Raw genomic sequence first — 144,179 nt, forward strand, 5'->3', positions numbered from 1 at the left:
GTGCAAGAAGCAATAGGCTATTTAACATGCTGAAACCAGGGGAGAGCTGCATATGGGTCCTGGAAAACAGGTAGAGTTATCGTTAACGGAATCACCTAAAAAGTTCCCCATATGTCCGCGCTTCTCACCGTCTTGGTGTATTTATCCTACAAGAGGACCGATGATGAGACCCCCCGATGGGGCCTGTGGGATTGAGACCTGAAAGGAAAACAAGTAAAAGTGAAAGTATGTGTGTAACCGATGTCGGTTGAGCCGTGTCATGGATCACAAGTTGTCTGTGCCTCCGCCAATGCCCATGGAATTTTAAGTGCATAGTTATGTACGCGCGGCACGAATGCCACCACTTGATCGGGACAGAGACGGAGGCCGGATTGCTAGTCGAGCTCATGATGAGCCGAGCTCTCCTGCTGCAGAGTAGTTCGGACCCTCTTAAGGATGTCCGCGTGCTCGTCAGCCGAATGAAGGGTCTGCTTGAGAAGGCCGCTTTGTACTTCTGCTACTAGGGTAGTTGTGCACTCTTCTGTACGGAGAGAGCGTTCCGTATTGCCATTGACTGTTATAACGCCGCGTGGACCGGGCATCTTGAGCTTGAGATAAGCATAGTGTGGCACTGCGTTGAATCAAGAAAGCACAGTTCGTCCAAGCAGTGCATGATAGCCACTGCGGAATGGGATGATATCGAAGATTAACTCCTCACTTCGGAAGTTGTCTAGAGATCCGAAGACAACCTCTAATGTGATTGAGCCCATACAGCGGGCCTCTACACCTGGTATGACTCCTTTAAAGGTAGTCCTTGTAGGCTTGATCCTTGATGGGTTAATGCCCATTTTCCGCGCTTTATCCTGATAGAGCAGATTGAGGCTACTACCACCATCCATAAGGACGCGAGTCAGGTGAAACCCATCAATTATTGGGTCTAAGACTAGTGCGGCTGAGCCCCCATGACAGATACTGCTCGGGTGGTTCCGGCGATCAAAAGTGATCGGGCACGATGACCATGGGTTGAATTTTGGGGAGACTGGCTCTATCGCGTAGACGTCCCTAAGCGCACGCTTGCGCTCCCTCTTGGGATGTGGGTGGCATATATCATGTTCACCGTTTTGACCTGAGGGGAAACTTCTTCTGTCCCCTTGTGTTCGGCTGCCGTGGCTCTTCGTCGCCGTCCTCGCTTTGCGATCATTTTTCCCTGTTCTCGGCATTTAATTTGCTGGCCTGTTTGAAAACCCAGCATTCTCTATTTGTATGATCAGGAGGCTTGTCGGGGGTGCCGTGAATATGGCATGGACGATCAAGTATGTGGTCCAAGCTGGATGGCCCCGAATTGTTCTTTTGGAACGACTTCTTCTACTGACCGGACTTAGAGCCACTGAATCCGGCATTGACCGCCGTATCCTCGGTGTTGTCACCGCTATTTCGGCGCTTGTATCTATTGCGTCGAGACTTGTCTTTGTTATTTTTAACTTCAGGGGTGCCGGCGTCGCTTGCATTGTTTTTGCTACGGGCCAACCAACTGCCCTCGCCCGCATAAAAGCGGGTCATTAGTGCCGTGAGGGCCGCCATGGATTTTGGCTTTTCTTAGCCGAGGTGGCGTGCGATCCATTTGTCGCGAATGTTATGTTTGAAAGCTGCTAGAGCTTCAGTGTCCAGACAGTCAACGATTTGGTTCTTTTTAGTTAGGAACCTTGTCCAGAATTTCCTGGCGGACTCTCCGGGATGCTAGACTATATGGCTTAAGTCATCAGCGTCCGGAGGTCGAACATATGTACCTTGGAAGATATCAAGGAAAGCCTCTTCCAAGTCCTCCCAACTGCCAATGAATTGTCAGGCAGGCTGTTTAGCCAATGCCGAGCGGGCCCCTTGAGTTTGAGAGGGAGATATTTGATGGCGTGGAGGTCATCTCCGCGTGCCATATGGATGTGGAGAATGAAGTCTTTGATCCACACCACGGGGTCCGTGGTCCCATCGTATGATTCTATGTTCACGGGCTTGAATCCTTTGGGGAATTCATGATCCAGGACCTCATCAGTGAAGCAATGAGGGTGTGCGGGGCCTCTGTATCGGGCCGTATCGTGATGCAGCTCTGATGAAGTCCGTCTGCGGTGTTTGGCCTACGCATGACTGGGTTTGTCACGTCCGAATAGGTGGCCGTTGTCACGTGTCGAGGTGCGTCCTAGCGATCCGTAGATTGATCTGGTAGGTCCTGCTTTATTGTTCAGGTTCTGCTGGAGGTCATATGTATGGCCGTGGGCAAATTTACCTTTGCCTAAGTGACGAGGCGGGGCGGGCTGGTGTTCGGCATGGGTTGCCATTTTGTCCCGGCCACGCGGTGGCCGGTCAGCCGCATTGTACGATGGTGGTATATACTCCGGCGCCTCCTCGTCAAACTGAGGTAGAAATTTATGCTTTGGGTAGCTTTTGGTTGGGCGCTTGAGGCCGTATTCTTCGGCTACTAGGACATCAGTCCATTTATCATTGAGAAGATTGTGACAACCCGAGACCGTTGCGCCAGGTGTCTTCCAGTTATTCATGTTGTTTCCTTGTCTTTTGCTTGCGTGTTGCATTTCATCATGTCATCATGTGCATTGTATCATCATGTTTTCAAACTTGCATCCGTCCGGGTTTTTCCCCGGTTCCGTTCGTTGTCCGCTCTGAGCCCAGCCACACTTGCACGCGCCCGCGGCACGCCCGAAATATTATTTTATAAGTGGCCGGCAAATGTTCTCGGAATGGGTTGAAAGTTGGCATGCGGTGTTATTTTAGTGTAGGTAGGCCGCCTGCCAAATTTCATCGCGTTTGGAGTCCGTTTGATGCCCCAACGTATAACGATAGTGGCACTGCTGCTGGTCTAACGTCGGACGTTTTCGGTCTCTGAAAACTGCTGCCTGGCCCTCTCTCTCTCTTCTCAGCCTGAGACCTCTCCTACACAACCTAGGTCCAGCCTACCCCACTTTGCACAGTGCATCGACCCCTCGCGCGTGTCCGAGACTCCCCCGAACCCGAACCCGGTAGTCGTCATCGTTGGATTCGGTTCGTCCCCAAACATCCCTAAAACGTCGTCAGTTTATTATTTGGGCTTCCTAACCTTTTATTTCGGACCGTACGATTATAATCGGAGGGACCAAATAGTCCCACCCTTGACCACCTACTTTAAATATCTGTCCAAACCCTAGTTCTAGGAGAGCTGTCTCATCCTCCTCATTCCGCCGCCGCCACCCACTCAAAATCTCTCGGGATCCTTCCCCCAATCCCTTTGTCCCACCGATCCACCAGTCAGCGTGCCCCTCCAGTCCCCCGCTCTCCATCACCGCAGGCCACCCAGTGCCCGAGCGCCACCTCCTCTGCTCCCGCAACAGAGTCCCCGACCTCGCTCGTCGGCGGCCAGCCCGGCCAGCATCCAGCCACCTGCAGGAGGAAAATAACCATAGCTCCAAACTTAATAAACTTTATATGTAAATGGGGTAGAAAAATGCATAGTTTAACATGGTGGCATCTCTTTGCATGTTGAACAACTCTAAAATATGGTTTAGGGCAGAACAGGACCAAACCTAATATATGCACATGAGGAGTTTCCGGATTTGTTGTCTGTTGTTCCGGCCTCATTTAAACTTGCCTAGATAGGTAGTTTTCTTTTGCTTCACCTCTTGCCATGCTAACCAACGTTTAATATTGTTGAGTATATAAACGGGAGAGAACTAAATAAGTCATGTGGTGTTTTCTTCAATATGCAACTCCGTTGCATATTGAGCTCCACTTAATTTGTAGTGTTGTTTGTTGCACTTTGCCATGCCATGCTTCATTAAACCGGACATGCATCATACTTGGCTGTGCATCATGCCATGTTTATGTGATGGTTGTTTACTATGTTGTTTGCTCCTTTCCGGTGTTGCTTCTTCGGGTTGGTTCCGATAACGTCGCGTTTGTGAGGATCTGTTCGACTATGTCCGTTTGTCATCTTCATGGACTCATTCTTCTTCCTTGCGGGATCTCAGGCAAGATGACCATACCCTCGAAATCACTTCTATCTTTGCTTGCTAGTTGCTCGCTCTATTGCTGTGCTGCGATACCTACCACTTGCTATATCGTGCCTCCCATATCGCCATGTCAAACCTCTAACCCACCTTGTCCTAGCAAACCATTGTTTGGCTAGGTTACCGCTTTGCTCAACCCCTCTTATAGCGTTGTTAGTTGCAGGTGAAGATGGAGTTTGTTCCATGTTGGAACATGGATATTTGTTGGGATATCACAATATCTCTTATTTAATTAATGCATCTATATACTTGGTAAAGGGTGGAAGGCTCGGCCTTATGCCTGGTGTTTTGTTCCACTCTTGTCGCCCTAGTTTCCGTCATACCGGTGTTATGTTCCTTGATTTTGCATTCCTTACACGGTAGGGTGTTATGGGAACCCCTTGACAGTTCGCTTCGAATAAAACTCCTCCAGCAAGGCCCAACCTTGGTTTTACCATTTGCCTCACCACCACCTACCCTTCCCTCGGGTCGGCCAACCCGAGGGTCATCTTTATTTTAAGCCCCCCGGGCCAGTGCTTCTCTAAGTGTTGGTCTGAACCGAGTAGACTGCGGGGCCACCTCGGGGAAACTTGAGGTTTGGTTTTACTCGTAGGATGTCTTATCTGGTGTTGCCCTGAGAACGAGATATGTGCAGCTCCTATCGGGATGTCGGCGCATCGGGCGGTCTTGGTGGTCTTGTTTTACCATTGTTGAAATGTCTTGTAACCGGGATTCCGAGACTGATCGGGTCTTCCTGGGAGAAGGAATATCCTTCGTTGACCATGAGAGCATGTGATGGGCTAAGTTGGGACACCCCTATAGGGTTTTGAACTTTCGAAAGTCGTGCCCGCGGTTATGGGCAGATGGGAATTTGTTAATGTCCGGTTGTAGAGAACTTCACACTTGACTTAATTAAAATGCATCAACCGCGTGTGTAACCATGATGGTCTCTTCTCAGCGGAGTCCAGGAAGTGAACACGGTTCTTGTGTTATGCTTGAACGTAAGTAGTTTCAACATCACTTCTTGATCACTTCTAGTTTACGACTGTGCTTTTCTTCTCTTCTCGCTCTCATTTGCGTAAGTTAGCCAGCATACATGCTAGTGCTTGCTGCAGCTCCACCTCACTACCTTTTCCTACCCATAAGCTTAAATAGTCTTGATCTCACGGGTGTGAGATTGCTGAGTCCCCGTGACCCACAGTTTACTTCCAAAACCAGTTGTAGGTGCCGATGATACCGTGCAGATGACGCAACCGATCTCAAGGAGGAGCTCGATGAAGATCGTGTTTGTTGTATTGTTTCATTTCCAGTTGATCAGTAGTGGAGCCCAGTCGGGGTGATCGGGGATCTTATGCATTTGGGGTTGTCTTTATTTTGGTTCTGTAGTCGGACCTTGATTGTATTCTGGATGATGTAATGTTATATTCATGTATTGTGTGAAGTGGTGATTGTGAGCCAACTCTTTATCCCTTTCTTATTCAGTACATGGGATGTGTAAAGATTACCCCTCTTGCGACATGCCTACAATGCGGTTATGCCTCCAAGTCATGCTCCGACACGTGGGAGATATAGCCACATCGTGGGTGTTACAAGTTCGTATCAGAGCCTTCCCCGACTTAGGAGCCCCCTGCTTGATCGAATTGCTGGTGTTGTTGAGTCTAGAAAAATGTTTTGAGTCTTATAGGATTATATATACCGGAGAGTAGGATTCTTTTTACTCCTCGGTCCCTTCGTCGCTCTGGTGAGGCCTCCTGACGTAGAGTTTTAACTCTTCTCTCCTTAAATTTCACGAATTTTTTAGGATCACGCGGGTATCTTGGAATCGTTCCGATGGTTTTGTGACGAGAACATTGTTCTTGGTGCCTCCTAACATTTAGGGGTTGTGGCAGTGTCCCGGGGAGTTGAGCTCCGAGGTGTTGTCGTCACAATTTTATTGTTGCAGTTCTGGAATACCTGAGTTCGCCGACATTGAAAATCTCTTTTATGCAGTTGTTGGTGAGATAACCTCGACGCCACCCAGTACTGGGGCGGGAGTTCGGGAGTATTGCCATAACTCGTATAACGGATGCTTTTTGAAGGTTGAGGTAAATGATTTCTGAAGGTTTCTTGGTTATGTGTTGAAGGATGGATATAGCTAGATGTAGGATTTGCTAGTTTTGGGTGAGATATTATGCTTCCCCTGTATCCCCAACACCTGATTGCATAACCAGAAAGTTTCGGGAGTTTATAAGTGGGAATTCAAGTAGCTCCTAGGATATCTTTCCGACAGATGCATGATATTTGATTGGGGTTCGACTTCTAGTGGTCCGCCTATCCATGATTGGTTTTACAGTGGTATCGTTGTGTCTTAAAGAGTCCTTGGCTATGCTGACTCGGGGATGCTTCGTATGTCATGTGCACTGCCTTGTACATGATGGTGCTGTATGATCGAGCCCGTGTGGGCCCCACCACGAAAACTTCGGACGAAATCTCTATCATATGTTTGTTCCGGCTTATTTTGCAAGCCAATCCTTTGTTTTGCAAGTCAAATGTTGTTTCCATATCTTTGCTAAGTGGTGTTCTCATATTCCTATGCGAATACAAATCCTTCTTGATCTTTGAGGTTGCCATCTCAATTTCTTTTGAACCGGTGTGTCTCTCTTTAAGTGGATCCGATCATTTCAACATCCGCAAGATCAACTCAAGTCTTCGCAATGTTGTTTGTTTCATCCGTCTCCAAGTTGTCTTTGTTTTACCGCCCTCCCACCCTTTTTATTCAAGGATTCAGATCTCTTAATCATGTATCGTTTTATTTGTGAGAAATCCCTCCAGTCTTTTCTTTCAATGTTTTACCTGGTGTTTCTTATGAAGATTCTAACGGAACTTCAAGTTCACCATTCTTCGTTCCCTTTATTCTCCGATGGATTCAATTCAAGATTTTGGTGTTGATCATATCCCTTTTCCTCGTTTCAAATGCTTTCTCATGCCGGTGCACCTCTTAATCATCCACTCCTTGCTATTTATTTGTTTCGGAGTGCTGAAGATATCTTAGAAGGCTTGTCTGGTCATTCAAGATCCGTTCAACCTATTTCGAGGTTGTTATCTCATTCAAGCCATTTAATTCAACCGGTGCTATCTCCTTTTCAAGTAATTGTTCAACAGTGTTTCTTTTGAGTGGGCCCTAACCCACAGGTCTTTTCCCGGGATCTTAGTTGACTCTTCTAATTTTACCGGAGCTATTCTCAAGTCTTTCAAAGTTTGACGTAAGAATGATTAATCATCAGTCAAATGTCTTTCTCCAAGATCTTTCAAATTCTTTCATCGTTGGCTCAACCTTTCTATTCGTCATCCCGGAGTATCTCAACAATTCATGGTGGTTTTTCTCATCATCATTCTCTGCATTTGAAGACCGAAGAAGATATTTCCTCCAAATCTTATCCGTTCTCTCAAAGATTTGGGATTCTAGCTTGATGCCTTCCTCTCATAATTTAGTTTCGATTGTGAGAATTCTTTTCACTCATCCAAAGCTTCGTGAGTCTTTTCAGTTTGATTCTCTGGAGGCCATCATTTCTGAAGATTTATTCATTCTCAGCTTTCAGCTCTCGTTCTCGAAATCTTACTGGTGATTCATCCCTTTACTTCAATTGCTTTTCAATTCTTACGATGGTTCGTTCAAGATTTCTCTTCCTTCATTATCATATCATTTCTTTCGCTCTTTCCAATCCTACCGGTTGTTCATTGAAGATTTTCTGAAGCTCGCGCTATATCTCTCCAATCTTTTCAAGAACAATAAGTAGTATGTCAAATCCGTTGCTCATCATCAATTTAAATTGGTGAAGGATGCGCATAACATAATTCTTATTCTTCTTCCACCCAAGTGATTAATTCTTTCCTTCGGAGTTTGTCCATGATGAGGAAATTCTTAGTTTCAAGTTGTTCATCTTTTTTTTTCCGAGTTCCAAGTTTTCTCGGTCATATCATCACGAAGCTCCATCTAATCATTGCGAGGCTTCAGTCTTATTCTTTCCATCCTTCACTTCTTTTGATCATTCTTTTATTACCGGAGTTCTTCATGGAGGTTACATGATGATTCATCAACGATTTAATTATTTCTCGAAGTGCTCATCAAGATTCTTTTCAGAGGAGATCAAGTTTTCTTCATCTTGCAATTCGAAGTGCAATTCTTTCATATCTCATCTTTTGAGGTGGTGTTATGTCATTGTTGATAATTCCCCTTCATTTTTCATGGATCACAATTTTTTCAAGAGTGACATATTTAAATCCATCATTTTCTCTTTGCTCATGTCATTTTTTAAACCCATCAATTTCTTCGAGCATGAGCTCTTCTCATGACATCAACCTCTTTGTTGGAGTTATCTTGGGCTATTTTTCACCTAAAGCTTTCTCTAAGGAATGTTGATAATTGTGGTGCCTATCAATGACCCAAGATCTTCATTTATCCTCCCGGTGAAATAAGTTTCTCGTCTCCTAGTTGATATCAATGCAATCTATTGGTTCCGTTAGTGGCAGAATTTCACCTCATAGTTTTGAGATGTTCTCCATTAGCCCACTACAAGCTTACTCTTTTCGTTGTTGGTTTTCCAACAACTTCGTTCGACCCTTTTCCTAAGGATGCCTTTTTCAAGCTTAATTGTGGCAGAAGCTAGCATTTTCTTCTCCATTCTTTTCTTTCAATTATCTATCTTCTATTCTTTCTCCTGGAGGCTTTGTGATGTTGCTCTCTTCAACCCATCTTCTTGTTTTCTCAGGATCGTGTTCTTTTCGTGCTTATCCATTTATCCGGAGTGTTGTGTCCTCTGCTCATGTCCTTTTCGTCCTATCAAGTCTTGCATCTCTTTTCAACCGGAGTGCTCTCTGAAATCTTTCTTACCCCTTGTGCCATTCTTTCAATAGTTCCGGAGGTAGTGTGTTGTTGATTTCATCAAGTATCTTCTCATCTTGTCAAGCTCATCTTCAATTCCTTCCATTATATTTGGAGTGCTGTCCAAATTATATCATTCTTATTCCTTCTCTATCTTGTTTTAATAGGAGTGTGGTGTCTATCATTCCTCTTCTAACCGGAGTCTCATCCAAGTGCTTTCATTTTTGCCAAGTTCATATTCTATGCCTCCCATTTCTAATCGGAGTGTTGTCGTAATTGATCTTTATCGTTCCTTGTACAACTCGTTTCTACCGGAGTGCTTGCATGTACTTCTTGTCCATTGCAACCCTTTTCTTATGTCTTTCTACCTACAAGGTTCTAGTAATTTTCCTTCTTCCTCTTTTCTAACGAGTGTTTTCAACTTTGTCCATCTTCGTTGTATTCTTTCTTTCAGTTTGTTCAACCTCGCAAAGGTTCTTTGATTTCACTCATTTGTCAAAGAAGCAACTTAGTTTTACCTCTTCTCTTCCTCTTTCGTTTCCCTCCGGTGCCATCCTAGATCTCGGGACGAGATCCTCTCATAGTCATGGAGTGTTGTGATGCCCCGAGACCGTTGCGCCAGGTGTCTTCCAGTTATTTGTGTTGTTCCCTTGTCTTTCGCTTGCGTCTTGCATTTCATCATGTCATCATGTGCATTGTATCATCATGTTTTCAAACTTGCATCCGTCCGGGTTTTTCCCCCAGTTCTGTCCGTTGTCTGTTCTCAGCCCAGCCACAATTGCATGCGCCCACGGCACGTCCGAAATATTAATTTATAAGTGGCCAGAAAATGTTCTCGGAATGGGTTGAAAGTTGGCGTGCGGTCTTATTTTAGTGTTGGTAGACCGCCTGTCAAATTTCATCGCGATCAGAGTCCGTTTGATGTCCCAACGTATAACTATAGCGGCACCGCTGCCGGTCTAACGTCGGACGTTTTCGGTCTCCGAAAACAGCTGCCAGACCCTCTCTCTCTCTTCTCAGCCTGAGACCTCTCCTACACAGCCTAGGGCCAGCCTACCCCTCTTTGCTCAGTGCATCGACCCCTCGCGCGTGTCGGAGACTCCCCCGAACCCGAACCCGGTAGTCGTCACCATTGGATTCGGTTTGTCCCCAAACATCCCTAAAACATCGTCAGTTTATTATTTGGTCTTCCTAACCTTTTATTTCAGATCGTCCGATTTTAATCGGAGGGACCAAATAGTCCCACCCTTGACCACCTACTTTAAATATCTGTCCGAACCCTAGTTCTAGGAGAGTTGTCCCATCCTCCTCATTCCGCCGCCGCCACCCACTCAAAATCTCTCAGGATCCTTCCCCCAATCCCTTTGTCCCACCAATCCACCAGTCAGCGCGCCTTTCCTATCCCCCGCTCTCCATCACCGCAGGCCACCCAGTGCCCGAGCGCCACCTCCTCTGCTCCCGCACCCGAGTCCCCGAGCATCCGGCCACCTGCAGGAAGACCCTGTCGCCCCTATCCTTCCCTTCCTTGCCTCGTTTCTCCCTCACCCCGCTGCCTTGGCTACTTCACATATCCGAGCCGTGGCCATCAGCTTGCCTCTGCCCGGAGCAATTCGTCCCCGATTTCCCTTGCCCGGATCCAGCCGTCGTCGATCGCCTCGTCCGCAGACGCAGCCCGAGCGCCTCCTCTTCCTCGACGTTGAGCACGAGCTCGACCACGCCCCGTCTTCCTCCTTCTAGCGCGGATCCAGGAGGCTCGACGCCTAGCCGCTCGCCTGCATCGCCCTGTTGCTGCGCCTGCATCGCCCCGTTGCCGCGTCTGCACCGCCCGGAGCCGTTGCCTTCCACTGTCGCCCTTGCCTCGGATCCGGCCAGTTCCCGTGGCCCCTTGCCCCGCCAAGTTCCTCTGCTGATTCTCTGCTTCACGCCGCTGCCTCCCCTGTGTCCAGAGGAGGACGAACACCTCCAGACACTGCTTCTCGTTCTATCCAGGAACAAGGACGAACACGCGCCCGCTCCCGTTGACCGCGACGCACAGGCCCAGCGCTCCCCTGCTTCGATCGGCCTACGAGGCCCAGCCCCGCAGTCCCAAGCCGGCTCCTCTGTAGATGGACCAAAGCCCATGGTGAGACAGCCCAGCGCCCTACAGATTCAGCCCAGTAGTGTTTTTTTAGTGTGTGCGATTTTAGCTATTATCCGCAGGATTACAGTTTTACAGAAAAGCCCTCATACTTCATTCATTTAATAACTCACAAACCGTGCATCATATGTAAAAACTCCAAATATGAAAAATGCTTAGAATTTTGTGTAGGTCCATAATATGCCACTTCCATCTGTGTTTAAAATGTTTAATGTGTTGTTTGTGTTTATTTTGCCTAATGCCATGTTAAAATGATTTAATTCATAACTAAATAACCGTAGCTCCAAACTTAATAAACTTTATATGTAAATGGGGTAGAAAAATGCATAGTTTAACATGGTGGCATATCTTAGCATGTTGAAAAACTCTAAAATATGGTTTAGGGAAGAATAGGACCAAACCTAATATATGCACATGAGGAGTTTTCGGATTTGTTGTTTGTTGTTCCGGCCTCATTTAAACTTGCCTAGATAGGTAGTTTTCTTTTGCTTCACCTCATGCCATGCTAACCAACATTTAATATTGTTGAGTATATAAACGGGAGAGAACTAAATAAGTCATGTGGTGTTTTCTTCAATATGCAACGTTGCATATTGAGCTCCACTTAATTTGTAGTGTTGTTTGTTGCACTTTACCATGCCATGCTTCATTAAACCGGACATGCATCATACTTGCTTGTGCATCATGCCATGTTTATGTGATGGTTGTTTACTCCTTTCCGGTGTTGCTTCTTTGGGTTGGTTCTGATAACGCCGCGTTTGTGAGGATCTGTTCGACTACGTCCATTTGTCTTCTTCATGGACTCGTTCTTCTTCCTTGCAGGATCTCAGGGCAAGATGACCATACCCTCGAAATCACTTCTATCTTTGCTTGCTAGTTGCTCGCTCTATTACTGTGCTTCGATACCTACCACTTGCTATATCGTGCCTCCCATATCGCCATGTTAAACCTCTAACGCACCTTGTCCTAGCAAACCATTGTTTTGCTATGTTACCGCTTTGCTTAGCCCCTCTTATAGCGTTGTTAGTTGCAGGTGAAGATGGAGTTTGTTCCAGTTGGAACATGGATATTTGTTGGGATATCACAGTATCTCTTATTTAATTAATGCATCTATATACTTGGTAAAGGGTGGAAGGCTCGGCCTTATGCCTGGTGTTTAATTCCACTCTTGCCGCCCTAGTTTCTGTCATACCGGTGTTATCTTCCTTGATTTTGCGTTCCTTACATGGTTGGGTGTTATGGGAACCCCTTGACAGTTCGCTTTGAATAAAATTCCTCCAGCAAGGCCCAACCTTAGTTTTACCATTTGCCTCACCACCACCTACCTTCCCTCGGGTCGGCCAACCCGAGGGTCATCTTTATTTTAAGCCCCTCGGGCCATTGCTTGTCTAAGTGTTGGTCCGAACCGAGTAGACTGCGGGGCCACCTCGGGGAAACTTGAGGTTTGGTTTTACTCGTAGGATGTCCCATCCGGTGTTGCCCTGAGAACGAGATGTGCGCAGCTCCTATCGGGATGTCGGCGCATCGGGCGGTCTTGTTGGTCTTGTTTTATCATTGTCGAAATGTCTTGTAACCGGGATTCCGAGACTGATCGGGTCTTCCTGGGAGAAGGAATATCCTTCGTTGACCATGAGAGCTTGTGGTGGGCTAAGTTGGGACACCCTGAAGGGTTTTGAACTTTTGAAAGTCGTGCCCGCGATTATGGGCAGATGAGAATTTTTTAATGTCCGGTTGTAGAGAACTTGATACTTGACTTAATTAAAATGCATCAACCGTGTGTGTAGCCGTGATGGTCTCTTCTCGGCGGAGTCTGGGAAGTGAACACGGTTCTTGTGTTATGCTTGAACGTAAGTAGTTTCAGGATCACATCTTGATCACTTCTACTTTATGACCGTGCTTTGCTTCTCTTCTGCTCTCATTTGGTAAGTTAGCCAGCATACATGCTAGTGCTTGCTGCAGCTCCACCTCACTACCTTTTCCTACCCATAAGCTTAAATAGTCTTGATCTCGCGGGTGTGAGATTGCTGAGTCCCCATGACTCATAGTTTACTTCCAAAGCCAGTTGTAGGTGCTGATGACGTGCAGATGACGCAACCAAGCTCAAGGAGGAGCTCGATGAAGATCGTGTTCATTGTATTGTTTCATTTCCAGTTGACCAGTAGTGGAGCCCACTCGGGGCGATCGGGGATCTTATGCATTTGGGGTTGTCTTTATTTTGGTTCCGTAGTCGGACCTTGATTGTATTCTGGATAATGTAATGCTATATTCATGTATTGTGTGAAGTGGCGATTGTAAGCCAACTCTTTATCCCTTTCTTATTCAGTACATGGGATGTGTAAAGATTACCCATCTTGCGACATGCCTACAGTGCAGTTATGCCTCTAGGTCGTGCTCCGACACGTGGGAGATATAGCCGCATCATGGGTGTTACAAAGATCCTAGTCAGCTTGAAGCTGCTGCTGCTTCTTTTTGTGGCTCCTTGTAGTGGCTATTAGCTGGCGCTTGAAGCACTCCTGCTCAAGAGGTTCCTCGAGCACGATGAAATCCTCGGTGCCAAGGCTCACCTCATCCTCGAAAAGCGGAAGGTAACTGTCGTCCTCCGAATCTTTGTGCATGGCCTGTTTAACAGGGCTAATCTGTGCATCTTCCCGTTCGTCTTGTTCGTTTGTTGTGTCGACGGGGTCTTCGTTGTCTTTGGCACCTTCCGGAGTGTCATCTTCTCCTATGCCGATGTTGCTATCTTTACTGCGACGTGACTTAGAGAGGCACCGCTAACGCCGACACTTGGACTATATTTTGGAAGGTTTATCCCCAGCTGGGTCTTCCTTGTCGTCGCCGCTGTTTTCCTTTGGTGCATCCACCATGTATACGTCATACGAGGAAGTGGCCGTCCAGCGTCCGATGAACGGCGCGTTCTGTTCTTCTTCTTTTCTGGCATCGTCGTCCATACTGTCGACGTCCTCAGAGTCATAATCAAGTTCGTCGGTCAAATCCTTGACCATGGCTATAAAGTGGGTGGCGGGTGGGAAGCGAAACTCTCCATCGTCAGCCCCTAGTTAGAGCCGGATATAGTTCAGTTGCGATTCCACCGCTAAGGACATACTTTTTAATGAGTTTAGCACATCGCTTAGAGGCGAGTGATGGAAGATGTCTGCGGCGCTGAATTCGAAGATCGATAAACGATCAAGCTCGGTGTCCGCGGTCTAATGTGGTTCGGAACCTGCAGCCGGAGATGAGTCCAGTGTTCTGGTGGCATTGGCATCGAGTGAGACCAGGTCCATGTGCATCTCCTACACCGTGGAATCTGCAGCCTCCGTGGTGGGGTTAATCCTGCCATCTTTGGATGGTGCGGCCTGCTCCGCTCTAGGGCCAGAGCGGTTACAGGAGCGATCTCCTGGATGCGGCCCGATGACAGATTTAAGTCATGATCATCAGGGTGATCGGCAGCAGCTACCGCGGTATCGAATCCGGTGAAGATCAAGTCTCCACGGATGTCCGCGTCGTAGTTCAAGCTCCCGAATCTGACCTGATGGCTAGGGGCGTAGCTTTCGATCTGCTCCAGATGGCCAAACGAGTTGGCCCGCACTGCGAAGTTGCTGAACACAAAGATCTGTCCGGGGAGGAAAGTTTCTCCGCAGACAGCGCCATTATTGACGATTGAACGGGCCATCAAACCTTTCAGCGGCAGCACAGAGGAAATCTCAATGAAAGCACCAATGTCGGTGTCAAAACCGGCGAATCTCGGGTAGGGGGTCCCGAACTGTGCGTCTAAGGTTGATGGTAACAGGAGATAGGGGACACGATGTTTACCCAGGTTCATGCCCTCTCTATGGAGGTAATACCCTACTTCGTGCTTGATTGATCTTGATGAATATGAGTGTTACAAGAGTTGATCTACCACGAGATCGTAATAGCTAAACCCTAGAAGTCTATCATGTATGACTATGGTATTGAGTATCCCCAATCCGGACTAAGTCCTCTGGTTTTTATAGACACCGGGGGGATCTAGGGTTACATAGAGTCGGTTACATAATATGGAATCTTGATAGTTGTTCGCCAAGCTTGTCTACCATGCCATGGAGAGTCCTATCCGGACACGGGTGTAGTCTTCGGTCTTCGTATCTTTACAGCCCATTAGTCCGGCCCATAGACAACAGGCCGGACGTCTGAGGACCCCTTAGTCCAGGACTCCCTCAGCGATCTTCATGGCCGGTACACAGTCAGCGCAACATTCTGCAACCGTAGTAGCAATGATCTCCGGTTTAGCAGCAGCGACGGCAACTGGGGCAGGAGGCCCTGCGCCACCATCGGCTTAGGTTTTTTCCAATTTGTTCGACGCTTTGGCAACACTGCTGGCGGCTGAAGTTAACGCGACGAATCAGGATCAGCCTAATGCAGAAGTCACGAAAGTAAAGGATCAGATAGCTCAAGCCAAGGCAAATCTGGCAGCCGAGAACACCAGGATGGCTGGAAAGCGGGCCGAGTTGGATGCACAGGCTTATCGGCATCAAATTATGTAATGAGTAGAAGGTACTGGTCCCACCTACCTCCGGTTTATGAGCCGAGGAATCTCTTTAACACGCAGGGAGCAGGAACCAACAATCAACCAGGGGTAAACCGCGTAGAAGCACATGAAACGGCGGCACCGGTTCAGCCACGTACAGTATATTCGCCTTGTCAGAATATCCCGTCATAGCATGTGTCAACGCCTCCGGGTCATTACTCCAACCCCCTGGATAACATAGTCGACGCCGCTTCACGCTTGGCAGCCCTCCCAGTCGAGAGTGAGTCTCCCATAGCGGTTGAGACGCGAGGGGCTAGGGAGCTCCTTCAGACAGCTTTGACTCAGCAGCAGGCGTATTCATACAGTCGCGAGAGGATTCATTCCACCCCCCGCCCAAGCCAGAGTTACAATAGGAAATTAGATGAACCGGCCGTGTCAAGCAGTGCGTAGGGCCGTAACCCGCCTCGGGGACATAATCCGTCCGGTAGTGGTACTAATGCTCAGGAATTGGTGGATCAGGGCCGAGCGCGTCGAGAAACCGAGTTAGCGCGCAGTACGCGGCCCGTCAGCTTAATCCGGTTCGTCCAACAACTTCGGTGGAGCCAGGAGTTACCTCCAGCTCTTTGGGGGTGCCGTGTCTCGTCCCGGCTCTACGTAATGTACGGCTGCCCAAGGATTTCAAAGGACCCCGCAAAGTGCCCAACTATACTGCCGATTTACCCCCCGAGTCATGGATCGAAAGCTATGATGTTGGAAGGAACAGCTCACACTTGGCTAAAGGGTTTGCCAGCTAACTCCATTGGGTCGTGGGCTGTGTTAAAGGCCCGGTTTATCCAGAATTTCAAGGACACATGCAAGAATCCCATGTCAATTGTAGACTTAGCCGCATGTGTCCAAGAAGAAGGTGAATCGACAACCCATTGGGTGCGCCGGGTTTCAGAAATCTTGCATTCTTCGGACCGCATCAATGCTGATAAATCAGTTTTAACGCTGGAGTGAAATTGTCGGTTCATGCCTTTGAAGCTGAAATTGGGATTGCTCAAGCGTCACTGCAATGACATGGGAACACTCATGGAAGCCCTGGTTAAATATGCCGACTCTGGTAGTTCCAATGACCCCGAGTCTGATGATGAAAAGCCGGGGAAGGGAAAGAAGAGTGGCAGTAACAAGGGGCAGCAGCATAACCCGATGGGTCATGGAAACAACGGTAAGCGTAAAGCGGATAATAGTGTTGAATTTGTGGCTAACACCAACACGCAGAATAATAATCAGCGGCGTAAGGGTAAACCGCCCCCGCGAAGTGGAGGATCAGGTATCAATCTAGGGCGCCTATTAAACCATCCATGTCCAAGGCACGGGACGCAAGAGAGACCAGCCATGCACCTTTGGAAGGATTGCTTTATAATGCGGGAGTTCAAAAACTCAGATCTTTTCCAATACGATCATGGACCTCCCGGCGGTTCAGGAGGCGGTTCTCATGGGCTGGGTTATGGTGGAGGACGTTCCGGTTTAGGGTTTCAAGGCAATCAAAGCGGACATGGCAATCAGGGCAGTCAGGGCAACCAGGGTGGTTATAATCATCAGGGGAGTCAGCAGCAGTAATCGGGTTACTAGAGCAATTAGTGGGCAGTATCATGTCTTCACCACTAGCTTATGCAAGCGCGAGTAGAAGCTTCATAAGAGGGAAGTAAACTCCGTTGAACCGGCAGTGCCCCGTTATCTGCGCTGGTCTAAACAACCCATTTTCTGGAGTCGAGAGGATCATCCACCCTGGGTTGATAATCCAGGTCATCTCGCATTGGTGGTGGCACCTCAGGTTGGAGGATATAAATTTACCAAGGTGCTCATGGATGGAGGGAGCAGTATCAATATCCTTTATTATGAAACCTTCTGTCGCATGGGGTTGACAGATAAAAATCTTAAACCGTCGAACACTGTTTTCCATGGTGTGGTACCTGGTAAATCGGCATATCCAATCGATAAGATAGCTCTGGAGGTTGCTTTTGGAGATGATCATGATTCGAGATCAGAGACATTGACGTTTGAAGTGGTGAAAATCAAGAGCCCATATCATGCCCTGTTTGGACGGCTGGCTTATGCTAAGTTCATGGCAAGGCCCTGTTATGTTTATCTGCAGCTCAAGATGTCGGGTCATAAGGGGACCATCATGGTACATGGGAGTCGTGGGATTGCTTTGGAATGTGAGGAAGGTGATGCGGCTTATGCTGAGTCGGTTTGTGCAACAGAGGAGTTGAAGTTCTACAAGGACAATGTTGATCCGACAGATATGACGTCTTTGAAAGAACCAACTATAGAGCATGATCCGGCCTTGAAGTTTAAATCGGCTGAGGAGATGAAGCTGGATGACTTTGTTCCTGGCGATTCATCCAAGCAATTCAGCATCAGCGCTAACCTGGATCCGAAATAGGAAGGCGCGCTCATTGAGTTCATCCATGAGAACCGAGACATCTTTGCATGGAAACCTTCTGACCTGCCAGGTGTACCGAGGGAACTCGCTGATCACACTCTTAATATTGATCCTAAGTTTAAACCGGTCAGGCAGTTTCTCCGTCGCTTCAATGAAGAAAGGCGTAAGGCTATTGGTGAGGAGGTAGCCCGGCTCTTGGCAGCAGGGTTTATTGTGGAGGTTTTTCAACCTGAGTGGTTAGCTAACCCAGTGCTAGTGCTTAAGAAGAACGACACTTGGCAGATGTCTGTGGACTACACAGATTTGAATAAGGCTTGTCCAGCGGATTCCTTTGCTCTCCTCGTATTGATCAAATCATTGATGCTACGGCGGGCTGTGAATGTTTGAGCTTTGTGGATGCTTATTCTGGTTATCATCAGATCAAAATGGCAGTTAAGTACCAGGAGAAGACATCTTTTATAACTCCCTTTGGAGCCTTCTGGTATGTATCTATGCCTTTTGGGCTTAAGACTGCCCAGGCGACTTATCAGCGTTGTGTGCAGAATTGTCTTCATGACCAGATTGGGCGCAATGTTCATGCTTATGTGGATGATATTGTGGTGAAGTCCAGAAAGGAGGTGACGTCGATAGTTGACTTGAAGGAAACCTTTGATAATCTTCGGGTCTATAAGATGATGCTTAATCCGTCCAAGTGTGTTTTTGGTGTTCTAGAAGGCAAGCTCTCGGGTTTTCTGGTGTCTAATAGGGGTATTGAAGCTAATCCGGAAAAGATCAAAGCTATTACGTCTCTGGCTAAACCGGCATGTATTAACGATGTTCAACGTCTGGCGGGCCGTATTGTAGCATTGAGCCGGTTTATCAGCCGTTTGGGAGAGAAAGCAATCCCTCTATATCAGATGATGAAGAAAACAGACAATTTTGTTTGGAGTGATGCTGCTAATGCGGCGTTTGAGGATTTGAAGAAGAAGTTAGCCGAGCCACCTGTTCTTGCTGCTCCGGTCGATAAAGAGCCGCTGTTGTTGTATGTGGCAGCTAATGCCCGGGCTGTCTGTGTGGCCATTGTGGTAGAATGTAAGGAGGCTGGCAAGGAATATCCGGTTCAACGGCCGGTTTATTATATCAGTGAGGTGCTCATTGAGTTAAAACAGAGGTACCCACATTGGCAGAAACTGGTGTATGGAGTCTTCATGGCAAGCCGGAAGCTTAAGCAATATTTTCAAGGTCATCCCATCACTATGGTCAGCTCTGCCCCTTTGGGAGATATCATCCAAAACAGGGAAGCAACAGGCCGGGTTGCCAAGTGGGCTATTGAGCTTGGACCCCACGGGTTAAAATATATGCCTCGCACAGCGATTAAGTCCCAAGCACTTGTGGATTTTATCAATGACTGGACAGAGTTGCAGGCATCGGAATAAAAGCCGGATCATACGTATTGGACTATTCATTTTGATGGGTCCGGGCAATTGGAGGGATCGGTGGCTGGAGTCATGTTAACTTCCCCACGAGGTGATAAGTTTTGTTATGTTCTCCGTTTAATGTTCCCTTGCACTAACAATGCAGCTGAATATGAGGCTTTACTCCATGGTCTTCGAATGGCTAAGGAGATGAATCTAAGCCGGGTTAAGTGCTTTGGTGACTCAGACCTGGTGGCTCAGCAAGTATTTGGTACTTGGGATTCCAAGGGCCCACTCATGGCAGCGTATCGTTGAGAAGTAGATATTGTTGCAGGTCACTTCAAGGGTTATCAGGTTGACCATGTGGACCGGCGAGAGAATGAAGCGGCTGACACTTTAAGCTGTGTGGGTTCCCAACGTAAACCGGTTCCACCCAATGTTTTTCTGGATGTTTTGCATAACCATCGGTCAAGTTACCTAAGCAGGAGGACTTGGCTATTCCTGACCCGGAGGCTCAGTTAGTGGCAGCTCTTCAAGTTATCCCGGATTGGATGGTCCCATATTTGGCATATATGAACCGGGGCGAGTTACCGGAGGATGAAACTTTGGCCAGGCAGATAATCCGGCAATCCAAGTCAATGACCATTATCAATGGGGAATTGCATCATTGCAGCGTAACAGGGGCGTTTCAGCGTTTTGTGTCTCCTGAAGAAGGCTGTGAGATTTTGCGTGAGATCCATGAAGGAGATTGTGGTCACCATGCTGGTTCAAAATCCTTGGTAGCTAAGGCTTTTCGTCACAGCTTTTATTGGTTGACGGCTCATGCTGATGCTGACGACTTGGTAAAGAGGTGTGATGGTTGTCAAAAGTTTGCACGCCGCGCTCATGTTCCAGCTCAGGAATTGAGGATGATTCGAATCACTTGGCCGTTTGCAACTTGGGGGCTGGATATGGTTGGGCCCTTCATGTAACACCCTCGATGCGGCTATATCTCCCACGTGTCGAAGCACGACTTAGAGGCATAACCGCATTGAAAGCAATGTTGCAAGTGAGGTAATCTTCACACAACCCATGTAATACATAAGGGAAAGAGATACATAGCTGGCTTACAATCGCCACTTCACTCAAATACATGAATAAAGCATTACATCATCCAAATACAATCAAGGTCCGACTACGGAACCAAAATAAAAGAAGAACCCCAAATACGACACGGTCCCCGATCGACCCCAACTGGGCTCCACTACTGATCAACTAGAACGAAACCACACAACGGACAAAGTCTTCATCGAGCTCCTCCTGAGCTTGGTTGCGTCATCTGCACGGACTCATCGGCACCTGCAAGCTGGTTTTGGAAGTATCTGTGAGCCACGGGGACTCAGCAATCTCGCACCCTCGCGATCAAGACTATTTAAGCTTATGGGAAAGGTAAAGGTATGAGGTGGAGCTGCAGCAAGTGACTAGCATATATGGTGGCTAACATACGCAAATGAGAGCGAGAAGAGAAGGAAAAAGCACGGTCGAAAATCTATGATCAAGAAGTGATCCTAGAGCAACCTACGTCAAGCATAACTCCAACACCGTGTTCACTTCCCGGACTCTGCCGGAAAGAGACCATCACGGTAACACACGCGGATGATGTATTTTAATTAAGTTAAGGTTCAAGTTATCTACAACCAGACATTAACGAATTCCCATCTTCCCATAACCGCGGGCACGGCTTTCGAAAGTTCAAAACCCTGCAGGGGTGTCCCAACTTAGCCCATCACATGCTCTCACGGTCAACGAAGGAATAGACCTCCTCCCGAGACGTTCCGATCAGACTCGGTATCCCGGTACAACAAGACATTTCGACAAGGTAAAACTAAACCAACAACACCGCCCGAATGTGCCGACAAATCCCGATAGGAGCTGCACATATCTCTTTCTCAGGGCACACTCAGATTGTCTAAACTTCCGGTAGGCCAGCCTAGAGTTGCCCCTGGTGGCCATCGGTGGCTGACAGTTTGGACCAATACTCAGAGGAGCACTGGTCCGAGGGGGGTTAAAATAATGATGACCCTTGAGTCCGCGAAACCCAAGGGAAAAAGAGGCTAGGTGGCGAATGGTAAAACCAATGTTGGGCATTGCTGGAAGAGCTTTACTTAAGGCGAACTGTCAAGGGGTTCCCATAATAGCCCAACCGCGTAAGGAACGCAAAATCCGGGAACATAACACCGATATGACGGAAACTAGGGCGGCAAGAGTGGAACAAAACACCAGGCATAGGGCCGAGCCTTCCACCCTTTACCAAGTATATAGATGCATTAATATAACAAGATAATCTAATGATATCCCAACAAGTAAATAAATGTTCCAACAAGGAACGGCCTCCAATCTTCACCTGCAACTAGCAACACTATAAGAGGGGCTGAGCAAAGCGGTAACATAGCCATTCAATGGTTTGCTAGGACATGGTGGGTTAGAGGTTTGACATGGCAATTTGGGAGGCTTGAAAGCAAGTGGTAGGCATCGTAGCATTGGCATAGCAAAAGAGCGAGCATCTAGCAAAGCAAAGATAGTAGTGATTTCGAGGGTATGATCATCTTGCCTGAGATCCCGCAAGGAAGAAGAACGAGTACATGAAGAAGACAAATGGACGTATCCAACGGATCCTCACACACGCAACGTTACCGGAACCAACCCGAAGAAACAACACTGGAAAAGAGCAAACAACATAGTAAACAACCATCACATAAACATGTCATGATGCACAATCAAGTATGATGCATGTCCGGTTTAAATATGCATGGCATGGCAAAGTGCACAAACAATCCTACAAATTAAGTGGAGCTCAATATGCAACGAGTTGCATATTGACGGAACACCGCATCAATTATTTAGTTCGATCTCGTTTATGTACCCAACAAAATTAAATGTTGTTAAACATGGTAAGAGGTGAAGCATAACAAAACTACACCATCTAAACAATTTAAATGGGGTTGGACATAACAAATAACGAATCTGGTAAATCCCCATATGCATTAGTAATTTAAAGCAAACAACAATTTTAAACATTTAAATGTTATTATCATGATGCGAATGACATATGCAAGTTTTATACAGTATTTATGGAAACATTGATAAGGGCGAATCAAGAAGCATTTGTCATCATGGCGGAAAAGAAAAGGAGTGCCACGACAACGATAACAAAACGGTGCCACAACAACGTATCGGTTATCCGGTAGCCCACGGGGATACCGGTGCAAAAGGAAGTGACGGGAGTGTGTCATGCAAGGATGGTGGGGGCTCCCGATTACGGGGTTCCCACATGTCGGTGGCAAGGCAAAAGAGGGGCAACATGCACCGAACAACTCCGACACGGAGAAAACAGGAGCATTTCATACAACATATGCATTCGGTCCATGGGTCATCGTCTCGGCGGTTATACCTTCGAAGTGTGCGTTGCCGGAGCGGTTCGGGTCAAGCGGTGTAGTCGTTCACGATCATCGTGGGAAGTAGTCGTTCTCGTGGCGACGGTAGTCGTTCACGTTCTTAGCCTCACAAGTTTTCGTAGATGTTCATGTCATCGGTGTCATGGTACTTGGGGTTTTCGGACTTTCCGGTCCCGTTCTTGCGATGCCGGTAGTGGTACTTGGCAAAATGCACATCGACGGTAGTTGTTCTCGGTTCGTCGTGGTACTTGGTGATTTCGGAGACGGCGCAAGATGAACTTGGCGGTTCTCATTGACCTAGTACTTGGCGTTATTTCCGGTTCGGTGATCGTTTTAGGCGTCGGGCATCGAGGTCTCCGGCCATAGTGGTACTTGGTGTATTCCGAAACTATCTTGGCGTCTTCGCGCGTAGGGGTACTTGGCAACTTGTCGAACCCAAGTGACTGTAAACGTTCTCGTGGACGAAGCCGGGAGGCGAAGGCAAAGCAACGCGGCGGCGGCCTGTGCTCACCGGTGAAGCAGCAGTAGAAGACGAAGGTGGTGGTCAGCGGCAGGTGCTCGAGGCGAGAGGAGTAGAGGATCGCGGCGGGGTCGGCCCTGGCGTCACTTGACCAGGAAGATGGTGGAGGGACGCAGGATCCCACCGGCGACGGCCTTGAGACGACAACGCCATGGGTTCCCCGGACGGCATCCACGGGAGTTGCAGAGAGGCGAGGTGGAAGGAGCTGGCGCCTGGGCGACGCAGGCTCCTGGTGGAGGTCGGCGGTGGCGTCGCAGGCCGGCGGGGCACTTGAGGGCGTAGGGCTGTGCAGGGCTCGTGCGATAGGAGAGGCAGGAGGGAGGCGACGATGTCGAGGAGGGTTGAGGGCGACGCGGAGAAGAAGGAGGAGAGGCAGGGGCGACGGTAGCCGGCGGGGGCGCAGGCTCGCGATGGCGGCGGCGGGCCGGCCGGCACTACGGGGACTGGCGGCCATGTGAGCTGCTGCTCCTATCACAAACGACGACGGCGAACCCGCGAGATGAGGCGGCAGCGAGAGGAAGGGAGAGGCCATGGATCAGGCGAGAGGAGAGAGGAGCATGGGCGCGAGCGCTGGTGATGGGGATCGAGCGGGGAGTAAGAGAGGAGGATGGGATCGGGCAGCACGTCGCTGGAGGGAAGGAGATGGGATCGTTGCGATCGGCTAGGGTTAGCAGTGGGGCTACGGGACTCCTTGGGCCAGGGAGGCCGACCCATCAGAGAGGGTTAGGTAGGCTGCGCTAGCTGCGCAAATGGGCCGGTCTAGATGGACAGACCCAAGAGGTTGGCTGGGCTGGCTCTCTTCTCTCTCCCTCTAATCTCTTTTACTTCTTTATTTCCTGATTTAACAAATAAACCGAGGAATAAGAAATGTAAAGAGAGATAGGAGAAGAATTTGAGCAGGGCGCCAATTTTCTTGGACTCATAAAAATGAGCTTGATCTAAGAAAAATACATTTGGCACCGTTTGGAAGGATTGCATTTGAACACATTCGAATGTGATTCAAATGAGTTTGAATTAGGAAAACATTTTTGGAGAGTCCAAAAATGTTCGGAATATTGGTGGAGCTCCGGAAAATGGAGAAAGGATAAAAGCAAAGTTTGGGGACCAAACTTGAAGCGAGAAAAGGCATGTGATTATTTGCAAGTGTGTTCATGGGTAAATCCAAAAGAATGGAAATATTTATAATAGCTCCCTAATAACGGGAGGATATGTTATAAAGAGAATCACCATGTGAATTCCCTCGGTTTAAATGGACAGAAGATCCATGCAATTTATTTAGTTGAGTTTTTAAAACGGGTTGCATGATGACATGATGCAATGATGAATGCAATGAACCAAACAAAACACCAACGAAACTCGGAACCCAAGGAAGGTATCTGAAGTTCCGGTCTTGGGGTGTCACAACACTCCACCACTACGAAAGGATCTCGTCCCGAGATCTAGAATGGCACCGGAGGGAAAAACGGAAGAGAAAGAGAAGAGGTAAAACTAAGTCGCTTCTTTGACAAACGAGTGAGACCAAAGAACCTTGAAAAGGTTAAGCCATTTCGAGAAAAAGAATAACGGAGATGACAAATTTGAAAACACTCCGTTAGAAAAGAGGGACAAAGAACATTGCGAAAAACCTTGAGGTTGAAGGGCAAGATGTATATTGAAACCACTCCGGTTAAAACAAGATAGAGAAGGATTAAGAATGATATAATTTGAGCAGCACTCCGTCTGATAAGGGAGGCAAAACTTGGCAGAATGGGAAAAATTCGAAAAGCAGGCACGACACTCTGGTTAAAAGGATAAGGACGAAAAGAACACGATCCTGACAAAACAATAAGATGGGTTGCAGAGAGCAACATCACAATGCCTCCGGAACGAAACAGTAGAGTAAAGATAATTGAGACAAATGAATGTAGAAGACAATGCCAACTTCTGCTACAAAAGAGCCTGAAAAGGCATCTTTAGGAGAAGGGTTGAACGGAGTTGTTGGAAAACCAACAACGAAAATAATAAGCTTGATATGGTCTTATGGAATACAACTCAAATTATGAGGTGACAACCCGCCAGTCACGGGAAAGAATTAGATTGGAATAAACAAGGAGACGAGAAACTTATTTCACTGGAAGGATAAAAGAAGACATTGGATCATTTATAAGCACCATAGATAGCAACAATCCTTAGGGAAAGCTTTAGGTGGAATATAACCCAAGATAATTCCAACGAATAGGTTGATCGATTTAAAATACCTCATTCATAACAACATGTGAGTTACGAAACATGAACTCAAATTATTTAGAATGACATAATACCATCTCCAATGATACGGAAGAATGATTGAACTCCGGATTGCAAGATGAAGCAAACTTGAGCTCCTCTGGAAAGAAAGTTGATGAACGTTTCGAGAAGGAATATAAATCCTTGATGAACCATCATGTAGAGCCTCCGTGAAGAACTCCGGTTAAAAGAATGATCACAAAGAAGTGAAGGATGAAAAGAAGAAGGTTGAAACCTTGCAATGATTAGATGAAGCTTGCGACGAGATAAAAGAGAGATCTTGAAACTCCGGGAAAAGAAAAAGCTAAACACAATTGGAATCAAGAAGTTGATGCACCTCCAGAATAAGGAATTAATCACTTGGATGAACAAGAATAAGAATTACGTTATGCTTATCCTTCACCAATTTAAATTGATGACAAGCAGTGGATTTGACATACTACTTATTCTCGTAGAAAAGATTAAGCGAGATATAACATAAACTTGAGAATGTCTTCAATGATCCACCGGTAGGATTGGAACATCGAATAAATTGATAAGTAAGAGAACTCTTGAACGAACCACCGTTAGAATTAAAATAAATGAATTAAAGGGATGAATCACCGGTTAGAATTAGCAAATACACGAAGATGCTTTAGAGGATTTAGATACATGAGAACTACGAGATCACGAGCCGATTAAAGATCACTTGAACGAAGCACCGGTATGATTTAGAGTATGCGAGATGAAAGCTAGACTGAATCAATCTTAGATGATGGGCTCCGGATAATCCGACAGAAAATACTCTGAATTACTCCGGATGAGTGAAAAGAATTCTGACAATCGAAAACAACTATGAGAGGTTCATATCGCTAGAACCACGAATCTTGAAGAGAAATGAGCAAGATTAAAGAGAAACTCTTCTTCGGTCTTCAAAACGACGAGAAACACCACCATGAATTATTTAGACGCTCCGGAAGAATCAAAACGAAGAGGTTGAGCCAACGATGAAAAGAATTGTGAAAGATCTAGGAGATGGAATTTGACTGATGATAACTCATTCTTACGTCAAACTTTAAAAGGTATTTAGGATAGCTCCGGGAAAATAAGAAGAGTCAGGTAAGATCCTAGGAACAGACCTGTGGGTTAGGGCCCACTCAAAAGAAACACCATTGAAATGATTTAAAAGAGAGGTTGCACCGGTTGAATTAAATGACTTGAATGAGATAACATCCTCGAAAGATCTTGAAAGAATCTTGAATGACAAGACGAACCTTTTGAGAAAATTTGAGCACTCCGGGACAATTGAATAGCGAGAGGTGAAAGATTGAGAATTGCACCAGCATGAGAAAGCATTGGAAACGAGGAAAGGGATATGATCAACACCAAAAGCTTGACTTGAAACCACCGGAGAAGATAAAAGAAATGAAGAATGATGAACTAGAAGCTCCGTTAGTATCTTCATGAGAATCACCGGATAAGAACATGAAGGAAATAGAACGAAGGGACTTCACATCAATAAGATGGATACACGATAAAGAAATCCGAGTCCTAGGATAAACAAGGGTGGGAGGGTGGGAAAACAAAGACAACTTGGGATGGATGAACGAACACCGTTGAGAAAGCTAAGATTGGTTCTTGTGGATGTTGAAATGTTCGGATCGACTTGAAAAGAAACACACCGGTGAAAAGGATTGACATGAAAATCTCGATTATCATGAAGGATTGGTATTCACATCGGAGTATGAAAACACCATTTGGGGAAGGTATGGAATCAACATTTGACTTCGAAGCAACTCGAATACCACAACTCAAAACAAAAACAAATGATTGGCTTGTGGAATAAGCCGGAACAAACATATGATAGAGATTTCGTCCGAAGTTTTCGTGGTGGGGCCTACACGGGCTCGATCGTACAGCACCATCATGTACAAGGCAGTGCACATGACATACGAAGCATCCCCGAGTTGGCATAGCCAAGGACTCTTTAAGACACAATGAGACCACTATAAAACCGACCGTGAATAGGCGGACCACTAGACGTCGAACCCCAATTTCATATCATACATCTGTCGGAAAGATATCCTAAGAGCTACTTGAATTCCCACTTATAAACTCCCGAAACTTTCCCAGTTATGCAATCAGGTGTTGGGGATACAGGGAAGCATAATATCTCACCCAAAACTAGCAAATTCTACATCCAGCTACATCCATCCTTCAACACATAACCAAGAAACCTTCGGAAATCGTCTACCTCAACCTTCGAAAAGCATCCTTTATACAAGTTATGGCAATACTCCCGAACTCCCGCCCCAGTACTGGGTGGCGTCGACGTTATCTCACCAACGAACTGCATAAAAGAGATTTTCGATGTCGGCGAACTAAACTCAGGTATTCCAGAACTGCAACGATAAAATTATGATGACAACACCTCAAAGCTCAACTCCCCGGGACACTTCCACAAAACCCCTGACAGGAGGCACCAAGACAATGTTCTCGACATAAAACCATCGGAACTATTCCAAGATACCCGCGTGATCCTAAAAAAATTTAGTGAAATTTGAGAAGAGAAGAGTCAAAACTCTACGTCAGGATGTCTTACCAGAGCGATGAGGAGACTAGGGAGTAAAAAGAATTCCTAAACTCTCCGATATATAATTTCTAAATGACTCAAAACATTTTTCTAGACTCAACAACGGTTGCTAAAAACGGTTAAGCAGTGGGGCTCCTAAGGTCGGGGAAGGCTCTGATTACCAACTTGTAACGCCCTCGATGCGGCTATATCTCCCATGTGTCGAAGCACGACTTAGAGGCATAACCGCATTGAAAGCAATGTCGCAAGTGAGGTAATCTTCACACAACCAATTTAATACATAAGGGAAAGAGATACATAGCTGGCTTACAATCGCCACTTCACACAAATACATGAATAAAGCATTACATCATCCAAATACAATCAAGGTCCGACTACGGAACCAAAATAAAAGAAGAACCCCAAATGCGACACGGTCCCTGATCGACCCCAACTGGGCTCCACTACTGATCAACTAGAACGAAACCACACAACAGACAAAGTCTTCATCGAGATCCTCCTGAGCTTGGTTGCGTCATCTGCACGGACTCATCGGCACCTGCAAGCTGGTTTTGGAAGTATCTGTGAGCCACGGGGACTCAGCAATCTCGCACCCTCGCGATCAAGACTATTTAAGCTTATGGGAAAGGTAAAGGTATGAGGTGGAGCTGCAGCAAGCGACTAGCATATATGGTGGCTAACATACGCAAATGAGGGCGAGAAGAGAAGGCAAAAGCACGGTCGAAAATCTATGATCAAGAAGTGATCCTAGAGCAACCTACGTCAAGCATAACTCCAACACCGTGTGCACTTCCCGGACTCCGCCGGAAAGAGACCATCATGGTAACACACGCGGTTGATGTATTTTAATTAAGTTAAGGTTCAAGTTATCTACAACCGGACATTAACAAATTCCCATCTGCCCATAACCGCGGGCACGTCTTTCGAAAGTTCAAAACCCTGCAGGGGTGTCCCAACTTAGCCCATCACAAGCTCTCACGGTCAACGAAGGAATAGACCTCCTCCCGAGACGTTCCGATCAGACTCGGTATCCTGGTGCAACAAGACATTTCGACAGGGTAAAATTAAACCAGCAACACCGCCCGAATGTGCAGACAAATCCCGATAGGAGCTGCACATATCTCTTTCTCAGGGCACACTCAGATTGTCTAAACTTCCGGTAGGCCAGCCCAGAGTTGCCCCTGGTGGCCACCGGCGGCTGACAGTTTGGACCAACACTCAGAGGAGCACTGGCCCGGGGGGGGGGGGGGTTAAAATAATGATGACCCTTGAGTCTGCGAAACCCAAGGGAAAAAGAGGCTAGGTGGTGAATGGTAAAACCAATGTTGGGCATTGCTGGAAGAGCTTTACTTAAGGCGAACTGTCAAGGGGTTCCCATAATAGCCCAACCGCGTAAGGAACACAAAATCCGGGAACATAACACCGATACGACGGAAACTAGGGCGGCAAGAGTGGAACAAAACACCAGGCATAGGGCCGAGCCTTCCACCCTTTACCAAGTATATAGATGCATTAATATAACAAGATAATCTAATGATATCCCAACAAGTAAATAAAAGTTCCAACAAGGAACGGCCTCCAATCTTCACCTGCAACTAGCAACGCTGTAAGAGGGGCTGAGCAAAGTGGTAACATAGCCATTCAATGGTTTGCTAGGACATGGTGGGTTAGAGGTTTGACATGGCAATTTGGGAGGCTTGAAAGCAAGTGGTAGGCATCGTAGCATTGGCATAGCAAAAGAGCGAGCATCTAGCAAAGCAAAGATAGTAGTGAATTCGAGGGTATGATCATCTTGCCTAAGATCGCGCAAGGAAGAAGAACGAGTCCATGAAGAAGACAAACGGACGTATCCAACGGATCCTCACACACGGAACGTTACCGGAACCAACCCGAAGAAACAACACCAGAAAAGAGCAAAGAACATAGTAAACAACCATCACATAAACATTTCATGATGCACAATCAAGTATGATGCATGTCCGGTCTAAATATGCATGGCATGGCAAAGTGCACAAACAATCCTACAAATTAAGTGGAGCTCAATATGCAACGAGTTGCATATTGACGGAACACCACATCAATTATTTAGTTCGAACTCGTTTATGTACCAACAATATTAAATGTTGTTAAACATGGTAAGAGGTGAAGCATAACAAAACTACACCATCTAAACAATTTAAATGGGGTCGGACATAACAAATAATGAATCCGGTAAATCCCCATATGCATTAGTAATTTAAAGCAAACAACAATTTTAAACATTTAAATGCTATTATGATGATGCGAATGACATGTGCAAGTTTTATGAAGTATTTATGGAAACATTGATAAGGGCATATCAACAAGCATTTGTCATCGTGGCGGAAAAGAAAAGGAGTGCCACGACAACGATAACGAAACGGTGCCACAGCAACGTATCGGTTATCCGGTAGCCCACGGGGATACCGGTGCAAAAGGAAGTGACGGGAGCATGTCATGCAAGGATGGTGGGGTGCTCCCGATTACGGGGTTCCCACATGTCGGTGGCAAGGCAAAAGAGGGGCAACATGCACCGAACAACTCCGACACGGAGCAAACAAGAGCATTTCATACAACATATGCATTCGGTCCACGGGTCATCGTCTCGGCGGTTATACCTTCGAAGTGTGCGTTGCCGGAGCGGTTCGGGTCAAGCGGTGTAGTCGTTCACGATCGTCGTGGGAAGTAGTCGTTCTCGTGGCGACGGTAGTCGTTCACGTTCTTAGCCTCACAAGTTTTCGTAGATGTTCATGTCATCGGTGTCGTGGTACATGGGGTCTTCGGACTTTTCGGTCCCGTTCTTGCGACGGCGGTAGTGGTACTTGGCAAAATGCACGTCGACGGTAGTTGTTCTCGGTTCGTCATGGTACTTGGCGATTTCGGAGACGGCGGAAGACGAACTTGGCGGTTCTCGTTGACCTAGTACTTGGCGTTATTTCTGGTTCGGTGATCGTTTTAGGTGTCGGGCGTCGAGTTCTCCGGCCGAAGTGGTACTTGGTGTATTTCAAAAATGTCTTGGCGTCTTCGTGCATAGGGGTACTTGGCAACTTGTCGAACCCAAGTGACTGTAAACGTTCTCGCGGACGAAGCCATGAGGCGAAGGCAAAGCAACGCGGCGGCGGTCTGTGCTCACCGGTGAAGCAGCAGTAGAAGACGAAGGTGGTGGTCAGCGGCAGGTGCTCGAGGCGAGAGGAGTAGAGGAACGCGGCGGGGTCAGCCCTGGCGTCACTTGACCAGGAAGATGGTGGAGGGACGCAGGATCCCACCGGCGACGGCCTTGAGACGACAACGCCATGGGTTCCCCGGACGGCATCCACGGGAGTTGCAGAGAGGCGAGGTGGAAGGAGCTGGCGCCTGGGCGACGCAGGCTCCTGGTGGAGGTCGGTGGCGGCGTCGCAGGCCGGCGGGGCACTTGAGGACGCAGGGCTGTGCAGGGCTCGTGCGACAGGAGAGGAAGGAGGGAGGCGACGATGTCGAGGAGGGTTGAGGGCGACGCGGAGAAGAAGGAGGAGAGGCAGGGGCGACGGTAGCCGGCGGGGGCGCAGGCTCGCGATGGCGGCGGCGGGCCGGCCGGCACTACGGGGACTGGCGGCCATGTGAGCTGCTGCTCCTGTCACAAACGACAACGGCGAACCCGCGAGATGAGGCGGCAGCGAGAGGAAGGGAGAGGCCATGGATCGGGCGAGAGGAGAGAGGAGCGTGGGCGCGGGCGCTAGTGATGGGGATCGAGCGGGGAGCGAGAGAGGAGGATGGGATCGGGCAGCACATCGCTGGAGGGAAGGAGATGGGATCGTTGCGATCGGCTAGGGTTAGCAGTGGGGCTACGGGACTCCTTGGGCCAGGGAGGCCGGCCCATCAGAGAGGGTTAGGTAGGCTGGGCTAGCTGCGCAAATGGGCCGGTCTAGATGGACAGACCCAAGAGGTTGGCTGGGCTGGCTCTCTTCTCTCTCCCTCTAATCTCTTTTACTTCTTTATTTCCTGATTTAACAAATAAACCGAGGAATAAGAAATGTAAAGAGAGATAGGAGAAGAATTTGAGCAGGGCGCCAATTTTCTTGGACTCATAAAAATGAGCTTGATCTAAGAAAAATACATTTGGCACCGTTTGGAAGGATTGCATTCGAACACATTCGAATGCGATTCAAATGAGTTTGAATTAGGAAAACATTTTTGGAGAGTCCAAAAATGTTCGGAATATTGGTGGAGCTCCGGAAAATGGAGAAAGGATAAAAGCAAAGTTTGGGGACCAAACTTGAAGCGATAAAAGGCATGTGATTATTTGCAAGTGTGTTCATGGGTAAATCCAAAAGAATGGAAATATTTATAATAGCTCCCTAATAACGGGAGGATATGTTATAAAGAGAATCACCATGTGAATTCCCTCGGTTTAAATGGACCGAAGATCCATGCAATTTATTTAGTTGAGTTTTTAAAACGGGTTGCATGATGACATGATGCAATGATGAATGCAACGAACCAAACAAAACACCAACGAAACTCAGAACCCAAGGAAGGTATCTGAAGTTCCGGTCTTGGGGCGTCACACTTCAGGAGGTCCAAAGATAAGAAGACCCACCTTCTGGTGGTGGTTTATAAGTTCACCAAGTGGGTGGAGGCAGAGCCAGCCAGTAAGTGTGATGCAGCCACGGCGGTTCAATTCATCAAGAAGGTGATTTTCCCGTTTGGTTTTCCACACGACATCATAACAGATAATGGTACTAATCTGTCCAAGGGTGCTATGGAAGAATTTTTTCAACGTGAGCACATCCGGCTTGACGTGTCATCAATGGCTCACCCTCAATCTAATGGTCAGGCAGAGAGAGCCAATCAAGAGATTCTAAGAGGCATCAAGCCCCGGCTTATGGTTCCTTTACAGCGGACGCTGGGTTGTTGGGTGGAGGAGTTACCTTCTGTGTTATGGAGCATCAATACCACGCCCAACAGATCTACAGGTTATACACCTTTCTTCATGGTTTACGGAGCAGAGGCGGTTCTCCCTAGTGACATCCGTCATGACTCACCCCGTGTGGCAGCTTATATTGAATCTGACAATGAGAAGGCACGTCAGGAAGCACTTGACCTGTTAGATGAGGAGCGTGATATAGCAGCAGCACGTTCGGTGATTTACCAGCAAGATCTGCGTCGTTATCACAGTCGTCGTGTTAAAACCAGGACATTTCAAGAAGGGGATCTGGTGCTCCGGTTCATCCAGGATCAGACTGATATGCACAAGTTATTCCCCACTTGGGAAGGACCCTTCGTGGTCAGCAAGAATTTGCACAACGGGTCATACTACCTTATCGATGTTCGAGAGCACAAAGAGTCACATAAATCGGAGGAGGAGACCCACCAGCTGTGGAATATAGCTCATCTTCGGCCTTACTACACCTGAGCCATAGGCTCCTCTTATGTACATATTATTGACAATGTATATATTATATCAATATAATAAACCGGCATCCCAGTTAAAGCGGGGCCTCTGCTGTTATTCCTTGAAAGGTTTTCGGTTACATGGGGGCTTCTATTTATAAAGCGGAGTTCTAGTTACCCATTGATCCGGCTAACAAGCCACACATAAAAAACACTTGGGGGCTTGCTACCCAAGGTCAAAAGGAGCCAGAGAGTTTGTTCAAAGCACAACTCAAACATAGGCACCCATTGAGCACAGCTCAAAATATTACTAGGGGGCTCTTTGCTTCTATAAAAACAAAGAGTCTATAACCTTGTAATAGGCTATAAAAGCCAGGCTTGGAAGCCAGGTGTATTCACCTAAAACCCCAGGTTATCCTGCCTTTTTAAGTAAGCCACTTCGTCTAGGTAATCCTGGTAGACTCGTCGAACGTCTGACAAGTCAATCTATAAAGACCCTGAACTTGTCATAGTTAAAATGACGATTGGTTGATGTGAGGTCCATCTTATAAGGCTTTGTGAAATGGTTTAACTCAGTGGCCTGGCAGCCCATGAAAAGCCTCACCGTTTTTGCATATTTTCTTCTAAAATCTTTTTAATGTTTCTTTTTGAGATGTTTTATGCTAATTCGGTGTTTATTGACCCGTTTTTGCTATCGATTATAAATCATCAGTATGCATTCAACTATAATCCGGTGTTGATTGACCCGATCTGGCTTTGACTACAAATCGCCAGTATGATATATGAATAAACCGGTGTTTATTACAACCCGGCCCGGCTTTATTATAAACCGGCGAAACAGGGAGGAGTTATCAGTACTCAAGATTTGGGTTATCACCTTTACTACAGGAAGTTGGTGAGCCAACGATGTGATTCAATATCACAGGTATGATATATTTCATATTTGATTGTCATTCAATACAGCCTGGTTATAAACCTGAATTATATGTTGGGCATTATGACCCGTCCGGTGATAAATCGCCAGGTCACTTCAAACTTGTTATATGCAGAAACAGGTCAAATAGAGATGCTAAAGGATAATAAGCAGGCATCACATAATCATGACGGATTAACAATATCATGCAGAAGTGAATATGCACGATGGCATAGAGACCAAGTGTTTCAATTAGCCTATTACAAGGCGATTTTATGCCCAAAAAGTATAATTGTCTTTTCAGCAAGGATTGCAATGTGCAGAAGACTAAACCGGCCTCTGGATCATGATTCTTCGCTGGGCTGACTTCACGGTTGTGGATCATTCTGCCCCGGCTCATCCTCCTCCTCTCCACCCAGCGGCTGGAAGTCAAGGGTAGTCCAGTCGATTCCAGTTAGGGATCTGAATACAGCCTCGTCACTTATAAGAGTGGAGGGGTCAACGTTAGGGGCATAGGTGTGCTTACGGATTGGCGGAATAAGATCTTCTACATCATGAGTTGGCGCAGGAAGTCGTTCGTTATCAGCATCATAAACCGGCTGATAATGAGAAAGATCTGTTTCTTCGGCCAATTTGCTTGCTAATGGGCGCATTTCCTTTGTCAATGATCGAAGGTCGTCATTAGCAAACTCTGACCCGTCTTCTTTTATGCTCGAATAGCCGCGTCCTATATTAGCCGAGTCAAGATTTGGTATCCAGGCTTTAGCCCGGATTAGCGCAGTCAGGGCACCTAATCTTGCAGCTGGTTTCTTTAACTCGTCCAACCGGGCAGGCATCATTGACAGCTTCTCGAGTGTTTCTTTGATCAAGGTTGGGGCGGTTTGTTATGAGCGGTAGTGCAAATGATCCGTTGGGCACTGGTATATAACTGCTCTATAAGAGTATAGGCAGCCTTCAACTTCTTCTGCATATCAGAGCCTAGATGGGTAATGTGAGATCCTGCACCATTGAACATATTGATAAAACGACAGTTCATGGGTTAATACATGTTGAATCTTATCATAGGGGCACTTACCAAACACAGCACTGGTCATGGCATTGATTTGCCGCTTCAAGCCAGCCAGTTCTTCTGCTATCGGATTAAGGGTTGTTTCAGCGTCCTCCGCCCGCTTTAGTAGAGTTGCCTTTTTAGCATCCCATCCTGCCCATTCGCTTTTAAAGCCTTCTTTCAGTTGTTCCATGTCTGTTAAAGCGCCAGTCAGCTCCTCTTTAGCCTTGGAAGTTTCTGCCTGTTGGGACTTAATATTTTCCTGAAGGTCGACGATTTGAGATTCTTTTTTGGCTCAGATTGGCCTGCAAGCGACATGTAAGGAGTTAGTAGTACATATCTGAAGTCCCAAGCACATAACAGGTTATACACTTGGCACTTGGGGGCTAATGCATATGGCTTTTATCAATTGACGTTTTCAAGTCCCTAGCACATAACAAGTTATGCACTTGGTACTTGGGGGCTACATAGGCAAAGTTGAAGTATTACGAAGACCCGGTTCATGTTGATATCATAAACCGGCCCTTGGGGGCTACTGGAGTTGACATTAGCAATTGGACAGAAGAGAAACAATTACGAAGGGTTAACAGTGTTTACCTCATACCGCTCCTTCATCAGGCCTACTAAACCAGCTTCATAGTCGCGGCCGGTATATAGGCGGTTCAAGAAGCCAGAATGAATCTCTTGGGCATTGAGGTGGGCATAACTGGATAAGTCTGCTTTCCACTTGCCCTTATCCATAGCAGAAAATTCTTCCTTGGCACTATGCTTTGATAAAGCGATAGGATTGCCAGGGGTGGTGTGGCCAACACCGGTAATCATGATATCGTTTGTGTTATCTTCAGCAGTCTTGGCTGGGCTCGGCGGTTTATCAGCCGTTTACGCTGGGCTCGGCGGTTCAGCAGCCTGGCTCATTGGATCTGTCTCCACCGGTTCAAAAAAAGTATCCTGAACTTGAGGAACTGAATCATCTAAGATAACATCGGCATTCAGCTCAAATTGTTCTGGGATCTGTTCTGGGTTGTCATCAGCCGGGTTATCATCAGTCGGATTATCTTCAGCTGGCTTATTCAATTTGGCATTTTTGCTGGCTCTGGCCTTGGCCCTGAAAGGAACAAACATAAAGGTTAGTATAGCAAACTAGTATAAAGCGCCAAGAGTTAAGTTTAAAAGTGCTCACCCAGGAATAGTCTTGAGAGGAGGGGGTTGTGTGGCCGTTGACTCGACGGATGATGAATGAGCTGTGCCCTCATAGTTTGAGTCAGACGGATTAAGAGGTTGCCTAAAATAACCCTCCTTGGGATAAGAAGTATTAGAAATGTATGAGACCTCTGATCGATGTTTCCGGGTTGGAGTGTTCGGTAAACCGGCTGAAGTAACTACATGACCACTGTGTCGGGTCGTGTGGCGAGCTTCATGCTGCTGTTTCTTCAAAAGAAAGTTGGGATCCAGATAAGCTAGAGGGTATGAAAATTTTATTTTCCGGATTGCTTGACGGGTTTTCTATGTTGGCTGAGGATCTGAACCGGAGGAAAGAATAAGTACCTCTACATCTTCAGCCCGGCTAGCTTCAGCATCCTCCTGATAAGGGTCATTGTTAATAAGGTGTATGAAAAATGAACTAAGAGAATCAAGTTCTACCTCTGAGTCCGAATTATCAAGATCCTCGTCGAGGTTCAACCCAGTGGGTTCATATGTTTTCTTCTTGGCAGGTCCTTTAGTAACCTTGGTCTTGGGGCGAGGCGTCTTTGGCGGTTTATCCTGAGGTTTCTTCTTCCAGAATGGATCATCACCCTGCCAAAGATTGACAAAGGTTATAAGAAATAGTTAAGAATATCAGGTACAAACAGGAGCTAAGCAATTCTTACAGCTGGCGGTTCATTCAATACGCAGAAGGGACTTGACCCTGTTTTGCTACAGACAGCCATCGATTCATCCAATATCTTTTTAACAGCTTCAGTGATTTCAGCGTCAGACAACTGAATGTCAGTGTGCCGTTGAGGGTCTTTGGAGTCCCCTGTGTACTCGCGCATTAAACCGGGGCGACGACTTAAAGGCAAAATACTCCAAGATATACATCAATGAACAAAATCAATTCATGTCAAACAGTTAGCCACAAAGGCTCTGAGCTTGGCGAGTTATGGAGCATATTTGCCCCGTTCCTTTGCACTCAACCTTTGGGGAAATGGATGTGTGTTGGTGAGCCGGTGAGAAAGGTAACCCGACAAAGGATTCTCATCTTCAGGGGAAGTATCTTTGCAATAGAACCAAGTCCGGTTCCAATCCTTAGGATGACTATGATGCTTGGCGTGAGGGAAGCTGACGTCTTTCCTTTTTTGAATTGAAGTGCCGCCAAGTTCAGTATTGGGTCCATCTACAAATTCGGTGCGGCGGTTTAGGTAGAAAAAGTCCCTGAACAGTTCAACAGTCGGTTCTTCTTGCAGATAAGCCTCACAAAACACTTGGAAATTACAAATATTGGATACCGAGTTAGGTCCAATATCTTGAGGGTGGATCTGAAAGCTAGCAAGCACATCACAGAATTTTTTTTGACCCGGGAGGTTTAAAACCACGGCTCAGATGATCAAAAAGCACAACTATCTTGCCATCCTTGGGTGTAGGAGGATTTTCCGAACCAGGGGCTCGCCAGTGGATTTCACTCTGCTTTGGTAAAGCGCTAGTGATAACACATCCTTTCAGATCTTCTTCCTTATTCCGGGATGGAACCCAGTTACAAGCATAGAAGGTCTTGGCCATTTCTTAGACAACCTGAAGGAAGGTTTGTGCCGGTTTAAGATTCATGGTTGACAAGCATAAGGCGTTGCAGGTTAAGAGATAAAGGTATTCAGGCATGCAAAATTATTAAACCGGAAGTTGGTGCTATTACAAATGATAAAGCAATTGGCAGTTTACAAGGGGACTAATGGTATATGGCAGGTTATTTTCTAAAGGATAAACCTCCTATATGGACAGTCAGAGTATAGATCTAAAGCCGAAAAATGGCTAAGTGAAGAAGAACAAGTTTCGTAGTTTTACATTAGAATTTCAGATCTACCGCATGTCAGGAAAAGGAAAATATTCAGACCTAAGGGTTGGTGCTTGAGCCGTTCATGAAGTTCCAGATCAGGTTTTTCTACGCAAAAGGGATGATCTAATGCCAAAAGAGGGACTGTCATTACTACCGCACAAGAGTGTATTATGTTTGGATTCTATCATGTAGGCTATAACGAAGAACAGGGGAAGAACATCGCAAAGTTCCATGAGCCTGTGCGAACCCTAAAAATGGATCTACAGAGGAAAGAAAGAAGAACTCATCGAGGCTGTTGAAAAGCGGAAAGGCGCCACAGTTCTCTAGTCGAATCAGGTTGATGCAGCGGGCGGTGTTGGGGCAAATGAGAAGGTCGACGGCGGCGGCAATGCTCGAGTGCTGAGGTGACACGAGGAGGATGAAAGACGAAGAGGCAAGGGGAGAAAAGGAGGGACCCTCGGCCCTATTTATAAGACGAAGGGATAAGCGACAGGCGCGGGAATCGAGGAGCCCAAAAAATGGATATGTCCCAGAGCTGTCGCCTCGATTTTTGGAGGCTCATTAATAAAAGTAAGGTATATACGATTTTTTAATGAACATGTGACGTCATGGAGGTTTATTATAATCCTGGAAGATGACGTCATGGCGGATTACAAGGTTTACTCAAAGGTACTGAAGAGGAAGATTATCTTAAGTGTTGAAGATTGACATGAATAGGTTTAAATCGATCTGGGGCCAAATGTTGGAGATATAACTACTGAGTATAAACCGCCCAAGAGGGGATGAGTTATACCCATAAAGAGTTATCCATATTGAAGCCCATGAAGACAAGGAGCATGGCGCTTTACTATAAGAGATCTAAAGGCCCAGGGCCCAAAGGAAGACTAGGGCCCGTAGACATAAACTGCCATAAGGCGTGTAACTTGTGTTGTAAGATAGGAAAGGATAGAAACCGAGCTGGACAAGTTTATGAGCCGGCCGGGATTCTGTAAACCGCCGGGCGTCAACCTGTATATAAAGGGACGACCCGGTGGCGGTTCAAGGACAAGAAACAACAACTCGAGAGCCGGGCAAAGCAGATTCGCTCCCTGGTCATCGAAACCCTAGCAATCCCATCATAACTTGAGTAGGCTTTACCTTCACCGCAAGTGGCCAAACCAGTATAAATCCTTGTGTCCTTAGTCCGCTCTAACCCCTTTAAGCTACTACGCTGCGATGGCTCCACGACTAAGTCCTCAGACTAGGACATCTCCCGTGACAATTCCACGACACCCGATGTTTCACATTTTTGGATAGATGAACCAGAGGGGGAAAGTTGCATGTTTGCTATGCTAGGGATGTGTGGCGGACGAACGGGCTGCGTATTCGGATTCGTCTCGTCGTTCTGAGCAACTTTCATATACAAAGTTTTCCCATCTGAGCTACGGTTTATTTTATATTAATTTTAAAAGATTTACACATTTTTAGAGTTTATTTAATTATTTTAAATCAACATTATCCAGAATAGTGTTTGCTGACGTCATCATGACGTGACGACAGCAGTCAACAGGGCGTTGACTTAGTCAAACTGACGTGTGGGTCCCACATGTCATACTCTTTTTATTCTAATTAAGGTTTAACTAATCTAATTACTGCTTACTTAATTAACAATAGTTAATTAGCTTAATTAAACATAATTAATTAATTAATATTTTTATTTATTATTTATTTATTTATAAATCTTTTTCAAACGTTTTGAGGGCTGGGCCCCGGCTGTCATTGGGCCAGGGTCATAGTGGGCACCGGGCGCAACGGGTGACGGGCACCAGCCCGAGCAAGCGCACGCCCAGACCACAGCGAGGCGACGACCACCGCAGGACGCTGGAGCGGCGCGGTGCCGGGTGCCGGAACGACACGATGAGGGGAGGGGGGTTGTAGTGTGGCGGAGGGCGCTGGCGTTAGATTCACCAGGCGTGGGCGACGAACGGCGGGCAGTGGAGGAGCAGCAGTTGCAGCAGCGAGCAGATGGTAGGGGCGAAGCATGCAGCGTGACGACGGCAAGGCGGAACGCGGCCATCGGCGCAGTAGGGCGCCGAGCGCGGCGGCTGTGGGCGCGAGCGGCGGGGACCGCACGAGTGCCAGTGAGGCAAGGCAGGGCGACGACGCAAGCGAGATGCATCAGGGGAGGCAGAGCTTGCGCAGCTTCGAGCACGGTTGTGGCAGGCTGAGGCGTGGCCGAACCCGGTCGGGGGCGCGGTGAGCAGGCTTGGCCGATGAGAGGTCGCTGTGTGGGCGACGGAGCGGGGTGGACGCGGCTGTGGCCAGCGTCGGGTGCGGCACGGCGCGCACGCGGGGGAGGCCAGGGCGCTGCCAGGGCGTGAGGAGCACGGCGCCCGGACGCGGTCACGTGGACACGACGGTGAGCAGAGAAGGGTTTGAGGGGAAACAGATGGGGGAGGCTCACCGGCCCTGTAGATGTGCAAAGGCCTGCTCGGCGAGGGGCTGAAGTTGTGGTTCCAGCGACGGGGCATCGAGGCAGCGGGTGGCGGCGTCGGGGGACCTTCAAGATCCAGGAATGGGGAGGAGGACGAGGGTGGCGAGGTCTGGCGGTGAGGGGCGCTGGCGTGGTGGCGGGGACGAGGAGGCGTCCGGTGAGATCCAGCGGGCTCGAACGGCGTCGACGCCACCGAGGCAGAGACGAGGGGCGTCGGGCGGGGGCGAGGGGGATCTCCCGATCCAAATGGAGAGGGAGAGGTGGATCGGGGGGAGTGGGGTGCGTGGGGGTAGGTTAGGGTTACGGTGGAAGGGGGAGTGGGTAGTAGGCAGGGGGTGGGCCGGCCCATTCGGGCGGCGAAGGCCAGCTGGGCCACTTGGCCTAGCTGGGGGGGGGGGCTTTCTATATTTTTCTTTTTTCTTTTCTATTTTGTATTTTCCTTTTCTTTTATTTAATTTCCTTTTTTGTTTTGGCTAATTGTTTGGGCACCAAATGAGTTTTGTAAAATATGAGAGCTGGCCCAAAATTCACATCACAATATATCCTACCACCAAAAACTAGTTTGGGGTAAATATCATTCCATATTTATTTTGTATTAATAAAAGGTCATTAAATAATGTTTTCAGTCACCGTTTGAGGTTGTTTAAGTCACTTTTCAAATTTCAATAATGTTGCTTACAATTTTATCATAGCCTCTGACTTATCTACTATTTATTGAACATCTTAGTTTTAATTTTTGAAAACTTCTATTGGATGTAACTTTCCCTATTTGTACTCCAACTCTTGCCGTTTCCGGCGTTAAGTTATATTTATTTCCTCGGGGTTGGGTTTCTTGTCTCCATGTGTTGTTGTCGTTGTCATGCATCTCATATCATGTCATCATGTGCATTGCATTTGCATACGTGTTCATCTCATGCATTCGAGCATTTTCCCCGTTGTCCGTTTTGCATTCCGGCGCTTCATTCTCCTCCGGTGGTCATTTCTAGCTTTCTTTCGTGTGTGGGGATTAAACATTTCTGGATTGGACCGAGACTTGCCAAGTGGCCTTGGTTTACTACCGGTAGACCGCCTGTCAAGTTTCGTATCATTTGGACTTCGTTTGATACTCCAACGGTTAACCGAGGGACCGAAAAGGCCTTGTGTGTGTTGCAGCCCAACACCCCTCCAATTTGGAGCAAAACCCACCAAACTCTGCTCCATATCCTAGAGCGTTCGATCACGATCGCGTGGCCGAAAACCGCACCTCATTTGGACTCTCCTAGCTCCTCCTATGCCTATATATACACCCCCCATTCCAATTCGCGGATCCTCTCCTCCCCCAAAACCCTAAAATCTCAGATCCGCCGCCGACAAGACGTGTCCGGCGGCGCCGGACACGTCCGGCCAGCCCCGCCGCTGCCACGTGGCGCAACGCCACTCGCCGCCCCAGCCGGCCCGCAGAGGCCCGAGGCCGGCGCTCCCGCGCCGCCGCCCTCCTCCACGCGCCGCCTCCGCCCGCAGCCGCCGCCGCCGCCCGCCGCCGCCGCCGCCTCCGCCCGCAGCCGCCGCCGCCTCCGCCCGCAGCCGCCGCCGCCTCCGCCCGCAGCTGTCGGCCGCCGCCGCCCGCTCCGCCGCGGCCGGGACGCCGCGCCGCGCCGCCCCTCGCCCCGGCCGGCCCCAGCTCCGGCCCGGCCACCGGCGACCTCGCCGGATCCGGCGTCCCCAACCCCGGCCGCCGCCGCCCTCGACATTCTGGCGGTGAACAGTAACTCCGGCGGCCTTGTAATCCGCGCAGATCTCAGATATGAAATCCTAACCCTAGGTCATTTTTCGTCCAAGTCCTCAGGATTTTAGCTCATATGCACATGTTCGCGTCTCCGTAACATTGCATCCGTAGCTCCGATTTGGACATATAGCATATCAAAATGTTCACCTCAGAGAGTACATCATTTCATTCCATTGCATAATTTTCATTTGAGCTCATCTTGATGCCCAAAATGCTGTTAGAAGGAGGCTTCATGAGTTAATTGTCAGATCTATTAGTTCATCTTAGACTTTTGTCATTTTTGCCATGATTGTTGTGTGCATGATATGCCTATGAGTCCTTCATATGTTTTGTTAAGGATTTTGTTATCTTTCCAGAGGTGCAAACCATGCATTTTTGTGATGTGTGTGGTGACTTGTGCAAGCTTGCAAAGTGAGGCACCCGGTAAATCTGTTTTCAGGGACTTAGTAGTTTTCACCAAGTCTGGGATTATTTAGTTCATGATGCCATATATTCTTGTTGTTTCCTAGTGATCCGTGCCTCTTTTGAGGATCATCAGTAAGGGAGTTTTGTTAAACTTGTAGTGATTTATCCATCCATGGCTTTGTTTGCAATTATGGAGCAACCTAGCTTGAGTCAATCGAGCTCTACTTTTGCTTCGTTGTGAATCTGGGCAGATCGTCAACTTGTTTGCGATTTTGCCGATGTTATTGTAGTTGATCCGTGCATGCTATGCTATTTTTCTTGCCATGTATAGCTTGAAGTTTGTGCCTTCTTAAGGGATGTATTCTTTTATTTCCATGACTTGCACCGTAGTGAGTGCATCGAGCTCGTAAACATGCCTTCGTGAGTTATGTTTCAGCATGTCCCAGTTTTCACTAAGTCTGAAAACTGATTATGTTTTGCTATGTTCGTGTGCTTGTTAGTATATTTTGTGATCCCTTTTGGCTCAAGGTCACTAAGGGACTTTTGTTAAGCCTGTTGATAAGCTCCATGCCATGTCTTTCTTTGTCATGTTCAGGTCCTGTAGCATGTTGTTTTGTTGCTCCAAAGAGGGCTATATGATCTGAAATTCCAGACAAGTGTTAATTTCACTAAGTCTGAGATCTGTTTTACCATTTGCGTTTTTGCCATGCTTGTTTGAACCTCATAATGGATGAATTGTCCGTAGCTCAGTGCTAGACTTTTGTTAAGAATCTTGTGTGCATCCCTGCCATGTATTTTTTTGTCATGTTTGGATGCTGTAGCATGTTCATTTCATTGCATTTAGATGCCTACTTGCTGTAAATCGCAGACCGGTGTCATTTTTGAATCGCTTGCCATTTCCAAACCGTAACTCCGATTCCGGCGTTCTTTATATCGTTTTCAAGCGATTTCATCTCATCTTTCCAGTGGCGCCCTTGGAATTCCAAGTTGAGGCCAGGTTCATGCATTTCCTGTCATATCTTGCATTTTGCATCCCGCATCGCATGCCGCATAGCATATCAGCATTTCATTATATTGCTTGGTCTTGCACGTGGTTGATTGTATCCTTGTTGCTTGTTTGTATTGTTTGGGTAGAGCCGGGAGACGAGTTCGCTACCGAGGAGCCCGTTGAGTTTGCTTTTGAGGTTCCAGTCAACTCCGACAACTGTGCAGGCAAGATGATCATACCCTCGAAATCACTACTATCTTTGCTATGCTAGTTTGCTCGCTCTTTGCTATGCCAATGCTACGATGCCTAAGATTTGCTTGTCAGCCTCACAATTGCCATGTCAAACCTCTAACCCACCTTGTCCTAGCAAACCGTTGATTGGCTATGTTACCGCTTTGCTCAGCCCCTCTTATAGCGTTGCTAGTTGCAGGTGAAGATTGCAGGCCGTTCCTTGTTGGAACATCTTTTATTACTTGTTGGGATATCATTATATTGCTATGTTATCTTAATGCATCTATATACTTGGTAAAGGGTGGAAGGCTTGGCCTCTCGCCTAGTGTTTTGTTCCACTCTTGCCGCCCTAGTTTCCGTCATATCGGTGTTATGTTCCCGGATTGTTGCGTTCCTTAGGCGGTTGGGTTATAATGGGAACCCCTTGATATTTCGCCTTGATTAAAGCTTTTCTAGCAATGCCCAACATTGGTTTTACCATTTGCCACCTAGCCTTTTCTTTCCCTTGGGTTCTGCAGACTCAAGGGTCATCTTATTTTAACCCCCCCTCGAGCCAGTGCTCCTCTGAGTGTTGGTCCAACTGAGCGATGTCCGAGGCTACCAGGGGCAACTCTGGGCTGGCCTACCCGACGTCTGGCTCATCTGAGTGTGCCTTGAGAATGAGATATGTGCAGCTCCTATCGGGATTTGTCGGCACATTCGGGCGGTGTTGCTGGTCTTGTTTTAACCTGTCGAAGTGTCTTGAGTTACCGAGATACCGAGTCTGATCGAAACGTCTTGGGAGGAGGTATATTCCTTCGTTGACCGTGAGAGCTTGTCATGGGCTAAGTTGGGACTCCCCTGTTATGGGCAGATGGGAATTTGTTAATGTCCGGTTGTAGATAACTTGAACCTTAATTAAATTAAATGAATCAACTGAGTGTGTTGCCGTGATGGCCTCTTCTCGGCGGAGTCCGGGAAGTGGACACGGTATTGGAGTAATGTTTCCGCAGGTTGCACTCTAGTTTCTCGCTCGTGCTTTGCTTCCTCTTCTCGCTCTCCTTTGCGAATAAGTTAGCCACCATACTTGCTAGTTGCTTGCTGCAGCTCCACTCATATTTTACCTTGCCTTACCCTTAAGCCCAAATAGTTTTGATCGCGAGGGTGCGAGATTGCTGAGTCCCTGTGGCTCACAGATTACTATATCACCAGATGCAGGGCCCGATGATTTCGCTCCACGAGACGCGTACGAGCTCAAGTGGGAGTTCGACAAAGACTCTCAACGTTACTACGTTTCCTTTCTCGATGATCAGTAGTGGTGCCCAGTTGGGGGTGATTGGGACCGTGTCGCATGTTGGGTTCTCTTTTATTTTGGCGCCGTAGTCGGGCCATGAGTGTTTGGATGATGTAATGTTATTTGTGTTCTTGATTGACGTGGTGAGTGTAAGCCAACTATGTTCTCCCCTTTATTATTCATATAACATGGGATGTTGTGAAGATTGCCTAACTTGCGACATATGCCTTCAATGCGATTATGTCTCTAATTCGTGCCTCGACACGTGGGAGCTATAGTTGCATCGAGGGTGTTACATAGATGTTACTATTAAAACTGCTAATAGAGATACTATATCACCAATTGGCTTTGTTAGAGATGTTGAAGTCTTGTCTGGGAAAATAAAATACCCTACTGATTTTCTTGTTCTTGGTTCCCCACAAGATGACTTTTGTCCCATTATTTTTGTTAGACCTTTCTTGAACACCATTAATGCTAAAATAGATTGTAAGAAGCAAACTGTCAGAGTTAGCTTTGGTGATGAATCTCATGAGTTTAACTTTTCCAAGTTTAGTAGAAAGCTTCATGAAAAAGAATTCCCTAGTAAGGATGATATAATTGTTCTTGCTTCTATTGCTATGCCTCCTACTGATCCTCTAGAACAATATCTGCTAGACCATGAAAATGATTTACATATGCATGAAAGAAATGAAATAGATACGATTTTATTTGAACAACGTCCTCTGCTTAAACACAATTTGCCTATTGAAACTCTAGAAGGTCCTCCTCCACCTAAAGGTGAACCTGTGTTTGAATTCGAATAATTGCCAGACACTTTGAAATATGCTTATCTTGATGAAACGAAGATATATCATGTTATTATTAGTGCTAATCTTTCAGAACATGAAGAAGAAAGATAATTGAAAGTTCTAAGGAAGCACCGAGCTGCTATTGGATATACTCTTGATGATTTAAAGGGCATTAGTCCCACTCTATGTCAGCACAAGATTTAATATGGATCCTGATGCTAAACCCGTTGTTGATCACCAACGTCGGTTAAACCCGAAAATGAAGTGGTAAGAACGGAAATATTAAAACTTCTAAAAGCAGGTATAATCTATCCTATAGCTGATAGTAGATGGGTAAGTCCTGTTCATTGTGTTCTAAGAAAGGAGGTATTATTGTTGTTCCTAATGATAAGAATGAACTTATTCCACAAAGAATTGTTACAGGCTATAGAATGGTAACTGATTTTAGAAAATGAAATAAAGCAACTAGAAAAGATCATTACCCTCTGCCTTTTATTGATAAAATGCTAGAAAGATTATCCAAGCACACACATTTTTGCTTTCTTGATGGATACTCTAGTTTTTCACGAATACCTGTTTCTCATCCTGATCAAGAAAAGACCACTTTCACTTCTCCATTTGGAACTTATGCTTATAGACGTATGCCTTTTGGTTTATGCAATGCACCTGCTACCTTTCAAACATGTATGACTGCTATATTCTCTAACTTTTGTGAACAGATTGTTGAGGTTTTCATGGATGGCTTCTCTGTTTATGGGAAGTCTTATGATGATTGTTTAAGCAATCTTGATCGAGTTTTGCAGAGATGTGAACAAACAGATCTTGTCTTGAATTGGGAGAAGTGCCACTTTATGGTTAATGAAGGTATTGTCTTGGGTCATAAAATTTCTGAAAGAGGTATTGAAGTGGACAAAGATAAGGTTGATGCAATTGAGAAAATGCCATGTCCTAAAGATATCAAAGGTATTCGTAGTTTCTTAGGTCATGCTGGTTTTTATAGGAGACTTATCAAAGACTTCTCTAAAATTTCTAGGCCTCTTGCAAACCTTTTGTAGAAGGATGTTCCTTTTGTTTTTGATGATGATTGTTTAGAAGCCTTTGAAACACTCAAGAAAGCCTTAATTTATGCACCTATCGTTCAACCACTCGATTGGAACTTGCCTTTTGACATTATGTGTGATGCTAGTGATTATGTTGTTGGTGCTGTTCTAGGACAAAGAGTTTATAAGAAACTGAATGTCATTCATTATGCTACTAAAACTCTAGACAGTGCTCAACGAAATTAGGCTACTACTGAAATGAATTCTTTGTAGTGGTGTTTGCTTGTGATAAATTTAGATCTTACATTGTTGATTCAAAAGTAATTGTTCACACCGACCATGCTGCTATCAAATATCTTATGGAAAAGAAAGATGCTAAACCTAGACTTATTCGATGGGTTCTCTTGCTACAAGAATTTGATTTACATATCACTGATAGGAAAGGAGCTGAGAACCCCGTAGCTGATAACTTGTCTAGGCTTGAAAATGTGCTTGATGACCCACTACCTATTGATGATAGTTTTCCTAATGAGCAGTTAGCTGCAATAAATGTTGCTCATAATACTCCTTAGTATGCTGACTATTTTAATTACATTGTTGCTAAATATTTACCACCTAGCTTTACATACCAACAAAAGAAAAAATTCTTCTATGATTTAAGACATTACTTTTGGGATGACCCACATCTTTATAAAGGAGTAGATGGTATTGTTAGACATTGTGTACCTGAGAATGAAGAGGGACAAATCCTACAGAAATGTCACTCCAAAGCATATGCAGGACCTCATGCTGGAGATAGAACTGCTCACAAGGTATTGCAATATGGATTTTATTGGCCTACTCTCTTCAAGGATGCCCGTAAGTTCGTCTTATCTTGTGATGAATGCCAAAGAATAGGTAAGACCGGTAAGCGTCAAGAAATGCCTATGAATTATTCACTTGCTATTGAACCATTTGATGTTTGGGGATTTGATTACGTGGGACCTTTTCCTTCCTCTAATGGGTATACACATATTTTGGTTGTTGTTGATTATGTCACTAAATGGGTAGAACCTATTCCAACCAGTAGTGTTGATCACAACACCTCTATTAAAATGCTTAAGGAAGTTATTTTCCCAAGGTTTGGAGTCCCTAGATATTTAATGACTGATGGTGGTTCACATTTTTTTCATGGTGCTTTCCGTAAAATGCTTGCCAAGTATGATGTTAACCATAGAATTGCATCACCTTATCATCCTTAGTCTACTGGTCAAGTTGAACTTAGCAATAGAGAAATAAAATTAATCTTGCAATATACTGTCAATAGGTCCTGGAAGAATTGGTCTAAGAAATTAGATGATGCACTTTGGGCTTGTAGAACAACATATAAAAATCCTATGGGTATGTCTCCTTATAAAATAGTTTATGGTAAAGCATGTCATTTGCCTCTTGAGATAGAACATAAATCATATTGGGCAATCAAAGAACTCAACTGTGATTTCAAACATGCCGGTGAAAAGAGGTTATTTGATATTAGCTCATTAGATGAATGGAGAACCCGAGCTTATGAAATGCCAAGTTATTTAAAGAAAAAGTTAAAACGTGGCATGCTAAAAGAATTAAAAAGCGTGAGTTTAAAGTTGGAGAATATGTTCTTTTGTACAACTCATTTCAGATTATTTGCAGGAAAACTCCTCTCAAAATGGGAAGGACCCTATGTTATCGAGGAGGTTTATCGTTCTGGAGCTATCATAATAAACAATGTCGAAGGTACTAACCCGAAGGTTGTTAACGGGCAACGAATAAAACATTCTATCTCAGTTACGCCCATTAATGTTGAAAGCAATATTACCCAAACTTTGACACTGGAAGAACACATAAAAGAGTCCTGCCAGAACACTCCAAAATCATGAAAATAAGGAGGTACGTGATACAGTATGTAAACGGACTCCTAAAAATCCACAACTTTTGGAATATTTAGAAAATTAGGAAAATAAGAAACTTCCAGGAAGCGTACCCTGGTGGGCGCCTGACACCAGGGCATGCCTGGCAAGGTGCGCCCAGGTGGGTTGTGCCCACCCTGTGTACCTTCCGGACTCCGTTTTTCTACAGTTTGCTTGTCTCCCAAGATAAAAATCTCTATATACCCCCCGAACCTATTGACCACCATATCACGGAGAAATCTTCTGTTTTCTTTTCTTGATGTTTTCCCGTCAGATCTAAAAATATGTCATCCCAATACTCCGAGGGTGAGAGGTATGCTGCTGATTTCATCACAAACCCTAAGCCCTATGGGGATGTGGAGCACTATGGCTGGACCATGGTGGAAGAGGAAGAGAGACGAGCTCAGATGAGGACGAAACTCTGTTGCCTCAACCTATGGACATGCATGTGGAATTCAAGAAATCAAGCCTCCTAAACAAACCGAAGAGGCCTAAGGTTCACTTTATACCCTTCCGCCTTTCACAGGACAGTAAGCAATATTTATGCAAAAAGGTACTAGAGCTTGAACAGGAGATCAGTGAACTGAAGGAGGAAAATTCTATCATCAAGCGTAAGCTAAGGAAGAAGGACAAACCCTCTACTCCACCACCACCTTCTTCTTCATCACCAAAAGAAAATTTAGTATCGGGTATGGGCACTACCCTTGGCTTTCGCCAAGCTTGGGGGAGGTGCCCCGGTATCTTATCATCCCAACTATCTTTTGCCTTTACTTATTTTAGTTCGATCCATAGTTATCTTTTGCTTTATATGAATACAAGTTTAGTTTGATCCTTTCTTTTCGAGAGTTTGCTTAGTGATCTATCCTTGTAATCGTGTGTGAGATATATAATAAAGTTTAGTTTGAGTTTTGCTTTCTTTACTTTCATGTTGCAACAAAAAGAAAGGAAATGAATAAAAAGAAAGGAAATAAATCAAGAAGATCATATGCTAATATTATGGTAGGTGATGACACCACATAAGGAAAAGTATAAGTAGAAAATTTTATTAGAGATTGACAAACATAGCATTAGTCAATGATGCAACTCACGAAACAATTAATAATGGAAGAGAAGATTCACATATAAATATACTATCCTAGAAATCTTTTGTTGATTGTGAGCCCCCATCAAAATATTATATGCCAAAATTGTTGATGTTGGACAAGGAAGACAACTTAATGATTTATGTTCGTTCATATTCACATAGAAGTCATATTGTGATAGATCCTTCTACATGTGGTGCTAGCCCCCTATCTTTGCTAGCCAAAAATTCTGCACCAAGTAGAGATACTACTTGTGCATCCAAAAACTCTTAAACCCAAATCTTATTTTCAAGAGTCCACCATACCTACCTAGGGATGATCAAGATCCCTCAAGTAAGTTGTCATTGGTGCAATAAGGAAATAAAAATTGCTTCTAAAAGTGTGAGATCATTTAGTGTAAGAGAAAATTGAGCATTGTACGAACCTGTGATGGTGAAGAATAAAAGCGACAAACCGCATAATAAAGGTTGCCATCACAAGGGGCAATACAATGTGACGTTCTTTTGCACTAAGGGGTTGAGCATACAAACAAATAAGCGCATGGAAACCTCCGCTTCCCTCTGCGAATGGCCTATCTTTTACTTTTATGCAAAGAGTCAAAAGTTTTTCTCTCTATTCCTTTTTATTTTCTCCTTTGGCAAGCATCATGTGGTGAGGAAAGATCTAGGCACATATGTCCAATTGAATCTAGGTAGCATGAGTTATTATTGTTGACATCACCCTTGAGGTGAATATGTTGGGAGGCGAAATTATAAGCCCCTATCTTTCTATGTGTCCAGTTGAAACGTTTTTCTCATGTGTATGTTGTGAGTGTTAGCAATCATAGAATACTATATGATGGTTTAGTATGTGGACTTGCCTAAAGGGTTCGATACGTGACCCTTCCTGAAAATATGATGAATTGTAGTTACAAAGTTGACAGAAAACATAGTTTGTTGGTTTCTAATAGAGTTTTTGCTTTATACTTCGATAGTGTGATGAATTGTCCCTTATTCATCAGAAGTCTATGATAAAAGCCTTTTGTTTACATTTTTTTATGTTATAATAATCAACATGATGCTTCTATGTCCGCATTTTTTTTATCGACACCTCTCTCTCTCTAAGCATGTGGACATGTTTTTTGTTTTCGGTTTTAGCTTGAGGACAAGCAAGCTCTAAGCTTGGGGGAGTTGATACGTCCATTTTTCATCATGTTTTCCTACTGCTATTTATGATGTTTTTATGCATAATAACACTTTTTGGAGTAATTCTAATGCCTTTTCTCTCATAATTTGCATGGTACACACAAAGAGGGAGAATTCCGGCAGCTGGAAATCTGGACCTGGAAAAGCTACGGCAGGCTACCTATTCTTCACAACTCCAAATAAGCTGAAACTTCACGGAGAATTTTTATAGAGTATATGAAGAATATTGGAGCAAATAAGTACCAGAGGGGTCCCACCAGGTGGGCACAACCCACCTGGGTGCGCTAGAGAGCCCAGGCGTGCCCTGGTGGGTTGTACTCACCCAGGCCCACCTCTAGTGCCCATATTCTGGTATATAAGTCATTTTGACCTAGAAAAAAATAAGGAGAGGACTTTCGGGACGGAGCGCCGCCGTCTCGAGGCGGAACTTGGGCGGGAGCACTTTTGCCCTCTGGCGAAGCGATTCCACCAGGGGAACTTCCGTCCCAAAGGGGGAAATCATCGTCATCATCATCACCAATAACTCTCCCACCTTGGGGAGGGCAATCTCCATCAACATCTTCAACAACACCATCTCATCTCAAACCCTAGTTCATCTCTTGTGTTCAATCTTGTTACCGGAACTATAGATTGGTGCTTGTGGGTGACTAGTAGTGTTGATTACATCTTGTAGTTGATTACGATATTTTTTATTTGGTGGAATATTATATGTTCAGATCCATTGTGCTATTTAATACCCATCTGATCTTGAGCATGTTTATCACTTGTGAGTAGTTACTTTTGTTCTTGAGGTCACGGGAGAAATCATGTTGCAAGTAATCGTGTGAACTTGATATGTGTGCGATATTTTGATAGTATGTATGTTGTGATTCCCTTAGTGGCGTCATGTGAATGTCCACTACATGAAACTTCACCATATTTGGGCCTAAGGGAATGCATTGTGGAGTATTTGTTAGATGATGGGATGCGAGAGTGACAGAAGCTTAAACCCTAGTTTATGTGCTATTCTGTAAGGGACCGATTGGATCCAAATGTTTAATGCTATGGTTAGGATTTATCCTTAATACTTTTCTCGTAGTTGCGGATGCTTGCGAGGGGGTTAATCATAAGTAGGAGGTTTGTTCAAGTAAGAACAACACCTAAGCACCGGTCCACCCACATATCAAATTATCAAAGTAGCGAAGACGAATCGAATCAACATGATGAAAGTGACTAGATGAAGTTCTCGTGTACGCTCAAGAACGCTTTGCTTATTATAAGAGATTGTTTTGCCAGTCCTTTCCCTCAAAAGGATTGGGCTACCTTGCTGTAATATTGTTACTATTACCATTACTCGCTCGTTACAAAATCTCTTGCTATCAAACTACTCTGTTACTTACAATTTCAGCACTTGCACACATTACCTTGCTGAAAACCACTTGTCATTTCCTTTCGCTCCTCGTTGGGTTCGACAATCTTACCTATTGAAAAGAGCTACAATTGATCCCCTATACATATGGGTCATCACGGGTACCCAAGTAGGTCGAATCCTACTTGGGGTGGCGCCCCCCCTTTCCTTTCTCCCTTGAGAAGGGGAAGGAAAGAGGGGCTAGCCCTCCTCCCTTGCCTTCCCTAGGGCTGGCCGGCCTGGTGGAGGAGCGAACCAGCCCCCTGTGGGCTGGTCTGTCCCTCCCTAGGCCCATTAAACCCATATAGCTTGCCGGGAGTTGCTCGGAACCCCTTCCGGTGACCCGATACGTACCCGGTACCCCTGGAACACTTCCGGTGTCCAAATACTATCATCCTATATATGATATTTACCTGTTGACCATTTCGAGACTCCTCGTCATGTTTGTGATCTCATCCGGGACTCCGAACAAGATTCGGTCACCAAATCACATAACTCATATAATACAAAATCGTCATCGAACATTGAGCGTGCGGACCCTACAGGTTCGAGAACTATGTAGACATGATCGGGACACCACTCTGGTCAATAACCAATAGCGGAAGCTAGATACTCATATTGGTTCCTACATATTCTACAAAGATCTTTATCAGTCAAACCGCAATGACAACATACGTTATTCCCTTTGTCATCGGTATGTTACTTGCCCGAGATTCGATTGTCGGTATCTTCATACCTAGTTCAATCTCGTTACTGGCAAGTCTCTTTACTCGTTCCGTAATGCACCATCCCGCAACTAACTCATAATTCACATTTCTTGCAAGGCTTATCATGATGTGCATTACCAAGAGGGCCCAGAGATACCTCTCCGATACTCAGAGTGACAAATCCTAATCTCGATCTATGTCAACCCAACAGACACCTTTGGAGATACCTACAAATCATCTTTATAATCACCCTGTTTCGTTGTGGCGTTTGATAGCACACAAGGTATTCCTCCGGTATTCGGGAGGTGCATAATCTCATAGTCGAAGGAATATGTATTTGACATGAAGAAAGTAATAGCAATAAAACTAAACGATCAACATGCTAAGCTAATAGATGGGTCTTGTCCATCACATCATTCTCCTAATGATGTGATCCTGTTCATCAAATGACAATACTTGTCTATGGCTAGGAAACTTAACCATCTTTGATTAACGAGTTAGTCTAGTAGAGGCTTACTAGGGACACAATGTTTTCTCTATGTATCCACACATGTATCAAGTTTCCGGTTAATACAATTCTAGCATGAAAATAAACATTTATCATGATATAAGGAAATATAACTAACAACTTTATTATTGCCTCTAGGGCATATTTCCTTCAGTCTCCCACTTGCACTAGAGTCAATAATCTAGATTACATTGTAATGATTCTAACACTCATGGAGTCTTGCTGCTGATCATGTTTTGCTCGTGGAAGAGGCTTAGTCAACGGGTCTGCCACATTTAGATCCTTATGTATTTTGCAAATCTCTATGTCTCCCTCCTTGACTTGATCACGGATGGAGATGAAGTCTCTCTTGATGTGTTTGGTTCTCTTATGAAATATGGATTTCTTTGCCAAGGCAATTGCTCCAGTATTGTCACAAAAGATTTTCATTGGACCATATGCACAAGGTATGACACCTAGATCAGATATGAACTCCTTAATTCACTGCTTCCAAAGCAGCTATATAGTCCGCCTCACACATAGATTCCGCCACGACGCTTTGCTTGGAACCGCACCAACTGATAACTCCACCATTCAATATAAATACGTATCCGGTTTGTGACTTAGAGTCATCCGGATCAGTGTCAAAGCTAGCATCGATGTAACCATTTACGACGAGCTCTTTGTCACCTCCATAAACAAGAAACATATCCTTAGTCCTTTTCAGGTACTTCAGGATGATCTTGACTCCTGTCTAGTGATCCACTCCTGGATTACTTTGGTACCTCCCTACTAGACTTATAGCAAGGCACACATCTGGTCTAGTACACAGCATAGCATACATGATATATCCTATGGCTGAGGCATAGGGAATGACTTCCATTTTCTCTCTATCTTCTGTAGTGGTCAGGCATTGAGTCTGACTCAACTTCACACCTTGTAACACAAGCAAGAACCCTTTCTTTTACTGATCCATTTTGAACTTCTTCAAAACTTTATCAAGGTATGTGCTTTGTGAAAGTCCAATTAAGCATCTTGATCAATCTCTATAGATCTTGATCCCCAATATATAAGCAGCTTCACCGAGGTCTTTCATTGAAAAACTCTTATTCAAGTATCCTTTTATGCTATCTAGAAATTCTATATTATTTCCAATCAACAATATGTCATCCACATATAATATTAGAAATGCTACAGAGCTCCCACTCACTTTCTTGTAAATACAGGCTTCTCCGAAAGTCTATATAAAACCATATGCTTTGATCACACTATCAAAGCGTTTATTCCAACTCCGAGATGCTTGCACCAGTCCATAAATGGATCGCTAGAGCTTGCACACTTTGTTAGCACCTTTAGGATCGACAAAACCTTCTGGTTGCATCATATACAACTCTTCTTTGAGAAATTCATTAAGGAATGCAGTTTTGACGTCCATTTGCCAGATTTCATAATCATAAAATGCGGCAATTGCTAACATAATTCAGACAGACTTCAGCATCGCTACGGGTGAGAAAGTCTCATCGTAGTCAACTCCTTGAACTTGTCGAAAACCTTCTGCCACAGGTCGAGCTTTGTAGACAGTAACATTACCATCAGCATCAGTCTTCTTCTTGAAGATCCATTTATTCTCTATGACTTTCCGATCATCGGGCAAGTCAACCAAAGTCCATACTTTGTTCTCATACATGGATCCTATCTTAAATTTCATGGCCTCAGGCCATTTTGCGGAATCTGGGCTCATCATCGCGTCCTCATAGTTCGTAGGTTCATCATGGTCTAGTAACATGACTTCCAGAATAGGATTACCGTACCACTTTGGTGCGAAACATACTCTGGTTGACCTACGAGGTTCGGTAGTAATTTGACCTGAAGTTTGATGATCATTATCATTAGCTTCCTCTATAGTTGGTGTAGGCATCACTGGAACTGATTTCTGTGATGAGCTACTTTCCAATTTGAGAGAAGGTACAATTACCTCATCAAGTTCTACTTTCCTCCCACTCACTTCTTTCGAGAGAAACTCCTTCTCTAGAAAGGATCCATTCTTAGGAACAAAGATTTAGCCTTCGGGTCTATGATAGAAGGTGTATCCAACAGTTTCTTTTGGGTATCCTATGAAGACACACTTCTTTGATTTGGGTTCAAGCTTATCAAGCTGAAGCTTTTTCACACAAGCTTCACAACCCCAAACTTTAAGAAACGACAGCTTAGGTTTCTTGCCAAACCACAGTTCATACACTGTCATCTCAACGGATTTAGATGGTGCCCTATTTAAAGTGAATGCTAGTGTCTCTAATGCGTAACCCCAAAATGATAGTGGTAAATCGATAAGAGACATCATAGATCACACCATATCTAATAAAGTACGGTTACGACGTTCAGACACACCATTACGCTCTGGTGTTCCAGGTGGCGTGAGTTGTGAAACTATTCCACATTGTTTTAAATGAAGGCCAAACTCGTAACTCAAATACTCGCCTTCGTGATCAGATCGTAGAAACTTTATTTTCTTGTTACGTTGATTCTCCACTTCAGTCTGAAATTCTTTGAACTTTTCAAATGTTTCAGGCTTGTGTTTCATTAAGTAGAAATACCCATATCTGCTCAAATCATGTGTGAAGGTCAGAAATTAACGATACCCGCCGTGAGCCTCAACACTCATCAGACTGCATACATCGGTATGTATTATTTCCTATAAGTTAGTGGCTCACTCCATTGTTTCGGAGAACGGAGTCTTAGTCATCTTGCCCATGAGGCATGGTTCGCAAGCATCAAATGATTCATAATCAATTGATTCCAACAGGCCATCCGCATGGAGTTTCTTCATGCGCTTTACACCAATATGACCTAAATAGCATTGCCACAAATATGTTGCAGTATCATTATCAAATTTGCATCTTTTAACATCAATATTATGAATATGTGTATCACCACGATCGAGATTCAACAAAAATAGACCACTCTTCAAGGGTGCATGACCATAGAAGATATTACTCATATAAATAGAACAACCATCATTTTATGATTTAAATGAATAACCGTCTCGCATCAAACAAGATCCAGATATAATATTCATGCTCAACGCTAGCACCAAACAACAATTATTCAGGTCTTAAACTAATCCCAAAGTTAGATGTAGAGTTAGCGTGCCGACGGAGATCACATCGACCTTGGAACCATTCCCGACGCGCATCGTCACCTCGTCCTTAGCGAATCTTTGTTTAATTCGTAGCCCCTGTTTCGAGTTGCAAATATGAGCAACAAAACCAGTATCAAATACCCGGGCGCTACTATGAGCATTAGTAAGGTACACATCAATGACATGTATATCAAATATACCTTTGTTCACTTTGCCATCCTTCTTATCTGCCGAATAATTGGGGCAGTTCTGCTTCTAGTGACCAGTCCCTTTGCAGTAGAAGCATCCAGTTTCAGGCTTGGGTCCAGACTTGGGCTTCTTCTCGGGAGTGACAACTTGCTTGCCATTCTTCTTGAAGTTCCCCTTCTTCCCCTTGCCCTTTTTCTTGAAACTAGTGGTCTTGTTAACCATCAACACTTTATGCTCTTTCTTGATTTCTACCTACGCAACTTTAAGCATAGCGAAGAGCTCAGGAATTATCTTATCCATCCATTCCATATTATAGTTCATCACAAAGCCTTTGTAGCTTGGTTGTAGTGATTGAAGAACTCTGTCAATAACACTATCATCTGGAAGATTAACTCCTAGATGATTCAAGTGGTTATGACACCTAGACATTTTGAGTATGTGTTCACTGATAGAACTGTTCTCCTCCATCTTGCAACTATAGAACTTATTGGAGACTTAATATCTCTCAACTCGGGCATTTGCTTGAAATATTAACTTCAATTCCTGGAACATCTTTGAAGTCTCGATTCTAAGCCATAGAGAATGGCACACTGAACTATAGAGTAGTCATCAGACCGCGTCTACCAGACGTTCAAAGCGTCTACATTAGCGGAAGGGGGCTTGTCACCTAGCGGTGCATCAAGGACATAATTCTTCTGTGCAGCAATGAGGATAATCCTGAAGTTACGGACTAAGTCCATGTAGTTGGTACCATCATCTTTCAACTTAGCTTTCTCTAGGAACGCATTAAATTTCAAGGGAACGGTAGCATGGGCCATTGATCTACAACATAGATATGCAAAAACTATCAGGACTAAGTTCATGATAAATTAAGTTTAATTAATCATATTACTTAAGAACTCCCACTTAGATAGACATCCTCGAGTCATCTAAATGATCACGTGGTCCACATCAACTAAACGTCCGATCATCGCATGAGATGGGGTAGTTTTCAATTGTGAACATATCTATGTTGATCATATCTACTATATGATTCACGTTCGACCTTTCGGTCTCCAGTGTTTCGAGGCCATGTCTGTACATGTTAGGCTCGTCAAGTTTAACCCGAGTATTCCGCACGTGCAGAACTGTCTTGCACCCATTGTATGTGAACGTAGAGCTTATCACACCCGATCATCACGTGGTGTCTCAGCACGATGAACTATTGCAATGGTGCATACTCAAGGAGAACACTTATACCTTGAAATTTTAGTAAGGGATCATCTTATAATGCTACCGCTGTACTAAGCAAAATAAGATGCATAAAAGATAAACATCACATGCAATCAAAATATGTGACATGATATGGCCATCATCATCTTGTGCCTTTGATCTCCATCTCCAAAGCACCGTCATGATCTCCATCGTCACCGGCTTGACACCTTGATCTCCATCGTAGCGTCATGGTCGTCTCGCCAACTATTGCTTCTACAACTATCGCTAACGCATAGTGATAAAGTAAAGCAATTACATGGCGTTTGCATTTCATACAATAAAGCGACAACCATAAGGCTCCTGTCAGTTGCCGATAACTTCTACAAAACATGATCATCTCATACAATAACGTATATCACATCATGTCTTGACCATATCACATCACAACACACTACAAAAAAAATACACTTCCGTGATGATACGTGTTTCTGACAGTAGGTCGCTTTTTTGTCATGCATGTACATCCATGACAAATTTATGACAGAATCAAGATAGTCATACCTGTGCTGTCGTAGAAGTGTTCCATGACATTACCAAAATTGTCATCACGGAAGTGCCCACTTCCATGACGATAAATCGCGCGTCACAGAAGTGCTTTCATCAAGGGTGACCGGCACATGGCATCCACCGTAACGGAACACCGTTAAGCTACCGGGTCGGGTTTTGGATCCGATAACCCATTAACAGCCCCGACCAATGGGGATTTTCCATGTGTAAAATAATCATTGGCTGGAGGAAACATGTGTCGGCTCATCGTTGGGACAGATGTCATCCACTCATTGGACAGAAGGTGCCTATGATACGTTGACACGTGGCACGGCCCAATAGAGGCCCATTCCTGTGAAAAGGTCGGCCCGTTTGACTTGGTTAAAAGGTGGCGGGCCGGCCCATGGAATGCCTGTTAACGGCCTATTCGCATATAGCCCATTTACAGCCCGCTAACCCAAGGCCCATTACGCCCTATCCGAATTAGGCCCAGTAGCGTCATCTGGGCCATCCAATATGATTCCAGCCCGTTTTCACTTCTGGCCCATGTATGGCCTAGGACGTCTTTCGGCCCATATGAGGCCCTATGTAACTCTTGGCCTATTAACGGCCCATGGTGAAACTGGCCCGTAATGAACAGTGTATCACTTTACACCCATTAACGGCCCATGGTGAAACTGCCCCGTAATGAACAGTGTATCACTTTATACCCATTAACGGCATGTTATTCCGTTGGGCCGTCTCTAGCCCATCTTATCTTTCGGCCTTCTCAAAGCCCATTTATTCTTGGGCTCATTTCCAGCATTCGTTTACTTATGGCCCGTTACTGTCATTTTCTGCTTGTGGGCCAAATTCAGCCCATGGTTACAGTTGGCCCGTTTGTGGTCCGTTAATACGTTGGGCCGTTTTCATAGTGTCATCAAATACGGCCTATTAACGATGGCCCATTATAGTCGGCCCATGAACAGACGATTCCAACTCTAGCCCGTTTACGGCTAGAATGCGGTCTGTTTGGCCCGTAGAAGGCCCATTGATGATACGGCCCGTAGAAGGCCCATTGTTTCTACGGCCCGTAGAATGCCCACTATTTCTACGGCCCGTAGAAGGCCCACTGTTTATACGGCCCGTAGAAGGCCCACTGTTTCTACGGCCCGTAGGAGGCCCACTGTCACTACAGTAAATATTAGCCCATGGTTATTGTGGCCTAGTTTTGAAAAATAGGTTATTGCAGCCACTAGCAAACCACAGAAAAAGAACTGCACTGACTACAAGCAAAAAAATAAATAAGACAACAAGGAAATGAATAAGCAAGCAACTTACACTAGGCTATCACGGCTATTACACATATTACATCCACTGGGCATCAAAGTTCGCCACCAGTGCAAATATAGGGAACACAGCAGCATATAAACGCCGCAGCAAAACAAGTCCAGAAATGAAACCACTTCAGAAGAGCTCAAGAAACAATATCCTGGGTACCCATAATGCTGGCAAGATGCTTAGCAAGCTTATTAACTTTTTCTTGTTTGGTGCTTAAGTCCTCCAGCGCTTGCTGTTGCACCAGAAAGTATGCATCTGAATTCTGCAGGGACTTCCTCAGTCCTCCAGCTTCCTGTCGCATAACATCTGATCGATTTCTTTCAACTTGAAGTTGAGAGTCAAGAAGCCGAACTGATTCAGGCAATGAGTTTGAAGAGCTGGTGCCATAAGTGGTAGCCAGTAACTCGAACACTACATCAAGACAGGACTTTGGGGTTGTCTCAGTGTCTTCAATATAGTTTTTATCAGCTTTCTTGGAGACCAACAGGGATGTCTCACTATCTTGAACCTTATCTGCATTACTTCCATTACCATTGCATAACAGGGTACTCTTCTCCAATATTTTATCCGCGTTCTAAAAGAGAAACAAACAAACACATCTCAGGTTTATAATGTAGTATATGAAACTCATTTTGGTAAACCAGTTCAGTAGTAAGGTGGACAGGATAACATGATGGCATGACATAATTCAAATATATGATTTATATACTAAGGAAGTGAGCAGAGGGCAATCGCATATATGATGTGTCAACTAAGGAGATGGCATTCAATATTATGTATATGATGTAAAAACTAAGCATTGCAATACAACATATGCATTATATGAGTAATATAACCCTGCCAAGTTTGACCATACACCTCAGGGGGATAATAGGACTGGTCATCTGCCTCTGAATCATCCTCTGAAGAGCTATCTGTAACCAGCAAGATATCTGCTTCAGCAGGTAGCATTGTCTGCTCTGAAGACCTTGTTTTCACTCCAGATTTCTCCATCACCAATTCAAATGGCTAATGCACAGGAAGAGCAGTTGAATATACAAACATTGTCGACAAAAGCAATGAGAAATACAAAAAAAGGATGGCATGATATAATTCACATATATGACGCTTGCCTAAACAGCATGGCATTGCATCATTCACATACATAATGCCTTGCAACAAGATAACATTGCATAATTCACATATATAATGTCTTGCAACAAGATGGCATTGCATAATTCACATATATGGTAATTAGACACTAAACAGGTGGCATTCACACAAAGCATGTTTAAACTAAGAAAATGACATAGCAATGCAAGATACCATACGCACGATATGAGTAACATAACCCTGCCAAGTTAGGGCATGCACCTCAGGGGGGGGGGAATATGACTAGTCATCTGTCTCTGAATCCTCCTCTGAGGAGCTATCGGTAACCAGCAAGACATGCGCTTCATCAGATAGCATTGTCTGCTCTGAAGACCTTGTTTCCACTCCAGATTTTTCCATGACCGTGCCAAATGGCTGATGCACAGGAAGAGTAATTGAATGTACTAAAATTGTTGACAAATTTAACACGTAATAAAACAATGATGGCATGATATAATTCACATATAAGATGACTAGCTAACCAGGGTGGCATTGCAAAATTCACATATATGATGCTTGGCTAGACAAGATGGCATTGCATGATTCACAAATACGATAAAGAAACTAAACAGATGGCATTGACACAAAGCATGTCTAAACTAAGCAGATGACGTCTTTAATGTATATAGTAAGCAATGCAAGGCACCATATGCATGATATTACCAACATCATCATGCCAAGTTAGAGCGAAGACCTCATGGGGTAAATAGGAGTGGTCTTCTCCTTCTGAATCCCCCTCATAACAGTTATCTTCCTCTTGCTTACGATCCGAAATGGGTGGAGGGGGGCTTCCTTTGCGCCCACCATGGAATGACGTCTACATGAAATTTTATTGCCACGCAAGGCTCGTCTCTTTAGCTCTACATGATCAGTTCCATTGTGTACAATAACTGGCATGCATAGGAATAAAACATAGTGAGATTATGTAAGGAGTTCATGCACAAATCCAGAGTGATGGTAGCAAACTGTGGATAGATCGAAAACCAATGATAGCAGGCAGATAATAGCTTTAGTTAAAAAATACAGATAATGGATCCTTTAATGTTTGTTTGCACCCAACATGAACTCATAGTAGACACCGAAGATTAACCAGATAGTAGATAGATAGTACTGATTCCTGCCTCAATATGTACCCCACAACCATTTAAAAACTCAAGTTTCAGCATTAATTTGGACCTGACTCGGAGTCTAATAGGTGAACACGACGATAATGTAGCATGTCATCATATTAAGCGAAGCATAACGTAAGCAGACACGGAAGAGTGCGACCTCTCTTGCGGACCCATGTTGTCCTCAAGGTCATCTGCTCAGTTGATGATGGTAATGCAGTTGTCGTGGCTGCCGGCGGCTGGGAAGAAGATCTGAGGCGGCGAAAGACAGTCTGAAGAGCGGATCCTTGCTGTGGTGAACCCTTCCGTCGTTGGAGCAGCTGAGCTGGGGTGGAACACAGCGCCGCAGGAGCAGGACAAACCACACAAGGTTTTCTTTGACACATATCTGTAACAGAAGTAATTGAGTAAGGGCTTGTTTCAATTTGAGGATTCTAACAATGCAGGGATAGGAAATAGACAGGAATAGGATAGGAATGCACGTGCAAAATAAGGAATTTAAAAACACAGGATTTCTGCCAATATGGGTGTTTGATTCACAACAATTGGAAGATCACAGGATGCAAAAAAGCATGGTGAGATTAAGTCAAACCACAAGAAAATGTACGGTTATAATGCTATTATGCTACTATCTCTTAGTCTTGTGCTTGATGAATAGGAATAGGAAAAGGAGGAAAAGTGGAAATTAGAATTCCTATGGTTTTTCTTTCAAGGAGACACTAAAGGAACAAATGCTACAATTTTCCTTTGCTCCATTCCTTTGCACCAAATTCATGAAAAGTAGTACCATAGGAAACTTTCCAATTCCGATGTTTTTCATTCACTTTTCCTTTCAAGCACTAGCGATTCTAGTAGGCAGGCTTGAGCAAGGAAAATCCTACACTAAAAAAATGTTTTTTTGCTACTTCTATTACTTTGGACCCAGGCCACTGCCATACTAGCTAAACTCCCAGACCCATCGACAAATGCACAGCTCAAACGCGCAGAGATAAATAATGATGGCATTCAAGAGAGTCCATCACGGATAGCTAAGTTGCCTGGTACCTCACTGCTTGTCATATAGTAGGATAAAATAATTGTATTTCCCATTACTACGAGTGGTCAGTGGACAATATATATAACATGTAGAGTAAAAAGAGTTGCAACAAGTGTACAATCTCTTTGGCGAAGCCATGTCGATCTCAGTGTGATTGGGTTGGCCGGTGAGGATGCTCCGGCTGACTTGGCTGTCGGAGGAGGGGAAGAAGATCTTAGGCGTCTGGAGATGCAGCCCGAGGTACTGCTCCTTTGTGATGGAGGGTTTCGTCATTGGAGCAGCTCCGGTGAGTTGTACGACGCCGAGGCTGAAGCAGGACAAGAGAGACAACGAACAACGTTAACCTGAGTGTAATTCTAATAGCATCTCCAATACATGACATAAAATACATAACCACAAAGTGCTAGATGTAAAATACATCAGCCGCTCATCTCTGAACTTAACTATCGAAACTGAATTTAACTGTCGAAACTAAACTTAACTGTCGAAACTGAACTTAACTGTCGAAACTGAATTTTGCTATCAAAACTGAACACACTAGCAAGGTGAGGCTACACGTCAGTCGACTGACTTTTTCATCTCTCTGGTCAGTCGATTTTGCAGCCGTTGGATACGAAATCAAGGGCCTACGGTTCATCTTCAACCTCCACCCCCCTGAGCCGGCCAAACAGTAGCCCCCCGCCGCCCGCGGCCGGCGGTGCGCCACCCTGCCCGCCCCGAAAACACTCCCCACCGCCGGTCCGCCACCGCCCCGGCCATCCCTCTAGGCCCCCCCGTGCCGAGCTTTTTCTCCGGTGATCCCCACACCACCACCGGCGACCACCGCCGGCGACCACCGCCCCCATCCTGAACCCTAAGATAGATAGTGGGGTACCTCTCCGGCGAGCCCCCCTCCCCGTTGCGACTGGTTCTTCCTTCACCCCGGCGGCATCGGAGTGAAGTGTAGCCAAATCGGAGCAGCATCGCAAGGAAGAGCAAGAGAAAGAGCAGCAGCACGAGCAAGAGCAATAGCAAGAGCAGACCAGGCATGGGACCGAGAGCAAGAGCAGAGCAGCAGCGCGAGCGAGAGCTAAAGAAGCAACATGTCCTACTAATGTGGACGTCACCGACGAGGGAGTGACGCCATGGAGGAAGTGGTCGGCGACGCCGCCGTGGATGGAGCCGCGCCATGTCGGCTCGGGACCGAGCGCCGACAGCACCATGAGATTGAATCAAGAAGAAAATGCGGCGATTAGTGTACAACCTCTTTGGTGGCACCGATTAGGCCGCAGCTTCATCCGAGGAAACGGTGATGATGATGCTCTTCCAGTGGTGCAGGTGAAGACGGCGGTGTGGGAATGGAGGTGGCATGAAAGATGAAGGGAACATTGGGGCAGCTCCTTGGAGGTGGAGGACAGGGTGGCTGAACCGGCGGGACGATGAGATCGACGAAGGATCCTCATCTGGTACCGTGGATGAGGGACGTCGAGGTGTTGCTGTGGACGACGTCCTCAGGGAAGAGGCTCCGGCTGGGTCGTGGACGGAGCAGGGTGTGGGGTTTCGTCGCGGGTTTTCGCGGCCTCGGTGTACTAATGGGTGGGCGGATGGGATGGCGGTGGGGAACCATGGCTTAGAGACGCGCTTGTCCGAAATGTGGGGTAAGTTACGAAAGTACCTCCACCGATTTGAGGCGGTTCTTTCGGTTCAGGGGTACCATGGGCATTTCGCGTGTCGGGATTTCACAGGAGGTGGGAGTTTTCGCGCGCATTGTAATTTCGGAATAGCAAGGCGCGGGTTGAGATGGAGGGATTTGTCGGAGCACAATGACACAAAGATATATCTTAAATATTTCGAGCTAACAAGGCGCGGGTTGATGAGGTGGGAGTTTCGCAGCACGATAGACAGAGACGCTAGCTTGAATTTTCAGCATTACAAGGCACAGCTTGAAATTTCGGAAGAACAAGCTTAACGTGTACCCAAAAAAAGAAAGTTTGCACCTCAACACGCACAACACACACACAAAGACCATTTAGACCAGAGTAAGGTACACGTGCATTGCACGCATGAGATTTGGCAACCAAATTATGAATAAATACCACATTATAGCATGCAAGCTTTGAGTCATATATGCATGATGTAGATGTTCGTTTAATTCTTATAGTTTATTTCATTCAAAATCATCTAGTTTTTATAAGAAAGCTAATCTATTTTAATATTCATGGAATTGTGCGTCGTAAGACATAAAGTAAAAACAAATAATGGCAAATCATGTAGAAAAACATTTGGGCAATTCTGATACGGAAGATTCTAGAACAAATAAGAAGTGCTTGTGTTTTGATGTTTGTGCATTATGCTTAAGTTCAACCATGGAGACTTCTAGATTATACATGTGGCGAAATCTGGTGGAATCTAGATGATATCCAACGGCCAGTAGTGCTCGAATTTTCCATCTTTGGACCATCGGATTCGCCTCATCCAACAACCATCTTTCAAAGTTAAAGTTACCCGCACACAATATATAAAAATATTAAATATAATATATATAGGGGTATAGATATAGATATGTGATGCAAAATCCGCCCATCATCTCCAATTAGAATAGTGTGTGCATGCACGGATGCGACGTGGCCAAATGATGTCTGCCATCGGTATCTCAAATTCAAATCAGTCTGACCTTGTTCAATGTGTATACATTACAACATGCTCGTTTCCAAACCACACCGCGCAGATCTCCGTTATATTCATGCATGCATGGGTTTCAAACATCAGGATCTCTTATTCAAATATTTGAATTCAACTTTACATTGATTGTGACCTCACCTATTCAGCTATTCTTTTACACCCACATAGTAGTCTTCTCTTTATAATTGTACCACTAACTTTCTCTCGTGCATGCATGCACATACACTACCAGTCGGCATTATCCATCGCACGCATGCAATCTTTTTCTTCAGGTCGGTCTCCCATGAAGGAGCACACCAACACACATCCCCCTCTCGATCATATCGGGCATTCTTTATCTCCCACGCGTGCATGCACAACGATCGATGTTCCTCTATGTATGTGTGTATATAGCTAGGTCTTTCATAATTTTCCACACAAACCGATCAATCGATATATCCAGTGAGGTCTCACCCTCTTTCCCACGTCCACATCGATCAATCTATGCCTCTCTATATAGGATTAACATATATAGCTAATACACCCACATTAATTATGTATCCAACGTCCCCCTCTCATCATCCATGCCTTCCGCTTCATCTCTCAAACGCGTGCACAATGGCGAAGACAGGGGGCAGTAAGGGCCCTGCCCCCTCCCCCCCCTAACATCACTATATATCAAGGGTAATATAAATGTGATCATTAGACAATTGCTGCTAAAAATGGTTTAAGTTCATGAATTGACCCTCCTCATAAAGGATTAGCAATGCTTAGCCCCCTAGCTCATTTATTTTTCATGGCTCCGCCACTGCGCGCATCAGCGCACGTGTTCGCCCCCTCTCTCTAAATATCGATCTCGCACTTGTGCATTCCTTCATAGTCTCCCTCCACTCGGCCCCTCGCACCATCTTCTAGCCCCCCACCGGATTTTGCCACATGTACAATCTAGCAGACTCCATGGTTGAACTTAAGCATAATGCACAAACCTCAAAACAACAGTGGTTCTCTTTTGTTCTAGAATCTTCCGTATCATAACTTCCCAAACTTTTTTCTAGTTGAATTGCCATTATTTGTTTTTACTTTATGCTTTACAACGCACAATTCCATGAATCATAAAATAGATTAAGGGCTTCTTTGATTCAAAGGATTCTCAAAGGAATTTTTGAGGATTCTAATCATTAGGAATTTTTCCTATCTTGGTTGTTTGATTCGTAGGATTGTAAACCATAGGAATTTTTCCATATGATTCATTTGCACTGGATTTCATAGGAAACATCCCATCCACTCAAACCTCTTTGAAAGAATTCTATGTTTTTTCTATGCACAATCAAACACTCGTACAATCCTGTAGGATTCAAGACGACATTCCACTATAATCCCATGTTTTTTCCTATTCCCGCGTTCTTAGCTTTTTTATAAAAACTAATTGATTTTTAATGAGATGAACTATAAGAATTAAACGAAGGGCTACATCAGGCATATATGACTCAGAGCTTACATGCTATAGTGTGGTATTTATTCATAATTTGGTTGCAAAATCTTATGCGTGCAATGCACGTGTACCTTACTAGTACTTCGAGTATGTGCAAAACATGTAAATTAGAATACCAATGGCACGCTACACAGTGTCTGTCTTACAGTTCATGAAGCCACGTGGCACATGTGTAGGCGTTGTCGCGACCTCCTTGTGTGGATTGATCACAGTGATGTGCTGCTGGTTCCAGAAGAATGTACTCGTCCTCCCTGAGCCATACTAGTGGTACATGCACGAAGCGAAGATGTGCACGCACACCATGCACGCACTCATTCCTCGCACGCACACGCGGGTACACGGGCGGACACAATTTTGTACCAAGATCCACCCCATGTGATAATTTGATGCGTGTAAAGTCGTTCACTTCATTGATGGTTAATTAATACAGTGCATGAAAATTGAGTGGACGTGAGGGCGGAAGAAAGACATTATTACTCCACTGCGCGCATGCGAGTAGTTAAATCGTGGGTTGCTAGTAGTACTTCCATTGGTCTCCTTCGTATTTTGTGCCAATTTTTGACAGTAACATAATATTTACACATTTGAGCAGTGTAGTACTTGAAATTTATGTTCCGCTAAACTCATCGGGAGCCGTTTCGGGCCTCGAAACCAAAACCATCAATTAATCTTTACCTTATTCCCATCACATTCAAAAGCCTTCTCACACCTACTAGTAGTACGTACCAAACCTGAACGTGTTCCCACTATGCAGGTATTAGTGTCTTATATGGGCCTAAGCCCATCCATAATCCAACAAGTACTAGTGCTAGTACTTAGGTTATAAAAAGGGGAACTACCTAACCAAAAATCACTCTACCTTTCCTCCTCATAAGTGCTTCTTCTTCGTCCGTCATTGCCATGGCCGGTGAGCAGAGCTCTAGGTCGAGAACAACTCGTAACAAGGGAGCGGCAACCAAGGCTATGGAAAAAAAGAGAGGGCTCGCCACCACGCAGAGACCTCGAAAGATCTCTCACGGGCAGGCGATGGCTCCTAGGAGCGCCCTAGCCGCAGAGGCGAACATGTCGAGCTGGCGGAGCTGGAGTCATTATCCCTCGACGGCATGCCCGATCAGCTCAATAAGCAGAAGGAGTTCATCCAAGGTTTGATGGAGTTGCTGAAGGAGAGCCTCGACGACATGCCCGTTGAGCTCAATCAGCAGGGGGAGTTGACCGCCAGCTTGGTGATGCTGCTGAAGAAGAGCATTGCCTCGAAGAAGAAGGCAACCGGCGAAATCCTGTGACTTCGGGAGGACAATGCGAAGCTCTGCCACGAGATCGACCTGTTAAAGGAGAAGAACGCCGGCTGGAATAAGCTGCATGAGAATAGTAGTTCCTCGATGAAGATGTTGCAGGCCCTCGCCATGGAACAGAAGGAAGAGTTGGCGAAGCTCCGCATCGAGCACCTGGCTGCTGTCAAGGTACGTAATATGGCCGTGGAATAGATGATGAAGGCTCAGGTCGAGAAATGCCACGTCATGGACACAATGATGAAGATGGCGGAGGAGAAGCGCAAGGAGATGGAGGTCGTGGAGGCGATGAAGAAGCAGTTACAACTCCGTGGCGAATTAGATCATTTGGGGTGATAATCTTCCTTCTTTTTTTGCTCTTGTGTTTCATCTTTTGCTTCGGGTGTTTCGCCGCACATGGCACGTTCTCTGCGAGGCATGAATAGAACAATGTTTTTTAGGGAATGAATAGAACAATGCTAACAATGAGATGACTAGCAAATTAGATCATTTTTATCGCCATATGGCACTGGGCTGCCGTGTTTCGTGCTCCTCCGTCGTAGTACTACTCCAGTGGAAAACTTGAGTATACCGCACGGTTCTTTGCTCCTCCTCGATCAGGTCGTCGGCGCATTTATACGAGCAGTCAAATCACAAGGCCCCACCTTCCAGCAGTAATGAGCCGTCAAATCACAAAGGCCCTCGCCTCTCGTGAAACCGACCAAGCTAGATTGCCCCGCCCTCTAGCCTTTTAAAAAATGTATACTTTTGTACAGCAGTAGTATCGACGGATTGCGCCTTGGAGCAAAACTTGAAATTAAAAAAAGGTGGTACATATAGAGAGCGTTCATCGCCAAACTATGCATATAGTACTATTAAAAAGGCTAGTCACAATAATGGTGTCCAGCACAACCCACCCCTCAAATAAAACTAAGAGGGTGCTTGGATACGTTTTAGTCCCATGACTAAAAGTAGTGGGACTAAAACATGCTAGCCTCACCCATGCTTGGATCCAAATACTAAAAGGCTAAAATCATGTTAATGAGCATTTATTATCCTCCAAACCCTCCAATCCAGAACTCGCCTGTGTTAAAGGAGAGGAGTTATATGAGTAGAGAGAGGACTAATCCACATTTTAGTAGGGGTACCCCTGACTAAAAAAATTTAGTCTCAAGACTAGTTTTAGCCCCTCTTTACTCAGGGGTCCTTGTAACTTTAGCCTCTTAAAGAGACAATTTTTAGTCAGAAAAAATAAGTCCCTTGGATCCAAGCACCCTCTAAGCATCCTGGAATTCTTTGACAAAACTAAGCACCCTGAAATTCTTTGACAACTAAATTGTTGGCTATATGATGTTGGCCATATATATTGTACATATATAATGTGAAGAAACAAGTGGTAGTACTATACCAACTAAAAGATGAAATGTAAGAAATACTAGTATGTACGTACTGAAGAGTTAAAGTAACAAGAAGAAACATAACATAGTTCTACTGGGGGCTCAACACAACACACCCCTCAAATTAAATTAAGCACACCTGAAATTAAACTTTGCAACTATTCCGGTAGACACTGCATTAGAACCACCATGAGCAACGACACTGCCACCTTACTCGGAGTCCTCGTCCACGTCCTCGACTTCGTCCTTGTCCCTCTTCCTCTTGGCCGATACTTCTTTGCTTGAACCGCACACTTGGCTGTTGCTCTTCATCTAACCCTTGTAAATATTGAAGCAAAGGTAGCCATCCATTGTAGCGTAGTGGATGTGGTCTATATCTAGAACATTCCGCTGCCATGCATGACGATGAAACGTGTAATGATGTTTCTCTAGTTTACCGTACGAAGGATGAACCATGGCTCCTGCCAGGGTCAGCATTGAAGGCTGACGAGAGGACACCAGCCGATTCTTCTGGAGGTGGAAGGTTTTGCCTACAACGAGGCCTATCCGACGCAAGACTTCTTTGTCGTTACCAAAGTCTACAGTAACGAATTTCACTGTTTTGTCCTTGAGGAAGTTCTTAAAATCCTGGCACTCAACGTTGGCATGGCATATGTGGTAGACCAAGCAAATGTTATGTACGCAAACCTAGATCACGGCGGGCTTCTTCCTCTCTTCGTCCTTTAGGTCCTTCTCTCGTCCCAGGACTGTGGTGTACTCAACATCTAGCCCAGCAACCCACTCATCATATGAGTTTTCGAACATGCGGCTGAAGCGAGAAAGGCATCCTTTCACCGTCGTGGAAGAACGGGTGTAGATGACGTCGAACTCATCGCCGGTGATGGTTCTAACCTTGTACTCACCACCGATCATGGAGATTTGGGATTCCATGGATTTAGGAGGAGGGTTAGGATTAGTGGAACTGCCGTAATGTGAATGGACGGGACGACTAGGAGCGAACCGCCGTAGTATTGAAGGACGTGCGGGGACGAGTAGGAGCGAACTACCAGTGTGCGAATGGCAGGGTAGTGGCTTTTCATTCTCCCATGATACGGGCTTTCAAGAGCCCTTGGATCTGAGATCGAATGGTTGCATGGCGTGATTCTAGACCTATGGGTGAATATCCTATCCTGGAGGGTTATTCTGCAAATTTTCAGCAACTTAGCGTGTGACCGTTTGATCTCAGATCCAAGGGCTGCCAGCAGCCCATATCATGGTCGCGCCTACCACGACCGTCCCGTCGCTCGCGTGGTCGCGCCCTTGGAGATTTAACATGGTGCGTTAGGCTATCTGATGTTGGCATGTCATACATAGTCATCACTTAGTCACTCATACTACAACAAGGTTGGCTATAAGTGTATTTTTTTTTACTCCTCTCTATCTCTTTTTTTGTACTCAAGGGAGAAACGGTGCTAAGCGCGTGTATTATTGCATTTGCCAAGGAGTGACCTCTTCCAATGAAATGGTGTTGCTAAGTTTGCTTCATTTAATTAGCTATAGACTCAAAATTGCCTTTTCACCTAGGTACACGCGCTTAGCACTGTTTCTTCCTTGGGTCACCAAACTAGTCTCTCTCTTCTTGATTAACTTGCCACATCAGACTTTATGCCTATGTGGCAAGCTTAAGCACCTGTAGGAGCAAGTAAAAGTAAGTACAATAGTGCGCTTTACATGGCATTTTTGCATATGTGGAGGAAAGAGAGGCAAGGAAAAAGTGGAGAAGTGGGCTCTCATGCAAGAGCCAGCCTCTACTACATGGTGGAGCATTGGAGGTGGTCAGGAATCTGGGAGACTCACGTCGGTCGTAGCGCCGCAGTTAAAATGATAATGGCAAGTCAAATCACGGGGCCCCACCTGTCCAGCAATAACTCGCTGTCAAATCACACAACCCTACATTTGCAGCAGCCTACTGCCTTGTCTTCTCGCGTCTCTGTCGAACCGACTAGGCGGAACTGCCCCGCCGCCTACCGCGCAGGAAAAGCCCCGCCCTCGACTTTTAAATAGTATACAATATACTAATTTTGTATCCATGGTTTGCGCCCGCACCATGGAGCAAAGCGTCTAGAAAACGGAGGAGAGACGGTGGTCTTGCAATAGAGAAGAGGGAGAGGCGAGATGGTGGTTTTGGAATGGAGATGATGGAGAGGAGAGGAGGTGGTTTTGCAATGGATAATAGGGAGAGGAGCGTGCGGCAGCGATTTAGGATTGGACGAGAGGGCCGGCGCGCTCTGACTGGATCAAAATCAAAATCAATTTACCCTTCAATTAAGAAAGTGACCCACATTAACTAGTCTCCCTTTTATTCTGGGTCATAATTGACCATGATTTTCGCACATAAAATATATGTTATACATTGTATACAAGGCCACTATCAAAATTACAATTTGCAACTATACAAGGCCACTAACATTAATCGAGGCAAAATTGATGGCGTTTGCCTCATACTAGCACCCGAGGACATTAATATCCCTTGTGTGCATGCGGGAGTGAGAAGGTTAGCTTGCATTCCCAACATTAATCAACCAATGAGGTGTAAGAGGGTTGGCTTGTTGTGCTTGGGAGAGAAAAACCACATTAATTAACACGACAATCAAGGTGACAAGCTAGCTTGCAACATTGACTTAAACATAGCATTGATTTTTACCTTGGTACCTATAATATGAGTTTGTGGCCTTGTATACAAAAATGGAGGGAGTATAATTTGAAAGTACATTCAGATACGAACCAAACGATACAATTTTTGGTGACATGCATTCACATTTTGCTTGTGAAATACAGTACGTGGTCAAACTTTGACCCAAAATACGCGAAACAACAAAAAATACTTCCAAGACCAGCGCCGCTCTTCTGCTCTTCTCCTCTTAAACCACCACCGCCGCTCCTCTCCTGTTCCAGTCCAAAACTAGCGTCGCTCCTCTCCCGTTCTAATCCAAAACCAGCACTGCTCCTCTCCTCTTCCATTAAAAAACCACCGCCGGCGAGTGAAGGTGCTGTGGAGAAGTAGATCGATGGAGGAGTACAACCGATACGTGAGGATCGCAGACGGCGACCCTGTGAAGCTAGCTAGGATGTTGGAGATACAGTCTTGGTTTGACAACAAGGACCAACTAGTGGCGACGGCGACATCCATGGCCAAATATCTGCAACAGAGCGAAAAGGCGGCGATACTCCGGGAGGGAGTCGCACCCGAGTACATAGAGCTGCTCCTCTGGGCCACGGAGCAAACAGATTCACCGAATCCGATCGTGAGGGAGCGGTGGTGGGAGTATCGATCCCAGAAGGAGCATCCACCAGAGATTGAAGGATCGAGCATCTACAGGGTGCCATTTGTGAGGGTGTCCTGCCAGAGCGAGCCGGTGGAGTCTTCGTCGACCGAACCCAACTGCAAGAGGAGAAAAGCAGTTGGCCTGACGATGCTTCCCCGCCATCGTCTCCCTCGCCGTTCACATCGTCTCACGGGGCGGCTGTCTGCCGCCGAGGAATAGGAGGGGGCTGCCCCCCCCAGCCCAATAGTCGGGCAGGTTGTGAATTGTCAGGAGGAGCTTAGGGTTGTCAGTATTTGCAGGTTGTGAATTGTGTTTTGTGTTGTGTATTTTGAGAGTACTTTCAGATATGAATGTCTTTTGAATTTCAGATTTGCAGTATTGAGCATATAAAGTATTTTATGAATTCTAGATATCTATTTTAGCACTTAAAAATGTAATTTCATAGGAGTATAAAAGTGCAGACAATGTGATTCTCAGAGAAGAAACTGCAAGTTTCAGTTTCAGATAAGAAACTGCAAGTTCAGTTTCAGATAAGAAACTGCAACTTTCAGAGGCAGAGCATTTATATTAACACGGCCTTTTCAAACAGGGTTAACATCATGTTGGAAGTTTTATTCATGGTCGAAAATGGAACTACCAGCCAGTTAACATCATGCTGATCAACATTCATGCATAGCACATCTTCATATGATGCACAGTCAAAATGCCCACACAATGTCGAGTGTGTGGAACACAGAGAAAACGAGGGACGAAGTTTTGGCATGTGTTGGACGTGGTTTTGGGCTGCCCCGTCTAGGCTTTCATTTTTAACATGCGCAGCCCATGACCTCGGATGGGAGGTCCATAGGCATGTTTGTATTTTCTTAGGGCTGTCATGTATCGACCGGCCTATGGACCTCCCATCCGAGGTTTTATTTTTGGCAACCCAAATTATGTATTTTTTTTGAAGAAAACATAGAGGTCTGTTCTATTTTTCTATGTAAGAATAGGAACGCCAGGTCCATCTTATGTTTCCCTTCTAACTATATTATATATATTTAAATTATTTTATATGTTGACTGTTTAGTTCACATACTCCCTCCTTTTCGGTTTTTAGGGCTCATCTCAAAATTTTAGTTTTTCCATTTTATAAGGCTCAATTTGGTTGTTTTCCATCACATGTTCAGATTCCAAGGTGCATTAAATCATTGCATGCAAGTATTAAGAGAAAATTGACCAATGCATGTACTTTATGCATGCATGCATTGCAATTTATGCATTGATAAACATAATTTTTTGAGGAAAACAAGTGCATTAATTAGGTGCTTTTGCAAACTACAAAAAGTATTCCACCATTCATCATCTACCTTGGTTGGTGAGATTTTTGAATTGAGCCCTATAAACCGAAAAGGAGGGAGTAATTGGCAAATAGATCTCGCCGCCACCCCCCGCCTCCTGACTCCGGGCGCGCCTGCCCCCCTCAGCAAGTCCACTCGCGTGCCCCATGGAGTCGCCGGCCATATCCACGGGGGAATGGCTGGAAGACAGGCAGATGTACAAGATGCATCTCCCACATGTCTACAAAGCCTTCCGGCGGATGCTCCAGCCGCTCGACTCCATCGCGCCGGTGGTGCTGCGGGAGAGTCAAGGGAGGAGATGGAGGGAGCGGGAGATGCGGATCCGCGACGACGCTCTCTCCTGGACCCAGTGCACGCGCGAATGGAGGGAAGCAGAGGAGGAAGCTGCGAGGGAGGAAGCCGAGGAGGGACCGCATCCATTCTCTCACTCGCAGGTATGCTCGGATGTGCAAGGATCATGTGGATTGGGAGCTGCTGAATCTAGCCCTACGGATCTACTTCGAAGGAGATTTCTCGGAGAAGCACAGGATGCCACACCCCAGTGAGCCGCCGATTGTGTTCGTCCGATGGGCGAAAGGAGAAGTGAATTCAGGAGATCCACGCCGTGCTGCGAGATGGGAATGCTTGAGTGGACTCCTGCCCACCAGCACGCCACCGGAGCCGGAGCAAGTGGATCCCCTACCTTACCGCTCCCCCAAACCTGCAGAAGATTGAAATTAGGCTTGCAATCTACTTCAATTGAGCTGTCTGGTGGTTATTTCTGCTTCTTGAGAGACAACATCTGTCTGGAGGATGAGAAGGAACCAGGAACTCCGATGAATTTCCCCTATCACAATGGGGGGGAGCGCTGGTTGGGCAGTGGTACGGCCCACCTCCGCCCCAAATGGGGGCACAATCTGGGAAGGTCCTGTAATTGCCCAAGATCAATCTGCTGGTGGTTCTGACTCTCAGATCAGTGGGAAATCTCAAGGCAAGAATCAGCAAAAGAAGAGATAGGACATCCAGAAAACTTCTCCTGGCCCTACTTCGGGCCTTATGGCATACTCTGAGGTGATCTGCTACAACTGTGGGGAACCAGGGCATCATTTGGATAAATGTGCCAAGCCCAAGAGTTGTTTTATCTGCAAAATGGTTACCCATAAAGTTGAGAATTGCCCTGTCAGAAGGAAAACCCACAGTTCTGCTAGATATGTTGGAAGTGCTGCTCCAGGATTATGTCCACCATTGACAGAATTTTCTGTGACATAGAATTAGATAGTTTCTTTCCCCTTTCTAGTTGTAGAGCTCTGCCCAGATGTGGTAGTGACCACACTCCTTTGCTCTGGGACTCTGGTCTTAACCAAACTCCAAAGAGCAATAGTTTTAAATTTGAAAAGTGGTGGTTGCTTAGAGAAGATTTTACTGAGCTAGTCAGGAAAATCTGGAATGAGCTTACTGGGAGCAGCTGCCCCCTAGAAAATTGGCATATCAAAATCAGGTGATTTAGAAGAACTACCAAAGGGTGGAACTCCAATGAGGAAGCTAATCTTAGAAGATACAAAAGGGTTCTCCTCCTTGAGTTTGATTCTCTAGATATTAAGACAGAAACCAATGACCTCTCTGAGGCTGAGACTAATAGATTAAACTTTGTCCATGGAGAGCTCAAGAAAATTTGGCTTCAAGAAGAAATCAAAGCCAAACAAAGGTCTAGAGATTGGAACATTAAGGAGGGTGATAGAAATACTGCTTACTTCCATGCAGTAGCTAACCAGAGGAGGAGGAAAACCCTCATTCACTCCCTTGATGCCCCTAATGGCCCTATTACTGAGGTAGATGAGATGTTGAAAGTGGCTAGTGATTTCTACAAAGACCTATTTAAGAAAGAAAACCCTTCTGGGTTCTCTCTACAAAACAATTTTTTCTCTGCTTCTGAAAAAGTCTCTCCTGCTGAAAATGAGCTGCTAGAAGCCCCTTTTTCAGAGACAGAGGTGAAGGAAGTCATTTTTAGCTCTTATCCTGATGGGGCTCCTGGTCCTGATGGGATTCCCTTCTTGTTTTACCAGCATTTTTGGGACTTGGTGAAAAATGATCTCTTAGATCTTTTACAAGCCTTTCATAGAGGAGAGTTGGATCCAGCAACTTACTCATGGGGGCTCTGTTGGGGTCAAGTTAAATAACTGTGAAAGTGATTTTTTCCTTGTTGGTAAAGGCCTTAGGCAAGGTGACCCCATCTCCCCGCTTTTGTTTAATTTAGCAGTGGACGTTCTTACTAAAATGCTGAGCAAAGCTGCTAATCATAGTCTGATTGCAGGGCTCTGTCCTGAGGTCTGCCCTGATGGCATCATCTGCCTTCAATATGTAGATGATACCATCCTTTTCTTAGACAATGACTCCACACATGCTAGCAATCTGAAAACTGTTCTAACCTGGTTTGAACAAGTCTCAGGCATGAGAATCAACTACTCTAAAAGTGAACTCATCCCTATCAACATGGATGATCAGGAGTTAGCTGACTTCCTCTCTATTCTAGTCTGTAATAAAGGTAACTTCCATTAAGTACCTAGGTATCCCTCTCCACTATGATAAACTGAGGAGAGAGGATATCCAACCCTTCTGGATAAAATCATTAAAAGGATTGCTGGGTGGAGGGACAAACTTCTCTCTTACAGAGGTAGATTGATCCTCATACAAGATTGTTTGGCTAGCATTCCAGTGTATCTCCTCTCCTTCTTCAAGTTCCGTAAATGGGCAGTGAACCTCATCAATTCTCAGATGTCTCATTGCTTGTGGAATGATTTTGAGGGAAATAGGAAGCTACACCTTGCTAATTGGGCCCTAGTCTCTATGAAAAAAAGATTTTGGAGGCCTAGGCATACCTAACCTCCAAGAAATTAACATCTATCTTCTAGGGTCTTGGATTAAAAGATTCTATGAGGAAGACCTGGAACCCTGGAAGCTTCTTATTGCCCATAAATACCTAGGAAATAAACCTAATATTTTTGTCCCTTCCTCCAACCCTAAGACCTCTAGATTCTGGAAAGGATTAAAATCTATTATGCATGCTGTGAAATTTGGCTACAGATGGAACATAGGGGATGGGAGCAGAACCAGGTTCTGGGAAAATACTTGGTTTGGCACATCCCTCCTAGCAGTCCAATTTTGGCCTATTTACTCTGTCCGCAATGAGCTTAACAAAAGTGTCAATGAAGGTTGGGACGGTCAATGCCTAAAACTCTCTTTTAGAAGGAACTTTAGTGATAGTCTCATGGAACAATGATTCCAGTTGGAGGAAATTGCCAAAAGCATTACCTTTACTGCCGAGCCGGATGCCCTGATTTGGCAGCTGGACAATAAGGGGAAGTATTCCTACAGCTCCCTCTATCATGTTATCAAGTTTAGAGGGGTTCAACCCGTGTTTATCCCTGCTGTCTGGAAATTGAGAGTTCCCCCTAAAATTCATGTATTTCTCTGGCTTCTCTCCAAAAACAAATTGATGACTAGGGATAACCTTAGGAAGAGACACATCATCAAACCCCTTGATTGTGTTTACTGCTTGGAACAAGAGTCTTGTTCTCACCTATTTTTTGAATGTATAGTTGCTAAACATCTCTGGGCCCACATTGAGGAATATTTCTCTAGTTAGATTGGCTCATCCTTCGAATCTGTCGCCAAATTCTGGATTAGTACCAAGAAGTGCTCAGTTTTAAACACTGTTAGCTCAGCTGTCCTTTGGTGCCTCTGGAAATATAGAAATTCTATGATTTTCAGTAACACCTCCTGGATTTCCATTCCGTAGGTCTTGAGGTTGATCAGGAACATGGTGAGGAACTGGGCGATTCTCTCCTCCGGATTGGACAAGGCCAAGTTGACGAGCTTCGTGGAAACCCTAACAAGATCCCTCCAGAAACTGTTGGCGATCACTTGTGGCCGTACAAGGCTCGACCTTCTCTGGGGCTGGACCCGTGGGCTCGTCTCAAGATCTCTGATGAAGATGATGGGCACCTGGCGCCGAAAAAGAGGGACATCCACCATGCTACGCCTTCCAGCCCAGTGTCTCCGCTTGCTTACTAGTCGCCGCAGGCTGACATGGCCCCTCGGCTGAAGACCATGAAGGCTTCGCTAGACCCTCCTTGTGTCATTTGAGTGCTCTATCCGCTCTGCCTTTGGCACCGCTCGGGTGATTTGTGTTATTCAGAGAACTTGTTCATCCACCCCCCTAGTTTGTAGTTTTTCTACCTTTGCTTTCGAACTGCTCTTTGAGCTGCTGTATCAGAATATGTTGTGGTTTCGTTCTCAGCAATGGAACCGGGGAGATGCTCCCTGTTTTTCTAAAAAAAAGTATTTTATATGTTATTATATATTATTTTTATTGTCATCATATATTTAACAGATACTTACATATGTAAGAAAACAATACCCCACATCTTATTAACTTATAAAAATAATTTCTTAACAAATAAAATCCTGGATTGTTTTGGCACGAAAATCCTAGTGATTGTGTACAAAATCTTGGTAAGATTTAAGGACGAATGTAATAATATCACTTATTATTTAAATATATTTATAAAAAAATGCTCAGCCCCTTTTTATTTTTTGATAACATTACTGGCCCAACCCAACATTATAATTAGAATCAGCCTAGCAAAATCCTGTATTTCGAGAAAGTGCAAATGTCATGTAATTTTTTAGGAAATAAAATAAACGGGCCGCATGGACGCTACATTATTTGTTCACCCAGCCCAGCTAATGGCTGTAATTCAAAAGAAAGATCAAATTGACTGTAAATTCTACCACACAAAAAAAAGACTGTAAATTCTGAAAAAATGGGTTGAATACGTGCCACATTTTTGGAGGCTGAAATGTGGGCCAATAGGTCGAAGCCAATGCAAGTCGTTGTCAATTTAGTCAACAAATGATTCTGACATGTTAGTCGTTGGATTTACATCCAATGACCGGCATCCATCTTCAATCTCTCGTCTTCTTCCTCCAGCGCCGCCGGGACCACCTCCCGCCTCCTGCTGCTAGCAGCTCTGCTTAGCACGCTTCGCTATGAAGCGCTACTCCACTGTTGGCCAGGCCATCCCTCCACCCCTCCACACCTCCTGTTCTTCTCCACCGACTGCCGAACCACACCGCACTAGAACCAGTTAACCCTCGTACACCTCTTTGTCTGTGACTCTACTCCCGTGTCTTACCATCTCCGGCTCGTTGCTGTCTGGGGCCTCGCCATCGTCCACCACCTTGGATGCGCTTGGCACAGCGTGGTCAACGTGGTCAACGAACGACACCATCAGAAGTAGACTGTGCGTGGAGAGGCTGACAGCTGGGTCCATGGCCGCACACAAGGAAATGCCTCCTTATTACACGCAAAATAATGATTCCTCCACCTGACATCTAGGACCCACCAGAAGGGCCTCTGTATTTCGCAAAATAAAGTGCCCCCCGCTGACATGTCGGACCCACCAGCTATCTTCGCACGCAAGGAAGTGCCTCCTTATTACGCACAAAAAATGAATATTCCCCTGCCAGCTGGAACCCAGCATAGTGGGAGGCTTATTTGTGGGCCTACCAAGTTGACGGGGATGGAGGGCTTTGTCAAATTAGTCAATATGAACGATTCTAGCTCCTGTTACCATACGATGTTCATCCAACGGCCGTAGTGCTTCTTCAACCTCTGGTCTTCTTGCTCCAACCGCCCAAACCAGTGCCGGTCGTGCCCCGTGCTCCTGCCTCCTGTGGCCGGCTGTGATGCCGCGGAGGCCTCACCGCCCCCTACTACTCTCACCGTTGGCCAGGCCATCCCTCTACTCACCCACACCCCCTGTTATTCTGCGGTGACAGCAGCCTCACACCGCAGCCGAACCAGTGAACCCTCGTACTCCTCTTTGCATGGGCATCCACTGCTGCGTCTTCCCCAGCTCCGAGTCGTCCCCTTCCTAGTCCTCGCCGTCGTCCACCGCCCTGGTGCTCTCGGCGCGGCGTGGTCAATGTGGCCAGCGACCGACTTCCATCAGAAGAGTACTGTACGTGGAGAGGCTGACAGCTGGGTCCACGGCAGCCGCAAGGAAGTGCCTCCTTATTACGCGGAAAATAATTATTCCTCCACCTGACAGCAGGGACCCACCGACGGGCCACCAGTATTTTGCGAAAAAAATCGTTTCCCCCTGACTGCTGGGACCCACCGGACGGGCCACCATATTTCCTGAAAAAACGTTCCCCCGCTGTCAGCTCGGACCCACCGGAAGTGCCTCCATATTACGCACAAAAGAATGAATACTCCCCCGGCTAGCTGGGACCCACCTTGCTGGGAGGCTGACTTGTGGGCCTACTAAGTTGACGGGGACGAAGGGCTTTGTCAACTTAGTCAATATGAACAATTCTAGCTCTAGTGACCGTACGATGTCCATCCAACAGCCGTAGTGCTTTTTCAACCTCTGGTCTTCTTGCTCCAGCCGCCCAAAGCAGCGCCGGTCGTGCCAGATGCTCCTGCCTCCCGTGGCCGGCTGTGCTGCCGCAGAGGCCTCACCGCCCCCTACTATTCCCACCGCTGGCCAGGCCCTACGGTGACGACAGCCTCACACCGCAGCCGAACCAGTGAACCCTCATAGTCCTCTCCGCACGGGCTTCCACTACCGCGTCGTCCCCTTCCTAGGCCTCGCAGTCGTCCACCGCCATGGTGCTCTCCGTGCGGCATGGTCACGTGGTCAAGGAACGACTTCCATCGGAAGAGTACTGTACATGGAGAGGCTGACAGATGGGTCCACGGGCACAGCCCAGTTTTTTTGTGATTTGCCAAGTAAGTCGCTTTGTCAGGCCTGTTAGGCTGCAAAATCTTTCAAGACGAGGAGAGATTTCATTCGGCTGGCCGAGAAAATGGCCCATTAGTAATGAGAAATAAGTTGTACATTTTTAAAACACATCAAACCGCAATTAGTTTCAAATATGTTTTTTTCATTTCAATATTTTAAATTACATTAATTTTTATGCGTGGAGAATTTGTTGGATTTTATATTGATATACATTTATTTTTAAAATCAGTTTGAATGTGAGTCGAAATCTCGGGATTAAAAACAGTTCGGACCGCACCGAAATATGCAAAATTTCGTATAATTTTTTAACCGTTGCCACAATATGGGCTGTAATGCTAACAAAAAGAATATGGGCTCCAAAAAAACCTTAAGAATTACCAAATGGGCTGTAAATTATTAGAAATAACGGCAGATGGGCTGTATGCTATTTTCCATAGATTTGAGGCTTTCCTAAAAAAAGGTTGACGCACAAGCACTGACTGTTGGATGTCCATCCAACGGCCATCGTGCTTCTTCAATCTCTGCTCTTCCTGCTCTAGCCGCTCAAACAAGCGCCGACGGGACTGCCTGCTCCCTCCTCCTCACGGCCGGCTGTGCTGCCGCGCAGGCCTCACCGCCCGACCGTTCTCCCATCGCTGGCCTAGCCATCCCTCTACTCACCCACACCTGCTGTTATTCTCCGGCGACGGCAGACGAACCACTAAACCCTCGTACAGTCGTACTCCCCTCCGCATGGGAAACAACTGCCGAGTCTTCCCTGCCTCCGTGTCGTCCCCTTCCTAGGCCTCGTCGTCGTCCACCGCCCTGGTGCTCTCGGCGCGGCGTGGTCAACGTGGTTAAGGAACGACTTCCATCGGACGTGGACTGTACGTGGAGAGGCTGACAGCTGGGTCCACGGCCACAGCAAGGAAGTGCCTCCTTATTACGCGGAAAATAATGATTCCTCCACCTGACAGCTGGGACCCACCGGACGGGCCACTATATTTCGCGAAAAAAACGTTTCCCCCTGATTGCTGGGACCCACCAGCTACATCTTCGCACGCAAGGAAGTGCGTCCGGGCAAAAAAACGATTTGACCTCTGACTGCTGGGACCGACTAGCTACATCTTCGCAGGCAAGGAAGTGCCTGACAGTCGGGACCCACCTGGTCGAAGCATATGTAGCGTTGTCATTCTGGTCGCGAACATGTACGTACATACTGGTCGATGTAGAGGCGCGCACATATCGTAGTAGAGGTGGGCACGTAGCATTTACACGTACGTACAGCAGCCAGGGTGCAAGAAAGAAAATACGGCCACGTATGTGTACATACGGGCGGGGTCTCGAACGCCTACTCGCGCATACGTACGACCAGAGCTCGTGTACATGGCTGGGTCGGAACGGAGAAACAGCGTCGCCTTCGTGTTCATGGGGAGGCAACGGAATGCGTCGTGTTCATGGGGAGGCAACGGAATGCGTCGTGTTCATGGGGAGGCAACGGAATGCATCGTGTTCATCGGGAGGGCTTGGACGGAACAGGCGATGGAAACGAGGCCTGGCGTACCACAGAACGGAGGAAACGGCCTTGTGTTCGACCGGCCACGTTTGAAACGGGATCCTGTTCATCGGGAGGGGTCTGGCGTACCACAAAACGGAGGAAACGGACCTCCTGCGGTCAAAACGGGGGTCCTGTTGATCGGGAGGGGTGTGGTGTACCGCAAAACGGAGGAAACGGACTTGTGTTGGAGTGCTACGGTCGAAACGAGGGTCCTGTTCATCGGGAGGGGTGTGGCATACCGCAAAACAGGACTCCATGGGATACTGTTCATCTCCACCGTCGACCTGCTCCAGCCTCCACGGGCTCCTGTTCATCCAGCCTCCACCACGCGCTACTCCACCGTCTACTGTTCAACCACCCCTCAACCGTCTACTGTTCATCCAGCCCTCCACACCACGGGGTCCTGTTCAACCACCCCTCCACCGTCTACTATTCATCCAGCCCTCCACACCACGGGGTCCTGTTCAACCACCCCTCCACTGTCTACTGTTCATCCAGCCCTCCACATCACGGGGTCCTGTTCATCCACCCTTCCACGAGCACCCCTCCACCGTCTACTATTTATCCAGCCCTCGACCACACCACGGGGTCCTATTCATCCAGAGGCAATGCCACCGCTCAATGTTCATCCAAACCCCCCCACAATGCTCACTGTTCATCCCATCGATTGGCTTCAGTTAGCAGCAGTAGCGAAGGAATCGCTCGATCGGGTTTAGTTAACAGCCATCGATCGATCACTCGGGTTCAGTAACGCGTAGCCTGCAGTGCAATCGCTCGGGTTCAGTTAGAGCCAATGCCGCGCACACACGCGCGTACGTGTACGAGAGAAACGCGCATCGCTCGGCCCCCGACCTCCCGCCGTAACCGGGAACTCCCCGAAATTTTCCTTCCCCTCGCTTCTACCACGGTTTTTTCCGTCATGGACGGCCCAAAGAATGTCATGGAGCTGCGTCTCCGGCCCGCCCAGGACGAAAAGCCCATTTTCTTTCATGATTTTTTGTCATAGAAGTAGGAGCCCACCACATCTATGATGATACCGGGTTTTGTCACAATTATCGTCATAGAAGTGTCATATGTATGACAAAAAAATTTCGTTCGGCCCAAAATGTCACGGATGTGTCTTTTTTTTGTGACATGCCCTGCAAAAACAAGTTAGACGCCCTCTACTTTATTGTTGCAAGTTTTATGTGGCTGCTACGGGATTCTAGTAAGAACCGTTCTTACCTACGCATCAAAACCACAACGGTGATTTATAAAGTTTGTTGTTTTAACCTTCAACAAGGACTGGCCATAGTAAAATCCGATTCAACTAAAGTTGGAGAAACGGACACCCACCAGCCAGCTATATGCAAAACTACTTGCATGTCTGTCGGTGGAACCGGTCTCATGAACGTGGTCATGTAAGGTTGGTCCGGGCCGCTTCATCCAACAATACCGCCGAATCAAAATAAGACATTGGTGGTAAGAAGTATGACGATCATCGACCACAACTCTTTGTGTTCTACTCGTGCATATCATCTACGTATAGAACTGGCTCGGATGCCATTGTCGGGAAACGTAGCATGCAATTCCAAAAAATTTCCTACGCTCACGCAAGATTTATCTAGGAGATGCATAGCAACGAGAGGGGGAGAGTGTGTCCATGTACCCTCGTAGACCGAAAGCGGAAGCGTTTGATAACACGGTTGATGTAGTCGAACTTCTTCTCGTTCTGACCGATCAAGCACCGAACGTATGGCACCTCCGAGTTCTGCACATGTTTAGCTGGATGACGTCCCACGAACTCTTGATCCAGCAAAGTGTTGAGGGAGAGTTTCATCAGCACGACAGCACGGTGACGGTGATGGTGAAGTGATCCGCGCAGGGCTTTGCCTAAGCGCCACGACAAATACTACCGGAGGCGTAAATTATGGAGGGGCGCCGCACACGGCTAACAGATGTTTGTGTCTCCTCTAGGCGCCCCCTCCCCACATATATATAGGTTGGTGGGGGAAGAGGCAGCCAGGGGGCACCCAAGTAGGCCGAATCCTACTTGGGGTGCCACCCCAAATCGGCCCCCCTTCCTTGTTTTGGCACTAGGAGAAGGAAGGAGGAGGTGGCGCCCCCCCCCTTTCCTTTCTCCCTTCAGAAGGGGAAGGAAAGAGGGGCTAGCCCTCTTTCCTTGCCTTCCCTAGGGCTGTCCGGCCTGGTGGAGGGGCGCACCAGCCTCCTTGTGCACTGGCCTATACCTCCCTAGGCCCATTAAGCCCATATAGCTTGCCAGGGGTTGCCCGGAACCCCTTTCAGGGACCCGATACGTACCCGGTACCCCCGGAACACTTCCGATGTCCAAATACTATTGTCCTATATTTGAATCTTTACCTCTCGACCATTTTGAGACTCCTCGTCATGTCCATGATCTTATCCAGGACTCCGAACAACATTTGGTCACCAAATCACATAACTCATATAATGCAAAATCGTCATCGAACGTTAAGCGTGCGGACCCTACGGGTTCAAGAACTATGTAGACGTGACCGAGACACCTCTCCGGTCAATAATCAATAGCGGAACCTGGATGCTCATATTGGTTCCTACATATTCTACGAAGATCTTTATCGGTCAAACTGCAATGACAACATATGTTATTCCCTTTGTCATCGGTATGTTACTTGCCCGAGATTCGATCATCTGTATCTTCATACCTAGTTCAATCTCGTTACCAGCAAGTCTCTGTACTCGTTTCATAATGCATCAGCCAACAACTACCTCATTAGTCACATTGCTTGCAAGGCTTATCATGATGTGCATTACCGAGAAGGCCCAGAGATACCTCACCGATACTTGGAGTGACAAATCCTAATCTTGATCTATTCCAACCCAACAAACACCTTGGGAGATACCTGTAGAGCATTTTTATAATCACCCTATTACGTTCTGACGTTTGATAGCACACAAGGTATTCCTCCGGTATTTGGGAGTTGCATAATCTCATAGTCGAAGGAATATGCATTTCACATGAAGAAAGCAATGGCAATAAAAGTAAATGATCAACATGCTAAGCTAACAGATGGGTCTTGTCCATCACATCATTCTCCTAATGATGTGATCCCATTCATCAAATGACAACACACGTCTATGGCCAGGAAACATAACCATCTTTGATTAACAAGCTAGTCTAGTTGAGGCTTACTAGGGACACTGTGTTTTGTCTATGTATCCACACATGTATCAAGTTTCCGGTTAATACAATTCTAGCACTAATAATAAACATTTATCATGATATAAGGAAATATAAATAATAACTTTATTATTGCATCTAGGGCATATTTCCTTCAATAAACTCAAAGTTCATCGGATCCCATCAAACACACCGCAAAAAGAGTTACATCAAATAGATCTCCAAGAGACCAATCAATTGAGAACCAAAATAGAGAGAGAGGAAGCCATCTAGCTACTAACTACGGACCCGTATGTCTACAATGAAGTACTCACGCATCATCGGAGAGGCACCACTGAGGGTGATGAACCCCTCCGTGATGGTGTCTAGATTAGATATGTGGTTTTTGGAACTTGCGGCACCCGGAGTTGATTTTCGTCGACTCCCCTAGGGTTTCTGGAATATTGGGGTATTTATAGAGCAAAGAGGCGGCGCGGGAGGCCACCGTGGTGGGCATAACCCACCTGGGCGTGCCTTGGTGGGTTGTGCCCCCTCGTGGCACTCCTTTGGTACTTCTTCGACCCATCTTGTGTCTTCTGGTCCAGAAAATATGTCCAAAAAATTTCACTGCGTTTGGACTCAGTTTGGTATTGATTTTCTACAAAGTAAAAAACAAGCAAAAACAGCAACTAGCACTGGGCACTATGTCAATAGGTTAGTCCCAAAAAATGATATAAAGTTGCTATAAAATGATTCTAAAACATCCAAGAATGATAGTATAACAGCATGGAACAAACAATAATTATAGATATGTTGGAGACGTATCAGCATCCCCAAGCTTAATTCATGCTCGTCCTCGAGTAGGTAAATGATAAAAATGGAATTTTTGATGTGGAATGCTGCCTAACATGTTCGTTACATATTCTTTTCTTTGTAGCATGGACATTTGGATTTTATATGGTTCAAACCAATAGTCTAGTTTTGACATGAAGATTTCTATACTCAAGCATATCAACAAGCAACCATGTCTTCCAAAATATCAACACTAAAGCAAGTTATCCCTAGCCCATTATGCTCATCATTGATCCATTCATGAAACACACTCACATATTAGCTACACCCAATGCTCAATTATGATCATAGCGCCCCTTAGTTGATGTTTTATAAGAGAAGATGGAGACTCAAGTAAAAATAAAAATTGCATAAAGTAAAAGAAAGGCCCTTCATAGAAGGAAATAGGGATTTGTAGAGGTGCCAGGGCTCAAAGCGAAAAAGATAGAGATAAAAACATTTTGGGTGGCATGCTTTTCCTGTCAATGAAAATGATCGAGTAGTTCCCAATACTTTCCATGCTAGATATATCATAGGCGATTCCCAAATAGAAAATAAAGTTTATTCCTTTTTCCACCATACTTTCACTTTCCATGGCAAACTGTATCCATGGGTGCCTTCCATACCAACACTTTCCAAGGAATTTACTATTTGACAACATAAAGTAAATTCATTTTTCATTTCGGGACTGGGAATCGCTAATACATTTGTCGTACTCTCTTGCAATGACAAGTGAATAAACACTCATCTTGAGAATAACACATCTAGCATGGAAATATATCAGCCACCCCCTACCGTTTCATCAGCGGTATGAGCACACAAAAGAGAAATTTATTTTGAAAATTAGAGATGGCACATACAAATTTTCTTAGAACGGCAAAAGAATACCGCAAATAGGTAGGTATAGTGGACTCATGTGGCAAAACTAGTTTAAGGATATTGGATGCACAAGTAGTGATCATACTTAGTGCAAGTGAAGGCTAGCAAAAGATTGAGAAGCATCCAACCAAGAAATGAAAACTCTCATAAGCGAGCATTAAGCATAACTAACACCGAATAATGCACCACAAGTAGGATATAATTTCATTGCATAACTATTGACTTTCCTGCTTGCATAGGGAATCACAGACCTTAACACCAATATTCTTACTAAAGCATAGTTACTCATCAACATGACTCACATATTATATCATCATATCTCAAAACTATTACAAGGAATCATGTTTATTTTGTCCAATGATCTTCGTGAAAGTTTATATTATATCCTTCTTGAATATCTATCACTTTGGGACTAATTTCATATGTTGCTTTTGATAGCTCAAACAAATCTAAGTGAAGCACATGAGCAAAAAAAATTCTTCTCTCAAAATAATTTAAGTGAAGCATGAGAAAATTTATTAATTTTTTACTAACTCTCAAATAAATCTAAGTGAAGCATGAGAGTATTTATTCAAAAATACTAATGCACACCGTGCTCAAAAAAATATAAGTGAAGCACTAGAGCAATTCCATAGCTCAAAAAGATTTAAGTGAAGCATAGAGAGCAATTCTATCAAATCATAAAATAATTTCGGCTCTCTCAAATAGGTGTGTTCAGCAAGGATAGATGACTTAAAATAAAAAGCAAAACAAGCAAAGACTCATATCATACAAGACACTCCAAGCAAAACTCATGATATGTGACAAATAAAAATATAGCTCCAAGTAAAATACCGATGGTCGTTAGAAGAAAGAGGGGATGCCACTCGGGCATCCCCAAGCTTAGTTGCTTGCATCTCTTTTAGATAATAGTTTGTGATGCCATGTGCATCCCCAAGCTTAGGTTCTTCCTACTCCTTATTCCTTCATCCATCGTGATCTCACCCAAAACTTGAAATCTTCAATCACACAAGACTCAACAAAACCTCTGTGAGATCCATTTGTATAAGAAAGCAAATCACTACTATAAGTATTGTTGCAGACCCATTAATATTTTATTTTTGCATTATATCTACTGTATTGCAACTTTGCTATAGCTTATACCCTCCAATACAAACCATAGATTCATCAAAATAAGCACACAACACAAAGAAAATAGAATCTGTCAAAAACAGAACAGTCTATAGTAATCTGAAAACTTCAAATACTTATGTAACTCCAAAAAATCTGCAAAATTAGGACAACGTGGGAAATTTGTATACCAATCTTGTGAAAAAAGAATTAGTATTTTATCGTGCTTCTGTTAAAACTGAGAATTATTTTTGTGAGCGCAAAAAGTTTTTGTTTTTCAGCAAGATGAAATCAACTATCACCCAACATGATCCCAAAGGCTTTGCTTTGCACAAACACTAATTAAAAAAAAAAACACAATCATAACAGTAGCATAATTGTGAAACACTGAAGAACAAAAAGAAAAAGATAAAAAATAAATTTTATTCATTGCGTTGCCTCCCAACAAGCACTGTCGTTTTATGCCCCTAGCTAGGCATAAGAATTTTAATGCTGCTCACATGAAAGACAAAAAATTGAAGCACAAAGAGAGCATCATAGAGCATGTGAAAATAAATTTTAAGTCTAACATACTTCCTATGCATGGGAATTATATAGGCAAACAAATTACCAAGACAAGAAATATCTAGCATATGCATAGAAGAAGGAGGAAACAATAGCAATCTCAACATAATGAGAGGTAATTTAGTAACATGAAAATTTCTACAACCATATTTTCCTCTCTCATAATAATTACATGTAGGATCATAATCAAATTCAACAATATAGCTATCGCATAACATATTATCTACATGATCCACATGCATGCAAAGTTGACACTCCTCCAAAATAGTGGCATTATCATCAAATAAAGTCATGACCTCTCCAAGCCCACTTCTATAAAAAAAACTCATAAGACTGAACACTCTCCAGATGTGTGGGATTATTTTTAGCTAAAGTTGACACTCTTCCAAACCCACTTTTAATATTATCGCAAGCATATTCATCATGAGGTTTAAATAAATTTTCAAGATCATAAGAATCATCACCCCAATCATGATCATTGCAATAAGTAGTGGACATAGCAAAATAAGCATCCCTAAGCTTGGGGTTTTGCATGGTATTAACACAATTGACATTAATAGAATTTATAATAACATCATTGCAATCATGCTTTTCATTCAAGGAGTTATCATGAATCACTTTATAAATTTCTTTGTTTAACACTTCATCACAATTTTCAGATTCATAAATCTCAACCAAAACTTCATAAAGATAACCTAGTGAACTCAATTCACTAGCAATCGGTTCATCATAATTGGATTTTAAAAAAATATTAGCAAGTGTATGAGGATCCATATCAATAGATTTTTAGCAATCGAAGATGCAAGCAAATAGAAGGCACATGGCGACACAAGCAAACAAGAGATCTAATAAAAACAGCAAATTGTTGTGAAGTGGGGGAGATGAAAATGAGAGGCAAATGGCAAATAATGTAAATTGCAAGGAGATGAGATTTTTGATTAAGAACCTGGTAGATGTTGATGATGTCTCCCCGGCAATGGCGCCAGAAATTCCTTTTGATTGCGGCTTGGACTACGTCGGTATTTCCCCAAAAAGGAAGGGATGATGCAGCACAACTACGGTAGGTATTTCCCTCAGTGATGACACCAAGGTTATCAAACCAGTAGGAGAACCACGTAACACTACGTGAATGACACCTGCACACAAAGAACAAATACTTGCAACCCGGCGTAAAAGAGGGGTTGCCAATCCTTCCCTTGTAAAAGATAGGTAAAAATTGTAGTAGATTGGATAAATAGATCTCATGGGAACACGAGATAAAATAAATAACAATAAATTGCAGAAAGGTATTTTTGTGTTTTTGGATTAATAGATCTAAAAATAAAAGCAAATACAAATAGATCTCGAAGGAAAAAATAATAAAGAAGAGGCCTGGGGGCCGTAGATTTCACTAGTGGCTTCTTTCGAGAAAAAACATACAGTGGGTAAACAAATTACTGTTGGGCAATTGAAAGAACTTTAAATAATCATGACGATATCCAGGCAATGATTATTATATAGGCATCACATCCAATATTAGTAGACCGACACCTGCCTGCATCTACTACTATTACTCCACACATCAACCGCTATCCAGCATGCATCTAGTGTATTAAGTTCATGGAGAAACGGAGTAATGCAATAAGAGAGATGACATGATGTAGACAAGATCTATTTATGTAGAAATAGACCCTATCTTGTTATCCTTAATAGCAACGATACATACGTGTCGGTTCCCCTTCTGTCACTGGGATCAAGCACCGTAAGATCGAACCCATCACAAAGCACCTCTTCCCATGGCAAGAAAAATCGATCTAGTTGGCCTAACTAAAGCAAAGATTCGAAGAAGAAATACGAGGCTATAAGTAATCATGCATATAAGAGATCAAAAGACTCAAATAACTTTCATGGATAAAAATATAGATCTGATCATAAACTCAAAGTTCATCGGATCCCAAAAAACACACCGCAAAAAGAGTTACATCAAATAGATTGCCAAGAGACCATTGTATTGATAATCAAAAGAGAGAGAGGAAGCCATCTAGCTACTAACTACGGACCCGTAGGTCTACAATGAACTACTCACACATCATCGGAGAGGCACCAATGAGGATGATGAACCCCTCCATGATGCTGTCTTGATTGGCTCTATGGTTTCTGGAACTTGCGGCGGCTGGAATTGATTTTTGTCGACTCCTCTAGGGTATCTAGAATATTGGGGTACTTATAGAGCAAATAGGCGGTGCGGGAGGCCGCCGAGGTGGGCATAACCCACCTGGGCGTGCCTGGGCCCCCAGGTGCGCCCCGGTGGGTTGTGCCCCCCTCAGGGCACCCCTCTGTTACTTCTTTGGCCCATCTTGTGTCTTCTGATCCAGAAAAAATCTCCAAAACGATTCACTGCGTTTAGATTCCATTTGGTATTGATTTTTTGCAAAAAAAACAAGCAAAAAACAACAGCGGGCACTGGGCACTATGTCAATAGGTTAGTCCCAAAAATGATATAAAGTCGGGATAAAATGATCGTAAAACATCCAAGAATGAAAATATAATAGCATGGAACAATAAAAAATTATAGATGCGTTGGAGACGTATCAGACCCCCTAATCCATGACTCCCTCAGTAGCCCCCAAACTAGCCTCCAACGTCGATGCCTCATCGCGTCTTGAGATCTTGATGTACCCGAGGTCCCCGGATTGTGGCGTGAGTTCCTCTCCTTCTTTATGTTCGACATAATATCCTTTAATCAGGTTCCAAGAGCTGCTCAGCTTGAGTTCAGCCATGTGCTAACCGGCCAACATTCAGAAACCGAACTACAGATGTTACTTAGCCTCGAAGGCCAACCGTCCAAATGTGAACAGTGCCCTTGCCTGACAACTTTTCGGCGAAGGGTCACACCCGGTCAAAAACATCGAACCATTGTGAAAGCTCGATTCATGGTTCGAGGCAACATCTCCATTGGCATGTCCCATCAAGGTGGAGATCGTGCCTGTTTTTAAGGGACGTGATCAATGATTTTGATTATCCCACTCGGGCATAACGTCACAAGTATATCGGGAAGTGGCGAGGCCTGCGGCATAGTAGTAGGACCCTTGGTATTCCGGAAGCTTATAAAAAGGGAGACAAACACCGCTATCGGTGTATGCCTTCTTCTTCCTCTCGCCATCTCTTTCCCAATCTACAAGGCCCCAACTCCCCGTGCCATTCTTCCGCAAGAAATCCCTTCAAACCATTCCCTAACTTTAGCCATGGATGGATCCGGTGCCAAGGGCAAGTGGGAGGTCTCCACTGTTGATAACCCACAAGTATAGGGGATCGCAACAGTTTTCGAGGGTAGAGTATTCAACCCAAATTTATTGATTCGACACAAGGGGAGCCAAAGAATATTCTCGAGTATTAGCAGCTAAGTTGTCAATTCAACCACACCTGGAAACTTAATATCTGCAGCAAGGTATTTAGTAGCAAAGTAATATGATAGTAGTGGTAACGGTAGCAAAAGTAATATTTTTGGTTTTATAGTGATTGTAACAGTAGCAACAGAAAAGTAAATAAGTGAAGAGCAATATATGAAAAGCTCGTAGGCATTGGATCAGTGATGGATAATTATGTCCGATGCGATTGATCATGCAATAGTTATAACATAGGGTGACACAGAACTAGCTCCAGTTCATCAATGTAATGTAGGCATGTATTCGAATATAGTCATACGTGCTTATGAAAAAGAACTTCCATGCCATCTTTTGTCCTACCCTCCCGTGGCAGCGGGGTCCTATTGGAAACTAAGGGATATTAAGGCCTCCTTTTAATAGAGTACCAGGTCAAAGCATTAACACATAGTGAATACAGGAACTCCTCAAACTACGGTCATCACCGATAATGGTCCCGATTATTGTCACTTCGGGGTTAATGGATCATAACACATAATAGGTGACTATAGACTTGCAAGAGAGGATCAAGAACTCACATATATTCATGAAAACATAATAGGTTCAGATCTGAAATCATGGCACTCGGGCCCTAGTGACAAGCATTAAGCATAGCAAAGTCATAGCAACATCAATCTCAGAACATAGTGGATACTAGGGATCAAACCCTAACAAAACTAACTCGATTACATGATAAATCTCATCCAACCCATCACCGTCCAACAAGCCTACGATGGAATTACTCATGCATGGCGGTGAGCATCATGAAATTGGTGATGGGGGAAGGTTGATGATGACGATGGCGATGGATTCCCCTCTCTGGAGCCCCGAACGGACTCCAGACCAGCCCCGAACGAACACGAATATATGGAGTTGGAGTTGAGGTCGGTGGAGCCTCAGGGGGCCCATGAGGCAGGGGGCGCCCAGGGTGGGTAGGCGCGCCCCCACCCTCGTGGACTGGGTGTGGGCCCCCTGACATGGATTCTTCCTCCAGTATTTTTTTATATATTCCAAAAATAATCTTCGTTGATTTTCAAGTCATTCCGAGAACTTTTATTTCTGCACAAAAATAACACCATGACAATTCTCTTGAAAACATCGTCAGTCCGGGTTAGTTCCATTCAAATCATGCAAGTTAGAGTCCAAAACAAGGTCAAAAGTGTTTGGAAAAGTAGATACGACGAAGACGTATCAACTCCCCCAAGCTTAAACCTTTGCTTTTCCTCAAGCAATTCAGTTGATAAACTGAAAGTGATAAAGAAAACTTTTACAAACTCTGTTTGCTCTTATTGTTGTAAATATGTAAAGCCAGCATTCAAGTTTTCAGCAAAGATTATGAACTAACTATATTCTCTATAACATTTAGGTCTCATGTTTACTCATATCAATGGCATCATCAACTAGCGAGCAATAATAATAAATCTCGGATGACAACACTTTCTCAAAACAATCATAATATGATATAACAAGATGGTATCTCGCTAGCCCTTTCTGAGACCGCAAAACATAAATGCAGAGCACCTTTAAAGATCAAGGACTGACTAGATATTGTAATTCATGGTAAAAGAGATCTAGTCAAGTCATACTTAATGTAAACTAACAATAATACATGCAAATGACAGCGGTGCTCTCCAACTGGTGCTTTTTAATAAGAGGATGATGACTCAACATAAAAGTAAATAGATAGGCCCTTCGTAGAGGGAAGCAGGGATTTGTAGAGGTGCCAGAGCTCGATTTTAAAATAGAGATGAATAATATTTTCAGCGGTATACTTTCATTGTCAACATAACAACCGAGAGATCTCGATATCTTCCATGCTACGCACATTATAGGAAGTTCCCAAGCAGAATGGTAAAGTTTATACTCCCCCACCACCAACAAGCATCAATCCATGGCTTGCCCAAAAGAACGGGTGCCTCCAACTAACATCAATCCTGGGGGAGTTTTTTTGCAATTAGTTTGATTTGATTTGAACATGGGACCGGGCATACCGGTGACCAGCTATTTTCTCGTGAATGAGGAGTAGAGTCCACTCCTCTTGAGAATAACCCACCTAGCATGGGGGATACAGACATCCCTAGTTGATACATGAGCTCTTCGAGCATACAAAACAGAATGTTTATTTGAAGGTTTAGAGTTTGGCACATACAAATTATTTGGAACGGCAGGTAGATACCGTATATAGGTAGGTATGGTGGACTCATATGGCATAACTTTGGGGTTTATGGAATTGGATGCACAAGCAGTATTCTTGCTTAGTACAAGTGAAGGCTAGAAAGAGACTGGGAAGCGGCCAGCTAGAGAGCGACAACAGTCATGAACATGCATTAAAATTAATCAACACCGAATGCAAGCATGAGTAGGATATAATTCACCATGAACATGAATATCGTAGAGGCTATGTTGATTTTGTTTCAACTACATGCGTGAACATGTGCCAAGTCAAGCTACTCGAATCATTCAAAGGAGGATACCACCCTATCATACCACATCACAACCATTTTAATAACATGTTGGCACGCAAGGTAAACCATTATAAACTCCTAGCTAATTAAGCATGGCATAAGCACCTACAATCTCTAATTGTCATTGCAAACATGTTTCTTTCATAATAGGCTGAATCAGGAATGATGAACTAATCATATTTACAAAAACAAGAGAGGTCGAGTTCATACCTTCTTTTCTCATCTCAATCAGTCCATCAAATAATCATCATTATTGCCTTTCACTTGCACGACCGAACGGTGTGGATAATAATAATAGTGCACGTGCATTGGACTAAGCTGGAATCTGCAAGCATTCAATTCATGGGAGAAGACAAGGTAATATGGGCTATTTGTTATATCAACAATAATGCATATAAGAGCCACTCAACATTTTCATTATGGTCTTCTCCTCTCGACCCCCAAAGAAAGAAAAGAAATAAAACTATTTACACGGGAAAGCTCCCAACAATCAAAAGAAGAACGAGAAATCTTTTTGGGTTTTCTTTTAATTACTACTACTAAAGGCATGAAAAGTAAACTAACTAAAAGCTACAACTAATATTTTTGGTTTTTCTTAAGGCTTTTCAAACACACAAGAATAAAGCAACAAAATGAAAATAAACTAGAATGGATGATCCAATGAAAAAGTATGAGCACCGACAACTGGCATGAGTGTGTGAACATGAATGTAGTGTTGTGAGAGATACGTACTCCCCCAAGCTTAGGCTTTTGGCCTAAGTTGGTCTATGCCCATGGATCAAAGTTGTAGTTGGGGTCGTATTGAGAAGGGTTCTCAAATTGCCACTTGCTGGTGATCTCCTCTGGATTCCACTGATAAATGGACTGACGGTGAGGGTCGGATGGTGGCTCTGGCTCTGCAGCTGACATCTGGCTCCGGTAGGCATGAATGGCCTCCGGTGGAACAAGGTATATGCCTGAAAATATGTTAAACAAATAGGGCGCAGGCAAGGTAATAAACTCACAATAATTTTATTTAAATATCAATTTATATTTGAGTGTCTTATTTTTGTCCTTAATAATAAACTCATGTGCTACCATACTCTTATAACCTAGAGCAATAGGAGGCAACAACTTTTCCTCTTTCTCATAATGCCTAATAGGTATGTTAAAGTGCGCAGCAAGGCGTGAGGCAAAGATGCCTCCGAGGACAGGGCCCTTTGCACGGTTCAGATTTAACCGTCTAGCAACAATAGTGCCTAAGCTGAAAGTAGTATCATGAACACCGACAACTAGCATGAGTGTGTGAACATGAATGTAATGTCGTGAGAGATACGTACTCCCCCAAACTTAGGCTTTTGGACTAAGTTGGTCTATGCCCATGGATCAAAGTTGTAGTTGGGGTCGTATTGAGAAGGGTTCTCAAATTGCCACTGGCTCGTGATCTCCGGATTCCACTAATAAATGGACTGACGGTGAGGGTCGGATGGTAGCTCTGGCTCTGCAGCTGACATCTGGCTCTGGTAGGCATGAATGGCCTCCGGTGGAACAAGGTATATGCCTGAAAATATGTTAAACAAATAGGGCGCAGGCAAGGTAATAAAATCACAATAATTTTATTTAAATATCAATTTATATTTGAGTGTCTTATTTTTATCCTTAATAATAAACTCATGTGCTACCATACTCTTATAACCTAGAGCAATAGGAGGCAACAACTTTTCCTCTTTCTCATAATGCCTAATAGGTATGTTAAAGTGTGCAGCAGGGCGTGAGGCAAAGATGCCTCCGAGGACGGGGCCCTTTGCACGGTTCAGATTTAACTGTCTAGCAACAATAGTGCCTAAGCTAAAAGTAGTATCATGAACACAAGGCATGGCGCAAAATAGCAATATCAGGAGCACTAAGGTTCCCACAGTTCCTACTACCAATTAAGCATCTACTAGCAAATATTGCGAAGTAACGTAGAACAGGAAAATGTATGCTAGTGATTCTCGCATCGGAGACTTTCCTCGTTTCCCCTACAGCAATCATATCAATAAATCCCTCCACATCATTACGATGTGGTTCCTCTATGCTGCCCTCAAAGGGTATCAAACAGACTCGGAAAAAAAATCATAAAGTGACATCTCCGTATGCTCATCATATAAATAAAATTCCACCGAAGGTGTTGATCTCTTAGCATGGAAATGAAAATTTTGCACAAAGATATTGGTGAGTAAGAGGTACTGTTCACGCTGGTCGTGGAGGAAGGCGGTGAGGCCTGCATTCTCAGCCAAATGATAAAAATCTTCATGAATCCCGGCCTCTTTCAAGAACTCATCACAAGGCCATTCACATGGCCGAACCTCCGTAGTACGAGGGAGATTATACTTGGGCTTCTTGTTCTCTTCACTTTGCTTATCCTTCAAGCTTTGGCTCGATGAGCCCCTCAAAGATCTCTTCATCTTTTTTAGAAAATTTCTGAAATTTTTAGTAACTTAAAATAAAAGTGAACCAAACTCAACAAGATTGATAACAACTACTCCTACAAGTGCCTAGAGGCCATATCATGCATTAAAACTACTTTTGACCACATAAATTTGGCATGCAAGCTCAAGAATAGGGTCACCTAAGCAGCAAAAATTTGCAATAAATAAAGCACTAGATCAAAACCTAATTGGACCATTGGAGGAGTCACATACCAAAGAACAATCCCCCAAAGCAGTTTTGTGAGAGGAGCTTTGAGCAAGGAGATCGAAAATGGCAGCAAGATGAGCAAGAACTCGGGTTTGAGCTGGTGAGTGATTTTTTCTGGAGCAAGATGAAGTGTGTGGGTACAAGGATAAGTGGAGGGGACCCACGTGGGGTCCACGAGGCAGGGGGCGCGCCCAGGGGGGTAGGGCGCTCCCTCCACCCTTGTGGGCATGTGGTGGGTCCCCCTGGTGTGTTCTAAGTGCCAGATATTCTCAAATATTCTAGAAAAAATCATATTTAATTTTCAGGGCATTCGGAGAAATTTCATTTTGGGGTATTTTTTATTGCATGAATAATTCAGAAAACAGACAGAAAATACTATTTTTGCTTTATGTAATATAAATAACAAAAAGTAAAAGGAGGGTAGAAAGAGTACAAAGAGTTGTGTTTTCTAAATTCATACATCTCATGCTCATCAAAAGGAATCCACTAACAAGGTTGATCAGGTCTTGTTAACAAACTCATTTCGAATAACATGAAACCGGAGAAAATTTCGAATAACACTAGGTTACCTCAACGGGGATATGCACATCCCCAACAATAAGAATATCATATATTTTTCTTGATAGTAGGAAGAGGAAATTCAAAACCTCCAATAGTGATTGTTGAAAATATTCCAATATAATTGATACTGTGGACTTGAGGTTGTTTCCTTAGAAAGTGTACTGTATGCTCATTACCATTAACATGAAAAGTGACATTGCCGTTGTTGCAACCAATAACAGCCCCTGCAGTATTCAAAAAGGGTCTACCAAGGATAATCGACATACTATCGTCCTCGGGAATATCAAGAATAACAAAGTCCGTTAAAATAGTAACATTTGCAACCACAACCGGCACATCCTCACAAATACTGACAGGTATAGCAGTTGACTTATTAGCCATTTGCAAAGATATATCAGTAGGTGTCAACTTATTCAAATCAAGTATACGATATAAAGAGAGAGGCATAACACTAACATCAGCTCCAAGATCACATAAAGCAGTTTTAACATAGTTTCTTTTAATGGAGCATGGTATAGTAGGTACTCCTGGATCTCCAAGTTTCTTTGGTATTCCACCCTTAAAGGTATAATTAGCAAGCATGGTGGAAATTTCAGCTTCCGGTATCTTTCTCTTATTAGTAACAATTTCCTTCATATACTTAGCATAAGGATTCATTTTAAGCATATCAGTCAAACACATACGCAAAAAGATAGGTCTAATCATTTCAGCAAAGCGCTCAAAATTCTCATCATCCTTTTTCTTGGATGGTTTAGGAGGAAAAGGCATGGGTTTCTGAACCCATGGTTCTCTTTCTTTACCGTGCCTCCTAGCAACAAAGTCTCTCTTATCATAACGTTGATTCTTTGATTGTGGGTTATCAAAATCAACAACAGGTTCCATCTCTACATCATTATCATTACTGGCTTGAGCATCAACATGAACATCATCATTAACATTATCACTAGGTTCATGTTCATTACTAGATTGTGTTTCAGCATCAGAAATAGAAATATCATTGGGATTCTCAGGTGTGTCAACAACTGTTCACTAGAAGCATGCAAAGTCTTATCATTTTTCTTTTTCTTCCTTTTAGAAGGACTAGGTGCATCAACATTAGTTCTCTGAGAATCTTGCTCAATTCTCTTAGAATGGCCCTCAGGATACAAAGGTTCCCGAGTCATTTTACCACCTCTAGTCATAACTTTAACAACATTATCATTTTTCTTATTATTTATTTCATTGAGAAAACCATTCTGAGCTTTAAGTACTTGTTCTACTTGAGTGGTAACCATAGAAGCATGTTTACTAATAAGTTTAAGTTCACCTTTAACAGTAGCCATATAATCACTCAAGTGTTCAAGTATATCAGCATTGTGTTTCAATTGTCTACCAACATAAGCATTGAAGTTTACTTGTTTAACCATAAAGTCATCAAACTCATGCAAGCATTGGCTAGCAAACTTAGTAAATGGGGTTTCACATTTATCAAATCTATAGAGAGAATTTACCTTTAATACCTGTGTCGGGTTATCAAGACCATGTATTTCTTCAATAGGTGGTAAATTCTTAACATCTTCAGCTTTAATACCTTTTTCTTTCATATATTTCTTTGCCTCTTTTATATCTTCACGACTGAGAAATAGAATACCCCTTTTCTTTGGAGTTGGATTATGAGTTGGTTCAGGAAGTGTCCAATTGTTTTCATTAGTCAACATATTATTCAATAACAATTCAGCTTAATCAACAATTCTTTCCCTGAAAACACAACCAGCACAACTATCCAGGTAGTCTCTGGAAGCATCGGTTAGTCCATTATGAAAGATATCAAATATTTCATTTTTCTTGAGAGGATGATCAGGCAAAGTGATTTCTACTACACAACCTTCTTCTTGTAGACGTTGTTGGGCCTCCAATTGCAGAGGTTTGTAGGACAGTAGCAAATTTCCCTCAAGTGGATGACCTAAGGTTTATCAATCCGTAGGAGGCGTAGGATGAAGATGGTATCTCTCAAGCAACCCTGCAACCAAATAACAAAGAGTCTCTTGTGTCCCCAACACACCCAATACAATGGTAAATTGTATAGGTGCACTAGTTCAGCGAAGAGATGGTGATACAAGTGCAATATGGATAGTAGATAAAGGTTTTTGTAATCTGAAAATATAAAAACAGCAAGGTAACTAATGATAAAACTGAGCACATACGGTATTGCAATGCGTTGAAACAAGGCCTAGGGTTCATACTTTCACTAGTGCAAGTTCTCTCAACAATAATAACATAGTTGGATCATATAACTATCCCTCAACATGCAACAAATAGTCACTCCAAAGTCACTAATAGCGGGGAACAAACGAAGAGATTATGGTAGGGTATGAAACCACCTCAAAGTTATCCTTTCTGATCGATCTATTCAAGAGCCCGTAGTAAAATAACACGAAGCTATTCTTTCCGTTCAATCTATCCTAGAGTTCGTACTAGAATAAAACCTTAAGACACAAATCAACCAAAACCCTAATGTCACCTAGATACTCCAATGTCACCTCAAGTATCCGTGGGTATGATTATACGATATGCATCACACAATCTCAGATTCATTTATTCAAACCAACACAAAAGTACTTCAAAGAGTGCCCCAAAGTTTCTACTGGAGAGTCAAGACGAAAACATGTGCCAACCCCTATGCATAGATTCCCAAGGTCATGGAACCCGCAAGTCGATCACCAAAACATTCATCAAGTGGATCAATAGAGTACCCCATTGTCACCATGATTATCCCGCGCAAGACATACATCAAGTGTTCTCAAATCCTTAAAGACTCAATCCGATAAGATAACTTCAAAGGGAAAACTCAATCCATTACAAGAGAGTAGAGGGGGAGAAAACATCATAAGATCCAACTATAGTAGCAAAGCTCGCGATACATCAAGATCGTATCACCTCTAGAACACGAGAGAGAGAGAGAGATCAAACACATAGCTACTGGTACATACCCTCAGCCCCGAGGGAGAACTACTCCGTTCTCATCATGGAGAGCGCCGGAATGATGAAGATGGCCACCGGAGAGGGATTCCCCCTCCGGCAGGGTGCCGGAACGGGTCTAGATTGGTTTTCAGTGGCTACGGAGGCTTCTGGCGGCGGAACTCCCGATCTATTGTGCCCCTCGATAGTTTTAGGGTATATGGATATATAGGCGGAAGAAGTACATCAGGGGAGCCACGAGGGCCCACGAGGGTGGAGGGGGCGCCCCCCTGCCTCGTGGTCTCCTCGTTGATCCCGTGACGTGCACTCCAAGTCTCATGTATTGCTTTCTTTCCAAAAATAACTTTTCCGAAGGTTTCATTTGGTTTGGACTCCGTTTGATATTCCTTTTCTGCGAAACACTAAAACAAGGGAAAAACTGAAACTGGCACTGGGCTCTGGGTTAATAGGTTAGTCCCAAAAATCATATAAAATAGCATATAAATGCATATAAAACATCCAAGGTTGATAATATAATAGCATGGAACAATAAAAAATTATAGAAACATTGGAGACGTATCAACATCCCCAAGCTTAATTCCCGCTCGTCCTCGAGTAGGCAAATGATAAAAACAGAATTTTTTATGTGGAGTGCTACTTGGCATAATTTCAATGTAATTCTTCTTAATTGTGATATGAATATTCAGATCCGAAATATTCAAGATAAAAGTTCAATATTGACATAAAAATAATAATACTTCAAGCATACTAACTAAGCAATCATGTCTTCTCAAAATAATATGGCCAAAGAAAGTTCATCCCTACAAAATCATATTGTTTGGTCATGCTCCATTTTCTTCACACAAGAATGCTCTCATCATGCACAACCTCGATGACAAGCCAAGCAATTGTTTCATACTTTAGTAATCTCAAACTTTTTTCAACTTTCACGCAATACATGAGCATGAGCCATGGATATAACACTATGGGTGGAATAGAATATAATGAGGGGGTTATGTGGAGAAGACAAAAAGGGAGAAAGTCTCACATCAACGAGGCTAATCAATGAGCTATGGATATGCCCATCGATTGATGTTAATGCAAGGAGTAGGGATTGCCATGCAATGAAGCACTAGAGCTATAAATGTATGAAAGCTCAACAAAAGAACTAAGTGGGTGTGCATCCAACTTGCTTGCTCACGAAGACCTAGGGCACTTGAGGAGGCCCATTGTTGGAATATACAAGCCAAGTTCTATAATGAAAATTTCCCACTAGTATATGAAAGTGACAACATAAGAGACTCTCTATCATGAAGATCTTGGTGCTACTTTGAAGCACAAGTGTGGTAAAAGGATAGTAACATTGTCCCTTCTCTCTTTTTCTCTCATATTTTTTTTTGTTTTTTTGGGCCTTCTGTTTTTTTCCTCTTTTTTTGGCCTTTTTTTCGTCCGGAGTCTCATCCCGACTTGTGGGGGAATCATAGTCTCCATCATCCTTTCCTCACTGGGACAATGCTCTAATAATGATGATCATCACACTTTTATTTACTTACAACTCAAGAATTACAACTCGATACTTAGAACAAGATATGACTCTATATGAATGCCTCCAGCGGTGTACCGGGATTGCGATGAATAAAGTGTGACATGTATGAAAAATTATGAACGGTGTCTTTGCCACAAATACGATGTCAACTACATGATCATGCAAAGCAAATATGACAATGATGATGCGTGTCATAATAAATGGAACGGTGGAAAGTTGCATGGCAATATATCTCAGAATGGCTATGGAAATGCCATAATAGGTAGGTATGGTGGCTGTTTTGAGGAATATATAAGGAGGTTTATGTGTGAAAGAGCGTATCATATCATGGGGTTTGGATGCACCGGAGAAGTTTGCACCAACTCTCAATGTGAGAAAGGGCAATGCACGGTACTGAAGAGGCTAGCAATGATGGAAGGGTAAGAGTGTGTATAATCCATGGCATCAACATTAGTCATAAAGAACTCACATACATATTGCAAAAATCTACAATTCATCAAAAACCAAGCACTACACGCATGCTCCTAGGGGGATAGATTGGTAGGAAAAGATCATCGCTCGTCCTTGACCGCCACTCATAAGGAGGACAATCAAAAAACACCTCATGTTTCAAATTTGTTACATAACGTTTACCATACGTGCATGCTACGCGACTTGAAAACTTCAACACAAGTATTTCTCGAATTCACAACTACTCAACTAGCAGAACTTTGATATCACTACCTCCATGTCTCAAAACAATCATCAAGCATCAAACTTCTCTTAGTATTCAACACACTCATAAGAAAGTTTTTTTTACTAGTCTTGAATACCTAGCATAATAGGATTATTTAAGCAAATTACCATGTTGTTTAAGACTCTCAAAATAATCTAAGTGAAGCATGAGAGAATAATAGTTTCTATAAAACAAAACCACCACCGTGCTCTAAAAAGATATAAGTGAAGTACTAGAGCAAATGACAAACTACTCCGGAAGATATAAGTGAAGATCAATGAGTAGTCGAATAATTATGCAACTATGTGAAGACTCTCTAACATTTAAGAATTTCAGATCTTGGTATTTTATTCAAACAGTAAGCAAAACTAAAGTAAATGAAATGACGCACCAAGCAAAACACATATCATGTGGCGAATAAAAATATAGCTCCAACTAAAGTTACCGATGAACGAAGACGAAAGAGGGGATGCCTTCCGGGGCATCCCCAAGCTTAGGCTCTTGGTTGTCATTTAATATTACCTTGGGGTGCCTTGGGCATCCCCAATCTTAGTCTCTTGCCACTCCTTATTCCATAGTCCATCGAATCTTCACCCAAAACATGAAAACTTCACAACACAAAACTTAACAGAAAACTCGTAAGCTCCGTTAGCGAAAGAAAATAAAACACCACATAAAGGTACTGTAATGAACTCATTCTTTATTTATATTGGTGTTAAACCTACTGTATTAAAATTTCTCCATGGTTTATAAACTGTTTTACTAGCCATAGATTCATCAAAATAAGCAAACAACACACGAAAAACAGAATCTGTCAAAAACAGAACAGTCTGTAGTAATCTATAACTAACGCAAACTTCTGGAACCCCAAAAATTCTAAAATAAATTTCTGGACGTGAGGCATTTATCTATTAATCATATTCAAAAAGAATTAACAGAATATCACTCTCCAATAAAAAATGGCAGCAATTCTCGTGAGCGCTAAAGTTTCTGTTTTTTTACAGCAAGATCAACAAGACTTTCCCCAAGTCTTCCCAATGGTTCTACTTGTCACAAACACTAATTAAAAGCATAAAACCACATCTAAACAGAGGCTAGATGAATTATTTATTACTAAACAGGAACAAAAATCAAGGAACAAAAATAAAATTGGGTTGCCTCCCAACAAGCGCTATCGTTTAACGCCCCTAGCTAGGCATGATGATTTCAACGATGCTCACATAAAGGATAAGAATTGAAACATAAAGAGAGAATCATGAAGAATATGACTAGCACATTTAAGTATAACCCACTTCCTATGCATAGGGATTTTGTGAGCAAACAACTTGTGGGAACAATAATCAACTTGCATAGGAAGGTAAAACAAGCAAATCTTCAAGATTTTCAACACATAGAGAGGAAACTTGATATTATTGCAATTCCTACAAGCATATATTCCTCCCTCATAATAATTTTAAGTAGAATCATGAATGAATTCAACAATATAACCATCACATAAAGCATTCTTTTCATGATCTACAAGCATAGTAATTTTATTACTCTCCACATAAGCAAAATTCTTCTCGTTCGGAATAGTGGGAGTAAACTCAACAAAATAATTATCATGTGAGGCATAATCCAATTGAAAACTGAAATCATGATGACAAGTTTCATGGATATCATTATTCTTTATAGCATACAAGTCATCACAATAATCATCATAGATAGCAACTTTATTCTCATAATGAATTGGAACCTTTTCCGAAATAGTGGATTCATCACAAAATAAAGTCATGACCTCTCCAATTCCAATTTCATCAATATAATCATCATAAATAGGAGGCATGCTTTCATCATAATAAATTTTCTCATCAAAACTTGGGGGACAAAAAATATCATCTTCATCAAACATAGCTTCCCCAAGCTTGTGGCTTTGCATATCATTAGCATCATGGATGTTCAAGGAATTCATACTAACAACATTGCAATCATGCTCATCATTCAAAGATTTAGTGCCAAACATTTTAATGCATTCTTCTTCTAACACTTTGGCACAATTTTCCTTTCCATCATACTAACGAAAGATATTAAAAAGATGAAGCGTATGAGGCAAACTCAATTCCATATTTTTTCTTTGTAGTTTTCTTTTATAAACTAAACTAGTGCTAAAACAAGAAACAAAAAGATTCGATTGCAAGATCTAAAGATATACCTTCAAGCGCTAACCTCCCCGAAAATGGCGCGAGAAAAGAGCTTGACGTCTACTACACAACCTTCTTCTTGTAGACGTTGTTCGGCCTCCAAGTGCATAGGTTTGTAGGACAGTAGCAAATTTCCCTCAGGTGGATGACTGCTACGTCTTGAGCTTGCGTTGGTTGCCCCGAAGAGGAAGGGATGATGCAGCAGAGTAGCGTAAGTATTTCCCTCAGTTTTTGAGAACCAAGGTATCAATCCAGTAGGAGCCCACGCTCAAGTCCCTCGTACCTGCACAAAGCGATAGCTACTCGCAACCAACGCGATTAGGGGTTGTCAATCCCTTCACGGTCACTTACGAGAGTGAGATCTGATAGATAGAATATTTTTGGTATTTTTGATATAAAGATGCAAAGTAAAAAGTAAAAGAAAAGTAAATAGAAAAACAAGATTAAAGTAATGGAGATTGATATGATGAGAATAGACCCGGGGGGCATAGGTTTCACTAGTGGCTTCTCTCAAGAGCATAAGTATTCTACGGTGGGCGAACAAATTACTGTTGAGCAATTGATAGAATTGAGCATAATTATGAGAATATCTAGGCATGATCATGTATATAGGCATCACATCCGTGACAAGTAGATCGAAACGATTCCGCATCTACTACTATTACTCCACTCATCGACCGCTATCCAGCATGCATCTAGAGTATTAAGTTAAAAACAGAGTAACGCCTTAAGCAAGATGACATGATGTAGAGAGATAAATTCATGCAATATGAAATAAACCCCATCTTGTTATCCTCGATGGCAACGATACAATACGTGCCTTGCTGCCCCTTCTGTCACTGGGTAAGGACACCGCAAGATCGAACCCAAAGCTAAGCACTTCTCCCATGGCAAGAACTACCAATCTAGTTGGCCAAACCAAACAGATAATTCGAAGAGACTTGCAAAGATAACCAATCATGCATAAAAGAATTCAGAGAAGATTCAAATATTATTGATAGATAGACTTGATCACAAACTCACAATTCATCGGTCTCAACAAACACACCACAAAAAGAAGATTACATCGAATAGATCTCCACGAGAGAGGGGGAGAACTTTGTATTGAGATTCAAAGTAACAATAGATCGGGAGTTCCGCCGCCAGAAGCCTCCGTAGCCACCGAAAGCCAATCTAGACCCGTTCCGGCACCCTGCCGAAGGGGGGAATCCCACTCCGGTGGCCATCTTCATCATCTCGGTGCTCTCCATGACGAGGAGGGAGTAGTTCTCCCTTATGGCTGAGGGTATGTACCAGTAGCTATGTGTTTGATCTCTCTCTCTCTTGTGTTCTTGAGGTGATACGATCTTGATGTATCGCGAGCTTTGCTATTATATTTGGATCCTATGATGTTTCTTCCCCCCCTCTACTCTCTTGTAATGGATTGAGTTTCCACTTTGAAGTTATCTTATCGGATTGAGTCTTTAAAGATTTGAGAACACTTGATGTATGTCTTGCCGTGCGTATCTTTGGTGACAATGGGATATCAAGTGATTCACTTGACGTATGTTTTGGTGATCAACTTGCGGGTTCTGCCCATGAACCTACGCATAGGGGTTGGCACATGTTTTCGTCGTGATTCTCCGGTAGAAACTTTGGGGAACTCTTTGAGGTTCTATGTGTTGGTTGAATAGATGAATCTGAGATTGTGTGATGCATATCGTATAATCATACCCACGGATACTTGAGGTGACATTGGAGTATCTAGGTGACATTAGGGTTTTGGTTGATTTGTGTCTTAAGGTGTTATTCTAGTACGAACTCTAGGGCTGTTTGTGACACTTATAGGAATAGCCCAATGGATTGATTGGAAAGAATAACTTTGAGGTGGTTTCGTACCCTACCATAATCTCTTCGTTCGTTCTCCGCTATTAGTGACTTTGGAGTGACTCTTTGTTGCATGTTGAGGGATAGTTATGCGATCCAATTATGTTATTTTTGTTGAGGGAACTTGCACTAGCGAAAGTATGAACCCTAGGCCTTGTTTCAACACATTGCAACACCATTTGTGCTCAATTTTATCATTAGTTGCCTTGCTGTTTTTATATTTTCAGATTACAAAAACCATTATCAACTATCCATATACCACTTGTATCATCATCTCTTCGCCGAACTAGTGCACCTATACAATTTACCATTGTATTGGGTGTGTTGGGGACACAAGAGACTCTTTGTTATTTGGTTGCAGGGTTGCTTGAGAGAGACCATCTTCATCCTACGCCTCCTACAGATTGATAAACCTTAGGTCATCCACTTGAGGGAAATTTGCTACTGTCCTACAAACCTCTGCACTTGGAGGCCCAACAACGTCTACAAGAAGAAGGTTGTGTAGTGGACATCAAGCTCTTTTCTGGCGTCGTTGCAGGGGAGGTGAGTTCTTGAAGGTATATCTTTAGATCTTGCAATTAAGTCTTTTAGTTTCTTGTTTTATCACTAGTTTAGTTTATAAAAGAAAACTATAAAAAATGGAATTGAGTTTGCCTCATATGCTTCATCTTTTTAATATCTTTCGTGAGTATGATGGAAAGGAAAATTGTGCTCAAGTGCTAGAAGAATAATGTATTAAAATGTTTGGCACTAAATCTTTGAATGATGAGCATGATTGCAATGTTTTTAGTACGAACTCCTTGAATATCCATAGTACTAATGATGATTGCACTAGTTATGATGAAAATGTCTCCTATAAACATGTCAATTTTTGTGGAGTGCATTGGGTTCGTAAGTACACACCAAATAGGGAAGATACATATTGCAAGAGGCATAAGTACTTAGAAACTAAATTGTTGAAAGAAAGGCTAGATGTTTGTGCTGAAGATTTAAATTTTCTTGGCCATACTTGTGAGCTTTGTAATGAACATGGTCATTTAACTATCCGATGCAAATTGTTTCATGATCTAATCGTGTCCAAAAATTGAGATGACTTGATTTCCCTTGCACATTATAATGAACTTAGTTTGCTTATGGGCTACGAAGAAATGAAACGTATAACTAAGCATATTCCAAAATTTTCCCTTGATAGAGTTCTTCATTTTGATCTAGAGGAAATTTATATGTATTGTGCGGTAAATTGCATTGAAAATCCTTATATTGCCAATTACATAAAGAAAAGAAAACAAATAGAAGATGAAGAGAATACTAATGAAAGGGAAGAGACTTCCCAATATCCTCCTATTATTTCTTATGATGAATCAGGTAACGAGGAGGAGCCTCCTATTCAACCAATCTCATTAATAAGGAGCTCCAAAAAGAGGATTGAACCCACACATGATGTGGTGAAGAAGAAGAAAAGAAAAAGGAAGAGAGGTAAAAAATTATATCCCCCAAATAGTGCTGCTCCTATTACTATTGTGCCTCATGAAAATATAATTGTGGAAGATAATGATACTTCTTATGATCTTGAAAATCTTTTTGGCACTTGCTTGGAAGAATATGATAATTGCTATACTATTGGTGCTATCTGTACTATTAATGAAGAGAGTGATTATGCTTATGATATGAAAAGGCCCAAGCTTGGGGAAGCTATGTTTGATGAATATGATGTTTTTGAGAATATATTTGCTGCAATTAATGTTTGTCCCAAGCTTGGGGATGCTATGTTTGATGAAGATGATATTTTTAGTCTCCCAAGTTTTGATATGCAAATTTATAATGATGATAGCATGCCTCCTACTTATGATGATTATTGTGATGATACTTATGCTATAAAAAGTAGTGATTATATTTATAAAACTTGTCATGATTATGGTTACCAATTTTCTGAACATTACTCTTTTAATGTAGAAACAACTTATAGTATTCGAGTCTCTTATGATACTCCCACTATTCCGAATGAGAAGAATCTTGCTTATGTGGAGAGTAGTAATTTTCTATGCTTGTAGATCATGAAAATAGTGCTTTAGGTGCTTGTTATATTGTTGAATTCATTCATGATGCTACTGAAAATTATTATGAGGGAGGAATATATGCTTGTAGGAATTGCAATAATATCAAGTTTCCTCTCTATGTGCTTAAATTTTTGAAGTTATGCTTGTTTTACCTTCCTATGCAAGTTGATTCTTGTTCCCACAAGTTGTTTGCTCACAAAATCCCTATGCATAGGAAGCATTTTAGACTAAAATGTGCTAGTCATATTCTTCATGATGCTCTCTTTATGTTTCAATTCTTATCTTTTATGTGAGCATCATTGAAATCATCATGCCTAGCTAGGGGCGTTAAACGATAGCGCTTGTTGGGAGGCAACCCAATTTTATTTTTGTTCCTTGATTTTTGCTCCTGTTTAGTAATAAATAATTAATCTATAATCTTTTTATATGTGGTTTTATGTTTTAATTAGTGTTTGTGCCAAGTAGGACCTTTGGGAAGAATTGGGGAAAGTCTTTGCGATCATGCTGTAAAAAACAGAAATTTTAGCGCTCACGAGAATTTCTGCCATTTTTTATTGGAGAGTGATATTTAGTTAATTATTTTTGCAGATGATTAATACATAAATTCGTAACGTCCAGAAATTTATTTGAGAATTTTATGAGTTCCAGAAGTATACGTTTGATCCAGATTACTACAGACTATTCTGTTTTTGACAGATTCTGTTTTCTATGTGTTGTTTGCTTATTTTGATGCATCTATGGCTAGTAATAGAGTTTATGAACCATAGAGAAGTTGAAATACATTAGATATTACACCAATATAAATAAAGAATGAGTTCACAACAGTACCTAAGTGGTCATTTATTTTCTTATACTAACGGAGCTTACGAGTTTTCTGATAAGTTTTGTGTTGTGAAGTTTTCAAGTTTTGGGTAAAGATTCGATGGACTATGGAACAAGGAGTGGCAAGATCCTAAGCTTGGGGATGCCCAAGGCACCCCAAGGTAATATTCAAAGACAACCAAAAGCCTAAGCTTGGGGATGCCCCGGAAGGCATACCCTCTTTCGTCTTTGTTCATCGGTAACTTTATTTGGAGCTATATTTTATTTACCACATGATATGTGTTTTGCTTGGAGCGTCATTTTATTTTATTTAGTTTTGCTTGCTGTTTGAATAAAATACCAATATCTGAAATTATTAAATGTTAGAGAGTCTTCATATAGTTGCATAATCATTCGACTACTCATTGATCTTCACTTATATCTTTCAGAGTAGTTTGTCATTTGCTCTAGTGCTTCACTTATATTCTTTTAGAGCACGGTGGTGGTTTTATTTTATAGAAATTAATGAACTCTCATGCTTCACTTATATCATTTTGAGAGTATTTAGAACAGCATGGTAATTTGCTTTGGTTATGAATTTAGTCCTAATATGATGGGCATCCAAGAGGGGTATAATAAAAAACTTTCATATAGAGTGCATTGAATACTAAGAGAAGTTTGATACTTGATAATTGTTTTGAGATATGGAGATGGTGATATTAGAGTCATGCTAGTTGAGTAGTTGTGAATTTGAGAAATACTTGTGTTGAAGTTTATGATTCCTGTAGCATGCACGTATGGTGAACCGTTATGTGACAAAGTCGGAGCATGAATTATTTATTGATTGTCTTCCTTATGAGTGGCGGTCGGGGACGAGCGATGGTCTTTTCCTACCAATCTATCCCCCTAGGAGCATGCGCGTAGTACTTTGTTTTGATAAGTAATAGATTTTTGCAATAAGTATGTGAGTTCTTTATGACTAATGTTGAGTCCATGGATTATACGCACTCTCACCCTTCCATCATTGCTAGCCTCTCTAATACCGCGCACCTCTCGCCGGTACCATAAACCCACCATATATCTTCCTCAAAACAGCCACCATACCTACCTATTATGGCATTTCCATAGTCATTCCGAGATATATTGCCATGCAACTTTCCACCATTCCGTTTATTATGACACGCTCCATCATTGTCATATTGCTTTGCATGATCATGTAGTTGACATCGTATTTGTGGCAAAGCCACCGTTCATAATTCTTTCATACATGTCACTCATGAGTCATTGCACATCCCGGTACACCGCCGGAGGCATTCATATAGAGTCATATCTTGTTCTAAGTATCGAGTTGTAATTCTTGAGTTGTAAGTAAATAAAAGTGTGATGATCATCATTATTAGAGCATTGTCCAGTGAGGAAAGGATGATGGAGACTATGATTCCCCCATAAGTCGGGATGAGACTCCAGACGAAAATAAATAAATAAAAGAGTCCAAAGAAGCCCAAATAAAAAAAATAAAAAAAGAGGCCATAAAAAAAGATAAGGCCCAAATAAAAAAATAAAAAAATGAGAGAAAAAGAGAGAAGGGGCAATGCTAATATCCTTTTACCACACTTGTGCTTCAAAGTAGCACCATGATCTTCATGAAAGAGAGTCTCCTATGTTGTCACTTTCATATATTAGTGGGAATCTTTCATTATAGAACTTGGCTTGTATATTCCAGTGATGGGCTTCCTCAAAATGCCCTAGGTCTTCGTGAGCAAGCAAGTTGGATGCACACCCACTAGTTTCTTTTGTTGAGCTTTCATACACTTATAGCTCTAGTGCATCCGTTGCATGGCAATCCCTACTCACTCACATTGATATCTATTAATGGGCATCTCCATAGCCCGTTGATACGCCTAGTTGATGTGACACTATCTTCTCCTTTTTGTCTTCTCCACAACCACCATTCGATTCCACCTATAGTGCTATGTCCATGGCTCACGCTCATGTATTGCATGAAGATTGAAAAAGTTTGAGAACATCAAAAGTATGAAAAAATTGCTTGGCTTGTCATCGGGGTTGTGCATGATTTAAATAATTTGTGTGGTGAAGATGGAGCATAGCCAGACTATATGATTTTGTAGGGATAGCTTTCTTTGGCCATGCTATTTTGAGAAGACATGATTGCTTAGTTAGTATGCTTGTAGTATTATTTTTTTATGTCAATATTAAACTTTTGTCTTGAATCTTATGGATCCGAATATGCTAGGTAGCATTCCACATAAAAAATTTTGTTTTTATCATTTACCTCCTCGAGGACGAGCAGGAATTAAGCTTGGGGATGCTGATACGTCTCCAACGTATCTATAATTTTTGATTGTTCCATGCTATTATATTATCAACCTTGGATGTTTTATATGCATTTATATGCTATTTTATATGATTTTTGGGAATAACCTATTAACCGAGAGCCCAGTGCCAGTTTCTGTTTTTTCCTTGTTTTAGAATATCGTAGAAAAGGAAAACCAAACGGAGTCCAATTGACCTGAAACTTCACGGAACTTATTTTTGGATCAGAAGCAACCAGGGAGACTTGGAGTCTACATCAAGGAAGCTTTGAGGAGGCCACGAGGTAGGGGCGCGCCCGCCCCCCTAGGGCGCGCCCGCCACCCTCGTGGGCCCCTCGTGGCCCCCCTGACGTACTTCTTCCGCCTATATATATCCATATACCCTAAAAACATCCGGGAGCACAATAGATCAGGAGTTCCGCCGCCAGAAGCCTCCGTAGCCACCGAAAGCCAATCTAGACCCGTTCCAGCACCCTGTCGGAGGGGGGGAATCCCTCTCCGGTGGCCATCTTCATCATCCCGGTGCTCTCCATGACGAGGAGGGAGTAGTTCTCCCTCGGGGCTGAGGGTATGTACCAGTAGCTATGTGTTTGATCTCTCTCTCTCTCTCTCTCTCTCTCGTGTTCTTGAGGTGATACGATCTTGATGTATCGCGATCTTTGCTATTATATTTGGATCCTATGATGTTTCTCCCCCCCTCTACTCCCTTGTAATGGATTGAGTTTCCCCTTTGAAGTTATCTTATCGGATTGAGTCTTTAAAGATATGAGAACACTTGATGTATGTCTTGCCGTGCGTATCTTTGGTGACAATGGGATATCAAGTGATTCACTTGATGTATGTTTTGGTGATCAACTTGCGGGTTCTGCCCATGAACATATGCATAGGGGTTGGCACACGTTTTCATCGTGATTCTCCGGTAGAAACTTTGGGGCACTCTTTGAGGTTCTATGTGTTGGTTGAATAGATGAATCTGAGATTGTGTGATGCATATCGTATAATCATAACCACGGATACTTGCAGTGACATTGGAGTATCTAGGTGACATTAGGGTTTTGGTTGATTTTTGTGTCTTAAGGTGTTATTCTAGTACGAACTCTAGGGCTGTTTGTGACACTTATAGGAATAGCCCAACTAATTGATTGGAAAGAATAACTTTGAGGTGGTTTCGTACCCTACCATAATCTCTTCGTTCGTTCTCTGCTATTAGTGACTTTGGAGTGACTCTTTGTTGCATGTTTAGGGATACTTATGTGATCCAATTATGTTATTATTGTTGAGGGAACTTGCACTAGCGAAAGTATGAACCCTAGGCCTTGTTTCAAGACATTGCAATACCGTTTGTGCTCACTTTTATCATTAGTTACCTTGCTGTTTTTCTATTTTCAGATTACAAAAACCATTATCTACTATCCATATACCACTTGTATCACCATCTCTTCGCCGAACTAGTGCACCTATACAATTTACCATTGTATTGGGTGTGTTGGGGACACAAGAGACTCTTTGTTATTTGGTTGCAGTGTTGCTTGAGAGAGACCATCTTCATCCTACGCCTCCTACGGATTGATAAATCTTAGGTCATCCACTTGAGGGAAATTTGCTATTGTCCTACAAACCTCTGCACTTGGAGGCCCAACAACGTCTACAAGAAGAAGGTTGTGTAGTAGACATCATCTTTCTTAAGAAACCCTGGAACCAAATAACAAAGAGTCTCTTGTGTCCCCAACACAACCAATACAATGGTAAATTGTATATGTGCACTAGTTCGGCAAAGAGATGGTGATACAAGTGCAATATGGATAGTAGATAAAGGTTTTTGTAATCTGAAAATATAAAAACAGCAAGGTAACTAATGATAAAACTGAGCACAAGCAGTATTGCAATGCGTTGAAACAAGGCCTAGGGTTCATACTTTCACTTGTGCAAGTTCTCTCAACAATAATAACATAGTTGGATCATATAACTATCCCTCAACATGCAACAAAGAGTCACTCCAAAGTCACTAATAGCGGAGAACAAACGAAGAGATTATGGTAGGGTATGAAACCACCTCAAAGTTATCCTTTCTAATCGATCTATTCAAGAGTCCATAGTAAAATAACACAAAGCTATTCTTTCCGTTCAATCTATCCTAGAGTTCGTACTAGAATAACACCTTAAGACACAAATCTACCAAAACCCTAATGTCACCTAGATACTCCAATGTCACCTCAAGTATCCGTGGGTATGATTATACGATATGCATCACACAATCTCAGATTCATCTATACAAACCAACACAAAAGTACTTCAAAGAGTGCCCCAAAGTTTCTACCGGAGAGTCAAGACGAAAACGGGTGCCAACCCCTATGCATAGATTCCCAAGATCACGGAACCCGCAAGTCGATCACCAAAACATTCATCAAGTGGATCAATAGAGTACCCCATTGTCACCACGGCTATCCCACGCAAGACATACATCAAGTGTTCTCAAATCCTTAAAGACTCAATCCGATAAGATAACTTCAAAGGGAAAACTCAATCCATTACAAGAGAGTAGACGGGGAGAAAACATCATAAGATCTAACTATAATAGCAAAGCTCGCGATACATCAAGATCGTATCACCTCAAGAACACGAGAGAGAGAGAGAGAGAGAGAGAGTGAGATCAAACACATAGCTACTGGTACATACCCTCAGCCCCGAGGGAGAACTACTCCCTCCTCGTCATTGAGAGCGCCGGAATGATGAAAATGGCCACCGGAGAGGGATTCCCCCTCCGGCAGGGTGCCGGAACGGGTCTAGATTGGTTTTCAGTGGCTACGGAGGCTTCTGGCGGCGGAACTCCCGATCTATTGTGCCCCTCGATAGTTTTAGGGTATATGGATATATATAGGTGGCAGAAGTACATCAGGGGAGCCATGAGGGTGGAGGGCGCGCCCAGGGAGGTGGGCGTGCCCCCTGCCTCGTGCTCTCCTCGTTGATCCCGTGATGTGCACTCCAAGTCTCCTGTATTGCTTTCTTTCCAAAAATAACTTTTCCGAAGGTTTCATTCCGTTTGGACTCTGTTTGATATTCCTTTTCTGCGAAACAGTGAAACAAGGGAAAAACAGAAACTGGCACTGGGCTCTGGGTTAATAGTTTAGTCCCAAATATCATATAAAATAGCATATAAATGCATATAAAACATCCAAGGTTGATAATATAATAGCATGGAACAATAAAAAATTATAGATACGTTGGAGATGTATCACAAAGCATTAAGTAATCGGAGAAGCCCCCCCAAGATTGTGGGAGACTCTCTTCTTCAATTTGCAAAAAATTATATATTTCCCTTAAAGCGGCTTGTTTCTTATGAGCGGGGAAATATTTAGCAGAGAAGTAATAAATCATATCCTAGGGACTACGCACACAACCAAGATCAAGAGAATTAAACCATGATTTAGCATCACCCTTTAATGAGAATGGAAATAACTTAAGGATATAATAATAGCGAATTTTCTCATCATTAGTGAATAGGGTGGCTATAACATTTAATTTATTAAGATGTGCCACAACAGTTTCAGATTCATAGCCATAGAAAGGATCAGATTCGACCAAAGTAATTATCTCAGGATCGACAGAGAAATCATAATCCTTATCGGTAATAAAGACAGGTGAAGTAGCAAAAGCAGGGTCATATTTCATTCTAGCATTCAAAGACTTTTCTTTTAAGCTTAGCTAATAATTTCTTAAGATCAGATCTATCATTGCAAGCAAGAAAGCCTCTAGCAGTTTCTTCATCCATAACATAACCCTCAGGCACAGGCAATTCATATCTAGGGGGAGAATCTTCATCATCACTTTCATCAATATTATCAGTTTCAATAATTTCATTCTCTCTAGACCTAGCAAGTTGTTCATCAAGAAATTCACCTAGTGGCACAGTATTATCAAGCATAGAAGTAGTTTCATCATAAGTATCATGCAAAGCAGAAGTGGCATCATCAATAACATGCGACATATCAGAATGACTAGTAGGTGTAGGTGTTGCAAGTTTACTCAAAATAGAAGGTGAATCAAGTGCAGAGCTCGATGGCAGTTCCTTACCTTCCCTCGTAGTTGAGGGAAAAATCTTGGTTCTTTGATCTTTCAAGTTCTTCATAGTGATAAGCAGATATAAATCCCAAGTGACTTAGAATAGAGCTATGCTCCCCAGCAACGGCGCCAGAAAATAGTCTTGATAACCCACAAGTATAGGGGATCGCAACAATTTTCGAGGGTAGAGTATTCAACCCAAATTTATTGATTCGACACAAGGGGAGCCAAAGAATATTCTCAAGTACTAGCAGCTGAGTTGTCAATACAACCACACCTAGAAACTTAATATCTGTAGCAAGGTATTTAGTAGCAAAGTAATATGATAGTAGTGGTAACAGTAGCAAAAGTAATATTTTTGGTTTTATAGTGATTGTAACAGTAGCAATGGAAAGTAAATAAGCGAAGAAAAATATGTGAAAAGCTCGTAGGCATTGGATCAGTGATGGATAATTATGTGGGATGCGATCGATCATGCAACAGTTATAACATAGGGTGACACAGAACTAGCTCCAGTTCATCAATGTAATGTACGCATGTATTCCAAATATAGTCATACGTGCTTATGGAAAAGAACTTGGATGACATCTTTTGTCCTACCCTCCCATGGCAGCGGGGTCCTATTGGAAACTAAGGGATATTAAGGCCTCCTCTTAATAGAGTACCGGACCAAAGCATTAACACATAGTGAATACATGAACTCCTCAAACTACGATCATCACCGGTAACGGTCCTGTCGTGGTTTTGTCACAGCAGATGTCCTAGAGAAAGGACCTAGTCATGGAGCCATCGTGACGGGTTAGCTTGAAGGGGTTAAAGCGGACACAGGGACGCAAGAGAGTTTATACTAGTTCGGCCCCTTCAATGAAGGTAAAAGCCTATGTCTAGTTGTGATGGAATTGATGGGGTTTCGATGACTAGGGAGCAAACAAGCTTCGCCTATGTCTCGAGTTGTTGTCTGTTGTCCTTGAACCGCCGCCGGGTCGTCCCCTTATATACACGGGTGACTCCCGTCGGCTTACGGAGTCCCAGTACCGGCTCATAGATGTGTCCGGTTTGGTCTCTACTTATTCCTAACTTACAATACAAGTTAACTACTAACGCCGGTTTACGGCTACAGGCCTTGAACCGACCATGGGCCTTGAGCCCTCCTCTATCTTCTTGGGCTTTAACATACATAACTACTGACGATGTTAACCCGGCCCAGATAGGCCGGTTTATGCCCAGCAGTAATATCCCCAACATTAGGCCCCAGATTGATTTGAACGGGTTCATGTCAATCCTTTAATAAAAGCTTCATCTTCAACATCTTCTTATAAATTGGTAAACCGCCATGATGTCATCTTCTCTGATTGCTGTAAACCGGAGTGACGTCACCTGTCATAACGAAGCTATCCATTATGCTTCTTTGTCTAATAGATCGGCAGAAATCGAGGCGACAACTCCGTTTTGTGGCCCCTTGATTGTCGCGCCTGAATCATGTTCTTTCACCTTATAAAAAGGACCGAAGGGCCATTTCTTTTCTCCTTCTGTGCCTTCTTCGTCTTCCTCGCGTCGCCAGCCTCGGAGCTCCGCCGCCGCCGTCGACCTCTGCCTCATCCTTGGCCGCTGCATCAACCTGAGCACACCAGAACGTCGCGGCAACCTTCCGCATCTTCCTCAGCTCCGGTAAATCTTCTATCCTTTCCCCCGCAGATCTGACCTAGGGTTTTGCAGTTCTTCAGTGTTCATCGTCTGCCTCTTGCTCATACGATAGATCTTTAGATGAATTCGCAAATCTTTACTCTGTGCAATGATAGTTGTTTGACCTTCGCCTTCACTTATGCATCTCAAACCATAGAACTATATGAACGTTTTGCTCATTGGTTCGGTACTGCTCCTTTGAACCTCTAAGTATTTATAGTATTTATCTCTTTTCTGAACTTTCTTCAGATCCAACGCTATAAGGAAATCTTGTGAAACCTGTTTCTGCGTACTTGTCCATCTGCAATGCTTAGATCAGGCGGTTTAACCTTATAGAAAAAATTTCCAAACCGGTATATGCCATTAGTCCCCTTATTGAACCGCGAGATGCTTGTTGCTTCATAAAACTCTGGTTCAGATAGTTCTGTCTCCGGTTTAACAGTGCCCATACCAATGTATCTTGATCAAATGCATTTTTGAACCGGGATCTTCTACCTTGTAGATTCCATCATGGCCAAGCAAGTGTATGAGTGCAATTGGGTTTCTTCTCGCGTCACAGAGGCTCAACTGGACGATTTAGTCCTGATTGGCACTTTAGGCAGCAAAGATACCATCCATTGGAGGGCTCCTGGCAAAGAATGCCCTCCCACACCTCGAGAAGGAGAGGTTGTTGTTTTCGTAGATCACTTAGCCCGGGGATTTAAGCCGCCCGGTTCTAAATTTTACCGGGATGTTTTAGCCGATTTCCAGCTCCATCCACAAGATACTGGCCCCAACTCTGTTACAAATATGTGTCACTTCCAAGTGCTCTGTGAAGCGTTCTTTCAAGAGGAGCCCACAGTGTAATTGTTCAGAGACCTTTTCCATCTAAACCGCCGTACTGAGTTTACTGACGGCTCCAATACGGAGTTGGGTGGCGTGGCGATTCAGAAAAGGAAAGAGGTCACATACCCTCACGCCAAACTGCATAGCCACCCCAAAGAATGGAATCAGACATGGTTCTACTGCAAATACACCTCCCCTACTGGTGAGAATCCCTTGCCTGGCTTTCGTCCGGAGCGGCTCAGCAATACACACCCTTTTCCACAAAGATTGACTGCACAGGAGAGAAGCAAATATGCACCTCAACTGTCAAAGCTTAGAGCCTTTATGGCCAACGGTTTAACAGGGGTTGATCTCGCTCGCTGTTGGATATCATGGAGCGTACTACCCCTTAGTCAGCGCTCCGGTTTGATGTGCAAGTATACTGGTAGTGTTGATGACCCACTGCGACATTCCAAAATCCAGCTCATCGATGAACAAATCTCAGAGGCTGTGAATAAGATGTTGAATGAATCGGAACACGTATGTGCTAGAAACGGCCTGCTTCCCTTCTGTGCCACCAACAAACCGCCAGCTGTAAGACTTCGATATCACTGGGGAGAACCGCCTCCACTCCATAAACCATGAAGAACGGTGTGTATCCTGTTGATCTGTTGGGTGTTGTATTGATGCTCCATAACACAGATGGTAATTCTTCTACCCAACAACCCGGCGTTCTCTGCAAAGGAACCATGAGCCGGGGCTTGATGCCTCTCAAGATCTCTTGATTAGCTCTTTCTGCTTGACCATTGGACTGTGGATGTGCCACTGATGAAACATCGAGTCGGATGTGCTCCCGTTCGCAGAACTCCTTCATAGCACCTTTGGACAAATTGGTACCATTATCTGTGATAATATTGTGCGGAAAGCCAAACCGGAAAATCACCTTTCTGATGAACTGAACCGTCGTGGCCGCATCACACTTGCTAACAGGTTCTGCCTCCACCCACTTTGTAAACTTGTCAACCGCCACCAGGAGGTGGGTCTTCTTATCTTTGGACCTTTTGAAAGTCCCAACCATATCCAGCCCCCAAGTCGCAAAATGGCCAAGTAATTGGAATCATTCTCAATTCTTGAGCCGGTACATGAGCACGTCTTGAAAACCTTTGGCAACCGCCACATCGTCTGACCAGATCCTCCGCATCAGCATGAGCAGTTAACCCATAGAAGCCATGGAGAAACGCTTTAGCCACCAGAGACTTTGAACCGGCGTGGTGACCACAATCTCCTTCGTGGATCTCACGCAAAATTTCACGGCCCTCTTCAGGAGACACGCAGCGTTGAAAAGCTCCTGATACACTGCAATGATGCAACTCGCCGTTGATGATAGCCATGGACTTGGATCGCCGGATTATCTGCCAGGCCAGAATCTCATCCTCTGGCAACTTGCCCCGGTTCTTGTACGCCAGGTAAGGAAGCGTCCAATCCGGAATAACATGAAGAGCCGCCACCAATTGAGCCTCCCGATCAGGAATAGCCAAATCCTCTTCACCAGGGATCTTGACCGACGGGTTGTGCAGCACATCCAGAAAAACATTGGGCGGGACCGGTTTGCGCTGAGAGCCCAGCCGACTTAAAGCGTCCGCCGCTTCATTTTTCCGCCGGTCCACGTGGTCCACCTGATAGCCTTTGAAATAACCTGCAACAGTATCCACCTCCCGATGATACGCTGCCATGAGTGGGTCCTTGGAGTCCCAAGTGCCAGACACTTGCTGAGCCACAAGGTTCGAGTCACCGAAGCACTTAACTTGACTTAGATTCATATCCTTAGCCATCCGGAGACCATGGAGCAAGGCTTCATACTCAGCTGCATTGTTAGTACAAGGGAACATTAAGCAGAGAACATAACAAAACTTATCACCTCGTGGGGAAGTTAATACGACTCCAGCCCCCAAGCCTTCCAACTGCCTGGATCCATCAAAATGGATGGTCCAATACGTGTGATCCGGCTTTTCTTCAGGTGCTTGCATTTCCATCCAATCATTGATGAAATCAACAAGTTCTTGAGACTTAACCGCTGTCCGAGGCACATACTTCAAACCGTACGGTCCCAGCTCTATGGCCCACTTTGCAATCCGGCCAGTTGCTTCCCAGTTCTGGATGATATCTCCCAAAGGAGCAGAACTGACCACCGTAATTGGGTGCCCTTGGAAATATTGTTTAAGCTTCTGGCTTGCCATAAAAACTCCGTACACCAGCTTCTGCCAATGCGGATACCTTTGCTTGGACTCGATTAGCACCTTGCTGATATAATAGACCGGTCGTTGAACCAGATGCCCCTTGCCTGCCTCCTCTCGCTCCACCACAATAGCCACACTGACCGCCCGAGCATTAGCAGCAACATATAGCAGTAATGGCTCCTTGTCAATGGGAGCGGCGAGCACAGGTGGATTGGCCAACTGCCGCTTTAAGTCCTCAAATGCTTCATTAGCGGCGGAGCTCCAAACAAACTGATCCGTTTTTTGCAACATCTGATACAAAGGGATTGCCTTCTCACCAAGATGACTGATAAACCGGCTTAACGCGGCAATCCGGCCTGCCAGGCGTTGAACATCGTTGATACACTTCGGTTTAGCCAAGGAGGTGATAGCCATGATCTTCTCCGGATTAGCCTCAATTCCCCTGTTGGACACCAAAAAACCCAATAGCTTGCCGCCGGTACACCAAAGACACACTTGTCCGGATTAAGCATCATCTTGTATGTTCTCAGGTTATCAAAGGTTTCCTTCAAATCATCAATCAGAGTCTTCTTCTCCCTGGACTTAACCACAATATCATCCACGTAAGCATGTACATTACGGCCAATCTGCTTGTGAAGACAATTTTGTACACACCGTTGGTAAGTTGCTTGGGCACTCTTGAGCCCGAAGGGCATAGACACATAGCAGAAAGCTCCAAACGGGGTTATAAATGCTGTCTTCTCCTGGTCCTTAACTGCCATTTTGATCTGATGATAGCCAGAATACGCATCCAAAAAACTTAAACGCTCACAACCCGCCGTAGCATCAATAATTTGATCAATACGGGGGAGGGCAAAAGGATCTGCTGGACAAGCCTTATTAAGATCTATGTAATCCACACACATGCGCCAAGTGCCGTTTTTCTTGAGGACCAGCACCGGATTGGCAAGTCACTCAGGGTGAAAAACTTCAACAATAAAGCCAGCTGCTAAGAGCCTGGCTACCTCTTCTCCAATCGCCTCGCGTCTTTCTTCGTCAAACCGGCGGAGGAACTGTTTCACCGGTTTGTATTTAGGATCCACATTAAGTGTGTGCTCAGCAAGTTGCCTCGGTACACCTGGCATGTCAGAGGGCTTCCATGCAAAAATGTCCCGATTCTCATTGATGAACTCGATGAGCGTGCTTTCCTATTTCGGATCCAAGTTGTCACTGATGCTGAACTGCTTGGAGGAATCGCCAGGTACGAAATCAACAAGCTTAGTTTCTGCTGCCGATTTGAACTTCAGGGCCGGATCATGCTCCATAGTTGGCTTCTTCAATGGAGTCATGTCCGCCGGATCAACATTGTCTTTATAGTACTTCAACTCCTCGGTGGCACAAACCGACTCTGCATAAGCCGCATCTCCTTCCTCGCATTCCAAAGCGATTTTGCTGCTTCCGTGAACCGTTATTGTCCCCCTATGACCCGGCATCTTGAGCTGCAAATACACATAACAGGGTCGTGCCATAAACTTGGCATAAGCCGGTCGCCCAAACAAGGCGTGATATGGACTCTGGATTTTCACCACTTCAAACGTCAATGTCTCCGACCTGGAATCATGGTCATCCCCAAAGGCCACTTCCAGAGCTATCTTACCAACAGGATACGTTGATCTGCCTGGCACTACGCCGTGGAATACTGTATTAGACAGTTTGAGATTTTTATCTGTTAGTCCCATACGACGGAAGGTCTCATAATATAGGATGTTAATGCTGCTCCCTCCGTCCATGAGTACCTTGGTGAACTTATAACCTCCCACCTGAGGCGCCACCACTAGAGCCAACTGACCCGGATTATCGACCTGGGGAGGGTGATCCTCTCTGCTCCATATGATTGGTTGTTCCGACCAACGTAGATAACGGGGTATGGCCGGTTCAACAGAGTTGACCGCCCGCCTCTGAACCTTCCGGTCTCGCTTGTCCAAGCTAGTGGTGAAGACATGGTACTGCCCACTACTCAACTGCTTTGGGTTGCTCTGGTAACCTGACTGTTGGTGCTGTTGGTTGTAACCACCCTGGTTGTTCTGACTATTTTGACCATTATGTCCGCCCGGATTACCATTGAATCCTGAATCAGAACTTCCTCCACCGTAACCCGGCCCGGATCCTGAGCCACCGCCAGATTCGTGATCATACTGGAAATTATTAGAATTCTTGAACTCCTGCATAATAAAGCAATCCTTCCAAAGGTGGTTTGCTGGCGCCTCCTTTGTCCCATGTCTTGGATAGGGCTGGCTTAGCAGATAGTTTAGGCGGTTTGGGTTAGGGTTGGGTGCTCCATTACGATTTTTCGGTCTACCCTTGCGTCGCTGGTCATTGTCCTATGCGTTGGTATTAGCCACAAAGTCCATGTTACCATCTGCTTTACGCTTGCCTCCACCATCATTGCCTGTCCAGTGATGCTGCTGACCTTTGGAGCTGCTGTTCTTCTTCCCTTTCCCTGTCTTGTCATCATCAGATTCAGGATCTTTGGTACTATCAGAATCAACATATTTCACCAAAGCGGCCATGAGGGTTCCCATGTCGGTGCAATGACGCTTCATCCGTCCCAACTTCAGCTTCAGGGGCCCAAACTGGGAGTTGCCTTCTAGGGTTAATACTGCGGTGTCAGCGTTGATGCGGTCCGAGGAGTGCAACACCTGTGAAACCCGGCGCACCCAATGAGTCGTTGATTCTCCTTCCTCCTGGACGCATGCAGCTAAGTCCACTATCGACATAGGCTGTTTACAGGTATCCTTGAAATTGCTGATAAACCGGGCTCATAATTGGGCCCATGAACTGATAGAATTAGCCGGCAAGCTTTTTAACCAAGTACGGGCCATTCCTTCAAGCATCATGGTGAAGTATTTCACACACGCTGCGTCATCCACATCAAGCATCTCCATGGCCATCTCATAGCTCTCCACCCATGTCTCTGGAGGTTGATCCGCCGTGTAATTTGGTACCTTGCGCGGGCCTTTGAAATCCTTGGGCAGGCGCATGTTGTGTAAAGCGGGGATAAGGCAAGGCACCCCCAAATAACTAGAAGTAACACCAGGTTCAGTCAAGGTGGTTGGACGAACCGGCGTGAGCTACCGAGCCTGATGCTGTGTGGCTAACTTGGCCTCCCTGCGCGCGGGCCTGGTGCACCATTCGCTGAGCGTTATCAGCACCACCCGCCGGGGTGTTGTCACGGGGTGCCCCACGTCGTTCATTACTCGACACTGCCGGTTCATCCATATGTCTGCTATAGCTCCGGCTTGGACGGGGGGTCGAGTGGATCCGGTCGCGGCTGTATGAGTATGCTTCCTGTTGGGCCAAAGCTGTCCTCAGAAGTTCCTTGACCCGTCGCGTCTCTACTGCCTGCGGCGAGTCACCTTCAATTGGAATGGCCTCCAGCCATGCAGCAGCGGCAACAAGATTGTCCATTGGGTTGGAGTAGTGACCCGGAGGTGTTAAAGCAGCCTGAGGTATAACGGTGTTTTGACGAGGCGGGTCCATCTGACGAGGCTGAACCGGTGCACCGGCCCCAGGGGCTTCTGCCCGGTTTCCCTCCAGCGGATTGCCGGCTCTTGGTCCTGGAGTGTTGAAAAGGTCTCTGGCCTCGAAAACCGGAGGTAAGCGGGATCGGTGCTTCCTCCTCATGACTTCATGCGACGCGCTCTGGTCCAACATAAGCCTGTAGGCCTGTGCGTCTAAAGCGGCCCGCTCTGCGGCCATCCTGGTGTCCTCAGCCACCAGATCTGCCTTGGCCTGGGTGATCTGTTCCTTTACCTTTGCAATCTCTGCGTTGTGAGCGCCATGATCCAGCGGGTTAACTTCCGCCATAAGCACAGCCAACGTATTAAATAGTTCTGATAGAACCTGAGCCGGCGGGCGCACAGGGCCTCCTGCCCCAGCAGCCGTTGCCGCTGCTGAACCGGAGATCGTTGCCGCAGCTGTCGAAGAATGAAGTGCTGCTTGTGTTCCGGCCATGAATATTCCAACCCGGTTGGGCAGATCAGAGGGGTCCGGAATACTGTCGCCATCGGAACAGCTCCCAATCCGGCCATCTTGTAGCTGATAAAGAGATTCGGTTTCTCCGGTCAAATATTCATCACCGGAACAAACGACGGTCGCGCCGCGAAATTCCGATCCGTCCTCATAACTTCCTCCATGGATGACTCCCACGAAGGCACGCTTCATGGCCGGTTTAACCCGGGCGGATCGCGCATGCTGAGCCGTCTTGATGAGGTCGGTGCAGATGTCCGGCTCAGGGCCTGGTTCACCGATCTTGCCAATGAAAACGTGAATGCTACTAAAGGGGACCCGGTACCTGTACTCAATTGAGCTGGCCTCGGGGCCCCAGCCTGCGTCGTCGATGTAGAGCTTGCCGCGACGACTCTTAGTCATCCGGCCTACAGCTTAGCCCTCGAGTCCTTCAAAGCGGCCCTCCAAGAACCGGAAACCATCGTGCGATTGCCCCACGGTGGGCGCCAACTGTCGTGGTTTTGTCACGGCAAATGTCCTAGAGAAAGGACTTAGTCGTGGAGCCATCGCGACGGGTTAGCTTGAAGGGGTTAAAGCGGACACAGGGATGCAAGAGAGTTTATACTAGTTCGGCCCCTTCAATGAAGGTAAAAGCCTACGTCTAGTTGTGATGGAATTGATGGGGTTTCGATGACTAGGGAGCAAACAAGCTTCGCCTATGTCTCGAGTTGTTGTCTGTTGTCCTTGAACCACCACCGGGTCGTCCCCTTATATACACGGGTGACTCCCGTCGGCTTACGGAGTCCCAATACCGGCTCATAGATGTGTCCGGTTTGGTCTCTACTTATTCCTAACTTACAATACAAGTTAACTACTAACGCTGGTTTACGGCTACAGGCCTTGAACCGACCATGGGCCTTGAGCCCTCCTCTATCTTCTTGGGCTTTAACATACTTAACTACTGACGACGTTAACCTGGCCCAGATAGGCCGGTTTACGCCCAGCAGTAATATCCCCAACAGGTCCCGATTATTGTCACTTCGGGGTTAACGGATCATAACACATAATAGGTGACTATAGACTTGTGCTACCTCTTGAGCACTGCGTTGGTTTTCCCCGAAGTGGAAGGGATGATGCAGCAAAGTAGCGTAAGTATTTCCCTCAGTTTTTGAGAACCAAGGTATCAATCCAGTAGGAGGCTACGCGCGAGACCCTCATACCTGCACAAAACAAATAAATCCTCGCAACCAATGCAAATAGGGGTTGTCAATCCCTATAAGGCCATTTACAAGAGTGAGATCTGATAGATATGATAAGATAATATTTTTGGTATTTTTATGATAAAAGATGCAAAGTAAAATAAAGGCAAAGTAAATAGCAAAGGAAATAACTAAGTAGTAGGAGATCAATATGATAAAGATAGACCCGGGGGCCATAGGTTTCACTAGTGGCTTATCTCGAGAGCATAAGTATTCTACGGTGGGTGAACAAATTACTGTTGAGCAATTGATAGAATTGAGCATAGTTATGAGAATATCTAGGTATGATCATGTATATAGGCATCACGCCCGAGACAAGTAGACCGACTCCTGCTTGCATCTACTACTATTACTCCACTCATCGACTGCTATCCAGCATGCATCTAGAGTACTAAGTTAAAAACAGAGTAACGCCTTAAGCAAGATGACATGATGTAGAGGGATAGACTCATGCAATATGAAGAAAACCCCATCTTGTTATCCTCTATGGCAACAATACAATACATGCCTTGCTGCCCCTACTGTCACTGGGAAAGGACACCACAAGAGTGAACCCAAAGCTAAGCACTTCTCCCATTGCAAGAAAGATCAATCTAGTAGGCAAAACCAAACTGATAATTCGAAGAGACTTGCAAAGATAACCAATCATACATAAAAGAATTCAGAGAAGATTCAAATATTGTTCATAGATAGACTTGATCATAAACCCAAAATTCATCAGTCTCAACAAACACACCGCAAAAAGAAGATCACATCGAATAATTCTCCACAAGAGAGGGGGAGAACGTTGTATTGAGATCCAAAAAGAGAGAAGAAGCCATCTAGCTACTATCTATGGACCCGTAGGTCTGAGGTAAACTACTCACACTTCATTGGAGGGGCTATGGTGTTGATGTAGATGCCCTTCGTGATCGATGCCCCCTCCGGCGGAGCTCCGGAACAGGCCCCAAGATGGGATCTCGTGGATACAGAAAGTTACGGTGGTGGAATTAGGGTTTTGGCTCCCCCTCAGATCGTTTGGGGGAACGTGGATATATATAGGAGGAAGGAGTACGTCGGTGGAGCAACAGGGGCCCCACGAGGGTGGAGGGCGCGCCTGGGATAGGCAAGCGCGCCCCTACCTCGTGGCCTCCTATTTTCTTTCGTGACGTAGGGTCCAAGTCTCCCGGGTCTTGTTCGTTGAGAAAATCACGTTCCCGAAGATTTCATTCTGTTTAGACTCCGTTTGATATTCCTTTTCTTCAAAATTCTAAAACGGGCAAAAAAACAACAATTCTGGGCTGGGCCTCCGATTAATAGGTTAGTCGCAAAAATAATATAAAAGTGGATAATAAAGCCCAATAATGTCCAAAACAGTAGATAATATAGCATGGAGCAATCAAAAATTATAGATACGTTGGAGACGTATCAACTTGCAAGATAGGATCAAGAACTCACATATATTCATGAAAACATAATAGGTTCAGATCTGAAATTATGGCACTCAGGCCCTAGTGACAAGCACTAAGCATAGCAAAGTCATAGCAACATCAATCTCAGAACATAGTGGATACTAGGGATCAAACCCTAACAAAACTAACTCGATTACATGATAAATCCCATCCAACCAATCACCGTCCAGCAAGCCTACGATGGAATTACTCATGCACGGTGGTGAACATCATGAAATTGGTGATGGAGGAAGGTTGATGATGATGATGGCGACGAATTCCCCTCTCCGGAGCCCCGAACGGACTCCAGATCAGCCCTCGCGGGAGAGTTTAGGGCTTGGTGGCGGCTCCGTATCGTAAAATGCGAAGAATCCTTCTCTGTATCGTAAAACGTGCCCCCACCCTCGTGGACAGGGTGTGGGCCCCCTGACGTGGATTCTTCTTCCAGTATTTTTTATATATTCCAAAAATAATCTTCGTTAATTTTTAGGTCATTCCGAGAACTTTTATTTCTGCACAAAAATAACACCATGGCAATTCTGCTGAAAACAGCGTCAGACCGGGTTAGTTCCATTCAAATCATGCAAGTTAGAGTCCAAAAAGGGCAAAAGTGTTTGGAAAAGTAGATACGACGGAGACGTATCAACTGTCACCAACGACAACATTGAGGACTTGAAGCGAGCCGGCTATCTTCTGTCCGGAATCGGTCACTGGGGCCCAGAGGAGGGCCAGGCTGTCCCTATGCCTCGACCAGGCGAGAGGGTGGTGTTCATCCCTCACTTCATCTGGGGACTGGGCTTCCCGCTCCACCCCTTCGTCAGGGGGCTGATGTTCTTCCACGGGCTGGATTTCCATGACCTGGCCCCAAACTCCTTCCTCCATATCTCGGCCTTCATCGTCATATGTGAAGCCTTCTTGCGAGTTCGGCCGCACTTCGGCTTGTGGTTAACGGTCTTGAACGTCAAGCCGAAGATAGTTGATGGCTAACAGGCGGGCTGTGACGGGGCGATGATCAGCAAGCTCACCCAGGCCGAGTGGCCGGAGGGCACGTTCATTGATACTGTCAAAGTTTGGCAGAAAGAGTGGTTCTATATCACAGAACCACGGGAGGCTGCCTTGATGGTGGCCCCCGAATTCAGATCCGGACCCCCGGCAAGGCTAACCTCATGGACCAAGAAGGGTCTTGACTGGGGGCCACTGCGGATGTGGAGGCGCTACAGAAGTGTGTTTCCAATATGATAAAGTCGGGCGGCAAGCTGACCAACGTGGTTAGGGTGATGTTCTACCGCCGCCTCCTCCTCTGCCAACAAAGGGCCACCCCAATGTGGTCTTACAAGCTCAAGGATCCAGCCACCGTACAATACTTCTATAGCACCACCCACATCAAGTTGTGGAAGGTGTTGTTTAAGCCTCAAAAGGCGTGGTCGGCCAAGAAGGAGGACATCAGCCTCGATGCCGCGCACCCCCCAAAGGAGGTAGCAAAGTTCTATCCACTCTATATTCAGATGTTTGCCTTCCAAGAGATTTAACCCTCATTTTCCTACATCCACGGGGTTGGCTCGAGAAGCGCAACAAGATTGACAGTCCACCCCGTTGCACGAAGACCCCCGGTCGGCTCTGCTAGAGGAGATGCTGACCATGGCGCCATACAAGGCGCCAGATAAGAAGGAAAAGTAGAAGAAAGAGGTGCCGGAGGCCAGGGAAGGCCTCCGCCCAAGAGGGCATCCGGATAGCAAATCCGGAGACACCCAGGCTCCCTCCACCCAAGAGGGGAAGCAGGAAGAGGACGACGAGTAGAACAACTCCTCCCGTTCGAATAAGAGGGCGGCGTCGGACGACGCTGAGGAGGAGCAGCTCCCTCATGCCCCGAAGAAGCAGTGCAGACCCAAGTTGATCCAGCCTGACGGCAGGTCGGATTCTGATGAGGCGTCTGTAGTGTCTGAAGAGGTTTCGGAGAGGAACCCCAGGGTCAAGCCCCCTGCCCAAAGGTACGAATTCAAATATTCTCCAGGTGTTTGTTTTGATATTCTATTGTTGATAGCAAGTGTGCCCTTCGTGTTGCAGCCCGCCGCGCGCCCACCCCGTTGACCAAACCTCACAGGGGACCTCTCCGCCAGCCGAGCTAGCGGAGAGTGGGTTGGTATCGCATTCCATGCCTCCCCTGGTTGTTGGGTAGACCGGGGAGGTGTTATCCCGAAGGACCCCTCCCGGCTCAGACACGAGAGGTGGTGGTGACGAGATTATGGCCGAGGCTAACACCTCGGTCACCGAAGACCAGGGGAGGAATCCCTCCTGGTGAACAAAGAGGGGGAGCTCGGTCAATCCGAGACCTCCCGAAAGATGGCTTCGGAGCCCCCAAGACCCCCGGAGGCATCAATTCCGCCCTCCACCAAAGGGGGAGCTAGGGCCCTACCGCCAGTACCGAACACCAACGATCGAGTTGTGGCTGGGTGGCCGGAAGTGATGGAGGAGGCCTTGAGCATCTCCTCCATTGTTGCGGAGCACTGCACCCTAATGGGCATGGTGTTGCGAAGTATCCGGTCTGTTAACAGCAGACTGAAGGAAGCCTTTGGTGGCCGACAGGCTTCGAGGTCAGCCATGTAATGTTCTTTCCATAAAATGGATTTTTGGAACAAAGTTGTACACTCCTTGTGTATAGTAGCCCCCGAGACTCTGGCAGGATTGAAAATCCTGGCAGAGGATCGAAAAATCATTAAATCAGGAGTCTGAACTATGTGAGGTTTTTTTGTTATTGCATGCCTTATCTCTAGCGGCGACTGCTAAAGCCGCAGCGCTGGATGAGATGAATCGGAAGCTCAAGAGCTCCGATGAGGAACTTGACCTCGTCAACAAGCGGTTTGACGAGGCACTGATACGTCTCCAATGTATCTATAATTTTTTATTGTTCCATGCTGTTATATTATCATTCTTGGATGTTTTACAATCATTTTATAGCAATTTTATACCATTTTTGGGACTAACCTATTGACATAGTACCCATTGCTAGTTGCTAATTTTTGCTTGTTTTTTACATCACAAAAAATCAATACCAAACAGAGTCCAAACGCAGCAAAACATTTTGGAGATTTTTTCTGGACCAGAAGGCACCTGTTGGACCAAATAAGTACCAGAGGGAGGCTCCGACGGGAGCATAACCCACGAGGGCGCGCTAGGAGGCCCAGGCGCGCCCAGGTGGGTTGTGCCCACCTCGGTGGCCTCCCGCATCACCTCTTTACCCTATAAATCTCCAAATATTCTAGAAACCCTATGGGAGTCGACGAAACAATATTCCAGCCGCCGCAATTTCCAGAACCATGAGATCCAATCTAGACACCATCATGGAGGGGTTCATCATCCTCATTGGTGCCTCTCCGATGATGCGTGATTAGTTATTCATAGACCTGCGGGTCCATAGGCAGTAGCTAGATGGCTTCTTCTCTCTCTCTCTCTCTTTTGATTCTCAATACAATGGTCTCTTTGAGATCTATTTGATGTAACTCTTTCTGTTGTGTGTTTATTAGGATCCGATGAACTTTGAGTTTATGGTCAGATCTATATCCATGAATATTATTTGAGTCTTCTTTTGATCTCTTATATGCATGATTATTTATAACCTCGTATTTCTTCTTCGAATATTTGGTTTAGTTAGGCCAACTAGATCGATTTTTCTTGCCATGGGAAGAGGTGCTTTGTGATGGGTTCGATCGTGCAATGTTCCTTCCTAGTGACAGAAGGGGCAACAAGACACGCATGTATCGTTGTTATTAAGGATAACAAGATGGGGGCTATTCCTACATAAATAGATCTCATCTACATCATGTCATCATTCTTATTGTATTGCTCCATTTCTCCATGAACTTAATACACTAGATGCATGCTCGATAGCGGTCGATGTGTGGAGTAATAGTAGTAGATGCATGTAGGAGTCGGTCTATTAATCTTGGACATGATGCCTATATATTGATCATTGCCTGGATACCATCACAACTATTTGATTTTCTATCAATGGCCCAACAGTAATTTGTTTACCCACCATGTGCTATTTCTTGAGAGAAGCCACTAGTGAAATCTACGCCCCCCGGGTCTATTCTTCATCATATTTACTTTCCGATCTATTATTTGCATTCGAGATCTATTTTTATTTGCATTTATTTTCAGATATATTATTCTAAAAACCCAAAATACTTTGCTTCACTTTTTATTTTGTGTTTATTCGAGATCTATTTATCCAATCTACCAAAAATGTTATCCCGTCAACTTCACAATTTTTCATGCCATTACCCGAAAGAGGGTCATACGCATCGGGTTGCAAGTATTTGTTCTTTGTGTGCAGGTACCGTTTACATAGTATTGGTTGGTTCTCCTACAGGATTGATACCTTGGTTTCATAACTGAGGGAAATACCTACCGTAGTTGTGCTACATCCTCCCTTCCTCTTTGGGGAAATACCGACGTAGTTCAAGCGACATCAAAAGGAATTTCTGGCGCCATTGCCGGGAAGACATCATCAACATCTACCAGGTTCCTAATCACAAATCTTATCTCCTTGCAATTTACATTCTTTTCCATTTGCCTCTCGTTTTCATCTCCCGCACTTCACAAAAATTTGTCGTTGTATTAGCCCTCTTTTTCGTTTGCCTATTTCTCGCCAGATCTACCTTCTTGCTTGCAATCTTGTTTCTATGGCTAGCACTACTACTCCTCCTTTATCACTAGATTTTGAAGTTTTATACTTTGAGAAGAAACAAGGAGAAAATTTGAAAGATGCTTGGTATAGGCTACTGGAATCCTATCGCATTTGTAATCTAAAAGGGGATGCGGAGATCTTGCTTCGTAATTTTTACATAGGATTAGCTTTGCATCATAGACAACTCTTGGATTTTGCTGCTAAAGGGAATTTTATTGAGCTTGATGCTATTGATGCTTATGAAATTTTGGAGGGAATTTTGGGAGTTCCACCACTAAAAAAGGGGTTTTCTTTTACACAAGAAGGGGTTGAAATCTTAGACAAACTAGGTGATTTGCGTAAACATATGGTCGAGTTGCAAAACTATAATGAACCTCTCAAACATATTAGTGGAAACCTCAATCGCATGAATACTTTCATTACTCTTTGCAATAAGCGATTGGATCTTTTAGATCTCAAGATTTTTTCCTTTTCCTGAGAATTTGGGGAAGCGTAAAGAGCCTCCCGGCTTTGAGAAAGTCCTTACCAAGGTAGCAAAAACTAAAGATGATAATACTTGAATCTATGCATTATGCCTAGCTAGGGGGATAAAACGATAGCGCTTGTTGGGAGGCAACCCAATGAATAAATTTAATGTTTTTGCCTTTTTCTTTCTGTTCTTGAGTGTTTGCACAATTATGCTACTGTTGTGATTATGTTTTTATGTTTCAATTAGTGTTGTGTTGCGCAAAATGTTTCAATTAGTGTTTGTGCCAAGTAAATCCTTTGGGATCATGTTTGGTGATAGTTGATTTGATCTTGTTCAAAAATAATAAAAAAATTGTGCCTAGTAAAATAGTTTTCATAAATCATATAAGCGTGATAAAATTCTGAATATTTTACACAAGATTTATATACAAATTGCCTATGTTGTCCTAATTTTTCAGATTTTTTAGAGTTGCAGAAGTATACAAAGTTTTCAGATTACTATAGATTGTTCTATTTTTGACAGATTCTGTTTTCTTTGCGTTGTATGCTTATTTTGATGAATCTATGGATTGTACCCGGGGTTATAAGCCATGGTAAAGTTAGAATACAGTAGATATTATGTAAAACTAAAATATGAATGGGTTTGCAACAGTACTTAGAGTGGTGATTTGCTTTGTTATACTAATGGATCTCACTAAGGTTTTGTTAAGTTTTGTGTGATTGAAGTTTTCAAGTTTTGGGTGAGATCACGGTGGATGAAGGAATAAGGAGTGAAAAGAGCCTAAGCTTGGGGATGCCCCATGGAACCCCAAGTTATTATTCAAGGAGAACCAAGCAACTAAGCTTGGGGATGCCCGGAAGGCATCGCCTCTTTATTCTAACGACCATCGGTATTTTACTTGGGGCTATATTATTATTCGTCACATATCATGACTTTTTCTTGGAGCGTCTTGTATTATATGAGTCTTTGCTTGTTTTGCTTTTTAGTTTGTGTCATCTATCCTTGCTGGACACACCTATTTGAGAGAGCCAAAATTATGTTATGATTTAATAGAATTGCCCTATGTGCTTCATTTGATTTTTTTGAGCTATGGAATTGCTCTATATGATTCACTTAATTTTTTTGAGCTATGGAATTGCTCTAGTGCTTCACTTATATCTTTTTGAGCACGGTGTGCTTTAATATTTTTGATGAAATTTTCTCATGATTCACTCATATTATTTTGAGAGAAGAAAATTTGTATGCTCATGTTCTTCACTTAAATTTGTTTGAGCTTATCAAAAGCAACATATGAGATTAGTCCCAAAGTGATAGATATTCAAGAGGGTTATAATAAAAACTTTCATGAAGATCATTCGACAAAATAAACTTGATTCATTGTAATAGTTTTGAGATATGATGATAGTGATATGTGAGTCATGTTGGTGAGTAATTATGCTTTAGGAAGAATATTGGTGTTAAGGTTTGTGATTCCCTATACAAGCACGAAAGTCAATAGTTATGCAATGAAAGTACATCCTACTTATGGTGCATTATTCGGTGTTAGTTATGCTTAATGCTCGCTTATGTGATTTTTTGTTTCTTGGTTGGTTGTTTCTCACCCTATTTGCTAGCCTCCAGTTGTACTAAGTAGAAATACTACTTGTGCATCCAAAATATTTAAGCCTAGTTTTTCCATATGAGTCCACCATACCTACCTATATGCGGTATTTCCATGCCGTTCTCAGCAAATTTGCATGTGTCATCTCTAATTTTCAAAATGAATTTCCTTTTTGTGTGCTTGTACCTCTCATGAAGCGGCAGGGTGTGGCCAATATTTTCCATGCTAGATGTGTTTTTCTTAAGATGAATGTTTATTTACATGCCATTGCACGAGAGTGCGGCGGTAATAGGGATGCCCAGTCCCGAAATGAAAAAAGAAATTTACTTTATGTTGTAAAATAATAAATTCCTTGGAAAGTGTTGGTATGGAAGGCACCCGTGGATACGGCGAGCCATGGATTATGAAAGAATAGTGGAAAAAGGAATTAAGTTTATTTTCTGTTTGGGAACCGCCTATGATATATCTAGCATGGAAAGTGGTGGGAATTACTCGGTCGTTTTCATTGATGGGAGAATTATGCCTCTGAAAAAATTTATCTCTCAATTTAAGCTTTGAGCTCTGGCACTGCTACTTCTGGAGCTTGCGTTGATTTTTTCCTTGAAGAGGAAAGGGTGATGCAGCAAAGTAGAGATAAGTATTCCTCAGTTTGAGAACCAAGGCATCAATCAAGTAGGAGACAACACATAAGTCACCGAATACCTGCACAAACAATCAAACAACTTGCACCCAACGCGATAAACGGGTTCTCAATCCCTTCACGGTTACTTGCAAAAGTGAGATGTGATAGAGATAGATAAACGGTAAAGTAAATATTTTTGGTATTTTTGGTTTATAGATCGGAAAGTAAAAGATTGCAAAACAGTAGATTAGAAACTTATATGATGGAAAATAGACCCGGGGACATAGGTTTCACGAGAGGCTTCTCTCAAGATAGAAAATAATACATTGGGTGAACAAATTACTGTCGAGCAATTGATAGAAAAGCAGAAAGTTATGATGATATCTAAGGCAATGACCATGAATATAGGCATCACATTCGTGTCAAGTAGACCGAAACAATTCTGCATCTACTATTATTACTCCACACATCGACCGCTATCCAGCATGCATCTAGAGTATTAATTTCATAAAGAACGGAGTAACGCATTAAGCAAGATGACATGATGTAGAGGAATTAACTCAAGCAATATGATGAAAACCCCATCTTTTTATCCTCGATGGCAACAATACAATACGTGCCTTGCTGCCCCTACTGTTACTGGGAAAGGACACCACACGATTGAACCCAAAGCTAAGCACTTCTCCGATTGCAATAAAATCCAATCTAGTTGGCCAAACCAAACCGATAGTTCGAAGAGAATTACAAAGATATCAAATCATGCATGAAAGAATTCAGAGGAGATTCAAATAATATTCATAGATAAGATGATCATAAATCCACAATTCATCGGATCTCGACAAACACACCGCAAAAGAGTATTACATCGAATAGTTCTCCAAGAACATCGAGGAGAACATGGTATTGATAATCAAAGAGAGAGAAGAAGCCATCTAGCTACTAGCTATTGGCCCATCGGTCTTTGGTAAACTACTCATGCTTCATCGGAAGGGCAATAGAGTTGATGTAGGAGCCCCCCGTGATCGAATCCCCCTCGGTCAGGGTGCCGGAAAAGGTCCCTAGATGAGATCTCACGGGTACAGAAGGTTGGGGCGGTGGAAAAGTGTTTTTGTGGATTCCTCCGGTGGTTTGGGGATATATGGGAATATATAGGCGCATAAATTAGGTCAGGAGGTGCACAGGGGCCCACAAGGGGTGGGCGCGCCCTACCCCTCTGGGCGGGCCCTCCGTCCTTGTGGCCTCCTCGTGGATCCTTCAACTTCATCTCCAAGTCTCCTGGTGGTTTTCTGGTCCAAGAAAAATCATCGTGAAGGTTTTATTACATTTGGACTCCGTTTGGTATTCCTTTTCTGCGTAACTCAAAAACTGGGGAAAACAGGACTGGCACTAGGCTCTAGGTTAATAGGTTAGTCCCAAAAATAATATAAAATAGCATATTGATGCATATAAAATATCCAACACAGATAATATAATAGCACGGAACAGAGTACCCCCAGGCGCAGCCTTGGCCCATTAGGTGTCATCTGGTCCATAAAACATCTCCATAAAGTTTCGTGGCATTTGGAATCCGTTTGGTATTGATTTTCTATGATGTAAAAAACATGCAAAAACAGCAACTGTCACTTGGCACTATGTCAATAGCTTAGTACCAAAAAATGATATAAAATGACTACAAAATGATTATAAAACATCCAAGATTGATAATATAACATCGTGGAACAATAAAAAAATTATAGATACGTTGGAGACGTATCAGCATCCCCAATCTTAACTCCTACTCGTCCTCGAGTAGGTAGGTGATAAAAACAGAATTTTTGATGTGGAATGCTGCCTAACATGTCATATCATATTCTTTTCTTCATAGCATGGACATTTGGACTTTTATATTGTTCAAAGCAATAGTCTAGTTGTGACATGATAACTTAAATACTCAAGCATATCAACAAGCAACCATGTCTTTCGAAATCTCAATGTTAAAATAAGTTATCCCTAGCCCAGCATGCTCAATCATTGATCCATTCATGAAACACACTCGCATATTAACTACACCCAATGCTCAAGTACGATCATAGTGCCTCCTAGTTGGTGCTTTTATAAGAGAAGGTGGAGACTCAAATTCAAAAATAAAAATTGCATAAAGTAAAAGAAAGGCCCTTTGCAGAGGGAAGTAGGGATTTGTAGAGGTGCCAAAGCTCAAAGCAAAAAACTTAGAGATAAAAACATTTTGGGAGGTGTATCCTTCCCACCAACGAAAATGACTTAGAGTTCCCAACAGTTTCCATGCTAGATATATCATAGGCGGTTTCCAAATAGAAAATAAAGTTTATTCCTTTTTCCACCATACTTTCACTTTCCATGGCTAACCGTATCCACGGGTGCCTTCCATACCAACACCTTCCAAGGAATTTATTATTTGACAACATAAAGTAATTAATTTTTCATTTCGAGACTGGGCATCCCTAATACCTTTTCCTTACTCTTGTGCAATGACAAGTGAATAAACACTCATCGTGAGAATAACACATCTAGCATGGAAAATATTAGCCACCCCTCACCGCTCCACGAGCGAAACGAACACACAAAAGAGAAGTTTATTTTGAAAATTAGAGATGGCACATACAAATTTGCTTAGAATGGCAAAAGAATACCGCCTATAGGTTGATGTAGTGCAACTCATGTGGCAAAACTGGTTTAAAGGTTTTTGGATGCACAAGTAGTGATCATACATAGTGCAAAATGAAGGCTAGCAAAAGATTGAGAACTGACCAGCCAAGAAACGAATAATCTCATAAGCGAGTATTAAGCCTAATTAACACCGAATAATGCACCACAAGTAGGATATAATTTCATTGCATAATTATTGACTTTTGTGCTTGCATAGCGTATCACAAACCTTAACACCAATATTCTTACTAAAGCATAATTACTCATCAACATAACTCACATATCACATGATAATATCTCAAAACTATTACTAAGAATCAATTTTATTTTGTCCAATGATCTTCATGAATTTTTTTATTATATCCTTCTTGGATATCTATCACTTTGGAACTAATTTTCATATGTTGCTTTTGATAAGCTCAAACAAATATAAGTGAAGATCATGAGCATAATTTTTTATTCTCTCAAAATAATTTAAGTGAAGCAAGAGAGAATTTCTTGAAAATTTTACTAACTCTCAAATAAATCTAAGTGAATCAAGAGAACTTTTCTTCAAAAATACTAAAGCACACCGTGCTCAAAAAGATATAAGTGAAGCACTAGGGCAAGTCCATAGCTCATAAAAATTTCAAGTGAAGCATAGAGAGCAATTCTAACAAGTCATGACATAATTTTGGCTCTCTAAAATAGGTGTGTCCAGCAAGGAATCAAGACTTAAAACACAAAATAAAACAAGCAAAGACTCATAGCATACAAGACACTCCAAGCAAAACACATAGTATGTGACGAATAAAAATATAGCTTCGAGTAAAATACGGATGGTCGTTAGAAGAAAGAGGGGATGCCACTCGGGGGAATCCCCAAGCATAGTTGCTTCCTATCTTTTGGATAATAGCGGGGGATGACGGGGAATCCCCAAGCTTAGTTTCTTCTTACTCCTTATTCCTTCATCCATCGTAAGATAACCCAAAACATGAAAACTTCAATCACACAAAACTCAACAAAACCTTCGTGAGATCTGTTAGTATAAGAAAATAAATCACTACTATAAGTGTTGTATCAAACCAATTCATATTTTGTTCTTGCATTATATCTACTGTATTCCAACTTTTCTATGGCAAAAACTCATCAAAGAAAACCATAGAGCCATCAAAACAAGCACACAACGCAAAGAAAACAGAATCTGTCAAAAAGAGAACAGTATGTAGTAATCTGGATGTTTCGAATACTTCTGTAACTCCAAAAATTCTGAAAAATTAGGACAGCCTGAGAAATTTGTATATTGATCTACTGCAAAAGGAACGGGTATTTTATCGTGCTCTGGTTAAAAATGAAAATTATTTTAGCTAGCACAAAAGTTTCTGTTTTTTCAGCAAGATCAAACAACTATCAGCCAAGAAGATCCTAAAGGCTTTACTTGTCACAAATACCAATTAAAACATAAAAAACACAATCATAACAGTAGAATAATTTTGCTAACACTCAAAAACAGGAAAAAAAGAAAAAAAATAAAGTTTATTCATTGGGTTGCCTCCCAACAAGCGCTATAGTTTTACGCCCTTAGCTAGGCATAAAGCATGGATCTAAGTTTCGTCATCTTTGGTTCGAGATCCATAAGATGCCCTCATGATTGATTCATATGGTGGCCTAATTCTCGTTCTAGGTAAGTGTTCCATACCCTTCCTCAAAGGAAATTGGAACTTAATATTGCCTTCTTTCATATCAATCACAACACCGATAGTGCGTAAAAATGATCTACCAAGAATAATTGGACAAGACGGATTGCAATCAATATCAAGAACAATAAAATCTATGGTTACATAATTCCTATTTGCAAGAATAGGAACATCATTAATTCTTTCCATAGGCATTTTAATAGTAGAATCCTCCAAGTGCAAATTTAAAGAACATGATTCAATACCGGTAATACCAAGCACATCACATAAAGATTTCGGAATAGTAGAAACACTAGCACCCAAGTCACACAAAGCAAAGCACTCATAATTTTTAATCTTGACTTTGATAGTAGGTTCCCACTCATCATGCAATTTTCTAGGAATTGAAACTTCTAATTCCAACTTTTCTTCTAAAGCTTTCATCATAGGATCAACAATATGTTTAGTAAAATCTTTATTTTGTTCCTAAGCATGAGGTGAATTTATCATGGATTGCAATAAAGAAATACAATCAATCAAAGAGAAACTATCATAATTAAAGTCTTTGTAATCCAAAAGAGTGGGCACATCAGTAGCTAAATTTTTGACCTCTTCAAACCCACTTTTATCAATTTTCTCAACAAGATTTTCACCCTCCGAAATATTGTAGCGATCCGACCTCAGACGGTCAAATCTCTGTATTCAGTGTCATCCCTGGATCGGTAATGCTGACACACACAGTACTTGAATGGATTTATAACAGAGTAGCAATCACACACTTATTACATCAAATGTCTCAAAAGAGAACTTATTATAATAAATATGGCTTAAGGCCATCTAAATAAGATAACAGTGGAAGGCTTGGAAGATAAAGTGAGTCCATCAAGTCCAACGGCATTGCTGAGTGCATGATAAACGACCTAGCGCACCTTACTCTTTGTCTGAAAAGTCGGCAACATGATATGTTGCAGCCTGAAACGGGTCAGAATATGGTGGCAATATAACACAGTAGAGCAATGGATAGATAAATGCAATCACTACATGCATATATGGTTGGTGGAGGCTCTATGGTTAAAATGTTTTGCGAAAAGCCAATTTTTCCCTACAACAAAGGAATATATTTTATTTAACTATCATGGTACTTGAAACATCATTGAGAAGGTTCCTCCAACTCAATCCCAATTAAAGTAGTCATTAACATCCCAACAAATTAATTTAGAGTGATGAGATCAAATCAATAATTTAGGTACCAAATACTCAAGATGTCCATAACCGGGGACACGACTAACCATGATTAGTTTGTACACTCTGCAGGGGTTTGCGCACTTTTCCCCACGAGAATCAATCTCCTCCTTTGGATTTCTCGCACTACAAGGTGTTTGAGAAATGGATGACCGAGACACAGTCTTTCAGAAGCATTAACTCTTTACTCTGGGTGGACAGTTACACCTACTTTCCCCTACATCTGCTAGCCCACCACTGAAAGAGGTCACGCAACATACTCAACTATGCCAGAGCCCATAATGACTTGTGGCTGCACACAGAAGTTTCTAGCATGAATATGATCCCTTTGAGCCTGGGCGGCGGACCGTAGGATGGTCACACGAGTACTCCGGGATATCCTTGGACAACACTGGATTCTCCAGGTGCCCACAAGCAATCCACCCAGATGTGTATTAAAGTTGCCACCTTAAGTTGAACCATTAATTAACAACTCACATCTGTCATGGATACACTCAAACCCAATCCACGTCTACGAGCATAGCATGGCAATATAAGCATAACGTAGAAGTAACTCCCAAGGGTTTGATAATAAACAGGTAATAGGTTCTACCTCATCAACTACATCCCAAAACCCACATGTTAAGAGATCCTACTCATGCAATGTGTGGGGATTGAAAATAATGCATAAAACTCGGTAATAAAGGGGTATGATCAAAGTGTTACTTGCCTTGCTGACGATCTGCAAATCCTAAAGACTCGTAGTAGCACGCTTCGCACTTCGGGAATTCTAACGCAAAAAAACAATAGCATACATAAGCACTCAAGCAAATATGCATGGGTAAAACTCAAATAAAAGATCGAATCTGAAAACTCAACTGAAGAGATTCGATTTGCAAAAAGAATCAAATCAAACGGAGCAACGAAACTCAAACTATGAAAGAAACAAGATCCTTTTACTAATCTGGACTAAAGTCAAATTTTACAGTACCAAAATCTTGTTCAAGTTGGTTAAACAGAAAGAGGGCTTCGAGATGAAGATCTATGCACTTGTTTCATCTGATTTGGATAAACGAGCGAAAAGATAAACTAAAACGACGATTAGGGCAGAAATCATGATCGAAAATAATCACGGAAAAACCCTGGAAAATAAAATGAGACGAACAAGCTAACGAACGAACATTCGCTGTCTGCGGCTAATTGACGAATAGCGTTCATTAAAATGAACGTACGGACGTACGTCCGCTATTTAACTAAACCGAAGAAGACCAATAAAAATGATCTAAAAAAATAAAACCGATCTAGGGTTTTTACCGAAAACAAAACCGACGAAAACCGTCGAAGAAAACTGGCGGCGCTAACTTCGACGAGGCGGCGGGCAGCGGCTGGCGGAGTGCACAGCGGCGGCGGCGGGCTGGCTGCGCTAGGTTAGGGTTTGGGGCGGCGGCGGCTGGGCCTCGGGTGTCCGGCTCGGGCACGCCCCGATTAGGTCGGTGCACTTTAAAAAAAACAATCTTGACGCGGAAAACAAATAAAAGAAATACTAAACAGAGTCCAACATCCTGAATAAATTTTCACGGTCCTCTAATAATATTGTGGACAAAGTGAACTTTTATTTGGGTCTCTAATGCAATTTTGGAAAACACATATTTTTCCTAATTCAAATAAAATAGCAATAAAAGTCCAAAATAATTATTTATTTGACTTTAATACTTTTCCTCCAATATTCCCTTTATTTTGGAGAAGTCATATTATCTCCTCTCATATACTTTAATATGAGATATTTTCAGAGAGAAAAATAATTAATACCAAAGTGATCCTTGTTTCGATATTTGATAAAATTCAAATATGAAAAACGTGAAATCCCCAACTCTCTCTGTGGGTCCTTGAGTTGCTTAGAATTTCGAGGATCGCAAAGCAAAAATGCAGTAAAATATGATATGCATGAATGACCTATGTATAACATTCCAAATTGAAAATTTGGGATGTTACAAACCTACCCCCTTAAGGTGAATCTCGTTCTCAAGATTCGGGTTGGCTAGAAAATAGGTGTGGGTGGTCTTTGCGTAGATCATCCTCTCGTTCCCAGGTGGCTTCATG

The sequence above is a fragment of the Triticum urartu genome, chromosome 6A (genome assembly GCF_056163025.1).
Source record: "Triticum urartu cultivar PI428250 chromosome 6A, HENAU_Tu73, whole genome shotgun sequence".
NCBI classification, from domain to species: domain Eukaryota; kingdom Viridiplantae; phylum Streptophyta; class Magnoliopsida; order Poales; family Poaceae; genus Triticum; species Triticum urartu.